At 35.5% G+C, this 125629-nt stretch overlaps 6 protein-coding genes across 11 annotated transcripts; 2 read left to right on the top strand and 4 right to left on the bottom strand.

Annotated features, from left to right (window-relative positions):
- Positions 1-9531: 9531 nt before the first annotated feature.
- LOC110114774 (plant intracellular Ras-group-related LRR protein 3) lies at positions 9532-25755 on the bottom strand. The gene is made up of 3 exons (XM_020847764.2): positions 24814-25755; positions 10571-10737; positions 9532-10477 (listed from the first exon to the last, which is right to left on the bottom strand). The coding sequence occupies exons 1-3, from the start codon at positions 25738-25740 to the stop codon at positions 9829-9831; spliced, it is 1743 nt and encodes a 580-aa protein (XP_020703423.1). The 5' UTR covers positions 25741-25755; the 3' UTR covers positions 9532-9828.
- A 5360-nt stretch (positions 25756-31115) lies between these two features.
- LOC110114782 lies at positions 31116-31953 on the top strand. The gene has a single exon (XM_020847780.2). The coding sequence runs from the start codon at positions 31132-31134 to the stop codon at positions 31495-31497; it is 366 nt and encodes a 121-aa protein (XP_020703439.2). The 5' UTR covers positions 31116-31131; the 3' UTR covers positions 31498-31953.
- A 22579-nt stretch (positions 31954-54532) lies between these two features.
- LOC110114760 lies at positions 54533-56161 on the bottom strand. 2 transcript variants are annotated; one of them, XM_020847742.2, is made up of 3 exons: positions 55807-56161; positions 55199-55697; positions 54533-54672 (listed from the first exon to the last, which is right to left on the bottom strand). In XM_020847742.2, the coding sequence occupies exons 1-2, from the start codon at positions 56006-56008 to the stop codon at positions 55243-55245; spliced, it is 657 nt and encodes a 218-aa protein (XP_020703401.1). In that variant the 5' UTR covers positions 56009-56161; the 3' UTR covers positions 54533-54672; positions 55199-55242. The 2 variants fall into 2 exon arrangements, with proteins under 2 accessions (XP_020703401.1, XP_020703400.1); XM_020847741.2 differs by lacking the exon at positions 54533-54672 and having other exon boundaries at positions 55043-55697.
- Positions 56162-62316: 6155 nt separating this feature from the next.
- LOC110114777 (F-box/WD-40 repeat-containing protein At3g52030) lies at positions 62317-98366 on the top strand. 2 transcript variants are annotated; one of them, XM_020847768.2, is made up of 9 exons: positions 62317-62571; positions 66818-67018; positions 69124-69178; positions 76633-76731; positions 85131-85234; positions 90319-90408; positions 90649-90791; positions 92752-92836; positions 97843-98366. In XM_020847768.2, exons 1-9 carry the CDS (start codon positions 62390-62392, stop codon positions 98213-98215), a joined length of 1332 nt encoding a protein of 443 aa, XP_020703427.1. In that variant the 5' UTR covers positions 62317-62389; the 3' UTR covers positions 98216-98366. The 2 variants fall into 2 exon arrangements, with proteins under 2 accessions (XP_020703427.1, XP_028550012.1); XM_028694179.1 differs by lacking the exon at positions 76633-76731.
- Positions 98367-101253: 2887 nt separating this feature from the next.
- On the bottom strand, positions 101254-110606 carry LOC110114784 (F-box protein At1g70590). Of its 2 annotated transcripts, XM_020847782.2 has the most exons (5): positions 109928-110603; positions 108879-109012; positions 105341-105523; positions 101939-102143; positions 101254-101655 (listed from the first exon to the last, which is right to left on the bottom strand). In XM_020847782.2, the coding sequence occupies exons 1-4, from the start codon at positions 110499-110501 to the stop codon at positions 101976-101978; spliced, it is 1059 nt and encodes a 352-aa protein (XP_020703441.1). In that variant the 5' UTR covers positions 110502-110603; the 3' UTR covers positions 101254-101655; positions 101939-101975. The 2 variants fall into 2 exon arrangements, with proteins under 2 accessions (XP_020703441.1, XP_020703442.1); XM_020847783.2 differs by lacking the exon at positions 105341-105523 and having other exon boundaries at positions 109928-110606.
- Positions 110607-117343: 6737 nt separating this feature from the next.
- LOC110114769 (kinesin-like protein KIN-7F) lies at positions 117344-121413 on the bottom strand. 3 transcript variants are annotated; one of them, XR_003700476.1, is made up of 6 exons: positions 121206-121413; positions 118656-119312; positions 118243-118562; positions 117833-117891; positions 117639-117711; positions 117344-117551 (listed from the first exon to the last, which is right to left on the bottom strand). XR_003700476.1 is itself a non-coding variant. In XM_028694154.1 (5 exons), exons 2-5 carry the CDS (start codon positions 118992-118994, stop codon positions 117693-117695), a joined length of 558 nt encoding a protein of 185 aa, XP_028549987.1. In that variant the 5' UTR covers positions 118995-119312; positions 121206-121413; the 3' UTR covers positions 117563-117692. The 3 variants fall into 3 exon arrangements, 1 of the variants encoding a protein (XP_028549987.1); XR_003700475.1 differs by having other exon boundaries at positions 117821-117891; XM_028694154.1 differs by lacking the exon at positions 117344-117551 and having other exon boundaries at positions 117563-117711; positions 117821-117886; positions 118429-118562.
- Positions 121414-125629: the final 4216 nt, after the last annotated feature.

The following is a 125629-nucleotide window of genomic DNA, read 5'->3' on the forward strand; positions in this document are numbered from 1 at the left end:
AGATCAGATTAATATTTAGCTTGAAATGGTAATTAATCTAGCTGAACCAGTTGAGCTACGAGCTAAAGTTTAGAGCCAGTTTGATCTTCAAGGCAATTTTGATACAGACCTGTCTTGGAATAAGCTGGAAACATACTGTTATATACATTTTCAATATTTAGATAAATTTGTGAAAAAAAAATATTTTTTTTTCTACTAAAGCTCTACACCATAAATATATGAAACATAACTTTATATATATATATATATATATATATATATATTGCTGCTAGAAAATTATGCTGATTGCATTAACGATTTTTTATTTTTTATGAAGAATCCTTGAAAAATATCGTTTGAGCAATCAGGATGTGTGATGTTGAAGGTGTTGATGCAAGTCAACACGAGCTTATGAAAGAAAAATGAAAAAAATAAATAAAAAAATCAATATTTATTGCCCTTCCTTTATAATTTGATAAAATATCTTCAAATTCAGTGGGAGTCTATATATTTTCATTGCCATCTTTATTATAAAATTTTCTAGAATATGTTGGGATAGTTTGTTACTTTCTCATGCACCAAATTAACAAACACTCTTATATATAATACATTCTATTATTAAGAATATGAAAAGGTTAAGGATACTTTTCTTACTAATTCTTAAAGCAGCTTTATAGTATTAAAATTTTAATTTTATGTTAAAAATTTACTTTAAGAAGCAGTAAGAAAGTCGTTCCAAATGAAATCTTAGGCTTTGTTTGGGATGGCTTTTTTACCGCTTCTTAAAACAGCTTTTTAGTATAAAAATAAAATTTTTGTACTAAAAAATTATTTTAAAAAATAGTGAGATAGTCGTCTCAAACAAAGTCTTAAAGTAAATATTTCTATCTTGAATATTTGGTTTATAAAAATTGATACAAAAGTTTGTTGATTTCCATAGTGCAACAAGATTTACAAGCACTTGTTCATTGAAATTGAAAAGCCTACCCATGAATGCAAATGTTGTAGAAGCATGATCTGATTGATGTTGGTGTGACATATCAAGAGGTATAGTTGTTGTGAAACTCTAGCTATTGATGGTTGTCATTTAATTTAAGTCTTGTAAGAAACAACTGTAACATATTTATGTAGGCCTTTAGTATATATAGTTGAGATGTAAAAGTGGTTGTAGCTAGTCAACAATATTATGATGATGGATGTTGCAAAAGTTATGTTTTGATGCAGGCGTCATTAGATATGAGAGATATTACAGGATGAATCTTACGGTGTGTATGCTAAGAAAATGAAGTTATGATGGATTATGATGCATTATGTACGTACATATGTATAGGAAGGTTTGCTGATATTGGTTAACGAATCTAGTTTAGATTCAACATGAAATTTTAATTAGTTTGTGTAAAATATAATTATATTGATCAATTGGGTTGTATTGTTGCCACAAATCTCAACTTAGTTTTTTCGTGCTAGCTTGGGGGGTGTGGGAGTCCTCCCCCTGCTTGGGTTTGGGACCCAAAAAATTTTTACCTTACAATATGTCGGCGCTATGTACCCGAGTGCCCCGACACTGTATAGTTAACTTAGAGAAAAGATAGAGAATATAATGCTGCAGAGCTCAAGATATGTCATTACAATGCTAACATGCAGACTGGAAATGAAGAGTTAAGTGTCGCGGCTTGCCAAACTAGAACTGTTGTGTGCTACGAGGCCACCTAGACTGTTTTTCTTAAGGGTGATGTCCTTTAATGGTATATATTGTATCCCTTTTTGTTTTTTCTTGTATAATAATGGTGTAAGTGAGAAGAGGAGCAAGAAGAAAGCAAGAGAGAAGATAGATATATGTACAAATTTTTCTTAATTATTATTGTGGATTTCTTGGCGTGATATGGCTTTGTGATTTTTTGCAGGTTTCATATTTTTCCATCTTAAATCCAGGTGTTGTTTATTTTTCCAGTACATTTCCACTTTCTTATTTATTTCATTGCGTGGTTTCCTTCCACTCCCCAACATGACAACAACAAGATCATCATGATCACAAGCCTTTGTCCCACAACGTGGGGTTGGCTGCATGAATCGTTTTTCTTCATTATTTCTTGTTAAAAGTCAAATTCTCGTTTAAATCTAATCAATAAAAATCATTTCTAATATTTTCTAACCTAGTCCGTTTAGGTCTACCTCTATCTTCATTAATATAAGTCAAATCTAATACCTCAATTTTCCTAACTGGGTCATTAGAAGTCCTCCGTTTTATGCAAAAAAAAAAAAAAAACTACCTTGAAAGTTACTCTTTTATTAAAACTGTCAAAAATCTCAACTCAAACTCAGTTTAATAAACTTAAACTTCAATTACATAGAGTTGTCTGATGGTCATTAGAAGGCCTTTGTGCAACTTAATGAGTTTTCTGCTGGTTTTCTGCAATGCCTCTCTAGAATTCCTATTCATTCGGGTGTTAACGACAACATTATGTGGGGTTCTGGGAAGGGGAATGAACACAACTCTTACATCAATTCTTTTACAGCGTCATTAGAGATGAGAGATATTCCTTAATTGGTATTAATATGTATGGCACAAGCGTTTCTCTTTGAGATTTTTTGTTTTTTATTGAATGGCGCGGCTATTATTGGAGGCCTTAAGACGGTGGATGTTTTGCTAGCTAGAGGTATTTTTTGTGGATTCTAACTGCTATCTTTGTCACATAGCTACTGAAAGCTCAAATCGCCTTTTTTTCGAATGTGACTATTCTTTTTCTGTTATCTCCATGCTCATCCCTACGATGAGTAGTCAGCGACTCCAACCTAATATACTTCAAGCATTTGAATGCACTAGTGGTGTTACAACAAGGTTTAAGCACTTCTATAATCTTCTTATTTGTTGTTCGGTTTACCACATTTGGAGGGAAAGAAATGAGAGAAGATTTGACAATTATTTTGCTTCTTCTAACTACTATTTGCCATTAGATTAAAATAGTTGTTTTCCCTAAAGTATTGAAATGGAAATCTAGGAGCTATCTGTTGGATTTGTTATAGTTTTGGCTGCTGACCTGCTAGCGTTGCTTCGGTGCTGGCATTGCTATTTTGTCCCGTATGGATTGGATGTTTCGTTTATACGGTCTAGGATGAATGAATTGCCCAATTTTCCCTTTGGATGACAGTTCTGCTTACTACAACCAAGCTGGCGATTCCTGAGCCCTTTCGTTCTTCATGGCTAGCTATCTCCATCTGTAGCATTTTTGGTAGATTTTTGAAGTTTTTATGTTTGTAGGGGTTATAGAACTTTTGTAATTCATAGAGGCTTTTTAACTATCTTTTTGTAATGTGCTAAGCACATTTTTTATTTTTGATTCTTACACCTATAACTATTTTTCTTTAATGAAAATGGGCTATGCCCCCGATTTCCCCTCCAAAAAATAAATAAATAAATAAAAAGACACTAAAAACAGTTCATCTTCATGCATGTTAGCTAGATTATTATAAGCTCATTGGGTAATATGACCTCATACATACATACATGCCAACCAAAAAAATTAAATGAAGTGCTATCAAACATTAGATTTTAATGAACAAAAAATAATAAAAAATAGAAGAATCTACACATTACAAGAGTGCATGATAATTCCCTCATTTAATTTCCAAAACAAATATTCTTAATAAATTAAAGTCCTGTAATCATATTTGAGCAAGTAATTTAATCCCATTAGAATAATTCAAATGAAAAAAAAAGAAGTTAATTTTGACCTCTGGGTGCATGTCTTTTTGATATTTAGATGATGGGACCGTGCATCATACATGCAAGGGACAAAAGGATTCTGTTGTCTCCCATTCCCGTTTCCCAATAGAACCAATGGCTGCTGCTTCTTAATTCCTTCTTCTCTCATTCCCATTCCATTCCATCCATCTTTCTCCTTCACCCATCCATCATATCATCATCTTTTCAACCCCACTACACAACAAACACAAGCAAACAAACTTCAACTCTCCTTCTCTCTTCCTCTCTCTCCCTCCTCTCTCTTCTCTCTCTCTACTCGCATCCGCCATTTATGAGCTCAAGTCCTTTCGTTGTCTCTTCCCCACAACCAGGTCCGCGCGTGTAAGCTGTGCGCAGTCTTTGACTTCCACGCATGCAACTTATCAGTGTACAGTAAACCCTAGATATCTACCATAACACAAGTAAACCCACGCTCCGTGATACACACATGAGCTGTGCTAAATTTATTTAAATATAAAAAAATATTTTTTTTTTTTAACAAAAGAAGAAATTCTTTATTATTCTTAATAAAATTTTCTTTTTATTAAATAATACTTTTACTTTAAAGAAAAAGCTGTGATCCGCGTTATGAATTTACGGTTCTTTATCAGAATCCTTTGATAAAACAATGGACATTATGAGCCTTAAAGAGCAGTAATTAAGCGCCTCATATTTATTTATAAGTAAATGGAAGATAGAATAAAGCTTATGAAATAGATTAAGTAAAATCCATCGATAAACATATCAAAATCATAATTTTATTTGGTCCAAATATCCTAATCCAATATTCTTTCTTATGATGATGCTAACAGTGTGTCACTACCACTCGCAGAAAAGTATTTTTTGGAGTCCAGCTAAGGAGGCTTCTCAGCGTCGTACTAATTACCCGGCGGCCATATTTGTCTCGGATTGAATGCCTTAGAGCTTTCTCTCTCTATCTCTCTCTATCTCGAGGTGGTGGTTGGAGTTTTGATTGATTGGAAGCTTGGCTGTGTGTGAATGGCGTGTGGAACTGTAGATGATACTAATTCCCAATAAACTCCTTCCCTTCTTAATGGAGATATAAGGAGAGAGAGAGTTTAAGTGAGAGAAAGGAGGAAGGAATGTAGATAGCCACAGGGAGAGAGAGAGAGAGAGAGAGAGAGAGAGAGAGAGAGAGGTTTACTGCTTTTCTTTTATGACTTCTGCATCACTATCATTTAGAACGATGATTGCACTGTGTGGGATCAGAAGTTGTTCCCTGCGTTATTTCTCTTCCTCTCTCTTCCTAATTTCTATATCTTAATCAGAAAGGAGGAGAAGGAATGAAGAAAACGAAGCGGAATAGGAGGGGGAGCAGACTAATTGATATTAGACAGTGAAATTGATTTAAATATTTTTAGAAATTAAAATTGATTGATGGCTCAGATCTGATCGGGCAAAATATTATAAATTTATTTAAGAACCAAAAGTTCAATGCGAATTGAATTTGAATTGAGCTATTGTTGAATTCAGTTGTATAAATATTAAATTAAATATCAATATTTCTTTATATTTATGAAAAGAATTTGATGAGCAAATCAGTCAAGTTTGAGCCCTTCTCGACTCTTCTCATTATAAAAAAGTCAGCTCTAATTCTTAGAATTAAACTCGAGCTCAACCCAACTCACTTGCATCAATCTGTATAAAAATATTATTTTATAAGTGCCCAATTGTGCGCCTAATATTTTTATTAAAGAAAAAAAATAATAAAAAACTATATAATATTTTTTTTTTTTAAATTATATGAGTTTTTCTTTTTTCTTAACCAGGTTGTCATCCCCGAAAGGGCGTTTGGTGACGTGACTAATCCTCGGCTGACCTAGAAGAGATACCCACCCTATAAATCTCATAGCCCGCACTAGATTGCACCACACTTAAGGAACTTTTATTACGTCCTCTGACCGGACGTAGCTCTACGTTCGGTCAGAGGATTGTTACTCGGTTTTTGCTCGGTATTTGGTCGGTATTGCTAGGTATTGTTTGATAATAATGAGGAATACCGTTCTGTGAAGATCAATACCGAGTTATACCGAGCAATACCGAGTAATCCCAAAAAATACAGAGTTTTTCTAGAAAAAACTCGGTATTTTTTGGATTACTTGGTATTTCTCGGTATAACTCGGTATTTTGTCTTCACATAATGTTATTTCTCGTTATTGTTGGTATTGCTCGGTATTTCTCATTTTGTGCCCGCGATCTTAGTGCCGGCCGAACGTAGCTCTACGTACGTTCACCGGACCAAATAAAAGTTCCCACTTAAGAGACGATATCGCCCGAGAGAAATCGAGCACGGGTTGAAGGGTTCCAAACCGTACTCGCCCACCAATCAAGCTAAATATTAATTGATTATATGAGTTTTTATAAAAAAAACATATAATATGAAATCAAATAATATCAAATTAAACTACCATTTCAGACTTAAATTACAGCTCAAAAATCAAATTGGATAACTTTTGAACCGATTTAAGTCCGAATCATAATAAATAACGGCCTCAATTACAAAGCAGCAAAGTAACAAAGCTCTTTTGTTCACTGCATGGGCTTTACCACTTTTGTATCATGCATTAAATTGATCTCTTCTTAGGGTTTGGAAACCAAGAATTTGTCACATGGACTTGTCCCTTATAGGTTTATTATAGGGCACCAGTCGATCGGGCTTTTGAAATCCAACGGTGGAGATCTGCCCCCTTCCCTAATTTACCTCGCTGTAGCTGAATCGATCGTATGTGTAGCTTGGTACATTAGACATTTATATTATTAATATTAATGTGGGGGGTCTTAGAGAAAAAAAAAATGTTATATATAATTGTCGTGTCAACAAGTACTGAAGTGAGAAAAGAGAGTCTTAAGCGGGCTTTGGGCCGCGTAGGACGCTGTAGGGTAGTAGGGGAGGGTCCTAAAGGATGGTGGGCCCGTGGGAGTGTCGTTATAGACCGAACCGGTGGGTCTATATCCTAACGGTCGTAGCGGTTCCGAAAACGAAACGTTTCGGTCTCCTGCCGATATTGTCAAACCGGTATAACACTTTTTTTTGTGTCATGCGTCTTCTTTATCGTTATCTTTTAATATGCTTATGAGAGGGCATCTTAAATTAAAATCAAACGTTGTAGTTTGCCAGTTACTTTTACATTATAAATAATAAGTAAAATAAAATAATTTAATGCATGATTGGATCATTTTGAGTGGAGCATTTTGATAAATTTAGTCAAAATCCTAAACACTATCATATAGACTTATTTATTTCTTTAAAAAATTCTTGGGCCTAATTCAAGAAGCTTGAATTAGAGTACAAAATTCATCAACAAAATAATATAGACATTAACAAAATTACTAATGAAAAACTTATTAAAAAACATTTATTTTATCAATCTAAGCATCATGATGTAGCTTAAAGCAGAAGCATATGAATGATTAAAAATACTAGGAATAATTTTTTTGTGGTGAACTTAAATCTTTGAACCTATCAAAGGATATTATTTTTGGAGATTAAGGTTTCGTTTGGGATGTCTTTCTTGTTGCTTCTTGAAGCAACTTTTTTAGTTCAATAGTTAAAGTTTTGTACAAGAAAGCCGTCCCAAACGAAGCTTTAGTGAGATGCAATGTACCAAAATTTTTGCTAAAGATAACAACGAGAAGGATCAGAACAAAAACCACTTGTAAATGGAGCTCCAATCCTCCAATAGAAATATTAGATAAAGATTGGGGGGATGCGCGCGCATGCCCAGCCTTGCCTAAATCGCATAATAAAACTAAAATAAAATGATTTATGCAATTTGTATATGAGCACTACCACCAAACATGGAAATAATTTCAAAATTTCCAAATAATAGTTCAATCATGACAATCAAAATACTTGACTCAGAATGAACTTGAGTCGACTCATATCTTGAAATTGGACTAAAAAAAAGCCCAATCCAAACTTTTTTTTTTGATTGGGTCAGGACAAGTTAACGGGCCCCAGGCCCATTGCTAAGTCTGTTCAACAGTTCGTATCTGCGTTGAGCAAAATTTATGATTGAGAGAACCTTAAACATATGACAAATAACCTTATAGAAAGATTTCCAATCATTTAGGTAACAATGTTATTCAGTTTGTAATATATCCTTTAGTATTGATGAATATTCATCCTAAAACCAAAATAGATGTGTTCCACATCCATCTAAGCAATAATGAAATTTTTATAACTATCAATATATTAAATTAATTTAAATATAATAAATATAGATCTTATTTTGATCAATTTTTAATCATAATAAGTTTATACAAATTTTTACCTTATTGAATCTAATTAGGGAGCTAGAATAATTTGTATTAATACGGGCCCATGCCATAGCTAATTACTACTAATTCACCTCATTTCTCCTTAAATGAACTAGATTTAGGCTTTGTTTGGAACGACTTTCTTTCACCTTCTTAAAGCAGCTTTAAAATACAAAAAATTTAATTTTTGTACTAAAAACTCCCTTTAGAAGTAATAAAAAAACCGTCCCAAACTAAGCCTTAATTAAATGTTAGTTTGATGCCATTAATTTTTTTTATAAAAAGTAATGGGAGAATATCACCTTTTTTATGATTATATATGTTGCGTCCTGGAATATTCGCGGCGGTAGAGATGGTGCTCCCAAAATTAATTTTTGAAGTTTCCAACTAGCTTTTGCCTCGAGATTCGTGCTCGATCAAGATAATTTTTGTGATGCCGTATCAATATATATATATATTACATCTATCACATAATTATATATTTTAATATAAAAAGTGGATTCCCATCATAATTTTTTTTTTAAATAGTAATCAAATAAAAATATAATGATGATATGAAAAATAAAATAGTAAGAATATTGCCCCAAATATATCCTAAATTATAGTGACTAAAAAATAGCAGTTATGTACCGAAACTATCTCAGCCATTTTTGTCAAAAGGAAAGGAGGCCCACAATAGAAGCTCTCATTTTACCATGCTTATTATTGTTCCCTTAACTGTTTTCATACCACAATTAATAAACTGAGAAGAAAATAGTTCAAATATGATATGGCTAATAAAAATAATTTAATCATACAAAATTTTTGATACAATTTTTCAGATCTTAAAGATCAATTACTTAGCTCAACATTTCTTGAATCGATGATAAACTAGCCATGGCTAACTGAGATTAAATAAAGTTAGGTTTTATTTAGAACAACTTTCTTGTTACTTCTTAAAACAACTTTTTAGTAGAAAGCTGATTTAAGAAATAGTGAGAAAGCCATTCCAAACGAAGCCTTAGTTAGCCACCTCCTTTTAAAGTTAGCTGGCAAGCCTTTAACCCACTATGTCGAATCAGCTACAAGAATCATTTTTTTCAATGTGTCCTATTACGAATCAAATTCTCGAAATAGGAAGCAATAGTGACATAGCAAAGTCGGAGGAGGGGAGGGAGAGAGGAAATAGCAATAGTGATATTTATAAAATGGTCCCAATAACCATATTCATCGAGTAAAAAGGCTGACATAAGCAAGGCTTACCAGTTATGCATCAATTCAATCATGAGAATCGTAGGCAACAAAAACGAAGAAACTTTTTACAATGCAATTTTGACTTCATTTGGGATAACTTTCTTACTGCTTCTTAAAGCAAATTTTTTGATAAAAAGTTTCTACAAAGCAACTTTAAGAACTAATAAGAAAAGCTGTCCCAAACGAAACCTTTGCCCCTAGAAGGAGCATGTTCTCGGATTATTTAATGATACACGAATAAAAGAAATATTGATGAGAAGTTGACAATAGGAGGAATAAAAAATAGAAAGCCGTACTTTGTATCAATTATACCATATATTTGACAGCTGAAATGGCAACAATTATCTCATAACCGTTGAATTCATACAGAACACAATTGAGAACCAAAATTGAGATGGCAAATCATATCAAACTAATTAATTTCTACATGGACAACAAACAAGGACTAGTAAAGGACAAATCTTAACCAAATTTCAGTTCCTCCAAACAAATATGAAAGATCACAACCCTGAAATGAAAGCAAACACGAGGAGATAAACTGTACATGCTAGGCAGCAGACTGAATACTGAACCATGTATTGAAGGTTACTAGATTACAACTGTTGATCAAGACATGGATCCCTGTAAGACTTCTCTCCGGCTCCAATATATTCTGCAACAGTCCCAGAAACTCCAGTAACAAAATTGCTTAGCCAAGAGGTGCTACGACTCAGCCAACCAGTCTGTTCTTGGGGGTTTTCTATCATCTGGCTCTTCCTCTCTTCCTCTAATAGTATTTCGAGCCATCTCTTAGACATGTAGAGCTTGACAGCTTCTACTCCTTGGTTCGCTATCTCCATTGGTGGAATGACTAATGGGTTCTGGTCCAAGTTAAGTTTGGACAGCTTATCGAGGCGGCCAAATGAATCGGGCAGAGCATGAATTTGATTGTTGCTGATATCAAGTTCCATGAGATTAATAAGATCACCAAATGTGGGTGGGAGTTCCTTCAGGTCACTGAAGTTGCTGCTCAAGTCAAGAATTTCGAGATTTATCAACTTTCCTATAGCGTAGGGCAGTCCATGGAGCTCATTGAAGTGTGCGTCCAGAAGGCGCAAAGACCTCATCTCACAAATAGATGTAGGGAGAGAACGGAGCTTATTAAGAGAAATCCATAGCTTCTGCAGATTTACTAGTTCATAGCCAATGTTTGTTGGCAAATAGGCAAGCTCGTTGTAGCTTGCATTCAGCTCAACAAGAGATCTACATCAAGATGTGATTGCTGTCCTCAAACCGTCTCTTTGAAAAAAAAAAAAATTTAACGAAAGAGTATTATAGTAAGAGGCAGCAATATACCTGCAATGTGAGATGCTATCAGGAAAAGCCTTCAACTTATTATTGGACACATCGAGAATCTTCAGATTAAGCAGCAGCCCAATGGAATCAGGCAATGACACCAAAAGATTGGAGGAAAGATGAAGCCCCTGTAATTGTTCCAGCCCTGCTATTGCATCTGGTATGGCCTGCGTACAAAATCAACATCAGAATGAAACTAGCAGAATGGCAATGTGACGTGTACACCATCTATGTAACATGGGTGGCTGTTTAGTTAGGGAATGTGAAATGCTGGGATTTTGGTTCTCAGAAATATGGAAGAAGATAAGTATAACACTTCAAGAAAAAAATGAATTCCCAATCATAAAGCTATTCTACTCTTTTGCACTTTGAAGTGAGTTTCCACTCGTCCGTCTAGCCTTCACTAGGATGGCATAAGTGACGAAGGTATGGAGGAGGAAAGAAACAAGCACATTCAGTAAGTTCGGAAGATCAAGGAGAACTTGTTAAGTATGATATTTGATGTGTTAAAAGGGAATTTTAAAACCAATAAGTGGATGACGGGAATTCATATGATTTTTATAGGCACGTTTGTATAATACATCTGCCCACTTTTGCATGTAAAAAAAGGTCAATACATTACAAGAAACTATCATATTATACTAAAATATTTTTGAAAGAAACAACACCTTAATTTTATGTTCATTTGTTAAAAACCGATGACAAATTTAAAGAAAGTTTAGAAAGTTTCGTTGACTTAGTTTAACTATAAACAGAAGTTTATAATACTTTCGCTATATAGATGTAATTTTATTGGTAACCACTTTTTGCATTGATTATCAGGTTGAATTATTGGAAATCATCGACCTTGTATGCTAAATCCATTGCAGCTTAGTTTGAATCTACAAATACCAAAGTGATTTGTAGTCCAAATGTATTATAGTCTCCTTTCCTAGATGGTAAGCACACCAATATTTAACTGCTTGATGCAGTGCCGATAGTTTCTTGTCATGTGAGGCTAGTTCTTGTGAGCACCTCGAAAAATCTCGAAGTGGCATATAACCAGTCTTTTATCCTATATAAATACCATACCCATTGCATATCCACTGGCATCTATTTCCAGCTTAAGCAGTTTCTGCAAATTCGGGAAGGCTAGTACAAGTGCCTTGCTTATCATCTTATTAATCAAGAGAAATTTATCATATTGCTTTTGGTTCCATTTAAACTTGACATTGGCCTTGGTCGAAACATACAAATGACAGACAATCACTAAAACATGCCAAACCAATTACTTATAATCATTCTTGCATGCTCCTATGAAAGTCTTAAATTAGTCATTATCCATGGTCTAAGCCACTTTTTGATTGCTTTGGCATCTGTTATATCAATTTGGATTTTTCCATTAACCACATTAAATCCAAGATGCAGTAGATATTTTTGGCAAATTTACACTTCTTTTAGTTGAGACGGAAATAATGTTGTTGTAGTAGCTAAAATACCTTCCTCGAATGCTCTATGCAGTTTTCCTACAACCTATTGAAGGCTTAAATATCATAAAAAAAAGAAGAAGATAATGAGCACATACAATTATGATCGCAAAGCATCAATCACCATCCTCATGAATTTAGTAGGGACATGACAGAGCTCAAATGGCAAACACTAGCAGAACTACCATCTTATCTTGAAAGTAATCCCCCATGTGTCAATCTCATTATTGCTTACCTAGTGATAACCAATCTCATTAATGCTTACCTATGTTGCACCGATATACATATTTATAAAGGCGTGTTGTATCAAATACATGTCAGATACGGCAAAGCCGTATCCAATTAAAATACTATTTAATTTCAAAAGGACACGCACATCGGATACGTACGGCAAGCGAGGCTCTCTCACTTTTGAACCCGCAGGACGAGAGGCGTTAGGGCTCCTTTGTTTCGTCTTCATCATTTACGTCAAAGGAGCAGGATAGGAGAAGCGGCCAACGTCGAGCAGGCCAGGCAACCGAGGGCTTCTTTGTCGATCACGCGAGACAAGCGAACATCCGTTTCCATCATCGAGATCGAGGACGTATGCGAGACGAGCAAGACCGATGGCTTCTTTTCCATCGTTGAGACGGAGGGATTCTTATGCGAGACCGAGGGCTTCGTTTCACACAAAAGGGTTGGTTCTTCCGTTGTCTTCTAATCTTTCTCAAGTAATCTTTACAATTTAGATTTTTTTTAAATGGGCTTCCAAATGAATGGATTTATTCTTATTAATTATCATTATCACTTTTTGTATCCTAATTGTTTGCATTTATTTACCTTATCAAATCCTTCAAATAAATCTTATGACACAAAAGGTGATAACATACAATTGTTCTGATTAGTCTAAAAGAACATTTGTTCCACCTATCGAAGGTTAATGTCTTCCTATCTGTAATTTTGCCTCTTTCTTGTTTTGGATATCAAAATTTCTCTCTATTTTTTAGCATTCATCCAATAGACAACAAGTCAATTTATGGAGACTTCTTTTAGATCGACGAAAACAACAATCTGTATTATTTTTCTTTGTATATTTCTATTTTGAACTAGTAGAGACACATGGTAGTAGGGGTAGATGGAATGTTCATAGCTGCATTTGAATCCATTCATGCTAGATTTGGCCTAGCTTGATACAGTCCTTATGTAGGTGAAATCTCTTCGATCCATTTACATTGTTTGTTTGTTTTTTTTTTTTTACATTGATGTTTTTTTTTTTAAACAAAAGATGATTATATTCCAAAGATGAAAGAGGACACAACCAAGAAAAAAGAATGATTACACAACCATAACCAAAAAAGACAAGGTAGTCAGCCAAGCTCAGAAATTGACACAGATTCTTGCACCACCCAGGCACCCGACTTGGACTATCCAGAGGCGGAAACCAGCAAACACCCACCAAGAAGCAAATGAGAGAAGCATCAACATCCCAAACAAGGTCACCAAACAGAACAAGATAAAGCACCACCAGTGGTTGCCAACAAGCCTCGGCAGTCCGGGTGGTGAGCAAAAACTCACCACATCATTGTCCAAAAAGGCCATATCCAGATGGGAGAAAGACGACCCGTGGGAGGAGGAGAAGGAGCCACAGAACCATAAAAGGGAAACAAACATAACAAGAAAATCCATCAGAAACATCGGGCAACAGACCTCACAGAAAAAACAAAGAAGAAAAGAAAACCAAAATCATTTCCTTTTGGCTTTCCTTAGTTTATGATTACCAACTTTTTTGAACAAACTAGCCTCAACAATAATAATCACATTAAGGTCATAAATTCCCTTAGAATGCACCCCATACGCATCAATGTCTTCCTTGGCATCCCAAATAGGTGTAGAATCACAATCGTCCAGCCAGTCATCTTCAGCCATACCATCATCATTCTCATTAACAGCTAAATAAGAAAACAAAGCATTGTTCGTAATTAGAGATATAGGAACATCAACGAGAGGGGAAGGGCTACCAAAATTTGAAACATTTTGCATTTCACCATATGAAATAACATCATTGTTAAGAGGCAAAGCAGCCAAGTGAACCCTAACATTCACATTCTAAACCGGCAAGCTCAAGGCAGAAGAAACCAAAGGATCATCAACTTCACGGCCTACCAGCCCCAAAGAAGCAGAATTACATTCCACCACAACATCGTCATCACCTCCAGCATTAGGAGTTGGAGTAGCAACAAAGTTAACCAAGTAAAGGTTTGGGCTCACAACGACCATGACACCCTTTGTTGACACATGATTCAACGACAACATTACCCACTATTTTATAATTAACCTCATTAACACCACTGGAATCATCTACCACTATTAATTGGCGAGACAGGCATCGCTAAAGGGGCATCATCTAAATTTTTAACAACAGCAATAGCATTCCTACCAGAATCCTACCGATCAACAACTCCATCCACAACGACAACAAGATCATTAATACCACCAAAAGCATTCTTAATACCCCCTCAATCAACCCATCCTTAATAGATGAAACCAAAACAGTAGTATCATTACCGTTAGCATTCCCATCAAACAAAATAGGATTATAATTAGCATAGGAACATGCATAGGAGGAGAGAACTGGATGCAACATTCACCCCTAAGATGACCAAGACATTTGCAAGAACCACAAAATGAAGGAAATTCTTCCATCTAAACCAATTGAATATATCCTAAATTCTCATGTCCAAGCCAGATTTTGTCAGGGTACTTTTTGGTAATATCCATACCTGTTAACGGCGAATGGCGCACCATGGCGCAAAAGTCCATTTGGAGCCATGGCGCATAGCGCACGGCGCGGCGCGCGCTATTTTAAACACATGCGCCTCGCCATGAACATAGCGCCGTAGCTGCGCCGCGCCGGGCCGTGCGCCATGGTGCGCGCTATTTTGCGCCATTGACAGCTATGGTAATATCTAGTTCAACTAATACACATGCAAGAGAGGTTCTAGAGATGTGGCATTTTCAACTTTTTTAAGGGCTGACCAAACATAGAACCCAAAGCGTGTAGGATTCGATGAGAGAATAGATGGGGTCCTAAGTTGGGGAAGACAATCCAAATGGAATCATAGGTGATTCAATACTGATATCCAAAGAATGAGACCATTTAGTTAGTTTCATGAAGCAATTGTTCACAAAATAGGATATATTGCAAAATAGTTTGCTATAATCAAGACCATTCGTTAACTTAATCAATACAAGTGATGGATCAAAAACAGTAACATAGAAATCGGCGGTAAGCTTCAAATTGGAAAAAAAAACCCTACAAATGGAATCCAAAGTCGGTCAACAAGAAGGGAAAAATCCAACCAAAGCGTATTGAAATGGAACCGCAAGTGCCAAAATTTCTTTTTCCGAGATCCACAAGGAGGGTAAACCACAGAAAGAAGACTGTTGGAGCTCAGGGAAACGACCATTAGAATGGGAACCAGAAAGAGCATCAATGAGAGACCTCGATTTGATGGATTCATTCAAAAAAAGGGGATCGCAAACTCGCTTTACCGCCATTTTGGTCAAGAACGGTCGGAGGAGGAAGAAGCGAAGAAGCCAAACTGGAAAAAAAAAAAAATCACAACACAAATTAAGAAGAGGAAGAGAGCTTCCCTGAAATCACCAGAGGATGAATCGCCAGGAGGCAGGAGGGGAACCCTAGCAGAGCGGAGAGCCAAAAAATATATATTATGTTAAAATTGATGTTAGTTTACTAGAAAATAGGATATTAGGGCATTAAATTATTTTGCTAATCTTTCACTTGATGAGCCTGAATTGGAAACTATGATATTTATTGAAGATGATATAGAAGTTCAAAGACAAACCATTGAAGAAGCTAATCCTATCATTCCTTCTATTGAATAGTTGAAATTTCATGTGCTAAACATTTTATGTTTATGTTTTTATTGTTGTATTAGACATTTAATGCTTTACTTTTATTTTGAACAAGGCTAGAAATGATGTGGCTTTCATTTTTTATCATTTCAAATATTATGCTTTGATTGTTTTTTTAATTTTTTTGTATGATTTATAAATAATAATGTAGTGTCCGCACCGTATCTGTATCATGTATTTTTAAGAATTAACATGTCCCGTATTCATATCGTGTCGTATTCGTGTTGTCGTATCCGTATTGGTGCAAAATAGATGCTTATTTAGTGATAACCAAGTTTGAGATCTATCAACTTCAATTGATCTAATAGGTTGTCAATGTATAACAATAAATAATGATTGTTTATCATTATTTTGTTGAAAGCATGATAGTTGGTGCATTGTTTTCATGTGCCATCTATCATGGGGACCATCACAGTGAATGATCCACACAGCAAATTGCTAGCTAGACAACTCCACTCTACAACATGTGTTTCGATCTCTTCATTCCCGAGTTTCAATAATTTAGGAGGTTTGGTACTGGCATGTCCCAAATGATTTGGATATCATGCTCAATGGGTTGCTTTGGTGGCAAATCATATATCTCCAACAAGAATGGTGAAACCTTCTCCAACAGCCATAGATGTTAAACTTCAACCTTGCTCAATGCAAAAGGAGGAAGACTACTTTCTTCCTCCATAATAGGCCTATCCTTAGTCATCTGGATATAAGCCAGATAAGCAGAAGCAAAAAAAGAATTCAAACAACATTTATAAGCTTACATGTTTGGCTTATTATCACAATATTTCTTGATCATACTCTATAGTGCTTCTTTAGGAAGCACTTCTCTCTACCCTGAGTAATCTAGATCAACGTTTTAAAAGGCGAAATCGGGAATCGAGGCATTTTGGCTAAGCAAGGCGAGGCGTAAGCCTCGAGGCGGATCGAGTCGTAAGCCTCAAAATTATAAAAATAAAGCAATTTAAAATTATGAATAATGACAAAAAAGTCAAAAAATAACAAAATATTACGTCAATTGTGAATTTGATGATTTGTTCTAAGATAATATTAGTATATTACTGGAAAAGAAGATTTAAAATAAACTCACTTAAAAATAAAATATCCCTTTATGATCAAGACCTAATGCAGGCTCATCATCACTTTGATTATTTTTTCCTTTATCCCCTATATCAGTTAATATTTCGTTAGTTCTAGAATGAAACAATAATAGCATAAAAAAATAATTCATTATATTTAAGAATACCTTAGAATTTTTTTGAAGCTCCAATCTCACTTTGTTTCTTTCTTTTATATACATGAGTAGTTGCTTCACTGTCTTCATTGACTTGAGTTTCTCCTTCTACTTCAACTTCAGAAACATCAACATTCTTAAGAGTAACCCATTCATCATCAGATTTAAATCATCAACAAGTAAAGGGTCAATTTCATTATCAATGCTTCATTGCTTCTGTAATTTGAGATGTTTATCTTTCAATTTTTGTTAAACATAACATAAACAAGTTTGTTCATTCGATCTGTGGCCAATCGATTTCTTCTCTTAGTATGAATTTGATTGAAGATGCTCCAATTACGCTCGCATGCAGAAGCCGAACTTACTAACGAATTTGGCCTTCAATAAGGCTGATTTATGCTGAGGCAACTGTCCCAACCTCTCAAGCATTAAATCAATGCAATGTGCAGCACAAGGAGTCCAGTAAAGGTGAGGCATCTTCTCCATTAACATTCTCCCTGCAGCTTTATATGCACTTGCATTATCAGTAACAACTTGTACTACTAAAGCATCACCCACTTCCTCAACAACTTCATCCAACATTTCAAGCAATAATTGTGCATCCTTTACAAAACTTGAAGCATCCACTGATTTTAGAAAAACTGTTACATATGGATTGTTGACCAAGAAATTAATAATACTTCTATGTAGCAGTAGGAGGCTGAGATCGTAACATATTAATCCATGAAGGACTCCTAACAACATTAAATGGAATCCCATTTTCATAGATGAATCTGACGATATCCAAACAAACCATATACCTGAGTTCTTTTGTAGCAGTAGGAGGCTGAAGATCCAAAGTGTTTATGTTATCCTCGTCATCAATATTTATCATAAATTTATCCATAGGACCTCGAGTGCCTCGGTTAGAAGAAACTAGATGGCTTCTACTGCTGGAACCTTCATGTTGTGATCCATAATAAGAAGAGTTTCCTATCATCTCCTCCATATTTCTTTGTGTAACCTCCATTGTGGTGGCAAACTTCTTTAAATAATCTGTACATTCCTTTTTCACCTCATCAGGTACTTTTGCATATGATCCCACATTGACATGAGTACAGGCTAGATGATCCTTCAACCTCTTAACGCCACCAGTTATGTGTTTCTCACAGAAATTACATTTCATGTAAACATATCCCTTCTTTGCACCTTCGCCAGACACTTCAACTTGAGTTCCATATTTCTATGCAGGAACTTTCCTTCTTGTACCACTAGTCATGCTAATAATAGGACAGATTTTAACAATTATTTATACTACCAATAATAAAACAACATGAATACAAAAATGTACCAGTTTGCCGGGGGTCCAAGGGGGCGCTGCCCCCTGGCGGGGTTCGACCTGTACCTCTCAGTACCGAGCATGTACCGCTCCGTACCGAGCGGTGCTGGCTCGATACCGAGTATGTATCTAGCAGTACCGAGCAAGTACTGAGCAGTACTGAGCATGTACTGAGCGGTACCGAGCTTGTACCTGCTCGGTACCGAGCATGTACTGAGCGGACGAATGAAAGAAAGCCGAATCAGGAGTTATTCAAGCTTTCGTTACTGCATCTCAAAGTCAAGGCCACAACACCGCTCACCTGCTCTTCCGACCTAACCGAGGCCTGAACGTTTCCTGCACTCACAACTTCGGCTTCGTTTCCTGCTTTCGAAACCGTTATTGCTTTTGGATTTGTTTCTTGCGTCGTCTCCTTCTAACTTCGTCTCCTGCACTCACGGCTTCGTCTCTTTCCCTCACAGCTTCGCCTCTAGTTCGCCTTTCAATTCTCACAGGAAGCCCTAATCCTATACGCGAATATACAAACACGAATTGGCTGCGTCGTATTTACATATATACCAAAGAAAAAATTTCGAGGCGGTGCCTCATACTGCCTCGAGGCGTTACGCTCTAATGCGTACGCCTTGTGCGAAAAAATCGTACGCTTCGCTGGATGGTTCGAGGCGTAAGCCCTGATACGCATGACTTCCGCCTCGACTTGAGACGCGACTCAATGCGGACGCCTCGTCCGCTTTTTTAATGGTTGATCTAGATCTAGCAGGGATGATGATACATAACAGCATACCTATCAAGCATATATGGAATACCAAAGACGAACTGACTGATGTCATGTGGAACCACCTCACACAACATCTCATCGATTAGCACTTAGTGATTGTAAACTTCCACCATTGGTGATCAATCAGTAGCCAGAACTTCTAATAAATCCACACCGAGGGGTAAGGATTTGAATGGGGAGTGTTTTCCAAAGCAAACTATAAACCAACTTGGCAGATATTAAATTTTTCTAGTTGTTGATGCCGATGATGGCACTGACCAACTCTTTTTTTACTGACATATTTATGATGAATAGCTCCCTTCATGTGTCCACACTAAGCAACTACCCCATAAATATATCCTTTTATATTGACATCAAAGATAGATATGGACATCTAGTCCACTTGACTTCGCACAATGTTGTACACCACAACATCAATAAACTTATTTTTCTTATCCTTCTTTCACTTTTTAGGTATTAATGGTGCACTTTCCAGTTTTAATTTTAAGAATGCAAATTGGAAGTCTGATTCCTTCAAAATTGGTACAAGTGTGACAACTAGATTCCAAGAGAAGTCATCTCATTGTATTTTTTCTTCTATTTGTGTAATTATATTCATGATCTACTTCTTCTACATAATTTAGCGCTGGCTAGATTAGTACTCTTGATTTCGATCAAAAAATGACACATCAAAGATCCAAATTTGCTAGAATTAATTCATTTGCTCGAATTAATTCATTTGCTCGCTTCTTTTAATTAATTTCAACTTTCTTGATGAGATTGCATATTTATGATTATTTCATTATCAAATGACTTTAAAATCTAGTATTGTTTGCTTCCTTTAAAGATTGTAAACTTTTTAAGTGATTGTTTATTGGTGATCTATGAATTCATTATTTTTCCCTTGCAAATAAGCTTCTACTCATCATATTAATTACATTAGGAAACCCAACCAGAAGTCATTCTACATCACTAATCAGACAAATGTGCAGAAAAAAGTTCAAGGAGCATAAACGCTTCGGTTTAATTCACAAGTCATTCTACTTGGAGATAGACTGTCCAAGATTAAGGTAGGTTAGGGTTAACTAAAAAAAGCCACGTGACTATCAATTTGGCTCCAAACTCATGCAATGTTAAAGTTGAACTCAATATTAGGCTCAAACTTGACTTCTTGATGCATTAAAAAACACGAAAATTTTGAAATTTCATTAAATAAATCTCTTTGAAGATAAGACCAACCTATATTAACATTAAAAAGCACTGCATCTAAACTTTCTATGAGTGTGCCTTCATAGTTGAACTATCAGTTTCTGCCTTTCTGGATAGTTGATGCGGGCAAATAATCCGGGGGATGGGGCACCCGAGGACCTCCGCCGGCACAAAAGGGGAGGGACGACACGACGCGCTCAAAAAGGGGAGAATACGACGAGCAGAAGAACAAACTCTTACATTTCAAATCTAAGACAGACTTAGAAATTAAAACAAACAAACCGACAACTACATATTGTAATTAAACGACTTTTAAACTCAAATCGAAATCAAAGACACCCTAAACTTGCTTCACTTAGAGAAGAAGGATACAGGTGGGGTGTAAACTTGCGGAGAGACGAAAGAGGTTAGAAGCCGAGAAGAAGGGTGGAAAGAGCTCGCAAGATTTCCGGAGGGGATGAGAAAAGAAGATGGACAAAGCTCGCGAGCTTCTCCAAGCAAACCCACAGGTTATAGCTTCCAAAAATAACTTATCATTCTCTTTTTTAAAACATAACAAACCCCTCATATTTATAGGTATGAAAGGGGGAATACAAAAGGACACAACATTGAATTCACACAAGAATCCAAGCAACACAAGCACGGAAATCCCCCCATGCTTTTCACGGAAAAACAGCCCAGCCCAGGAACCGAAGGAGCAACCACGGGAACCAAAGGAGCCGCACGGAACCGAGGCGCCAAAGCCACGGGAAAACCCCCCCAGCTCGAAAAACCAACAGCCACCGTGAGAACCAAGGGGCCATGCACGGAAAGCAGCAGCCCACCGTGGAAGCCAAGGAGTCATGGTATGGGAAACAAAACTTCTTGGAATTCCAAAAGCCAAGACAAACTTAATTAAGGACATAAAAATAATAAAAATTACATTTAATTAAAGATAACTATGAATTAAAACTTAGCTAATAATGAGCTAACCCTTAGTTCAATAAGTTAACTAAAGACCAGCTCATAAATGAGCTAAATTCCAACTCAAATTTGATTAAGCTTGTAAACTCGAGGGAGGTGAAGACGGTGCATCTAGCTCTTTGATCTTTTCTTCAAATTTCTTTAAAATTTCTTCCTGCTCTTGCTTGAATTGCCTTTGTAGATATCTCTTCCACTTCTCGAATTTTTGATCACATAAGAACATGTGATATTGAAGCTTGTATAAACGGTGTTGAAGCTGATCTGTTGAATCACCTTCTATAGGAATCCATCTGTCCAACAGAAGAGGGACATCGAGATTATCTGAATTGATTTCCTCGTTGAATGAATCCATTTTTTGTTATTTTACATTTTTTTTACTAAAAAAACTCAAAAAACTTAACCTAAACTTAGACTCACAATAAGACTCATGACAAGACTTACAAGACTCACAACTTGACTTGACTTGACAAAACAAAACTTGACAACCAAATCTAAAACTTAGGACTTCCTAACTTGCTCTGATACCAAATGATGCGGGCAAAAAAATCCGGGGGATGGGGCACCAGAGGACCTCCACCGGCACAAAAGGGGAGGGACGACACGACGCGCTAAAAAAGGGGAGAATACGAAGAGCGGAAGAACAAACTCTTACATTTCAAATCTAAGACAGACTTAGAAATTAAAAAAAAACAAATCGACAACTACAAATTGTAACTAAACGACTTTTAAACTCAAATCGAAATCAAAGACACCCTAAACTTGCTTCACTTAGAGAAGAAGGATACATATGGGGTGTAAACTTGCGGAGAGACGAAAGAGGTTAGAAGCCGAGAAGAATGGTGGAAAGAGCTCGCAAGATTTCCGGAGGGGATGAGAAAAGTAGATGGACAAAGCTCGCAAGCTTCTCCAAGCAAACCCTCATATTTATAGGTATGAAAGGGGGAATACAAAAGGACACGACATTGAATTCACACAAGAATCCAAGCAACACAAGCACGGAAATCCACCCATGCTTTTCACGGAAAAAACAGCCCAGCCCAGGAACCGAAGGAGCAACCACGGGAACCAAAGGAGCCGTACGGAACCGAGGCGCCAAAGCCACAGGAACCCCCCCCCCCCAGCCCAGAAAACCAACAGCCACCATGAGAACCAAGGGGCCATGCACGGAAAATAGCAGCCCACCGTGGAAGCCAAAGAGTCATGGTATGGGAAACAAAACTTCTTGGGATTCCAAAAACCATTTTGAAATTCCAAGAGACAAACTTAATTAAGGACATAAAAATAATAAAATTACATTTAATTAAAGATAACTATGAACTAAACTTAGCTAATAATGAGCTAACCCTTAGTTCAATAAGTGAACTAAAGATCAGCTTATAAATGAGCTAAATTCCAGCTCAAATTTGATTGAGCTTGTAAACTCGAGGGAGGAAAAAATTGATTTATTTTGGACATGAGTTGCCCCCCCCCCCCCCTTTGTCTACATCAATAGTTTAGTGCAAGATAGCATGCTATATATAAATATAATTTATTTATTTATGCATAGAGAGAGATGCTTATTGTTGGCCCAAAAACTCATTTTCGTGCTTTAATTGCTCCAATTTAACTGACACTTCAACAAGAATTGTTTTTCCTTTTTTTTCCCTATGCCAACAAAGACACTCCATTTTTTTCAGGCTATCTCTTCTCTACCGAAGGATTCAACAACATTCAGTCAATTAATCTATATGAAAATCCTTGAATCTACACTTCTTTTCAAACCCATGAAAAATTGTATTACTTGGCTGCCCTTTTCCCATCCAATAGAACCTGCATAACTAGATTATTAAAAAAATTAGGCCCTTCCCCCTCGCCCTTTTTCTTGCAAGAGTAAAGTTGACACTTCAAGGGTTATAACTTCGCATTTTCTCATCATGTGAGTATCTGTTTCAAGGAAATTTTACTAAACCATTAATGATGAATAGTGACATGAGGCAACAGCTCTTTTGCATGCTCCACTAAATTGGCCTAATAAATCATAACAACACAATGGCTAGAAGGATTCATATTCAACATATACAACAAAAGAAAATATAGATGAAATTTTGGCATACAACATATGCTCTTAAAGGATTTGCTAAATAGCATGCAAGTGTTGAGTTTGCATCTTAAAAAAAAGAGCTAGTAAGTAAAATTGATTTGAAGTGTAATCCATAGCTTTCTATAAACCTTCTTGCAAAGGCTAACAGAGGAGCATAGATAACAAGTTAAAACTCTCATCATGACTCATCTCTCAACCATCCTTCTTGATCACCGAATCTCCTCAAAGTGCTTCTCCTCATAACAACAAATTTTCCGCTGCATATGCCCTTTGCGTTCTTCCATTTTGATTAGCCAGGATGGGAATCAGCTAGATCGAGATGAGGACAGTTCACATAACCTAGTTCCAAACCAATCTAAGTGATAAAGCAAGTCATCAGCTTCCAATTGTTTGATCTCCATCGCCAACATCCTAGCACATAATGTGGAATTATCACTACATGCATACATGTCAAGGTTAACACTACATCTGCTCCATATTTTCATCCATTCATCAAAATTACCAGGTATAGAATGAGTTTCTATTAATTTAAGAGAAGTTTCATGTCCATCCAATATTTGAATTCACCAAAAAAAAACCCCTAAATTCGGAAAGATTGGTTGTCAAAGCTGTTTTACAGACAATTACCAATGCTGACTTGATTGGTATTTATCCATCAAATTTGCGTCAACAAGTTACTAATTGGTATTCTTAAACTAACCCCAAACCCAACGTATAAATAAAAGTTGCGGGCCTCTTCTTTTACATTATGAATTCTATTCATTTTGCTCATTTATTCATTTCCTGATGATAAATTTCGTCCTAGAGCCCTTATAGCCTAAAGCCAGCTTACTTGAGCATTGAAATGGCCTCCTAGAATTGTTGGTGAATGCATTGTAAATTAATTTCGATTATGTGAGTGCAGGATACCGGTTCAGCCACAAAGAGACATCAGCAACTCGAACAGTAATAGAAAGTTACAAAGTGCGACAATCAACATAAAAAATTATAGATGTAAAGCTCATGATGGAAAGTGTCTCTGTTATTTTAATTCATGATTTGTCTTGATTACTTCTAATAGCATTAAGTCAAGACTGGATACAGGATTTTTACCAATCAATCCTGAAAAAAAAAGCATGGATTGGGCCATCATCATGCAATTAATAAAGCAAGCATGATTGCTACATAGTTTTTTTGTTCCCAAGAATTTTTTGAACTCTTACATAAGCAAACAAAAGATTGATCAGGATCCTGATCCACTCGTGAAAGATATCAACTGCAAAACCAAGAGGACATATGGAATCACACAGTTGACAAATACCGCCTACCTCTAACTGGTTGTTGGAGACGTCGAGAAAAACCAATCCATGCAACCTTCCAAAGGCCTCAGGAAGAAACCTAAGCCGTTGCCCGGAGAGCTCCACCCTATCCATGCACTTAACCGACGCTTCTTGCAAGATCGCAACAACATTCTCGTTCAATTGCTCGCCCTCTTCCTCATCCTCCTGCCTCATCGGAACACTACTGTCAGAAGACGAAACGTATATTTTCTCAAGCCTCTCCTCAGCCTCCTTCAGCAACTTCTCATAAGCCCCGTGCATCTCGTCGAGCTTGAGGACGGCAATGTAAGGCAACTTCTGCGCGTCGGCCTTGACCCGGCATTCCTTCTCCCTCTCTACGAGATCAGAGCCGGCAGGCACGATACCTTCCAGCTGGCGGGTGAGTGCAGCGTCAATATCGGCGATATGCGAGCGCGCACCGTCGAGGGTTTCGTGATCGGGACGTTCCCCGAGGGCTTGGAGAATGGAACGGGTCTGGGCGACGTCGGAGACAGCGCGGACCATGGAAGCAAGCAGATCGGGATGCCGGAGATGGGGCATCCGCTCAACCAACTCCATCTCGAAGGGATGCAGTGAAGTTGGGGAGGACGACGACGACGACGGATTGGGGGCCTCTATGTCGTGTTCGGGGAATTGGCCGACGGTGGAGGGTAGATGTGACATGACATAAGAGAGGATGGGGAAGCGCTTAGGGTTTGGATCCATGGCGGAAAGAGAGAAGAGAATGAGCAATCTAGGAATCTCAGGAGAGAAGGGGAAGGAAGGGAAGTTTGCCGCCACGTACTTGCAGGCTAAAACCGGCGGAGCCTTGAATGTGTGGGAATTTAGACGATGACAGCGGGAAGACGGGAAGTAGCGAACAAACTGTAGGAACCGCGGGGGATAAATCAGGGACAAATGGGTACGGGGTATCATGCCCAGAAAAATGGCGCAAACAAGTGAACTCTATTCACGAGCTTATCCAAATTTGACTCGATAACAAGTCCAGCAGTCAAGTTTATCAAATTTCTAGCTCAAATTCGAACAGTTTTTGAGCTCGGTACATGATCGAGCCCGAGTTGGATCAATGTCATGCTCGACTCAACAGCCCGTCGAGAGGCTTGAATACCCGGTCCGCAAAGCAAAATAGCCGGTTAAATCATACTTGTGCGACCACGGGACTAGCAAGTTAAAGTAATCTAGGGTTATGCACGAAAAGAAAAAGTTAGTAACGAACAACGAGCGAAAGCAGAGGCGGAACTCTTATTCTCATTCATTCGTTCCAACAGCTAGTTTGTGCCGAGGAAGATCACCAAACATTTATTTCAAGCTTCCAGTGAGGGTGAGGAAGGCCACAGACCCCTAAACTCAACTCATTTTGATCCATCAGTTGCCATCTCCCGTAGTGCAACAAGTTGAACTTCCTTCAGTATTTTTTATTGTGAATCTTGTTTCTCATGCTATATTCATTCTATCTTCCCCAAAAAATCACCCTAGGTCTGTTTTTTTTTTTCCAAATCTTTCAACAACGACATCAAAACCTACAGCTTTAATTTCGAAGAGAAGATTCGCACGTTCTAAGATAAACTAGCAAGTTTCTTGATATTATGTTTTTAGCATATTTATTTCACTCTTTTTTACAAGTTGAAACACCATAGGATTTTGAATATCAACTTATTTTGTACTCTTTTTTTACATGAATAGAATGAGTTTCAACTGGTGTTTTTTTCTGCTCTTTCTTCATGCTCTTTTTCTTGTGTTGTTTGGCTCTTTTTTTGTGTATTGTTTGGTTCATAAAGTTTTCGATTAATTCATGTTTAGGGTTTAAGTGATTTTCTCAAATAATCTAGACTAAGTGATGCAAATGTCAAATTTTATATTTGTCAAAGACAAAAAAAATGCATGCTTAGATAAGTAGATTGATAATTGATATTTTGATCCTCAACCCTCTTTTCAAGCAGATTTGTTACAAGTGCACAAAACATGTTAGAATTTTCTGAAGTTGTTTAACAGTTGCAGCTATCTACAAGAAAACTAATTATGGATTGCCCAAAATGTCGAAATTCTACATATAGCATGCTTATTGTCGCACTCAAATTGAGGGAAGCTTTATTCTTTTATGTGGAAGAGAGGTGACTTATCATAGTTGTTCAACGGAGAAGGAGCGAAATAACATATGAAAGGTGTGTGATGTTTTGGGTTTTTTTAATGAGACAATAAATATTATTTCAGGATCAAAATATCCCACATCAAAATTATTCCTCATAGATCTGTACAATAAAAAAGGTATTGGATAATGGAGCACATTCTTAGGATAATTTTATTATAGAAATGTTAATAAAAATGAAGGTTAAATTTGTTAAATACTTGGGTGAGTATAATCTTTTAATGGCCTTTGGTGCTATCGTTGACCTGAGAATAAAATGTGTTGTCATAGAATTTGCATTTCCAATGATCTATTAAAGGGATGAAAACATACAAAATATCTTATATGTTTGATGCTTTATTGTTTGAGTTGTATGAAGAATATGTAGCTTGTTTTGAAGAAGAAATAGAATGTACAACCAACACATTAAGAGTGGGAAGATTAAGTGTTGTAGATACAAGGAATAGTTCAAAAATTATTCAATAAGCTTAGGAGAATAAGTATAATAGTTGGCTAGATTTTGCAGCTTATATTTTAGAGAAAACAAGCAGGAAACATGTGAAATTTGATTTAAATAAATATCTTGAAGATGATTTAGAAATTTATCCTTTAGGACACCCATTTGATGTTGTTGCATAGTGGAAGAGTAACCAAATGAAATAACGCATTTTATCAAGGATGATTGTTGATATTCTGACAATTCCAACTAGTATAGCAGCATCTAAATCAACATTTAGTGCATGAGAGAGGGTTGTTAGTACCTACAATTTGAAATTTGGTATTGAGATTGTTCAAGCTCTCATATGTGGCTCAAATTAGGTTTGTTCACACTACAGCATAACAGGAAGTAGGGCTGCAAATGAACTGAGCGTTCGACGAGCTACTCGTGGCTCGACTCGATAAGTGCTTGTTCATGTTCGTTTAATTAGGTAAACGAATGAGCATGAACACTTTTGATAAATACTTGATAGCTAAATAAACGAACTTGAAAAACTTGATGTTCGATTTATTTACGTTCATGAACAATATCGTTTAACGCTCGTGAACAACCTTGTTAAGAAGCTCGATTAGAGCTCAACTAAGAAGCTCAATTATATATTAGAGTTTTTAAGAAATATGTATTGTTAAATTTAATATTTTTTTTTTACTAACCCATTTAAAATTGTTTAATAATTTATTTTTACTTCCCACATCCAACAAAAATTATGAACAACCGCTCTATGAACAAATATATATAAGATGTTCATGGATTATTTATTTATGAACGAGCTCATTTGGTAGCTTGAAAATATTAATTAGATATGTTTATGAACAGGCTCATTTAATATCTCAAGAATACTTATTAGATAAATTTGTAAATGTGCTTATTTGATAGTTAAAAAAACTTCGCTAAATGTATTCATGAACATGCTTGTTGTAATTATTTGTTAGAATGCTCGATAAGGCTTGTTCGTTAAGTTAATGTACATCTAGAAGTAGAGCTCATTTATAGCTTGATAAGGCTCATTTGTTTAAGGCTTGATAAGTACAAAACGAACCGAACATGAATCAAGCATGAACCAAATATAAACACCCATTAATTTAAATGAATCAAGCTTGAACACAAACAAAAAATCTCTTACCAAACACAAACTAAACTTGAACAAGCTTGTAATAAACGAACTCAAACATGAACATGCACATACTCAGCTCGGCTCGGTTCGTTTGCAACCCTAAAAGGAAGGATGAAGGTAATGATTTATTAAAATTTTTATTTTCAAAGTTTCTCATTTTGTAATGCTAATGGTATCATTGAATGTAAATTAATTGGAGATAAGACTACCCCTAGATTAGAAGCATTTTTAAAGGTAGAAGATCCCTTTACACCATCTCTTTATTAACATTTAAAGCAATAATTGTGACATTTATTTTTTTCATTTGCATGTTTACTATTTGAATGTGTTTGTGACTAGACTTTTATATATTATAATTATTTACTACAGATTTCATCAGTCCATTTATAATTAATTTATTAATTAACTATACATTTTCGGCCTGGACATTCAAACTCGGACATTTTTTGGATCCATTGAACTGTTTTTCAAAATTCCAGACTCAATTTTGAAAGTTTCAAAGCCCAAGAGAGCTTCTATAATTAGTTACGAGCAATTTAAAAAGTTTTGAATTGTAATTTTTCCAACATTTCTTGTTCCATTTGATATTTTTTGGTTCAAAAAGTCTGATTCATACATTTTTGGAGTCTCGAAATCATTTTTTTATGTTCCATACTCAATTTTTATACTTTTGAAGCTCAAAAGAACCTTCATGATCAATTTTGAGCTATTTGAATTTTTTGGATTAAATTTTTGCTATATTTTTTGTTCAAATGAACACTTTGACTTTGCGGAATATTAAAATTATATATTCAGACTGAAGGTGCGACATCAAAAAATATGGGGGCAACTAGTACATCAACAAAGATTTGCCTCGATCAGGCCCAAATCTCGAAGCATATCCAAGTTAAAAACATCAAAAATTAAATTTTGGACCATCTGAACTCCAATTTCAACAAATTTATAGTCAAATTGAACATCTTGAAGAGACAAACCAAAAACCTCAAAATCGGTCCATTTTGAACCCAAATGGTTCCAAATAAAGTCTGAGGCATATTTGGAAGGTTCAAAGCATTAATTGGATAATCAACTGATATCAAAATATGACATCTTACACTCAAATCAAGCGGCTCAACAAGACAAATCTAACGAACCAATATCACTTAATTCCAACGTCATTAAGACACTTAAATATTTTAAAAAATAGTTTATGATTAGAGGAATCAATATGGGTCATCTAAAGGAACACTCCAAACCTACTTTAAATCTTCTCCTTATTTACAGGGTATGTCACTCATGAAAATCTATAAATAGATCTCACTCTCTAGATGAAGGAACCTTTGACTAGAGATTCGTGAGAGCTTTGAGGCTTAAAGAGCTCCATCACTACCTCTGGCGAATCTCCGTCAATTATTGCTAGACCACCGCCTAGTCATTGACCGTCGCTGGACTTCCACCCGGTTACCGACAACCAAACGCATAAAGACTTTCACCCGGCCGCCGGACTATCGCCCAACCATCATCCACAGCCGAACGTTGACCACAGTCGGACTTCTGCCTAACCATTATTGGATCACTACCCAATAGCCGATCGCCGCTGGACTCCCACCCGTCCGCCAAACATCCTCCCAAACGCCATCAAACTTATGCCCGACCGTTGTGGGATTTCTGCTTGATCGTTGTCGGACTTCTACCCAGCTGTCGTGGGACCTTCATCCAACCCTCCAAATTATTGTAATTCTATTACCTCTAAGTCAAGGGATGGATTAACATTTGTAATTTACTCAAATTTAGTGGAATCTTTTCACATGGGCGATGCCTAGTTGTTTTTTCATACCCTTCTCTTTATATGTATGTGTGTTGGATATTAGTTTAAAGCTAAGACATTAAACTCTTTATTTTTCTACCGTCTCAAATATTCTAGTATGCAACAATCATAAAATTATATTGAAATCATACACAATAAAAATATTTGATGAATTTTTTGGCATTTGCATTCCAATGAATAAACAATAAGAGCTTGTGATGTAAGTCATATAAATTATGACTCTTCCTGTAATTTATATCTTTTTATTTTTCAATAGCTCATAGTTTTCTTTATGGTATAGGTCCTACAAATTGCTAGGCAATTTTATATGAAAAGATAATCAAGTTTGACGATGATTATGCCTAGAATTAGGGGTATAAATGAGTCGAGTGTTTACCTAATGCTAAGTTTGTTTAGCTCTTACTGAGCTCGAGCTCGACTCTTTAAAATATTTATAAGCTCGAGCTCGGCTAGATTGCTCAAGCTTGTTTGGTAATCTCGAGATTGACATGATTGGTGAACTTGTTTTCTTAATTTTAAATTAAAACTTTCAAATTTTGTTAGAGTTTTTTTAATATAAAATTAATTTAAAATATTAAAATATATTATATAATGTTAATTTAGATTAAAATTTAAAAATATTTTATGTTAATCAAGTGGTTCAACGATCTTTTGAATCGAGCCAGGCCGAGATCAAATTAGAGCTTGTTTAATATACTAACTCAAGTATAAACTTGATCTCGAGCTGGAAGCTTAGTTAGGTAACGACGTGCGGAGCTCTGATGATGTTCTACCTGAACGAAATTTCGGTGTTTGGGCACGGGCCGGAGACCGCAAGGAAACTCCAGGGTTCTACTCCTCACGACCAGCTCCTGATTCAGATCTCGGATTCTTTCGCGGGATTGCTATTATTCGCCATAGGATTCCTCCTCTTCATGGTCTCCTTCGTCAAAGATCGTGATTTTCAGAATTTCTTTGCGAAAGGATGCATCCTTCTCCATGTCTTCATGGCCCTTTGGCGCATCTGCTTTGAGCGGCACCTCGAGGACCTGGCCCGCGACTGGCCGCGCCAGTTAGTTGGCGACGTCGTGCTCAGCCTATCCTGGTTGTTTTTCCTCGTTTATTCCTGGAGGGAGAAGTACGACTGACTAGATTTAACGACTGTTCTGCCCCGTGTAAACGGGAGCTTACGGCTGGTCATGGGGTCAACTCTCTGTTACATATCTGCGAGGAAGAAGATGATGATGGAAAAGGCGGTTGAGTTGCGGGGAGAAGTGTTCTTCGCTTCTGGATTCTGATGTTTTCTGGATCTCTTTGGTAAAAATCCATGTTTGATTTATTCCGAATGGCTACTGAAGGAGGGGACAGTTTTTCTCATATACAGCTTGTATTCTCTGTTCCTTTCTAAGATGAATTTCTTGTGTCTAGTCTTGATAAGAATTTGAAAGATTATTTTTCTGTAAATCTTTTTTTTGCATCAGTTCAAATTTTGTTGTTGTGTTTGTGGCGTAGGTGTTCATGTTTTTGTTGCTTTCTTGTTTGTTTTGGCATCTGTTGTTTCTCCCTAATTATATTGGGAAATTCTTATTAGAAAACCTCCATGATTTCCTTTTCTCTTTGCAGCTTCTACCAGCATAATGAACCTAGGCTGAGGTTGTTTGGAGAGAGTGAAAAACTTTAATTTCTTCCCTCAATTACTAGTTCAAAAATAGAAAATTCCACTATTGTTATGGAATTAGGCTCGTGATTTTTTAATTTTTAGTTTACAAGACATCTTTTTTCTCCAGAATTGTCAAGAATTTAGTGCTAAATAATTATATGCAGGATTCCTTTTAAAGAAGGATTAGAATTTTAATTTAAGAAAAAGAAAACCCTGCTTTTGAAACAAAGAGAATCAATTGTAGACCTCGCATCCCAAAATAAGTAAGGATATTATGGATATATCCTTTGTGATGCTCTCTGATGCCTGCATCATTCGTGCCTATATTGCTTTTTTTCTTAATTGATAAGGATCTACAATTGCTCTGTTAATTCTTTTATTCATTCTTTTGAGTTTCCAAGTTCACCAACTATTCAAATTGTGTTCCTGAAGCTTTCATTGCTCGCTCCTTGTCATGTTTTCTGACAAAGGCTGTAAAAATTTTATTGCTTTGTATTCCCATATGTTTTATATAGGTAAATTGTGATTCTCCATATGATAAAGAGTACAATTTACCCATGTTTTTTTATTTAGAACTTGCATCTTTAGCTTAAGATTTTCCAAATTTTGATCTCATGCTTTCATTTTTACAATAATGTTGGAATCCATTGGTACTATAACAACAACAACATCAAGCCTTTGTCCCACTACGCGGGGTCGGCTACATGAATCCTTTTTTACCATTATGTTATGTTAAGTCAAATTTTCATTCAAATCTAATAAAGAAAGATCATTTCTAATATTTTCTAACCAAGTCTTTTTAGGTCTACCTCCATCTTTTTTAACATAAGTCAAATTTAATACCTCAACTTTCTTAACCGGATCATCGGAAGGCTTCTTTTTCTCCATTGGAATCCATTGGTACTAATGCTAATTAATTGTTTCAATCCTTTGCTGGTTTCTTTACATAAATTTTACTTACAAAAAACCGTAAGATGACCTTAAAATTTAATAGAATGCCTTAAACAAAAACACATCTCTGTTGATTTCTTACAGGGAATTTGTAGGCTAGTCTGGAGCTTTATTCTGATTTATGGAAAATAGTTAGTTGCAGGGGCTCGTTTCCTTGAGAAATTAGACCAATCAGTAAGCATGAGGGTAGTTCACTTGAGAATACATACTTCTCTGTGACGGCAAATTATTCTGTGCTAACACTGAAAGCCGTTCAGAGCTCAATAAAAATGTGCCACGTCACCCCCTACTTGGTATCGCTGCTCGGTACCGCGGCTTGGTACTGCTCAGTACCACGGCTCGGTACTAGATGAGGTGGTTGCACCTGATTCATCTTTGAACGGTAAGCTATGTCCGGTGTTGCACAAAATAATCTCTCCTTTGTGATGGCTTGCTACAAAGAAGTATGTTAAATTGTCAGTGCATCATTAGGGTGTTTTAATATATTTAATTATTTGTTTACTCGCCATGGGCCACCTTAATGATAAAAGCTTGGAGAAGTACATAATTTTCCAGTGATCTTCAAGAGACTTATCTTCCAGCTTGATCTTTTTTAGTAGAGTAGTTGAATTGTGGGGTATGATCTGTCAAAATCTTAATCATAAGCTTTATTTTATAGAAATTTTGCTTTAGCTTGCATCACTTAGCTTATATGAATCTCATGAATCAGCTTCTTGTTGAGAATATGAATGAGAGGCAATGAATAGGTTGTCTAATTGCTACTCTCATCATCATCGCTTGCCTTATCCCATCAACTTAGGGTTGGCTTTACATCAAGATAAGTTTTTCGCTGGTTATTGACTATCTAATACAGTCCACCAATTTTCTCGTATTTAGGACTTGACAATAGCAATATTGTAATTGTGCTTTCCATTTATTATAATTTTCTCGCATAAAACTCCTGCAAAAATCCGAGAAAAATATTTTGCTGAGGTTGTCTCAAGCGAAAAATTCGCTTAGGAAACATATAAATATATATGCCATTAGAAAAAAAAAATATCTCAGACAGAGGAGTAAACCTTCTTTATTTGATTACCTTTTTAAATAGAAACAACAAAGAAAATAAATTAAATTTATCAATCTAACCTCGCTGGATCAATATTTATTTTAATTTCCTTCCATTTTTACCGAGTAGGTGCCTTCTTATATTGGGTAATAATTGAGTCGCAGATATTTACAAATCAGTGACTTCATTTTCCTTGCCAATCTAATCTAATGCGCTGGCTTTGCCGAGTGAGCACTATTAAAATGATCTGTCAAAATATCTGCAACACCCACCGATTTTTAGTTTAGTTGATGGACGAGTATAATTTCGAGCGTCAGCGCCTCTTAAGTGGGGTCCTAATAATTGCTGGCCAGGAGTTTATGTAGGAGTGGGTGTCTCTTTTAGGTCACCTGAGGGATTAGTTACGTTGTCAAGTCTCACAAGCTGAGGTGGCAACTGGCAGATACCTCCGTTCCAAAAAAAAAATTATCTGCAACACCCATCGTTGCTTAGCTTGATTGGTGAGCGAGTATGGTTGGGAACCCCCCAACCTGTGCTTGATTCCCGTCAAACGGCAACGCCTCTTAAGTGGAGCTCAATCAAGTGCGGACCAGAAGGTTTCTGGGATGGGTGCCTCTTCTAGGTCAGTCGAAAATTAATCACGCTGTCATATACCCTTTCGGAGGTCACAACTCACAACAGATGGATACCCGTTCAAAAAAAAAATATCTGCAACTAAACAAGATCTGATATCAAATACTACCATTGATAGAGGATGCGGATAGGGTTTGATGGTGACAATAGCTTCTTAGCTGGTTCAATAAACTTTTCTGTAGCAAATATGGCCCCTGTTGTAATTGTCATACATATATCTATATAAAAGTACAAAGATAAGATGAGAGCAGCAAAAATATGGATAAAACAATAGAGGAGAAACCATAGGCCTACAACTGCCTCTTATTTCTACGCCACTTGGTTACCTAACAAACAAAGATTTTTATTAGATAATGATGGGTGAAAAAAACTTAGTGAAAATGTTTTATTATCTGAAACTTAGCTGCCTAATAAATTTTGCAGACAATAAATAGAACAAAACTGTTATTGATTGATGACATTTTGAGGGCTGTTATTTTGTATTTTTATGTACTTAATTTCTGTTTTATGGGCTAATTAACCAACTTAAAAATAAAAAATCATTAAAATTTGTGTTTGTGCACTCATAAAAGTCTAGATAAAGGCTTCATTTTGAATAACTTTTTTACTGTTTTTTAAAAGTTTTTTAGTACGGTTTGTGTCAACCATTGATATAATTAAAGTCAACATTTTCTAACGTACAGTGAGTGTGAAAGATGCCAAGAATGAGAACTCAAAGTCATGGGCCATTCTAATGAAGGAGAAGATATCTCCAAATTACTGTAAGATGTCTTGACTACTAGAGAGGATCATTTGAAGGATTGCTTGACAAGAATGATTAAGATAATTTTTAAGCAAGATTTATGAACTATCAATGTGCTAAAACAGCTTGAGAGAAAGGACTTTGAATTATCTTAACCACTAAAGACAACCAAGTTCAAGGGATCCTGTCTTTGCCACAGTAATTGCTGGAACCATGTCTATGAAGAAGTGTAGTTTTGAACCACCACTTCCTCATCATGTTGTGAAACTTCAACCTTAACATTCGAATTCGTTCTCTATTGAAATTACAGAGACTTAGGCTCCATTAAAGTTCAAAATTCCTCATCTCTATTTATATAAAGTGAAGTTGGACCCCTTTGTCCATGACTTGGAGCATGTTACTTATCACTTTAATATCAAGGGCATGCCACGCTCTAGGATTTATATTCGAAGAGTTATATTTATCTTTTATTTGAATCATTTAACTAGAGCTTATAAATGAACAGCAGAAAGAAACATGCATGTTATCTTGAGTCTTATATCAAAGAATGTTTACCCTTTCTTGAAATTATTTAAAACTACATAATGAGCACATAGTCCAGCAAGTAATTAAAATCTTACAACTAAAATCAATGTAAAATTAAAGAGAACAATATGCTATACATCATATAAACAAATATATATATCAATATCTATATTGATTATATGTATCAATTTATTCTTCTATAATTTATCACATCTCAATTCATTATATTATGAGTCACGGTAACAGTCAACAGTACTAATGTTAATAACAATATTAGAATCATGATCAATAATTTTAAATAGTTTTAATGCCATTAAAAAGTATTAGTGTCAGTCACAATAACAATACAATGTTCGTAGTAGTATTGGTATCATTATTCAAATATTCAATAAGATTATCGTAAGAGTATTTTGTTCATATACTTATGACTCTCAATCAATCACCCCTTATAATTCTCAAGCCTATGACATGTCAAAGTGCATGTAATAACTTTTCTAGGATCCATGAAGCCAGTCTAGAAACAATTGAAACTAGCCATTTGAGATATCAAAATTTCAATAACAGCTAGATCATTAATCATGACATCAAAATCATGACTTTTCCCATGAAAGGTGATAGCATGATTTGAAAAACTATGACGTCGCCATCTCTGCAATATCCAACTATCACTCCCCTTTGAATTTCTCTTTTAGAAGATAAATGAGATTCATATTAAAAGATAGTTCTAATAACTAATGCAAATGAATATAGGACCACAAGCCTATGACATGTCAAAGTACTGTGTATTTCATAAAGAATATGAAAATGACAAAGAATTGCCATCAACTTCATTATATGGTTAAAATGTTGATTCATGTAATAAAATCGAAAGAATTCTCCTTTGCAAAGCTTAGGTAATGAATCAAGAAGGAACTCATGAATGAACAACGAAAGGATCTTGAGACATGTGATTTATATAGCAAGACTGGTGTTATCATATCTTAGAGTTGAAGTTGAAGCATGAGAACAAATAAGCCTCAAGCAAATTTAATAAGAAGACATATGTGCTACTATAACATTACTATCTTCTTTAATGGAGTTAGTGGTGATTTTATTGAAGATGACTATCCCATAAATAAAAATTAATACGATGATGTGATTGTCATTAGGATCTTTATAGCTATCTATCAAATCTATACCATCCTTATAAACACAAACTTTAATAAATATTATATGTAAAACTTTCACTGACATATGAATATCAATGCTTCTAGGTTGGATCCAGGACATGATTGCTTTATAATTTTATTGATGATATTGACATTGTTTCAGAGAAATTATTGTGAAATCGAGTGTCATACGTTAATGTCATGGGAAGCATTCATGAGAAGGTTTTGCATAGCTAAAGACCTCCAAGGTAATCGAGGAAGTTTTCATGTTTGAAGATGAGCAAACTAACTCCTTGTAGTTTAACATATCCTTTAATCCAAAGCATAGGGATGAATGTGAGTGACAAAAGAACCTAGAGATAACGAACGACTGCACCAAATCTAAAACACCTTGACAAAGTTAGAAATGGATCATTTGAGTAAAAATTAGAAGACACCAACGAGAGATGACGAGCATAAATCAACAATATTACTTTAGGATGATGACGAACGTGGAGATTAGAACATAGATAGATGTCATTCAAATAACGTCTAGCGTTGTAAGTTGACAATCATTTGTGCTGTTCAGATGGTAGCATCAAAAGAAGAATATCATTGGTCGGTGGAAAATTTTAAACAACTTCTAATGCCTCATGCATTTAAGAGCACTAGACAATCATATAGAGGTTGTAGAAGCAACCATGGCTTTAGAATCCTCTACAACTCCATATCAATCTCTAATTTGAGGAGGAGAAATATGGCCCTAGTTCATAATTATAATATAATATTTATCATTCTTATCAATAATGGATGCATCAAATCATATGATATTAATTTATTATTCTTTCTTTAGCAATCCATCTCCTTTTGATGATTTGCAATCGGATGATTATAATCAACACAGGAATTCTTCAAAAAATTTCAACTTAAATTTTAAGTCCTAAGAAAATAATTAAAATGTTTGTATACTCCTAAATAACTTTAGGTTTCATATAAAAATTCATCAGAAATTTTTTAAGTAAAGAGTTGTTAGAGCTCCTAGCCTCCTACCTTTTTTAAATGAAGTAAAATGAATTATTAAAAAAAAGCCACTTTTAAACTTTATTGTAAAGTAGATTCTTATTAAAAAGAAAAACTTAGGCTTCATTTAGGATTACTTTTTTTGCTAATTAAAGCAGCTTTTTAATTTAAAATTTTTTAATTTAAAAAACTATTGTACTAAAAAATTATTTTCTAAAGCACAAAAAAAGTTATCTCAAATGAAGACTTAGGATTCATTTGGGACGGCTTTTTTATTGCTTTTTAAAACAGAGTTTTAGTACAAAAATAAAAAAAATTGTAATAAAACTCCGTTTTAGAAAACAATAAAAAAGCTGTCCAAACGAAGCCTTAATCTTTCTTATTGAGATACAACGTCCTTCACAAAAATATTTTGTCATCGTAAAGTAATTAAAAATCTCAATAAAAATAACTCTTAACTTGTCGACGCTGAATTTGTTCGGAGGCGAATGAGGCAGCGTCGTGTTATGCAATGCACTGTGCATTGGTGATGTGGAGCCTCCTCGTTCGCCGCTGAATGAGTTCGGAGTCTGCACATACTAATTTTTCCTTAACTTGAGCCAAGTAGTTAAGTGTCAATTCAAAATATCTAAGATATTTTGATCAATATTTTCTTGGGATAATTTTTTTATTTTTTATTTATTCCGATATAAATATAATATGTAAATATTTAATTAATTATCATATTATATTCCTTTTAAAATAAATTTTAATGAGAAGTGATTGATGATCTTTTCCTTGGGTCAATCCACTTGTTGTTTTGATGGTTTGACGAACAACAAGATCGAGCAGCCAACTAGCGGTTAATGATCAAACTATATTTGACAAATGAAAGGTATCATCTAAAAGCTCTCGATGCCACAAGCAAATATAGTTGACACATAAAGAAATTATTAGTTGTGCTGAGGGCTAGAATATACGCAGCGATAGAATTGTAATTTTACATCTTAGCGTTGCACGGATATCCAGCTCACACACAGAGAACATAGAATTTTTTACGTGGAAAATCCTGGAAAGGAGAAAAACCACGGGGCCTAGCCCAGGTGAAAAGAATTCACTATAATTTGAGTTGAATACAATGGGCTGACTCATCCTTGAGGGCGATCAGATTACAAATGTCAACCATATGGTTGAAGTCAACCGTATGGTTGAAGTCAACCGTATGGTTGAAGTCAACCGTATGGTTGAAGTCTTGTGTTAAATTCGGCGTCACTTTAAAGTTGGGGTGTTAGTTAGTAGTCCGTCAGTGACTTAACAGAATTCAAGCGTTAGTTGATGGTCTGGCGGAGTTTAGAGCCTCAAGTGTTGGTATGGAGGAGTTCAGGCTCTTAGGCGGTGGTCCAGCGAAAGTGAGGGCCTTAGGCGGTGGTCCGGCGAAGGCGAGGGCCTCAAGTGGTGGTCGGGCGAAGGCGAGGGCCTCAGGTGGTGGTCCAGCGAAGGCGAGGACCTCAGGTGGTGGTCTGGCGAAGGCGAGGGCCTCAAGTGGTGGTCCGGCAAAGGTGAGGGCCTCAAGTGGTGGTCCGGCGAAGGTGAGGGCCTCAAGTGGTGGTTCGGCGAAGGCGAGGGCCTTAGGTGGTGGTCCGATGAAGGCGAGGGCCTCAAGTGGTGGTTTGGCGAAACTCCGGCGCTGTCTGGCGAAACTCCATCGGTGGTCGAGGAGTTTCTTCCTTCTCTTCTTCTATTCTTGCTTGGATCCCTTTTCAAGAGAAATGAGGGGTATATTTTAGATTTCTAGAGTGGCATGACCCGTAAATAGGTGAGAGATCAAGGATAAATGGGGAGTGGCTAGATGGATGACCGATGTTGAATCCCTTTATCATGGACCGTTTGATGGACATGTGAACACCTTATTGACGTCGGAATTCATTGATCTTGGCCTCGTTGGATTTTTCTCGTCGAGCCGCTCGATTCGATTACAAGCAAGCTATGTTTGGAAACCGTTTGGCAATCCAAATTATGGTTTGAACCTTCCAACAGCGCTTCTAATCCTTGATTTGGACTCGTTTGGGCTCGGATTGGGATGAATATGGTGTCGTTGGGTTTGTATTCTCGAAACGCTCAATTTGACTATAAGTTTGCTGAAATCAAAGTTCAGATGGTTACAATTTTAATTTCGGAAGTTTCCAACTTGATTTTGCTTTGAGGTTCGTGCCGGATCAAGATAATTTTTTGATGACATATCAAGTTGGATCTTTCTAAATAAGATTTGAAATGAATGTTATATTTTAATATAAATAAAAAATTGGGATCCATTAAATGCACAGTTGATGTTAATTTATTAATTTTTTTTTTTTGAGTAATCCATCTCCTCTTGATGATTCACAATAGGATGATTATAATCAACACAAGGAATTCTTAAAAAAAATGTCAACTTAAATTTTAAGTCCTAAGAAAATAATTAAAATTTTTGCATACTCCTAAATAACTTTAGGTTTCATATCAAAATTCATCATAAATTTTTGAAATAAAGAGTAGTTAGAGCTCCTACCTTTTTTAAATGAAGTAAAATGTGTTATTAAAAAAAGTCGCTTTCAAACTTTATTTCAAAGTAGATTCTTATTGAAAAGCAAAACTTGTGATTTATTTGGGATAATTTTTTTGCTATTTTCTAAAACAGTTTTCTATTATAAAAATTTCTAGTTTGAAAATTTTTTTTATTAAAAAAATTGTTTTAGCCCCAAATGAAGCCTTAATCTTTCTTATTGAGATAAGATGCCCTTCACAAAAATCTTTTGTCATTGTAAAGTAATTAAAAATCTCAATAAAAATAACTCTTAATTTGAGCTAAGTTATGTCGGCCCAATACAAATAATATCTCATAGGAGAAAAATTGAGTTCAGATATTTATATCAATAATTTTTTGGGATAATATTTTTATTTTTATTTATTCCAATAAAATTTTAATATGTAAATATTTAATTAATTATCATATTATATTCCTTTAAAAATAAATTTTAATGAGCCTGTTTTTAGCTGGAAAACTTCTAATTATTGGATAAATATTTAATGGTACTAAGCCATTGATTGAGGCCCAATTGTACCGACAAAGGTCTATTTTTGGACAATATGGGCCCTTCGGTTACAAATATCTGAACTCCAAGCCAAGATTGCAACAGAGGGCGGCCTTTGTTTCCCATAGCCTTACGTCATATTTGTTTTGGTGTATTAGAAAGAAAATATAACATAGTTTTTTTTATGTAAAATAAAATGAACACAAAAAATTTTAACAAAAATTTATATAATATAATAAATACATTCTTTAGTATATTTGATATAAATATTAATGATAATATTTTCAAATGCGGTGACTTGTCTTCTCATTTCAATCGCATTATTCATGAAATAATGACCACAAGCTTGCCCTAAGGGCCCAATGTCTTCGATCTCAGACAAGCGCTAACGACTCTAACTCGACACCACTGTCCTTATGCTAAATGAATAAGATGCACTCGAAAACCTCGACCACACACTAGAAATCTCAACCTCATGCCATATATATAATTTAATTAAAATAGGTTATCAGGTAGGCTTCAGGTCACTAGTGGGTCAGGTTTGAGTTGCATTTTTTTACCCGTTTATTAAAAGGATCAGATTCATGTTGATTAAATTCGAGTCGAGTCAATTTTGAGTTGGACCCGCATCCGACCCGATTTGATTCCCCTAACTTACCCTAGATAAAAGTCAAAATGAGATATTTTTCATTTTTCAATCAAACAAGAACAAAAATAATAATTTTATAACCTTATGTTATAATTATATAAATAATCTTAAAACTCAAAGCGCGGTCATTTTAACTTGCATTACATTTTAAATATCTATATATTATTGAGACTTGCAATCAATCAAATAGCCCTTAAATAAACAGTATTTTTAATGGAGGTGTTTGCTACTTTGCTCCCACTATCTGCAAATAAAGAAAAATAAAATTTTAAAAAATAAGAAATCGACTCATTTTTTGTGTAAATTTAATATAAAATTTTAAAAATAATTTGAATATTTCTAAAGATAAATACATTCGATAAAGCAATATAATTTGATAAATTTATTTATTTTTTAAATTTCGAGCAATCATAGTAACCCCTTTGGCTGTGAAAGCAAGAAAGATAAATAAAAGGGTAAGGAGGAATCGACAGATCATATATAAAAAATAGATTAGGTATTATTTATTAATATTAAACAAATTTTACAATTGGTAATTAAACTATAAATTTAATAACTAAATAATCCGATACGTATTAGAACAATAAATATTATTACATATTGCTTTAGTGTAGCTTATCTTTATGTAGCCTGTTGTACTTTTGTATTTGTCTCAGTTTCTATATATAGTTGTGTATGTACCGGTACTTGACAAGAATAATATTTCTCTTTACTGTTCTTCTCTTTGCATTTCGGTTTCTTGGATGAAATCTTGAATTCACCGGATATTAGCTTTCTTCATGGTATCAGGAGACATCTAAAGATCTCTGGGACGAATGGCGTCCACCAACACCTCTATGCCCGGCGAACATTCCGCCTCCTCTGTCTCTAGTTCTCCGGTGCTATCTTCTTCTCTTAAATTTGTTCTTTCTAACCTCAAAAACACTGTCCAAAATCCCCTTTCACCGGATAACTATCCTCTTTGGAGCTCTCAGATTCTCAAAATCTGTAGAGCTAATGGGCTAGAAGAGCTTCTTGATCCTTCTTCTCCCATCCCAAACAAGTTTATTCGGCAGGCGGACGGAACTACTGTTCCCGATCCGGCATATGCTCAATGGGTTTTGAATGATCAAAATCTTGCTGCATCTTTATGCTCCACCATTTCCGCGTCTATACTTCCTTACGTTCTTAATCTTGACTCGACATCGGCCATTTGGTCGACATTACAAACAAGATTCCAATCTACTAACAGATCAAGAGTCATTCAGCTCAAGAACGCTCTTCACACCGTCTCCCTCAAGAACCTGACTATGGTTCAGTATCTCACCGAAGTAAAGATGATCGTCGACCAAATCGCTGCAGCTGGCGGACACATTGATGAAGAAGATGTAATTCTTTACATCCTCCGAGGGCTTCCTCCGCACTATCAATCTTTCAAAACGTCTATGCGAACCAAGACTCACCCTCTTAATCTTGATCAACTGTATTCGTTTCTTATTTCGGAAGAAATTCATCTGGCAAATGATCTTGCCACCATGGTGATCCCGGACGCATCCAACACAGCCCTCTTTTCCAGCCGAGGTCGTGGCAGACGGACCAGAGGGCGTTCATTCAGCAACAGCACCAACCCGAAAGAACATACTACATCCGTTTCCACATGTCAGATTTGTCTAAAGAAAGGGCACACTGCTACCGACTAATGGCACCGAATGAATGCTCAATTTGTTCCTAAACAGAAACATTCCAACAAAGCATTATTAGCCGATCAATCAAATTACTACACGGACTGGTATCTTGATCCCGGTGCCTCGTCTCACCTTACCAAATCTCTGAATAACATGTCCATCAATACTCCATACACCGGTCATGAAGGCATCACCATAGGAGATGGGAGCTCGGTAAGCATTGCAAACTCAGGCAAAGGCTTGCTACCGACTCCCTCCCGTAAGCTCATTTTATCTCAAATCCTTCACTCTCCTTCAATCAAATTCAATTTACTTTCCATTTCACAATTAACTAAATATAACAACATTGTTATTACGTTTGACCCTTCTGGTTTCTTGTTCAAGGATCTGATGACGCAGCAAACAATTCTTCAAGGGCCGTGTCTCGACGGAATGTATCCGATCCGTTCTCCCACAGCAACCAAGATTCATGCTCTACATTCTACTAAAGACGCTATCAATATCTGGCACAACCGGACGGGGCATCCAAGCTACCGAACTCTTCTTCGGATCGCTGCTACCAACCCAAAATTCAACATAGACTTACATATCAATAATTGCTATTCTTGTAATAAGGCTAAGACACATAAACTTCCGTTTGAATTGTCCACTCATAGATCTACTTTACCTTTAGAATTACTGCATTCTGACGTTTGGGGTCCGGCACCCGAAATTTCTAATTATGGGTTTCTTTACTATGTTTCTTTTATCGACGATTATACGTGTTTTACTTGGTTGTTCCCTATTTAGCAAAAATCCGAAGTTTCTACTATTTTCCTTTCTTTTAAAGCTTACATTGAAAATTCTCTCTCCTATAAAATAAAATGCATTAGAACAGATGGCGGAGGCGAGTATATGGGTCACGGTTTTACCAATATTCTTAAGCAATATGGTATATCTCATCAGGTCTCGTGTCCGCACACGCCGGAACAAAACGGCATTGCTGAACATAAGCACAGGCATCTTCTTGAAACTACTCAGACTCTTCTTTATACTGCCTCCGTTCCAACTTCGTTCTGGCTAGACGCAGTCTTAACGACAACTTATTTAATTAACCGTATGCCTTCTTCAAATACGGGTAACAAATCGCCATATGAACTGCTTCATCTACAACAGCCGGAATATGCGCATCTCAAAACGTTTGGATGTGCTTGTTTTCCCCTTATTCCTGCATCAAGTAGGAACAAATTTCAACCAAGGTCTCATCTATGTGTATTTCTTGGATATTCCGAGAAATACAAAGGTTATAAGTGTCTCGATATCACTTCTTACAAAATTGTTATGTCTAGGCATGTTAAATTTGACGAACATTACTTTCCTTTTTCCAAATTACAACAGCATTCTGATCAAGAAACGGCTACCCATGCTTCACCGTTGTTTCTTACTCCAACATCGCTCGCCCAAGCTCAAAATCAAACTGCTCAATCTGCACCAACATCATTTCCGAACACAGTTACAGCTCATGATCCACCAGTCGGAGCCTCACCACATCAGGAAGTTCATCTCACAATACCTATGTCCGAACCTCCTATCCCTCAGCAGGTTTCTCACCCCATGACAACACGTTACAAATCTGGTTCTTTAAAACCTGTCAACCGCATGAATCTGCTTCACACCACCAACGTTCATGCCTCATCTCTCACTCCAAACAATTATACCGAAGCGGTCAAATACCCAGAATGGAGATCGGCTATGGCAGATGAGTTTCATGCTCTACAGACTCAAGGAACATGGAGCTTGGTTCCCAAACCTCTTAATTCATCCGTTATAGGCAGCAAATGGACATACCGTACTAAATTTAAACCGGACGGATCAATAGCTAAATATAAGGCTCGGCTGGTTGCACTCGGCAATCATCAAGAGTATGGTCTAGACTACACTGAAACGTTTAGTCCAGTCGTGAAATTACCAACGATAAGAATCCTCCTTGTTGTCGCTCTTCACCATGATTGAAAAGTTCAACAAATGGATGTATCCAACGCCTTTCTTCACGGATCTCTAACAGAGACTGTCTACATGAACCAGCCACGTGGATTTGAGGACACAACAAATCCGGATTACATATGTTGTCTTCACAAAGCTATCTACGGGCTTAAACAAGCTCCTCGACAATGGTATAATACGTTCACATCGTTTCTTGTTTCTATATGTTTTCAACATAGCTTGTCCTATCCTTCTCTATTTACGTTTAACAAAGATAATATTAAAACTTTTTTGCTGGTATATGTAGATGATATTCTCATCACGGGTAACAACTCCGACGCACTCCACGATATTATTCAAAAACTCAATAATCATTTTTCTATGAAATTGCTTGGTGATGCTAACTCTTTCTTAGGCATTCAGATCAAGAAGTATGCCGGTGCTTACTTCTTATCTCAAGCCGCATATGCCTCCTCCATCCTTCAGACTGCTCAGCTTGAAAAATGCAATCCAGTTTCTAATCCTACTTGCACTAAGCTACCGAAGGACTTCCCTGCGGATCCGATACTTACCGATCCGCATATGTATCGGAAATTAACAGGTTCTCTTTAATATATGTGTCTTACAAGACCAGATATCGCCTACAACGTAAATCTGATTTCTCAACACATGCATCAACCACTGCCCGAACATGCATATCTTCTAAAAAGACTACTTCGATAAATCAAAGGTACGCTCGATTATGGAATTCCTATTTCCAACACTAATTTCGTTCTTTCTTCTTTTTCGGATGCAGATTGGGCAGGTGATCCCATTTCAAGAAAATCAACCTCTGGATACTGTTCTTTTCTCGGTGACACACTTGTATCATGGACAGTCAAGAAGCAATCCACCGTCGCTAGATCATCGACCGAATCAGAGTATCGCTCGCTCGCCGCACTCACTGTGGACATTGTATGGCTTCGGCGGTTACTATCAGATTTTGGAATTAATCAAGAGCAACCTATAGACATTTTTTGCGACAATACCTCAGCGATTGCACTTGCTAACAATCCGGTATTTCATGCCCGAATGAAACATATTGAAATAGATCGTCGTTTCGTTCGGGACCATATTCATCAACAACATATCAGAATTCTGCCAATAAGCACTATTGATCAAACTGCAGATATTTTTACCAAATCAGTTTCCACACCACGGTTTCAATTTCTTAGAACCAAACTAACGGTTCTCAAAGATCCTTTAGTTTGTGGGGGAGTATTAGAACAATAAATATTATTACATATTGCTTTAGTGTAGCTTATCTTTATGTAGCCTGTTGTACTTCTGTATTTGTCTCAGTTTCTATATATAGTCGTGTATGTACCGGTACTTGACAAGAATAATATTTCTCTTTACTGTTCTTCTCTTTGCATTTCGGTTTCTTGGATGAAAGCTTGAATTCACCGGATATTAGCTTTCTTCAATACGGTCTATGCATTCAATAAAAATAAAGATACGAGAAAGGAGAGATTATTAAGTGCGAAGTCCGGATGGTAGAACTGTCCAAATTTTATGAGTGTACACAATAAAGTGCAGTATTATCGTGCACATTGAGCTTTTACTGTGCACACTCACAGAATTTAAACGCATCTACGATCCGATCGAACTCCGCACATAATAATTTCTCCATTGAATGATATGGAAGAGTAGTCAACATCAAAGAAAAAGGAGGTTAAATGCAGCTTCTTTTGGGACAACTTTCTTATTAATATTTTAAAGTAACTTTTTCAGCACAAAATTAAATATTTGCAAAACAAAATGCTTTAAAAAACATTATAAAATCATCCCAAATGAAATCTAGATTTAACATTGTTGCATCTTGGAAAATTTACGACAGTTGAAAGATATGTAATTTAGCATCATTGTTTTGTACAAAGATCTATAACACAAATAAATAAAGAGAATGGGTGCGATAGTTATAAAGGATACTAAGTTTTTTATGTGGAAAATCCTAGAAAATGAGAAAAACCACAAGGCATATCCCAATTAAAATGATTTCACTAGTGTTTGTATTCGATTATAAATGGCACCCTTTCACGGGGGAAAAGCATTGGCTCAATGTATCATATAGAGCACATTGCATAGTGGGGTTGGAAGAATCCATTGATAAGTAAGTAATTCTCAATAGAACATTGACATTTTAATTTGGTTTGTAGGGCTGTATTTGGTCAATGGAGATTGCCCATACCATAATCAGCGGGCGACGATAGTCAGAGGGACCTTAGTCAGCGGGCAACGGTGGTAAGAGGAACCTTAGTCAGCAGACGACAGTGGTTTGAGGTATCATAGTCGGTAGGTGACAGAGGTTGGCGGCCGGGCGGCAATCCGACAATGTTAGACTGAAAGTTCAGTAGAGGTCGGCAGTAGATGGTAGTCTGACGATGGTCTGTTGACGGTCGGGCAGAAGTCTGGTAGCAATCGATGGCCAATTGGTACTCCAACAAAAGTTTGTGGCTAGCCGGGTAGTGGTCCGACGATGGTCGGGCTGAATTCCGGCAGTGGTTGGTAGTCGGGTTGTTGTTTGACAAAGGTCACTAGCTGAGCGGTGGTTTGACGATGGTTGGGTGGAAGTCCGACAACGATCGACGGTTGGGCGGTCGTTCGGCTATGATCGGGCGAATGTCCGACGGTGGTTGACGGCCGAGTGGTAGTATGGCAATGGTTGACAGCCAAGTTGTTGTCCGATGATGGTTGGGCAGATTTTTTTTATTTAATTTGATTTATTTAAACCTAAATCAAATTATGGTAAGATTTACTTCAATCAATTTAAAATAAACCATTTCAGTTTGGGCAACATGGTTTATTATATTTTGGAAATAACATTTAGTTATTTTATAACAATCTTTTAAACCCCTCCTAAATTAATTAAAATCGGATCAAACCGGGTTGATTTTGGATTTCCGGGTCAACACAAACCCGACTCGATTTTATAAACGGGTCAAAATCTCTAACCCGGCCCAATTTGACCCGGTCCTTGAGTCGGACTTTCGGGTCGTGAAAATATTGACACCCTTATTAATTATTATTATTATTCTATTTTTCTTATAAAAGGTGGAAATATGCATAATAAACCAAAATCTTCCATAATTAACAAATCTTCGTAAGCTTCATTTGAGCTACTATCACATTTATACATCTTAATTAGTCTTTATTCTATATATATATATATATAGTGTCCGAACATAGGCCCATGATGAGAAAATATGTTTTCAATTGATCGTCCACACCACTTTATTTAGAATCATTGTATTTAATCAAGATAATGTCCAAATTGGTCTTCTAACTCTTTATGAATGACCATAATGATCTCCGACTACTTAAGAGTCTTATTTTAATCTCCTAATTTTTTAAATAATGACATAAATCATCCCATGCTTGTAAGGGCTAACTTGATCCATATGTAAATAGTCAATGGACCAAATTAATATTTTTATATAATCTAAAACTATTTTGATCCTTCATGTAAAAATTAGAAGATCGATTCTCAACTTTTCTAGCATTTAAACTTGTTTGAGACAACCTTATTACTGTTTTCTATAACAATTTTTTAGTACAAAAATTTCGAGTTCGAAATTTTTCTTTTACTAAAAAATTGCTTTAAAAAACAATAAGACAGTTGTTCCAAACGAAGCTTTAAGCTTCAATCAATTCTTAAAGTTTCATTGAGAAACGCTAATAGAAAATGTGGACAATAAACCCGAGAATAATACAAAAATCAACTCAGTAAATTGATTTTCTCTATCATCCTATATGGTCAAATTTATGGCCTACGTATGGCTCCATTAAACGTGTGGTTAGTTGTCACACACACACATTTACTTATCGCAACCACATGAATAATATAAATTAATCATATTGCTACATATTTGTGATCTCATATCAGCCATTTAGTTCTTTACTCTTTAGGTCTTTGTAATATTCTTTGTTGTCACTCATCAAATCACCACCGGGCTCTCATTGAATGGAACAATTATTACGTCATCTGATCGGACGGAGAGCTACGTTTGGCCGTCAATAACATGTCGTCACGTGCTCTTACTCTTTACCGCGCGACCCGACGACTTGACCCGGACCGGAACCCGGGAATGCTATGTTCGCATATTGCGAGGTATTACTCGGTATTTGCTCGGTATTGCTAGGTATTGTTTGGCAATAACGAGAAATACCGCTCTGTGAAGACCAATACCGAGTAATACCTTGCAATACCGAGTTGTACCGAGTTTTTCTAGAAAAACTCGGTACAACTCGGTATTGCTTGGTATTACTCGGTATTTGTTCGGTATTGCTTAGTATTTGCTCGGTATTGGTTATTGCCGAGCAAAATCGACCAATACATAGCAATACCGAGCAATACGTAGCAAAATCGAGAAATATCGAGCCATCCTGGGTCCATTCCGGGTCGAGTTGTCGAGGCTCGCTGTAAATAGTGAGAACGCATGGCGCGATTCTACTGGCGGCCGAACGTAGAGCTACTTCCTGTGACCGGACCAAATAAAAGTTCCATTGAATGGGACTGAGCCTTCACACTTTTCAAACTTTCTTCACAAGAGAATGGACTAAGACTCTTATTAAATTTTAATTATGAGAAAATTTTAAAAGTTATTTAATTTGTTTTTAGGTAAATATGATGCAAATTTTGATTATTTTTTATGCACTTTATTTATCTTGACGTAAAGTCAAAATGTTTTGGATCCATCACGATAAAAAATTGATGAGGATATTCAATTTCAAGAATTTCATTTAAGGAAGGAGACCAACTTATCCTTTATTCTAGCTTTCAAGAATTTTCAACCCTAACAGATTTGAATTTTTAGCATCCTATTTACCGATGAAAAAGTTGCTTCAAATTCCATATGAGGCCTATGGGCATATTGACTATGGCTTCGCTTGGGACGGCTTCTTTATTGTTTTTTAAAACGGAGTTTTAGTACACATTTTTTTATTTTTGTGCTAAAACTCCGTTTTAGAAAGCAATAAAAAAGCCGTCCCAAACGAAACCTATGCCTTTATTTGGGATAATTTTCTTGTTGTTTTTTAAAGCAGTTTTTTAGTACAAATTTTTTATTTTTTAACTAAAAAGCTGCTTTAAGAAGCAACAAAAAAGCCATCCCAAATGAAGCTTATATAGGACCATTATGCTCATTAACAAGCTTTTGATACAGTACTTTGCCATGTCCTCCTCACAATTCTTAAGGGAAAATCTCTCATCTGATTCTACTCTATGTCATAAAAATATTCACATTATTCTACCCTTTCTTCGATAAAATTCTACTAGTTAATTTATTTTCTTGCAAATAACATAATTAAATTAATATGCAATGTAATTAAATTATTAAATATTCACAAATATAATCATGATATAAATATAATATGAGATGAAATGCCTAAAAAGAAGTTTATATGAAATTTAAGCAAAATTAATTACATATATATTGTATTATTATTTAAACATTCCCGAAAAATTTGAACCTTGTTCTAAAATTAAATTATTAAATATTCACAAATATAATCATGATATAAATATAATATGAGATGAAATACCTAAACAGAACTTTTTTTGAAAATTATGCAAAATTAATTACTTATATATTGTATTATTATTTAAACATACACGAAAATTTTGAGCCCCATTCTGATTTTGACCAAGATATCCTAGCTTCTTTTTTTCTTTCAAAATTTTAATGTTTGTATAATAAAAATAAATATAATTAAATTATCATACATAATATATATATATATTCATTTTAATATAAAACATATCAATATTTCATGACAAATTTTTTGCATATACATATTTCAAAAATATTGAGAACCCCTCTCGACCAGATGCTTATATCGAGGGCATTTTGGTTAGGGATGTCAAGCGCGTCATATTCGAATACAATCCTAGATTGACCCGACATGAATTCAATCAAGTCAAATTTGATCAGCATAATCCAGGTTCTAGTTGACCCATTTAATTCAACCCAAATCCAAATTTTCGTGTTGGGTTCGAATCTGATTCACAAGTTATGTCATCTATTGACAACTCTAATTAAGATTTATCCATTTATTTTATAGAAGTAGAATTATTCAAAGATGGGCAACTTTTGGATGGATGTTATTTTCAAACTCTAAAATATAGACTATTTCTTTTTCATTTCCAAACCTCTGTATGCGATTGTTAGGTGTTTGATATGCCGATATGTCGCATAAAAGGAGAGTCGGATTGTGTATTATATTTCGTTATATACTATTATACATTATCTTTTAAACATGTTCATCCTAAACAAATTGGACGTTAAAACACACGCGTCTCCTCTGCGCCAAATACACACAAAAAACCACCTTTTATTTTTTTTTTCTTAGGCTCATTTACTCAAAAAATTATTAGGTACGGAGTGCACACCGTCCGCACAAGTTTTGAATACCTAGCGATACCCAACGGTACCCAACGGTACCGAGTGATTCCTAGCTAGGTACCCAATACTTGTGCAGACGGTTCTCCCTGTCCACACTACACACCTAATAATCTCTCTTATTACTCAACTCAGCCGCAAGGCCACCATCAGATCTTTTTTGAAATTATAGATCATTTTCGAAATTTTATGCAGTCCAACTTGATCCGTTGATTAAGAGTTTAGGCTAGGCTTTGTTTGGGACAGTTTTTTTACTTTCAAGTACAAAAATTTTATTTTTTAATGCTAAAAAGATGCTTCAATAAGTCATTAAAAAAGCCGTTCCAAATGAAGCTAGACTATCAATTAATAGGTCTTGAGTTTGAAGCTTTTATGTGAATTGTGTGTGAGTTTAGGTTTAATTCACCTAAAAGTCCCTAAAAATTTTACAATATTTTTTTTATTAAAAAGCTAATAAATTGAATCTCCCATCATAATTTATGCTTTAGACTTCAATTGTGAAGTCTTTCTTACTATTTTTTAAAACAACTTTTTAGTATAATTGAAATTTTGTACTAAAAAACTGTTTTAAGAGACAATAAGAAAGCCATGTCGAAGAAAGCCTTAGGCTTCATTTGAGATGTCTTTTTTATTGCTTCTTAAAAAAACTTTTTAATTTAAAATTAAAAAATTGTATACTAAAAAGTTGCTTTAATAAGCAATAAAAAAGTCATCCCAAACGAATCCTTAATCTGCATTGAGATTAGTATAATTATAAAAAAATAATACTACTCTTAATGTAAATTCAAGAATTTTTAAGCCTCAAGATATGCTGACGCAAATTTGTTCTATTAAATATACTTTTGTTAAATCTACAAGTTGCAACAACTGTTTTTACCTCATGAAGATTCTGGAAATAAGAGAAGAACTGCAAGGGATATGTCTGAATGAAAGGAATTGAAGGAAATATAAATATTTTTTATTTTATGATTTGAAATGATGTTGATTTCAATAAAGTTTATAATTCATTGTGTTGGTTTCAACATAATTTATAATGATACTGAATTTATTCTATTTGATTGATAATTATTTATTTTAAAATATAAACATATTCACTAATCTTTATTATTAACGAAATCTTAGTATTTATGAATCTGATTATTAATGATTAAAAGGCTTCATTTGGGACAACTTTCTTACTTCTTCTTAAAGCAATTTTTAGTACAATTTTTTTTAACTATTTTAAAAAGTATTATAAAAAGTTGTTCCAAACAAAACTTAAGTTCTTAAAATAATGAAGTTGATTATTCAAAAAAATTAAATGTGATATTATTGTCTATATATATATTTTTTAAAAATGAACCACGGATTTAAAATATGTGGCTCAAAATTATTATCTTATAAATAGCATTCTTCAATAACCACTAAACTACACATCCTTTCACTGACCGCACGATGATATAGTCTTATTATTAGGATTTAAAAAAAAATTGTAATGGTTTTATATATTTGATTAATATCCTTTTAAATGCAATTACTAAACTCATATATTTAATTATTCAAAATTTCAATTCAATTACTCACTATTAATTTTTTAAATTAACTAGGGGGATTTACCTACATATCACTTTATTTCATACTATTTACATATCAAACACCTAAAATTTTAATATTACATTCAGACCACTCATATAAAATTTTAATATTAAATATATCACCCCTATATTTCATTCTAAACACCCATACCACTCTATAAACTTTGATATTTCATTCTATGCACTCATATTTATTCTGTGTGGTATGCATGTCATATTAAAATTTTTAAATTTAGATATGTAAATAACATGAAATAAAATTTATATCTATTCATGACATCAAAATTTATAAAAAGAAAATATTAATTTATCCTTACACAGATTATATAAAAATGAATTTAAAAATTATTTGATTCATTTTAAAATTAATATTTCATCTAAAATATTAGCATGCTACATATCTCAACGTAAATCATTTTTAGATTCATCATAAATATTATTTTTGATGTTAGATATGTAAATAGCATGAAATAACTATATCTATTTATGAACATCAAAATTTATAAAAAGAAAATATTAATTTATCCTTACAAAGATAATATAAAAATGAATTTAAAAATTATTTGATTTATTTTAAAATTAATATTTCATCTAAAGTATTAGCATGCCTCATATCTCAAAGTAAATCATTTTTAGATTCAACATAAATATTATTTTTAATGTTAGATATGTAAATAGCATGAAATAACTATATCTATTTATGAACATCAAAATTTATAAAAAGAAAATATTAATTTATCCTTACACAGATTATATAAAATGAATTAAAAAATTATTTGATTTATTTTAAAATTAATGTTTCATCTAAAATATTAGCATTCCTCATATCTCAAAGTAAATCATTTTAGATTCATCATAAATATTATGCTTGCATTATTTTTTATTCTTCAAGTTACTATTATTTTCCAAAAATAAAAATAATTTATTTCCAAATACTGTGAAAATAATTTATTATCATAAGATCTTAAATTGATTTCCCAATATATTACTTATTTTTCGTGGCTATCAGAGTTTTCCATATATATATATATACTTAAATGCTCTCTTTGTTTATCATATCTGTTAGAATAATATTTTATTTTAATTGCTGTAATTAATTAAATATATAAATTGCACGAAGCCGTCCCAAACGACCAAAAAATATTTAGATGTTAGTTCTGTAAATTATTGGTCAACTTCTGTAGCAATGAATTTGTAAATGTATTATTGGTCAAATTTGTTCGCACTCGCAATCCAAGAATTCATTCGGTATGTATATTCCCACTCCCTCCAATAATTTTCCTGCAAATCAGAAAGATTAAAAAAGCGTTAAACGTTCATAAAGATAGCGTAAACGGAAAGAAAAGCACAAACAAATTAGCAAATTGAGACAAAGCCGAGTGGTAATTACAAGCGAAAAATTAACAATATGATGATTTTAAAGAGAAGACAAAATCAAAACGGAACCGGAAATAATGGAGTGGATTCAAATCGAGAGTTCGAGATGATCGCCGGAGACGAAAAATAAATAAAATTGTGATAAGAATCGAAGCTGACGACGAATAGCTGTTTTTAATCGTTCATGGAACCATGGAAAAACTCGCAGCGTAAATTGATCATTGATCTGTGATCACAAGAAATCGGATCGAGTGCTTTGGAGAAATTGATTAAGTTTTTTTTTTCTGAGGTTTCTGATTTGAGTTTTTAATGGAATCAATTTTGAGTTTTATAAATTGTTTCTGTTGAATAGAAAAAATCGTATTACAATCCTCGGAGTTCTCCACAAATGATTGTTCTTTGTTCATCCTCCTCCGTTCAATTTCTTTACCTCGAAAACAAAAATTATATCCTTCCCATTCCGGCAGGGATCGGCTATGGGCAGCGGGTGCCTTGATGGATCAGATAGTGGTGGCGTGACATCGCAGGGCATCCATTCATCGGGTAGCCGTGGAATCGGGGAACGTCGCCCGATCGAACGAAACGGACGAAATTCTTCGTCGGTGAACTACCCTTGTGAACGCACTGGTCGACGACGGCGTGGACGGCGGGTAACTGGAAGGAAGCTTTATTCATGGGCACCGTCCGCGAATTGCGAGTACTCGGTGGAGTGACAGATTTCCGAGATTTCGCAACCGTGGGGTGGAGAAAGGCGCGGATCTTGATAGGAAATCGACGGTCCCGGCTTGCGAGATCGTACTCCTCTATAAGATTAGCAAGATCCTCATCGGAGCTTATGGAGACGAGCGCATCGAGATCCTCCGTCGGAAGTTGACACCTCAGATTCACCTTCTCCCATCCGCACAGCTCCCCCAACTTCACCTGAAGCCCTGTTCACAAACCCTAACCCTAGTCATAAATCTGAATAGATCGATTGAAATCCAACAAATACCAAAACATCCATCGATTCGTCATAAATCCAATGGAAAACGGACCGACCTGAAAAGGGGATGGTGCGATCGACGGTAAGAACGCGATTCTCCCCGCCAACGTAACGGAGTCTTCCGTCTGGATAACGTGGCAGGATACGACCGCCGTGGCTGCAGACGAACTTGACGGTGTTACAGATCTTGACGCTGACTTCGTCAAAAGAACTGAAGGAGTCGCACGACGAAGACGATGAAGAAGAAGATTCCACCATGCTTTCGCTGCCTCCGCTGGTTTTCTCTGTTGCTGCGCTTTGAATCACAGGGGTTTAGATGGAAGAGCAAAGTAGTCAATAAAGAGAGAGCTTGAGACCTCGAGGAGAGAGGAAGAAGAGAAGATTTGCTCGCTCTTGCTCTTGAAACCTTCCTTTGGCTTCCTCGAGCCTGATTTATAGAGATTTTGGGGGTAGAATTGCGCAATTCCGTCAATTTCTCACGCAATTGGTAGCTAAAAATAAATATTAAAAAAATCTGAGAAATTTCTTATAGCTTTTTTTTCTTTGACAAAAGGAATAATAATGGAATATCCTTTTTTATTCATATAGTATAAAAGGAATATCTGTTGCTTCCGTCAAACTGTGCCGTTACGATTTTGTGAGAGAGCTTATGATATATAACGAGCACCCGTTTGTCAGCCATAAATATTGGAAGTCGTAGACGTGTTGATTAGAAATATTGAATGTGTTGCCTGCAATCTATTTTATTTGTTCATATAAAGATAAGAAAAAAATTACTTACACCAATTATATTAAAATAAATTTAAAAAATATTATATTTATTTTGAAATTAATATTTTAAAATATAATATTATAATTTTTAAATTCATTATTATATTTGAAAATCTTGAGATATTTTTTTAAAATATATAAACATAAGTAAAAGTTAATGGTACTCAAATAAATTTATATATGGAATTGGGTCATAACAATCCTCAATCTTAAAAAATGAGGTATTCTAATTTCTTAATCAAATAATATGTATATGTGTGTGTGTGAACTATTTAGGCTAATGATAATTTTTTTATTGCTTTCAAAAATATTTTTTTAACACAAATATATATATATATATATATATATATAATGGACGAATGGTGATTACATACTACGAGCCTATTTGGAACTCTTTTTTAGCCGCTTTGATTTTTAGACGACAACCAAAACTTAGGCTTCGTTTGGGACGACTTTTTTTCCTACTTCTTAAAGCAGCTTTTTAGTATATTTGTACTGGAAAGCTGCTTTAAGAAGCAGAAAGAAAGCCGTCCCAAACGTAGCCTTAGCCTTTATTTGGGACGGTTTTCTACTTTTCTTATTGATTTTTAAAACAGTTTTTTTAGCATAAAAATAAAAAAAAATTGTACTAAAACTTGATTTAAGAAGAAGAAAATCATCCCAAATGAAACCCTAGTTTCGCTATTACTTATTTTATTGTTTTTTCAATTTTTTTCTTTTAATTTTGTTTGTAAAGTAAAATTATTTTTTTATAATCATAGGAGCCAAGTTACTTTCCTAATAATAACTTGGCGATCAACTTTATAGGAGGGTGTGGGGAATTATATATATGTTTCATGTCTAATTTGAACTTCCGCATTGGCCCCTCACTTGCAATTTTTTTTTTTTTTTCAATTTTTTCCCTTAAAAGGTTGCTTCCTAAAAACTTTGTGTTTACCCTCTGACCTCAACATCGATGTTGTCTGCGAAATCACTAGAACCCGAAGGGTGCTTTGTTTGTCACCTCTTTTGATCATATGTCAAAACCAAAGTTTACAAATTGCAATGACAGTTTGTAGCCTCATTAGCCAACATACTTAATGATATTTCATCTTTGTCTACATGAAGCTTCTTTGCCTTCTTCAAACCCATTGTGTTCGTCGCCTTCTTCAAAAGTCAAAATTGTCACGCACCAAGATCAAATTTTGTAAGAATTATCTATTATATCACTTAATTAGACCATCATGACTTCTAATTTCTTTAGTTAAATAAAATCAGCATAAGCAACTACAAATCATTTTTATTTATTAAAATATTTAATTCTCAAAATTCAATTTACAATAGACAACATATCAAATCAAACACTAATATACCCTTTTAAATGCTCATGACTACAAAAGAATAAACTAAAATACATAAATAAAATAAAACCTAGAAAAGCCTCACTCAACAGGGACCTAACCCCTTCATATACCTAAACTCAATAAAAACTATATAATGAGCTAAAAAGTTCAGTAGGTTATCAAAGCCTACTACTGTATTCAATGCAAGACAAAATAATCAATACACATGACACATGTTTTATCTCAATAATTATATAATCAACCACTATCATGTTGAATAATGATCAATCGCTAATAATACAAATCAATATGACCAGTAAATAAGAAAAGTTCAGAAATTATCACCAATCTGTAAACCCATGTAGAAATCCATAAATCAATATCATGTACTTGAATCATGAATATTTGTTCTATATCAAGATAAACAATGTAGTGTTGCATACAATATTATCAATGATGTTCATTGCAATGAATGTACTTATGCATTTGAATTATCACGAATATTGTCAATCACATGTAAAAATAGTTTGTTTAATGTATACCATCTCTATGTGTATATCAGTGTGCTATGCATCATGAGTCTTCTATTTGTCCTATTAGTTAACAACTAATCATATCATGTACATAATTAGTTTTTTTTTTTTTTGGAAAATATTTTATTTATTAATAAAAAAAAAAGATTACAAGTGCTTAAAGGGGCACAAACTCGTTAAAATACAACATTTGAAGGAAAACCTATGAGCTCATAATGTTTCAATCTACTACAATAATCAAACAGAATTAAACGGATAGAACATGAGAAACCAAGAGTGGAACCTGAAGAATGAGAAAGCCAAACAACACGAAAGCACCTAGATAAGTTCTTAGGGCCAAATAACCTGAGCAAAACAAAGAAGAAAATTACATCCCCATAAATCAACTAGACTCAGACTGCTACTTGGTTGCCAGGCTCGAGTCATCCAATGAGGAAAAGAAGGAAACAATATAAGTTTCAAGTACATCAGGTCCTGAAGAAACAAAATCCACCAAATCTAAAAGAGAAGTAACCACCTAGGTTGCCAACCAAGCAGGCCGTCCAAGGTGCATGAAAAAAACTTGCCACATCATTTTCCTAACCCAAATTCAACGCAACATACAAGACACCAAAAGCATGGCCAAAACTGAAATACACACCAACTAGAGGAAAGAAAACACAACAACTAAAAGAGAGATCCAACAAAAAACTATTTCTTATATTTTCTCTTACGACGCTTTCTGCCGCCATGGGAGAAGGCCCCATGTACCATGTGCCCCACCTGTAGAGCATACATCTCTTGCAATTCATTCACATTATCAACTAAATCACCCCTGGTACCCCCACACGCTGAGGAGAAAGAACATCCAAACAATATGAAGAATCACCATTATTCAAAGTTAATGCCAATTGAGCTTTCAATTCGACATTAAAAACAACTAAAATAAGAACATAAAAAACAATCTCATTTCCCTTTAAAACCTCCAAATCATGAGTCAACTGCACCCCCAAAGCTACAGGTGAGACAAGAATGGTATCATTCAAATTGCCTGAGGACTCAACCAAAACAATCTTGTTAACATCACACAATTTATGCTAAACCTATCCAGAGCATTAACTAGACAAAACCCACCATCCACATTTTGATTTGCCTCATAATCAACATTATCAATGAGAAACCAAACCCTGATAACACCACATCCATCATATCATCAATCTGATATCCAAACCAATAGATTAAGGATCCAAATTGTCAATAGGAAAAGCCGAAACAATAACAACCCCTAAATTATATGAGGCAATATCACCAACAATAATAGGGGTTGAAAGCACATGTTCAGACAAAAGCTCAGTGCCACACCTATCCAATGGAAGATCATCATCTCGTATACCAACATCACTAACAACATCACCTTCCCCACACCCGAGCACCATTCCAACACCACCATTACCATGAAAATCAGAAGAGGGCTCTGAATAGGAGTTGGACACTCCATAACAGGACTATAAGCCTTATGATGGAAATTATCTAAAGAAGTATTACTATCAGCATGAACAAGAGTAAGAGGGGGAATGTCAATTGTAGCCTTTACATTCACATTAATACCCTTCTGATTAGAACCCACATCAGCATGATAGGGTAAAGAAATATTAGCTACCTGAGGGTGAAGAATATGTCAATCCACTCTCGAATGACCCAAGGCCTTGCAATGGTCACAAAAAAAAAAGGAAAAACCTTCATATAAACATGTTGAATATAACCATACTTTTCAAGATCAAGCTAAATACGATCATGAAACCATTTGGAGACATCAAGCTCTACTAACACGTGGACAACAGAGGGCCTCAAGCCAACGTAGGTGGCATTGTCGATCTTCAAAGGTTTACCAAACAAAGAACCCAAGCCATGGAGAATCCGAGGAGAGAAGAGATGGGGGGCATGAATTAGGGAAGGAAACTCACACTGGAACAACAGGGGAATCCACATCGGTATAAAAAAATAGCGAACATTTGGTGAGTTTCATGTAATAATTATTCACAAAATAAGAGTGATGGGAGAAAATCTGACTGTAATCCAAGCCATTAACAAGTTTAATCAAAATATGCTTGGGATTTAAAAGGGTAGCAAAGAAATCCCAAATGAACTTAAGATTGAAAAAAGAACATCCTAACTGAATCGAGAGAAGGCATATGGGTGGGAAATTTCACAACTAAGGAAAACTCAAAAGGTGCTGCAAGGGCTAAGATTTCAACTTCAGAGATCCACAACGAAGGCAATATGCGATGGGAGGTACATTTGAGTTTAGGGAACCCATTAGAGGAAGAAGAACCAAATACAACATCCAAAAAAGAACACGATGATTTCACATTGAGAAATTAACCCTGGATCATTTAAACACGAAACCGCCATCCGACCGACGAAACAGCCGAAGGAGGAAATCAAACGATGAAAATAATGACAAAATAAATGGAGAAGCGGAAATGCAAGACAAAAAAAAAAAAGCAATAGAAGGCCACCTAAGGGTGGCATGAGCAGGCAAGACATTCAAGGTGGAGGTGGCCCCAAATCCTAGCAGTGCTCACATATATATAATTATGTATGTTATCAAATATGTATATTATTGTGGGCACACATATCATTTGAAAATTTAGCAAGGCAAGATATCCAACTTTAAAGTGGCGTTTTTCTTATTCCATCTGCCATCCATTTCTATCAACCAATCCAGCATTATTGATCAATCATATCATTCAATTACTTACTTTAATAGGTGTCTTTCAATAAAATTACTATAAAACATTTGTTTATATTTAGTTTATGTATAACTCATTGGTTAATTAGATGCATTTAGTGTTAATATATATTTAAGTTTCAATTTTTTATATAATACTTCATATTATTATTAAAACGCAATATTTTCAATTATTTTGGTTTCAATTATTGATTCATATTTTAAATTGAGATAGGCAACTGAGCCATGTTAGATAACTCTAATTTTTACTTTTATTTTCAAGTCGGGGAAAGAGTAATGAGCGAGCTGAGTAGTTTTGAATATTAGGTTCCAATCTATGCTGTAAATATATTTTGTTTTGTTTTTATTTTTGAAGGCTTGACCTTTCTTTTATTATGTCGTGTATTGTCAAAAGATGTTGTAGATATCTCAAATTATATATGTATATGTAGTAAAACATATTTATTTCTTATTACGACTTTCATTGTCTTGTTTAGTGTTGCCCTTCTATTAGATCCAATTTTGATTGTGTAATGTTCCTATTTTATTTAATATAGATTAGTGATATCATTATATTTACTAACCAAAATCAATAATCTTTTAATGCTTTTTTAAATTTCTTTTAAGATGGAAGAATCAATTTTCACGGAAATGATTAATGAAGTGAAATTTAATTTGGTTACCAATTCCATATGTTATAGGTATTTTGATTTCATAAAAGGTTATGAAAAAACTGCCAACGCGGTCTCAAATTTGAATGAAAAAGTTGAGAGAAATTTCATAAAAAAAATAATTTGGGCTTAGCTCGATCACTATTTATAAAATGCAATTAGTATTCCAAACATATCCTATGAGTAGTAGGAATCATATGGAGGGAGAAATTATTCTGTGCGGAGACCGGACGCAGACCAATCAGAATGCACCACATCAACGATATCGAGCAATACGGAGCTGCAGAATCGAGCGAAGGGGTGCCATGGCACATTCTCGTTAATTTCCGGATGGCATTTAGCATCCACATTGATCAGGGGAGACTATTGATAACGAACAATAACACTTAATAATAATTATAATTGGGGGAGGGTTCAAGAATTTTGAATATATTTTATTTCAAATAAAATATAAAAAAAATTGTTATAGTTATTTTATTTTGACTCTCATAATTATTATAATATTTTGAGCAAAACAATTCCCATAGAAAATTTCATCAATTTAAATTGAAATTTTTTAGGTAAAAGTCTAAAAAAGCAATAGAAAAAACTTACGCGGAAAAGCGGGGGACGAGCAGAGCAGTTGCTAAGAGATGGAATCTAGCAGCGGCAAGATCGCTGGCTTTACCGCGTCCCCGGGCAGCGGAAAGCGGGGGTCCTCGTCAGCTGCTTCTCCTTTCTCAATCCACTCCCTTAGCGCCGATCTTCTTTGCATCATCTTCTCTCGTCTAGATTCTTTAGAGCTTGTCCGGTGTGCTGCCGTCTGCAAGCCATGGTACCTTTCCATGTTTGGGTGTTGATTCATTGTTTTCCATTGTTCTTCTAAGTACCAAATGACCTTGCGGTACTGTGCTGAATGCAAAACCTAGGTTTTTTTTTTCTTTGATAGAAATTCAATGCTTTGAAGTTTGAAGGTAGAAAGTAAAAGGGTACTGGATTTCAGGCGATTAAGAAAATTTTTAAGTTTACTTTTGACATTTGCAGCATTTACTGGGAAATCATGCTAGTTGTTATCTGTTTCAATTGATTCATTTAGAAGATAATTATGACAAACTTTATTCCAAATAAAACTATTTGGGACAGATTTTTATCTGTTAAAAAAAAATAGAATGCAAAAACTCTCTGTAATTTAAAAGATTGGAAACCCTGTCAGTTTTAATAACGTCAAACAATCCAGCCAGTTGTTTATAATAGTCTTTGATAAGGTAAAAATTTGATAAAAACTTAGCTAAGTATTCTTAAAATAAGTAATCAAAACAACATTTGAAACTAACAATTCAATACCTTTCCAATCATGCAACCATATGGTCACTTTCTAAGTAAGATAGTGTGTTGGGTACCTGAAAATAACAAAACAACAACAAGAAACAAAAGTAGGTGCTCCAATGCCGAAAACACAAAAATCATGTTCATCTGTCCTATGATTAATCAGATTCCTCCTAAGTTCCCTTCGTACAACTGATTATATGCAGAAATGAGCATCAAACCTTACTTATGAGTTATGAGTTATGAGCACCAATATTACAGTATAAGGAACTCTGAAAACATTAGTTATCTTCCCCTAAAGATATTGCTCTCATAACAACTCACCAAACACTACAATATTCTTGTTCGACTACTTGCATGCTCTAGTGGGTCCCATTGGTTGGTATGTAAAATTGTTACTATTGATGCATTCTTTGATGCATAAGATTATGAGCTATAACCACCATGACAAAATGTTTTCTTCTCATGGAATTTCTTCATATCTGCCATTTCACTGGATAACTTTCTCACCTTTTAAAAAAATTAATAGTTAAAATTGTATGCGGTACATAATATTGTAGCGAAACCTATACAACTCCATTCAACTTATAATTACGAAAAGGATGATCATATTTTATCAAAAACTACACATTTTTATCCTTAATAATAAGCATGAATGATCTGACACATTATAGCAGAACATAGACATTTCTCTTCAACATGTATGCATGAGAGGCTCATCATGAAATATAATTCAATCATGTCATACATAACCAGTATAATTTAACATATTGCTAGAGGGAATAGCAAAAAGGAGTAATGTTTTAAGAACAATTGTGTAGAAGCATCTACTTGTGATTTAAAATTTGTTGACTCATTGTCACTTATATCATTTGTACATAACTATTCATTGTTGTGAATTAAACTTTTTTATGTTAAAAGACATGAGTTGATAAAATGAAGATCAAACTCAAGAGATGACACAAATTAACATATCTATATTTGCAAATCTAATCTTAATTTCATGCAAAGTTTATCTTTAACTATAGCGGGGAACAATTTCACGAACAATCAATAGCGGGCTTAACTAATCTTCATGAATTTCTCAATCAAATGACAAAACATTGTCACCAAACAAAAAAGCATGCATAATGCATGCTTATATAACCTTTATAACTTGACAAATCATACAAAGTCATTGCATCCATATCTGTTCTTCTAAATAATAATCAAAACCTCAACCCCTTCAACAAACGCACAACTTAGTATGATGCCAACTAAGTTTAATAAAAAAATTGCTATAAAAATATTGTTGAGAAAAAAAGAATATAGATTACTAACATGATTGAAATATAAAGACATCATATATGTATATATATTTTTTATTTTGTATGAATTACAACAAAGCTCATTGGTTGGGACCATAAAGAATATTCCACACCCAATTATATTTTGGTCATGATTAAAAATAACATCCATGTGGCAAGAAGCTTTGTCAATGCTTGTTGCTCAACAAACAAAGGGCTGATCAAGAGTAGGATTGAGAAGTAGTGTAACACATATTGTATAAAGCCACAAGTAGGAAACACAAAGACAATAAGTATGGAGAATTTGGGAACAAATATATTGATTTAGGGACTAAAATACAATAAAGGAGCAAGAAGAAAGTAATACGTAATATAGGAGCTAGGTCTATTGGCAAAGGAGGAAGCGAGAGTCATGCAGGTTAGAGGAGGACAAATTTCTGAAGGAGAGTCATAATATAGAGAGAACAATGAGAACTAGCAAAAAGGCCCGGAGAAAGTTGGTAGTGACATAAGAGCTTGAGAAGAGGGAAGCATGAGCCATAATCAGCAGGAAAAAGAAACTCAATAGAATGAGCGTTTCTCAGCAGGAAAGTTGGAGAGGCGACCATGGTGGGAGTGATAGAGTAGAGGTAGGAGAGTGTGAGATAGGCAAAGTGATTGTTAGGGTTATGTTTTGTAAATCACACACCATCAAATTTAATAAAATTTTCTATATCACATAAAATGTAATTTAAGATGTATTAGGATTTAGTTGTCTCAAAAATATATTGATTGGCAAGATTGAAGTGAAATCTTAGTTAAAACTCTCCTTAGTGTTTGAAGTAATGGACTAAAGGTAAGTGTGGAATCTAGGACAAATAAAACACATTAATGTGGAAGTAGTATCATGATGTTGTGTGGTAAAATTGAAAAGTATAGGGTAAAAAATGATTGTATTATAAATATGATATGAGTGGCACTTATTGAGGATAAAATAGTGAAAAATAATATGGTGTTGTTTGGGCATGTTCATATGACATATGGACCAGTAATGAGAATAGCTATAATTAATGTTGGAGGATGAGGAAGGAAAGAGATAATCAATTGTAATATGTCTAATTAAAAGGCACACAAAAATAGATTTAACGTCTTATATTGCACTTAACAAAAATGTATAGTGAAGTAGGAATCTTAAAAACAACTCGAATTGGGTTTGACATTCATAGAATAGAAATGATAATGATATTGATTATGAAAGTGAGATCACATGAAGTAAAATGCGTGACATCTAGGATGCAAGAACGTGCAATTAATCCAAAAGATTTTAGTTTAATTAGTATACAAATTGAATTTCATAAATTACATTGTAGTTTAAATTAGGTGTAATATTTCCTTCGTGCTCTTTCCTTTAGTAACTGATTGATGCTATAATCTACACTTCTGTGATTAAAAATTTAATTTTCCTATTTAGAGGACACCCGCCCATAGGTGTATATAGATCAATTACTTGGTTCTATCTTTTTTCTTGTGGAAAAAATAAAAGGTCCTTCTCTTTTGCAAATGAATAGGAAGGGACTAAACTCCATAATAAATTTGTGGGATGATTCCAAAAATGATGATTATAATCATGATGATAATACTGAACCTCTTGAAGTAAAATGTTTGGTGTATATGATGTAAAAACATGTAAGCTAGTCAAAAGATTTTAGCTTCATAAATATGCTTTCCTAATTTAGTTTCAGAAATGAAATTGTATTTTAGAGTAAATGTGTACTATTGGCTCCATGGTCTTGCTTATAGTAATTTTCTGTTGCTATAATTTAAGTTCTTGTGATTGGAAATTTGATTTTTCTATTCAGAGGACACCTATAGGTGTAGAGAGATCAATTATGTTGTTTTATACTTTTTTCTATGGAAAAAGTAGGAGGTCTTTCTCTTGTGCAAATGAAAATGGAAGGATTTGACTCCATTCTTTTTCCTTTTCCAGTATGTCACGGACGAAATTTAACTTCTCAACAGGTAGTGGTGAATTAAAACAACAACCATAATATATATAGAAAATCTTTCTTTCTAATGTGTAATTGTGGTGTATGATAAGGGAATTAGATAGTTCTTTAGATGACTAAATTGGACTTGTTTTCCAACATTTGTTTTCTTCTCTTTTTCATTCTTTTAAACTTTTATGTGGTGTTGGACTGGAGGTATGCATTGCTATAACACCTTTGAGTTATATCTTTTAGTCACATTTTTGGGCATTTGCAGTGTGACTAGTTTATGTTTTTGTGAATGTTTAGAATTTATTAATATTAATATTTCCATTAAAAAAAAATCCACTAATATAGTTCTTTTTCTTGCGTTATTATTGCAATAGATTTTTTCTCGGCACCCTACTTCCATGCTTTGTTGTTTTTATAAAATTGATTTATTTATATTTCTTTTTTTGCTTGAAGCATATTCATTTGTATTTTCTTAATTATTTATTTTTTACAGGAACAAATTAATTTACTCTTCTACTTTGTTGAGAGATTTGTATGACAAAATTAGGTTGTGTAGTAGTTCAAGTTCTAATTTATCAGTTCCTGTTGAAGCATCGATGAAGAGGTACTTTGAAAATCTAGCAATGGAACAACATAGATTGTCTTTCTTAGGCAGTTCTGCTGATGTTCATCAATGGAGAGGCCACTCTTTAAGGTTTGTTGGTCTGTTCTTATATTTATTGATATATTATTTTAATGTGATTTCTTGATTGACCCTAAATTTATCTGTCCCAATTGTCTTAGTTGAATATATTTCATTAATATCAATTAGAAGGCCATAGCATTAATCTTAATAAGAAAAAAAAATATCAAGGAACTTAAGCCATTTATGTGCCATTTAAAAACATCACCTTCTAGTAAGGACTTATGATTGACATCAATATCATGAGATTTATTAATAATTTCCCTTGTTTATCAGCATCAGGAAATATTATTATTATTTTTTGAATTATTTGAACTTAATCTATTTGACAAGTTTTAGATTTCTTTATGTAAGTTTACTTGTAATTATCTATAGTGTATTTTTTAATTTAAACAAGTCTCTTGGATTTGGATGATTGATTATTAGAATTGATGGTTGAATGAAATTGGGTTTTGCTCGGCTCTCTCTGTCTTCCTTAGCTCTCAATTTATTCTTCTCTATCCTTACACCGCACCCTTCTCTTCTTTCCTCCTTTGTCTGTCCTTTAGCACTTGCACATCTCTTCTTTTTGTGCCCTTATGTCACTTCACCAAAGCCCATGATCTCTCCTTAGTATCAACTTTAGCATGTGATCTAGATTGTGATCTTCACTGGTGTGAATATCTGTAGCCATTACCCTTATGAAATCCTTCCTCTTGTTGCTTGCTCTTTTTCTTTACCTCATCCCTTCTCTTGCTATCTCTCCTACCCCACCTTTCAATTTCTCTTGCTCACTACTCCGCAACCTATGATCAAGTTGACCTTAGGTAGCAAAGCCAACTGTTAGACACTTGTTGCTGCCTCACTAATGGCTTCTTGCTATCTTCATTATTTTTTTTTCATCCTTCTATTTTTTCTCCACCCTAGTGATTGATGGGTTATGTGCTTCCTAGCAATGCCTTCATATCTTATATTTTAATGCCTTAGTTGCTTGTTACATGTAATATTGGTCATCTCCCATATTCGCTTTAACTCACAACATTCTTCTTGCTACAAAATTTTCACCGCCCCTATACGCTTGCTCCTGCACATGAATCAGCGCGTCACGATCTCCTCATGATCCCTTAGCTTTCACATCAATTTCATTGATGTGCTTTTCGTCACAAACTGCTTTGCATCATATCCCAAATCTTATGTTTCATAGTTTTTATTCTAATTCTTGAATGATCAGCCTCCAATCATGTCACTACTTTGATGATTATGATCTATTTGCACTCCTCTCAAATCATTTCATCTTGCCTAGCCATCACTGTCTTTGCTTACCGCAGCCATTACAACCCTTGTTGTCTGCCAAAATTTTCTTTTTTGCACTACCTAGATAGCCACTAACGAACCTTCCGTACATCCTTTTGTGTGAAAATCGAACATATGAAAGCTATCTTTCATTGTCCATAAAAAAACTCAACACACTTCAACAAGTATTTTGACCCAAAATTAGATTTAATAAAATATGATATTTAATAAAATTATGGCTAAATTTGTTGATTATAGTCATCAATTTGTGTCTCTATGATGGGAATGAGAACATCTTATAAGGCAAGTTCATACTGTAGAACTTATTAATTTGTCCAATGTGCATCATCTTAAGAATATAAATTTTTATAATCATCTTTATAGTAAGGAACACACAAGCATTTGTTGAGAAGTCAATATTTGAGCACTTTGGAAAGGTCACAGCTGAGGTTGTCCAAAGAAGTTCAGATCATTGAGATATGGTCACATTCAAAATCATCCATAGTCATAACTTTTATTGTTATTATTGTTTACTTCAGAAGTTCATAAATAGCAAAAACTGCTTAGTCAGAAAATGATAGATTTTTGGTCTAGTTTATGGGGGGGGGGGGGATCCTCCAAGGGGGGGGGGGGTGATCCTCCAATTATGATTATATTGTTTACTTCGATTTGTTATCTAGATTATTACGATCATCATGTGTTCTACACTTTACATCTGGACTTTCACAAATATGCTCAGATTATTTGTTTGAATTTTTTTTTCCGCATTAGGAGTATTTTTCTATCAGACCAAACCTTATCATGATTATCGTGCTATAATTTTATATAATTTTATTGTCTTATAGGATTGCCTTATGTCGTATGAAGAGAGGGCTCATTCTTTCAGGAGCAGAGGATAAGGTGCTTATGTTTAATCTATTTATAGTCAATTATTTCTGACCAAATAATTTGATAATATAATGAAAACTTCTAACTTCCAAGCTAAAGAGATATTTACATGTTTTCACTTACTAAGCTATTTAGTTATTTTTTTTCGATATTTGTTATGTCATCATCATTACTAGCATTGCCTCAATTATTTTGAGTAGGCTTTGTGAATTTTATTCTCGATTCTTTTTTTCTAGCATGCTATATGATGCTTACACGAGCCATTTAACACAATATCTAGCTTTGTTATATTTGATTTACCCTATATTTTCTTAATTGTTTCATATTAATTTCATCTATATTATTGGCTATCTTTTGTCCTTGTGCATGAAAGGGCAAATCATAATTAATTTTCTGTTCTTCATTTCAACTATAAATATAATTATATTTAGAGAATAGAGATAGTTTACTATCCGTTAAAGTGTAAAGAGACATTTTTCTTCTTAATTTTATTGCTTATTTTTCAATATACAACATTGAAATGGTAAACCAAGACTATTCACCTTAAACTTCACCGTAAATATTAGGGTGATACTAAATTTTTTTAAAAAAATTGATCTAATTTAAGGAGTCATCAAGATGCATAACACCTAATGGTCTAGTTAGTAATATAATTTATTCATTAATTTCATACTGTAAGAAGACTCTGATAAACTAAATTTTTTTAGCACGTGCAAAAATATTTCTTCACGAATTTCAATTAATTTAATTAAAAATAATAATTTAGAAGCAGTATTTATAGTGATGATGGGGAATTTTTCTATCTTCAGTCTATTTGAAAGATTTTGTGATTGAGCATTACATATAAAGTACCATATTATCTTCAAAGATAAAAATATTATTTTGCTATAGTCTCAATAATAAAAGTTTGCCATTTTATTTTTATATGCTAAATTTTTTTCATACACAATATATATGATTGGGTAGGAATTATAAGATTATGTGATTATGAGAAGCTCAAGCACTCAGTCTGAATACTATTTTATATTTTACACTTTGAAATTTCATTTATGTTAAATTTGTTCAATTTTTATTTAAAAGTTAGAGTTTATATTCCAACAATACAAGATAACTGAGGTTAAGTCAATCCAATCTTTGATCTTATGATTTTGTTTGGAAATGATAGTTAGTTGAACCCACCTAAGCGCTTTTGAAATCATACAATCATATCTCAATGCATATGCAAGATATGTTAGGCTATTTTAATTTTAGAAAAGAAAACTTACAGCTTAAGCTATTTAAGTAAAGATACATGATCATGAGGGTATGTATCTACTCACCTACAACATACTTCTTTAATTATTTAGTTTTTAATGTGAGAGCTTTTATTTTTATATTAACTCATACGACTATGCATATTATGTTCATTAGTGAATATGTGATGTTGATTGGTAAGCATATCCTTATGGATAAGCAACCAGTCAACTAATAGATTGTTTATTGAAGTCTACAAGGAGGGTTTGCATTTCTTTTTATTTTTGAAAACTCAAAATTTTTAATAAGCTATTCGAGTTTTATATGAAAAATTTTATCCTATAGTTGATTTTAAGATTATTTGCATTTTTATAATATTCAACTTTCTAAGAATCTACCATACAAAATATTTAGGAACCCCTAAGCAAAGGATTAGGAGAGACTTAAGAAAAAGTATGCTTTTCCAAGCACTTAAAAAAATGTTTTTCCAAGCATATCCTTAGAAGAAGTAACGTGAGCGGGCGAACAAAACGAGCAAGCGGAGCGCAACAGATGAGTTCGATCGATTGTTTGTACCTATGTCAGCTAGGAGGTAGATGCAATACAAAGCTAAATTCTCAACCTTATCCAAATATGCACCGTAGCTAATTGCAACAATAGAGGAGAAATGCTATCGATTTCTAGCTGATCTAAAAGATGTAATTAGACAACTTTTAGTTATTTAGGAATCGAGGGTTATTCAGTGTTGTTAGGGAGAGCTAAAAGGGTGGAGATTGACTTTCAAATCACTCAGAAGAGAAGGGACCAACATAAAAGGAAGAGTGTTGAAGAAGATATCCAAAGAAATCATATTGAATGATTAAATGGGAAGAAGCTGAAGCTTAGCTCTAGTGGAGTTAATAGTGCTGTTGCCAGTAGAATCATGGATGCTTGTGCTAAGTGTGTAAGATTTCATAATGGTGAATGTTTGATGGATTCCAACACTTGCTACTAGTGTCGTCAGCTTGGACATAACAAAATATTGCTTTACATTGATTCAGAGGACTTCATGAGAGATGAAATCAAGTGAAGCACATTCACAGAAGAGCTTTGGCAAACAAAAGATGATAGAATCAACATTTTCAACTCCATCGCAAACTCAACCAGGGCAGAATGTTTGATCGCGAATTTATGCTTTGACCTAATAAATCTATAAATATTGCTAAAGATGACTGAGATGCCATTAATATAGTAACTTGTTATGTTATATTAGATGTTTTATTTTATTTAGTTATCTTATTATGTTATTTTGGATGTTTTGTTTTATCCAGTTATGTAATCAATATTAGAGTTTATGTTGAATGAAATTTAAGTTGTTATTTTACTTAAGTATGGAGTTGTTATTTTCAATTTAACTTATAATAGTATACTTTAACCATAAGTTCTAAGTAAATTTCGAGGAGGAAATTTTTATAAGAATGAAAGATTGTAAGAACCGATTGGACCGGTTTAGTTGAACCGACCCTAACCGAAGTGCGGGCGAAGAAGTAACGCAAGCGGGCGAACAACACGAGCGAGCAAAGCGCAACAGGCGAATTTGATCACACTAATGTGTGAAGCAGCGTGTTCGAAAATGAAAAATGATGACTCCTCGTGTGAGATAACTTTGATTCGCTGACTCCAATAGAACCGCATGATTAGACGAGACTCTGAACGACATGAGGCTGACTAAGAGGAAGAAGGAGAAGGGAGGCAAAGGGAAGAAATAAAGAGTTATTGGGTTTCCATCGCTGGTGACAGGAGAGATCTAGAGAAAGAGAGTAAGGGAGACGAAACTTGCGAGCGAGCTGCCATGAGGAAGCAATTTCGACATGAAGGAGTCGTTTGGGTGCATGGTAGGGCTCGGAGAAGAGGAAGAATGCAAAGTTTTTTTTATTTTTTTTTTAAGTTATATTTTGAAAAAAATGTTTAATTAATAGATTAAATGCCTAATTATTAATTATTAAGGTTGAAGAAGTATTTTCTTATGAAATATCCTAATAAATAAGATTATATAGATTATGTGTTTTCTTTTCCATTCATTTATGAAATTATATTTATATGTATAAAGAGAATGAGACAATTTGTTATTTAATTTAAAAATATTAAATGTGGAATTTATAGTTAATGATAACATGTAAATATAAATAGAGCTTATTTAAAAGTATATTAGAATTTATAAATGTAATTTATTTTATAAATTAGATATGTATGAATAACATATTTATAAGTTAATGATAATTTGTAAAGAAAAGCTGAGCTTAGTTAAGAAGTTAATTAAAAATAATTAAAGAAAAGTATTAGTGAAATAAATTATAATAATGTTAAATTTTCATTTTTTAAAATATTAATAAAATTATGATTTTTAAATTATGATGTAATCAAGTTATGTAGCAAGTAGAACACTAGGAATACAACATGACACTTCCTTTCAATACCACATAAGCCAACAACAACTGTATGAAACTTAATAGTAAATAGATATAAATAAATAATTAAGAAATCTTGCAAGAAACAAACTAAAACATAAAATAAACTACCCTCAGAACAACCTAAAAAGGTCTTCTCACATGCAAATATGAAAAATTAGAGAATGGTGCTAAAAAAAAAATCAAACCAGTGGTTGCCCCAGAAATTTTGATCCATCTCAAGCCGTCACTCCTCCGGCAAATACCAACAAACGGGCTCAACAAAACCTTATACTCATAATATTTTGGGAGAAGAAAGATACAAGTGGAAGGGAAATCATGGAGAGAAGAAATAGATAGAAGATCAGGAAGTAGAAATAGGGTAGGAAGAAGATAGCTCTCAAGCTAGGAAGAAAAGCCCTTAGGTTTGGATTAGATCTTAGCCAACAACAACCATTTTCCAGCAGCAAATCAGCTATATTTATAGGAGAAAAGTCCAAATACCTACATAAATGTGCCACCCTAAGTAGCTAATAGAAGCCACTTATTGAGAAGATAAAACATTAGGATAGGAATCAACAAAGAGGGAAGGAGAACGACCAACAACAGGAAACCAAAGCTCAGGGAAAATCGAAACTACATGGGAAACCAACAACAGGAATTTCACGTATAGGTAAAACCGAAATCTACATGGAAAACCAGCCAGCATTGAATCTGAATATTGCATGGGGAACACACAAAAACCAGGCAACATGGGAAGACATGGGCTAAGTGCATTAAGGAAAAAAAAACCCCCATATTAAATGCCCAAATAGCCATCAAGGAAGCATGTAAACAAATTCAACATTAGTGGAAATCTAAAGGAAAGAAAATACTTAAGAGTACCAAACCCAAGCATGATTATGAGTTGATTTCCATCAATAGGGCACATAAAAAATATAATCCAAAATTACATAACATCTAAAATATAAGAAATAAAATACAAAATATAAAATGATAATCCTTGATTGCATTAAATCTAAACTACGGGCAACTCCCAAGCGGAGCCGCAAGTCCCAACCTAAATCAAAACATCTTAACATCTATCCACATTACTCGGGATCCCTGAGAGGAGGTAACCCATGGATGCTTATCAAATATCTGGACACTACAAGTCTACAATCAATGATTGCTTGTGTTGGCAGACTGAAACCTACAGTATTTCTGGGACTATGAAACCATGAGATCTTGATCGGGTCTGTCTCCATCCCCCATAACCAAAATTAAAATTGTTGCACGTCTAAGACATTAATTCATTATTAATCAAAAGTTCTCTTCTTCGCGTTAGGAGGGGTAATTAATTATGAGGGCTTGCCCTCATAGGAAGTAAGGATCCAAATCTAAATAAATCCTGATACTACCCTCAGGGAAAATCTGGTTAACTACAATCTGCCTCAAGGAGAATGGAATTCTTTGGTTGTAAAGCGGGATTCATTTGTGCCACAAGCACCACTCTTTCTTTTGTGCAAGAAACAATGTGCAAACCCAAGTAAACCTATTTTTCATCACCTCATCTCACTAAAAGCTACTCCCTTTGATACAATCAAAATCTCCGTACTATCCATTGAAGCACAAGTTTTATGTTTGAGCTAGCACTATATGTATAAATTAACTTGTATTACCCAACCCAACTTAGGCACTAATGTGTTGCATAAAACTTGAAATATTCATACATTCCTTTCAAGATTTTTATTCCTTGTTGTTATAATGAAGATTTTTGTTCCTTGTCGTTATAAGCAAATTTTTTTTTTCGTTGTCGTTATAATGAAGCCACTTATTAAGCTTTCATTTATGTAAAAATGACACTTGCAAGGTGTAAGTATCTATTAATTTGTATGGAGGACACTGGCACATGACTGGTCATCCCCTTACTCTTTTACACATATGAGAGTGACAAACCTTCCAAAGGGAAAGAAAAGAAAAACTTCTTTCTCGGAACTCCAAGTGTTCTCTTTAGTGTATATATATATATACAATTCAAATATCATTTCTCATTCATTGAATCATACCTCCACATTGTCCTTGACAATATCCTTAACAATTCCCTTAACCGTATCATTTATAATTCCCTTATTAATTTTCTCAATCATATCCTTTATAATTCCCTCCATAGTATCTTTCATAGTCCTCTCGATAAAATCATTCACAAATCCTTGACTAAATCTCTAAATTTATTATTCTTTTGAATTTCAAAATGAAATCAATTTCAGAATCTTGAATTCATCATTTGAGTTCAACTTTTCATGCTAATCTCTTTCAACCATAGGCATAATTTTTTATGATCATCTTGACCCAATTAACCTAATTGGTTTTAGCTTAATCGGATTAACCAAGCAATTCTCTCCTAATTTTTAGATATTTCCTTGGGAAGCTAATGATAGTGTTACTTAGGATTAATGGTGAAGTTTTTCAATTTAAATTGTTGTTGTAGCTATTATTATTTACCTTCGTCGCTTCTACGAGATGAAGTTTGAATTCGTTACATTTTCTTTGAGATTGTTTTTACCGTCCTCTGTCATTTTTTGGATGGATTTACTATGGGATGGGTTTCACATGATCTTGATTACTTAAGAGTATATTTGAGGACCTCTAATTATTTATCAAGTAACATTTCACTTTTTCTAAGTAGAGTTCTTTGTTTGAGGTCTCAATAAATGGCTCGACATAAATCCAACTCGAAAATCTGGGTTTGGGTCAATCTAAATAACTTGAAATCACTTTAAAATTGACCAGATTATTATTTATGATTTAAAAAGTTATAAACACTTTGTAAAATAAATATGTACATTATTAGGTTAAATGAGTGAATAAATTGATTCATGTTGATCCAAAAAGTTTATGGTCCATATAATGAATGGGCTAGACAGGTTGCGTTAGGGTTAGGCGGGTTTGGGCCTAGTCGGGTTTGTGTTAAATAATTTGAACTATGTAATAAATGGGTTGGGTTCAAAACAAGCAGATTCAGGTTGGGTAAATTTTGGGTTAGACTTGAATGGAGCCTGTCAACTTAAATTTACATCCCTAACTTTTGTAGCTTGGGTAATTGATGTAATACGGGAGAACTGCTTCTAATTAGTAGAACTCAATCTTAATTGTGGCTATGTAGTCGTGTTGTTATTTTATGCTGTTCTTGCTTATCCTTTTGTTTGTTCTCAAGATTACAATGGTCATTTAGATGGATTTTATTTGTCATTATTTTAATGTTATCAGTGTTATAATGTCCATGAGTTTGTAGCTACTATTATAAATAGTAGGCTTTTGGTTAAAAGTGAGTATTATTGATTAATGAATTGATAAATGACATTTGCTTGGCATTCTTTCTTTTGGTTGATCATGCTCCCTTATCCTGGCTTCTTTTCTCTACACTGGCCTCCCTTTCTAGAGACATTCATTCTTCTATTATTTTCAATACCCTTCTTCCCATCACCTGCGTTTTTCTTCCACATCTTTTCTCATCTCAACAATTATAAGTATTGAAGTCCACCACTATCTTCACTTCTGTTTCGTCATGCTAAGTCACGTGAAGTACAAAATTTAGAAGTCTTCAAATTTATTTTCTCTAAAGTTACATTTTAATTATCACTTATTTTGATTTTTATACTTTTTTCTACTTTTCTATTAGCCAATATTCTTTGTTATACCAATAACTAAAAAGCGATTAAAAAAGGCTTTTTATGGCATCAGTCATGAAGTGATTTCTAGATCTTGCATAAGAAGTAAATTCTTTTATTAACCTGTAAGAGGAAATCTTCTATTTTGCCATTGCAGGTAATGCGACTATGGTCCGTAGAGAGATGTAAATGTTTGAAGGAGTATTTCAATTTCAATAAGAACACAATCGTTGATTACGATTTTGATGAAAACAAGGTATGGAACACGGACGCATCTTGAACCTTCTTTATTGAAAAGATATATAAAAATAGAGCCTACCCACTTAATCATAAGGAAAGTGTAAAGTCTATGCTTCCTATTGATAAGCACCTCAATAAATATTGTACGGATTTGGCTATAAGTGCAAGCTAAACAATGCCCAACAGCTAACATCTTCATTGGCTCATTATCCTCTTGCATCATTCATGACCTTCTCATTTAGCCTTCACATTAAGGCCGCAACTAGTTTAGTAAGCCAAAAAGTCAAAAGATTGAGATAGGCCGCAGCTAGTTTAGTAAGCTCAAAAAGTCAAACTGGTTTAATTATATTAATTTATAAACCTAATGCTCATAAATCTAAAAGGTAAAATGCTATTCAATGCTAGCAAGAGCCTCTAGTTTTAATAATAAAATAAATATGTTTTTGTAAGATGCTACAAACAATCTCACAATGTAGGCCATCATATATATAATACATGAATAAGAAAAGGTTATAAAATAATCATCAACTTTAAATTGACTCTACTGAATATTTTATAAAATATGCAAGTGCTTTAGACGTCTGAATTTGTTTTGAAAGTGCTCCAATAAGTCGGGGCATTCCTATAAATATTCCACATGTTCATAAATATCACATATTAACTTTGAGCCATGTTAATCCATTAATGTTTATGCCAAGTACATCGATATGTGCAAGGCATACTAACACCCCTTGAATTTCAATTCAAATGCAAATAGTGTTGACTCGGTTGATTAGGTACCAAGGAATCGAGTTTGGTTTTATTGATTCCAAGTTGATGTAGGAGTTTTGGTGAGTTATTACCAAGTGTGTCATCTTGTTCAAAGTTGATACGGCTGCTGACAACTCAGCTACCTAGATTGTGCCCAGTACCCTTATTACCTATAGGAGAAGAGGCTTTGGGGGGAAGCTCTTTGGAGAAGATGTAAGAGGGATTTATTAGGGGATTTAGGCCGATTAGGCGCGGGGTGGGGATTGTGGAGGGTAAGGGTTTATGTTGAGTTTTATTTTCTGTAGCAGTTTTTGTTGGGTGTTTGGGTTATTAGTGGCTGCTAGGAATTGTGGGGAGACCATTCATCTCTCGAACAGTGAATCAACTTGTATATTGTCTTTCTTTATTTGAAGATTAGTAAATACAACCCTCTTGGTGTTATTTCTCGATCTATTTGGAGTAAGTGTTGTTTTCTTTATTGTTGTGTGCTGTTTTGATTAGCAAGTCTTATCAAATTGGCATCAAAGCACGATTTAAGACTTATGGCGCCAAAGAAAGTGGACACTTTGGAAGAAAAACTTGAAAGAGAAGTTGGCCGATTCAAATCTTAAGTTGAGGAACATATGTTATTTATGGAAGGAATATTTTCTAACCTAGAGGATATGATGAAGAAAATATTGCAGTTTCACACTCAACCAACAACATTGGAGGCAAGAGCACCGACGGGTGGCCAAAGAAGTGGGGGAAACCCCAAGATCGGCATAATGAGGGATGATTGAGAGGTAGAAATCTTGGGTGACGGGAAAAATAGGACACCTCTTGAACCGGTAACCAGGATGAAAATGGGTGAAGGATATGACATGAGGGGAAATTGGGAGGAAGAAATAAGGAGGGATGATTTTGAGGAAGAGGATATCTATAAAAGGAGAAGGGGTGGGAGAGAATATTGGAGATATTACAATACCGTCACATGGGAGGAGCCAAAGGTGGAAGAGGAAGTTGGGGCATAGGGGATCTCAGAGTGAGAAAGCTGAAGATGCCCTTTTTGAGGGGGACGATGCTCATGGGTGAATCTATAGGGTGGAGAGATACTTTGCGGTGAACGAGCTGAAGGAGGAGTAGAAACTCATAGCGGCGACTTTATGCTTGGAGGGGAAGACCTTGTCTTGGAGAGACATGAGAGATTCAATCCGATCGTAGAGGGGATTCAAAGATAGATTATTAGAACATTTTTCAAACCAATCGAGAAGGAGACTTCTATGAGCTGGTCTTTGCTCTAGTTCAAAAAGGGACAATGATGGATTATCAGGAGATGTTTGAGTACTTTTCTAGTTGATTGGAGTGGCTATCCGAAATAGTGTTGGAGGAAAATTTCATGAAGAGGCTCATGCCAGAGATCAGAGCCGTTGTTCGGTTATTGAGGCTACGAGGGTTGAGGGAGGCTATGGAGCAAGCCCAGTTAGTGGAGGACAAAAGCTCACGTGAGAAAAGCAGTAAGGGTAGCAATTCAGGAGCTTCATACTGGACAACGACTACGTTTTTGGAACCAAATGTACAACATGTGCTCTAGGGGTGTCAATATTTGACCCGACCCGAAAAATTTCATGATAAGGTCAACCCGTTTGTCAGACGGGTCTTGATCCGGAAACTCAAAATCAACCCGAAACTAACCCGGGTGGCATTGCACGCACACAACCCCCCACCTCCCATCCCGCTGGCGTGTGTACTGCCGCAATCCCGCTTAGCCTCTCGTGCACTAGTCCATGCCCACGCTCCCATTCGCACTACATTCTTGTTTGTTGCATCGGCGCACCTTGACTGTCCTTTGCCTGTAGGGCCTTAGCTTTGAGAACACTTTCTCACCAATCTCAAACTGGATGCCCTTTCTATGCCCATATGCCTGTTTCTTCATAATCTGCCGATCCCTCAACAGATGATTCTTCAATTCTTTTAACACCCTATCCATTTCCTCCAAGAATGCTTCTACTGAAGAAACTGGAGTGTGACTGTACCTAAAATGCACCAGGTGAGGTGGATCTCTCTCTTCCAACACCTTGAATGGGATCATCTGAGAAGCATAATGATATGAAGTGTTATACCAAACTCTGCCCATGCTAACCCGTTTGGCCCAAAGCTAAGGGGTTTCCTACATAAAGCATCGTAGGTATGTCTCCAAGCTTCTGTTTACCACCTCCATCTGCCCATCGGTCTATGGGTGATAGGCGGTGCTCCTTTTTAGTACTGTTCCATGTAGTTTGAATAATTCTCTCCCAAAATGATTGAGGAACACCTTATCCCTATTGGATACTATAACCTCCAGTACCCCATGCAGTATGACCACGTCCCTAATGAAAGCTGATGCCACTATTACTTCCATGTAGAGGTGTCGTAGGGGAATGAAATGAGCATACTTGCTCATCCTGTCTACTACCACTAGAATCACTATTAATCCTTCAGATTGATGTAACCCATCTATAAAATTCATGGAGACCTCCCACACCCAATCTGGTAGAGCTAGGGGCTACAATAATCCTCTTGGTGGCATGACCATATTCTTATTCCGCTAACAAACCTCACAATTGGCGACCAACTTCTCCACATTCTTGTGCATCTCCTTCCAATATAAATCTGAGGCAAGTCTCATGTATATCTTCTGCACCCCTGGAGACCCCCAATAGCACTACCATGGAACTCTTGGGGTAGGTGTGGAATATGAGCTATGGTCCTGGGCGTCACAAATCGGCCCTAGTACGAAAGCCTCTCCCTTTTTTGAGAATAACCAGGGTGGCTACTCCCATCCATCAATAAATCTGCCCTAATCCTCCCTGGCTCCTCATCCCGGGCACTCCTCTCCTTAATGGTCCCCCAATCCAACATCAGAGGTATCAACACGGCCGCCTCATGGAGCTTCCCTATATATTTGGAAAGGGCATCTGCCGCCCTTTTCTCTATCCCCAGCCTGTACTGGATTTTAAAGTCATATCTCAATAACTTTGACAGCAATCTCTAGTGCTCCTCTGTCATCATCCTCTGCTCCAACATGTACTTCATACTCTGTTGATCCGTCCTGACAATGAAATGTCAGCTCAACAAATAATGGTCGCTACTTCTGGATGGCTAGCACAATCGCCATAAACACCCTCTTATAACTAACTTCAACCTGACTCTAGTTGTTAACACTTGGATGAAGTAAGCAATGGGTCTGTGGCACTACATAAGTATTGCTCCCAAGTCATATACTGATGCATCCGTCTCTACTACAAATACCTACCTGAAATTTGGCAAGGGCAAGATTGGTACAACGGTCATAGCCTTCTTCAATCTCTCAAAAGCTATTGTGGTCTCCTCCCCCCACAAGAAACCATCCTTCTTCAATTATCTGTTAGTGGCCATGTGATGGTACTATGACCCTTCACGAATCTCCTGTAGTAGCCAGTCAATTCTAGGAATCCCCTCAGTTCTCTGAGATTCTTAGGAAGTGGCTATCTCAACATAACCTCAATTTTAGCCTGATTCGTAGCTACACTCTCCTGAGAGACTACATGTCCATAGTACTCCACACTGACCTTGACAAAGAAACATTTCTTAAGATTGGCCCTTAATTGATGCTCCCATAACACCTCTAAAACATTCCTTAAGTGCTCCCAATGCTCTCCATTTGACCTGCTGTAAACCAGACTATCATCAAAAAATACCAGCACAAATCGCCTGATATAGGGTCAGAAAATCTTATTAATGAGGGACTAGAAAGTGGTTGGAACATTAGTGAGGCCAAAAGGCATAACTAGGAATTCATAATGCCCCTCATGAGTTCTAAAAGCAATCTTTGATATATCCTCACTTTTTATTCTGATATGATGGTACTCTGACTTCATATCTATATCGGTGAAGATAACTGCTCCACTCAACTCATCCAACAACTCATCATCACTGGGATAGAAAATTTGTCTAGCACAGTTTCCTTATTCATCGCTTTGTAGTCCACGCAGAATCTCCAATCTCTTTTTTTTTTTTCTTAACTAGTAACATTGGGCTAGAAAGAAAACTCACACTGGGCCTAATAATCCCTGCTTCCAGCATTTCTTTGATCAACTTCTTAATTTCATCCTTCTAAAATTGGGGATAGTGGTAGAGCTCGACACTGATGGGTGACACACCTTCCCTTAAGGTGATAGCAAGCTCCTGCTCCCTTGGTGGTGGCAATCCTTGAGATAGCTGAAAAACCTCACTGAACTGCTGAATCAATGAATGCACTAAAAGAGGAATTACCCCACCCTCCTCAAATTTGATCCCCTCCAGCCTCTGTAGCTCCACCAGATAATCTTTCCCCACCTCTTGTATGCTCATCACCATGGTTTTAAGTAATACCATGGCTTTGGAGAGCACTGCATCTCCCCTTATCCCTACCCTTCTCCCTTTCACCACCAACTCCATTGTCAATGCTCCCTAGTTTACCTTAGTGTTCCCTAAGGTCTGCAACCACTTCATTCCCAAGATGATATCAGTTCTCCCTAACTCCAATGGGAGAAAATCCTTCCTCACCTAAACCCTCTATATGGTCAACACTGTTCCCTAGTTTACCTTAGTGTTCCCTAAGGTCTGCAACCACTTCATTCCCAAGATGATATCAGTTCTCCCTAACTCCAATGGGAGAAAATCCTTCCTCACCTAAACCCTATATATGGTCAACACTACTCTCCGATAGATCCCCTAGCCCGTCTCCATCTTCCTTGTACCTATCATCACTCAGTGACACCTTGTTTCTACCAATTTCACCCCCAATTGGTCCACGACCTGATTGGAGATAAAATTTTGAGTAGCCCCACTTTCAATCAACACCACCACTTCCATGCATGCTGTTTTCCCCTTCACCTTCATGGTATGACTCGGAGTGAATCCTACCACTGAGTTCATGGAGACCTCTGTCATGTTAAGATGCAACTTGTACTCTCCCCTTGTCTCACTCTCACTCCCTACTCAGTTTCCTCGTCATCACAGTCAGTGAGAACATAAAGATTTCGGTCCCGACACATATGCTATGGAGTATACTTCTCATCACATCTGAAGCATAATCCCTTCGCCCTCTTCTCCCGCATCTCCCTCTCAGTCAGTTATTTGAAGTTTCCCCCACTTCCTCCTCCTACTGGCTTCTCTCTTGGAGTTTCATGAATGTTGCTCGATGCAGGCCCCTTGGATGCTAAGGGAGTGGTAGTCATCCTGTAAGAGCCACCTGATTTGCTGTCTCTAGCTCCCCTCTCCTGGTACTTATGATCCTCCACTAGTTGTGCCAGCTTCATAGCCTCTCCCAAGTCACGAGGTCTCATGACCCTCACTGCTGACCGGATCTCTGATTTGAGTCCCTTCATGAAATTCATGTCTAGAACAATCTCCGATAGTCCATCTAATCGACTCGCCAGGCACTCAAATCTCTCGCGGTAATCTGACACTGAGCCTTCTTGCACTAATGCAAAGAACTGCTCATAGAAATCCCATCCCCTGCTGTTTCGAAAACGTTCTAATAAGCATTCCTTAAATTCCCTACCACTCCATATGAGCCTTCTCATGTATCTCCGCTGGTACAAAGCCAACACTTTCTTTTCCAAAAATAAGCTAACTGCTGTCAATCTCTCCTCCTCCGTCAATCCATTGACGACCAAATATCTCCCTACCTTGTAGATTCATCCATGTGCATCCTCCCCTTAAAATATGAACATCTTTAGCTTCTGATCCTTTGGATTTCCCTCATTTTCCCTGATTCCTCAATAATTTCCCCTTCTCCAAATGTTTTGTCCTCCGCAAGTGTCCCGATCCTCCCTTCCACGATCATACCCATACCCATTTTCCCTTTCTCCCCTCCTTCCTTCAAAATCAGCACCCCTCCTACCATATTCCCCCTCTTTTCTTTCCCAATCAGCATCCCTTAGTTCATGCCCCCATAACCATGCCTCTCTCGATACCTTCCACCTCTCTCCTTTATGATCTTCACATCATTTTCACTCATATGAATTTCAGAATTCATATTTCTCCCTATCGGACCTTCTGCTTCGATGCTATCGTTTGATTTTGATTGTCCCAGTATCTTCTTTACCATCTCATGAAGATCTTAAACTTTGCCTTCCATGGATGATATTCTATCATCCACCGTTGCTTTCATTTGGCTCATCTCCCCTCAAGACGTTCTTCCAACACATCTACTTTCTTGGCCTCCATTGATACCTGGAATTTTGTTCGACTAAAAAATTTGGATCTCAACCCCAAAAATAGCAAAATAGCCCCTCTTCGGGCAAAATTCAGCTGCTGTAATTCACAAAACAGCCAAAAAATAGTCCCAAAAACTGCTCTGATACCAATTTGATAGGAAACAATAGGGAAAAATAGAAATTAATCGCTGAAATAAGAATTTCAGCAAGTTCGCCAAGTGGATTTTTAGGTTTTTATGGTGGAAAACACAAGGACAACACTTGATTGCTAGAAGATGAAAGAAAATAATGAGATACAATCGATGCTCTTTTCAAGAGGAGGATCAATCTCTTCAATTCTCTCTAGATGCTGCTAGAGCCCAAGAACACCAAAGATCACTCATAAATTAGCCATAAAAAAGATTCCCTAACCCTAATACAAACTCCTACTTAAAACAAATCCAAAAATAACATAAAAGAACTAAACATCCCTCAAACCTTAGGCGCCTGCTATATTGCAGGAGCCGGCCCACAAGTTGGGCTGGCTAGACCGGTCCAAGCGTATCATTATCACCAGGTTAGAGAAGGAATGAGGCCTTCATAGTTTCTTCGGGAAGACAATGAAGTGGCTATAAAAACTGAGTTATCTAACCATTATATGCCGTGATTGCATTGGCCTGACCATCTACCATCCTCGTCTTGTTCCCATTTTAATTTCATTTGTGATCTGTTTCTTACTAATTCAAGCAAAAACAGGCGCGAATACCTTAGGCACTGCGTTCCATTTTTTTTTTATAGTACGTCAGAGTTATTTCTTCTCTAGAAAATGGCAAACGAAATCATGTTAGATTTGATTTTTTAACTGTTTACTGCCAATTGAATTTATAAGGAGACCTATGGATATTGGACTTTATTTCTCATTGAATTATATGTAGTAATGAACAAAATTTTGGAGACGAATTTGAGAAAATTTGGCTTGGGATATGGAACTAGGAGTTCCTATGAACCACCATCCGTAAAGCACTTCATTCCAACTCATTGAACTTGATATATTTTGAGTATTTCTTTTAATCAATAAGGTTTTTTGGTTTATTTACTTTCATCTTGCACGTTGCTGGTGGATGAAGTTGGGTTCAAAATGTTCATAAAAAATATGAATAGGAGAACAGGAGTGGGGAGCATGACTTAGTAACCGATGGAATTTGGGAGGACAAACATACCTATATGTTAATGTTAACAAGGTAACGGAACTATTTGCCTTTTCTCTTGGAGTTTTATGAATAACAATAGGTAGTATATTTTGATCACACTGGATATAGTACTATCTGGATTTGAAGTGAACTTTTGGCGAAAACTTTATGTTTGTGAAGCTTCAACAAAATTTAACTTGATAAAGCTTGTTTTTCCTTGTTCATAGTAATATTATTTTAGTATGTGAATATGTTATAACTTTGAATCAAATTCTAATTCATTTTTGCTCTCTAAGATTGTAGGATTGACTGATTCTCAAATATGTATTTGGGCCCTTAAGTCAGGAAAGGGCATCTTTCGGTCTCATGAAGGCATTTTCACTCGGGGCATTTGCATGGGGTATTTTATAGTCTATTATCTGAATTGAACATTTTTATTTCAGAGATTTTTTTTTCTCCAGCAACATTATAATACACGAGATTCCGTAAAATTATGGCAATTATGTTTTTTTTTTAACTATCTTCCAGTATTGGAGTGTTTGCTATTGTCACATAGATCAAAAGTTTAGTTATTTTTGCTGTGCAATTCACCACTCTTAGTTCATTCTCTACTTGTCCTTTTTGCGCCATAGATTTTTGAGCAACAAAGCATAAGCAATCCAGACTTAATTTCAGAAGCTGTTAATTTATACACCAACCATTGCACAAAGTTTTAACTTCATAATCGGTATCTTGAATTGTATCTTTTGGACATTCACTAAGGTGATTTTTGCCTTGAGAAATATTGTCACAGCTTGTTAAAGAATTCCCGAAGGAACTGCTCACAGAGATAAAAAGATTTATCTTATGCATCTCTTTTTAGTTTCTTTACAAAAATTTTTCTAAGCGCGAAGAAGTACAACATCCATACAATTTGTAAGTTTTGGATTATATTCAAATAATATGACTATCGGTTAATGTTCTTAAAAGTGCACTTGAAGCGTTATGATGTGTTGACCCTGTACATCATTTGCTTATGAAGTGCAAGCTCAAAACAAAGCATACATTGCCTTGTTCTCTGTCGCCGGCCTATATTGGATTTCAAAGTCATATCCTAATAACTTTGAAAGCCATCTCTGATGCTCCTCTGTCGTCATCCTATGCTCTAACAAGTATTTCAGGCTTCGCTGGTTCATCCTGACAATGAAATGCCGACCCAACAAGTAGGGCCGCCACTTCTAGATGGCTAGCACAATGGACGGTTAGCACAATGGACATCAATTCCCTCTCATAGACTGACTTCAGCTTGGCTCTAGCTATCAACACCTGGCTAAAGTAGGCGATGGGCCGATGGTTCTGCATGAGTATTGCTCCCAATCCATATCCTGAGGCATTTGCCTCCACTATGAAGATCTGAGTGAAATCAGGTAGGGCTAAGACCGACACGATGGTCATATCCTTCTTCAATCTCTCAAAAGCTGTTGTGACCATCTCCCCCCATGAGAAACCATCATTCTTCAACTGTTCTGTTAGTGGCCATTCGATGGTGCTATAACCTTTCATGAACCTCTTGTAGTAGCCAATCAACTCTAGGAATCTCCTAAACTCCCTGAGAATCTTGGGCAGTGGCCATCTCAACATAGCCTTAATTTTGGCTTGATCCGCTGCTACACCCTCCTGAGAGATTACATGCCCCAAGTACTCCACACTGGCTTGGACAAAGCAACATTTTTTTCTGATTGACTCTCTGTTGATGCTCCTATAACACCTCTAAAATCTTCCTCAAGTGCTCCTCCGACCTGCTGTAAACTAGAATATCATAAAAAAATACCAGCATAAATCGCTTGAGATAGGGTCAGAAAACCTTGTTCATAAGGGACTGGAAAGTGGCTAGGGCATTAATGAAGCCAAAAGTCATAACTAGAAATTCATAATGCCCCTCATGGGTTCTGAAAGCAGTCTTTGGCACATCCTCCCTTTTCATTCTGATCTGATGACACCTTGACTTCATATCGATATTGATAAAAGTCACTGCCACACTCAGCTCATCCATCACTGGGATGGAGAACGTGTCTGGCAGAATTTCCTTATTCACCACCATGTAGTCCACGCAGAACCTCTAACTCTCATCATTTTTCTTAACCAGTAACACTGTGCTAGAGAAAGGACTCAAACTGAGCCTGATAATCCCTGCTTCCAACATCTCTTTGATCAACTTCTCAATTTCATCATTTTGTAATGGAGGATAATGGTAGTGCCTAACACTGATGGGTGACACACCTTCCCTCAAGGTGATAGCGTGCTTCTGCCCCCTTGGCGGTGGCAATCCTTGAGGTGGTTGAAAAATCTCACTGAACAATTGAATTAATGGCTGCGCTAAAAGAGGAATGTCCCCACCCTCCAATCTGATTCCCTCCAGCCTATACAGTTCCACCAGATAAGCTTCCCCCACCTCCTATATGCTCCTCACTATGGTTTTAAGTGATACCATAGCTATGGAGAGTCTAGCTTCTCCCCTGATCACTACCCTTCTCCTTTCCACCACCAGCTCCATTGTCAATGCTCCCCAGTTGACCTTGGTGCCCCCCAAGGTTTGCAACTACTTCATCCCCAGGATGATATCAATGCACCCTAATTCCAATGGGAGAAAGTCCTTCATCACCTGAATCCCCTATATGGTCAACACTACTCTCCTACATATCCCCTGACCCGTCTCCACCTTTCCTATACTCATCATCATTTCACAACACCATGCATCCACCAATGTCACCTCCAATTGGTGCACGACTTGGTTTGGAGATGAAATTGTGGATAAACCCACTATCAATCAACATCACCACCTCTCTGTCTGTCATTTATCCCTTTACCTTCATGATATGACTCGGAGTGAATCCTACCACTGAGTTCAAGGAGACCTCTGCCATGTCAAAATACAGCTTGTCCTCCTCCTCTCCCCCTATGTCACCCTCACCTCCTTCAATTTCCTCGTTATCATAGACGGTGAGAACCTGAAGAGTTCGGTTCCTGTACCTGTGCCCTGGAGTATACATCTCATCACATCTGAAGCATAGCCCCTTCACCCCACTTCCTCCTACTGGCTTCTCTCTTGAGATCTCACGAATGTTGCCCAATGTCGGCCCACTGAGTGCTAAGAGAGTGGGGGTCATCCTGTAAGAGCCGCCTGAACTGCTGCCTCTGGCTCCCCTCTCCTAGTACTTCGGATCCTCCACCACTTGTGCCAGCTTCATAGCCTCTCCCAAGTCGCGAGGCCTCATGACCCTCACTGCCGCCCGGATCTCTGATTTGAATCCCTTCATGAAACCCCCCTCTTCGATAGTCGATCCAATCGACTCGACAGGTACTCAAATCTCTCGCGATAATCTGCCATTGAACATTCATGTACTAGTGCGAAGAACTGCTCATAAAAATCCCCTCTTCTGTTGGTTCAGAAATGTTCCAAATAAGCATTCATGGAACTCCCTCCATCTCTGTATGGGCCTCATGTCTCTCCACTGGTACCAAGCCAAGTCCTTCCCTTCTAAACAAAAGCTAGTTGCCGTCAATTTCTCCTCCTCCGTCAACCCATTGACGACAAAACACCTCTCTACTTTGTAGATCCATCCATGTGCATCCTCCCTTTTAAAAATGGGCATCTTCAGCTTCCGGACCTTCAGGTCTCCCCCATTTCCCCTGATTCCTCCATAATTTTTCCTTCCTCAAGTGTTCAGTCCTCCCCAAGTGTCCCGATCCTCCCTTCCACGCTCATACCCATACTAATCTTCACTTTCTCCCCTCCTCCCTTCAAAATTAGCACCCCTTCTACCATAATCCCCCCCTTTTCTTTCCCAATCAGCACCCCATGGTTCATGCCCCCCATAATGACGTCTCTCTCTATACCTTCCATCTCTCTCCTCTATGAGCTCTATATTGTTTTCTCTCCTACGAATTTTAGAATTTGTATTTCTCTCATTTGGCTCATCTCCCCGTTAAGGCGTTCTTCCAACGCTTCCAACGCATCCACTTTCTTGACCGCCATCAATTACCGAGTTTTCGTAGAACTCAAAAATCTGGATCTTGACCCCAAAAACAGCAAAACAACCCTTTGGATACAAATCAGCCGCCGGATTTCACAAAATCAGCCCAAAAAAAAGTCTCAAAAGCTACTATGATACCAATTCGATAGGAAACAATAGAAAAAATAGGAATTTAATAGCTGAAATCAGAATTTTAGCAGTTTGAGCAAGCAAAATTTAGGGTTTTTATGGATGAAGAACATAAGAAAAGCACTCTTGATTGTTAGAGAATAAAAGAAAACAACAAGATACAAATGATCCTCTATTCGAGAGGAGGTTCAATCTCTCCAAAACTCTCTAGATGTCGCTAGAGCCCAAGAACACCAAAGCACTAAGAAAATTAGCCACAAAAAAATGTCCTAACCCTAATACAAACTCTTACTTAAAGAAAACATAAAATTAACACCAAATTAAAAAAGTCCCTCAAGCAATTAACCCTAGATAGCGGTCCCTACCCTAAGGGCGGCATAATCAGTAGCCTACCAACCAGCAGGCTTGCGCCTACTGTACTGCAGGAGCCTGCCCGTGGTTTGGGCCAGCTAGACCTGTCCCTCCTAGATCGGTCCAATCGTATCAATATCCAACATCTAGACAATCAACATCTTTAGCACGATGGTTTAAACTATCCTTCTTTGTTCAAATTTTTTTTGCTATCTCTTATCTATTAGTAAAATAACCAGAGATTTGAACCGTGTTACTAAACTTTTCCCCACTCATTATGAATTGCAGGATTCAATCTCAAGGATAACAATTGGCAATGCTAAGAAAAAATTTTGACTCTATTGTTTGAATGTTAAAGAAAACCTTGAATGTTTAAGAAAACCTTGAATTACAAATGAAATATGCACAATTTTTATATCCCACTCTAAAGAGTATGTGATCATGTTATGGCACTTTGGCTTTGTCATTCCAACTTTATGTATATTCCGTTCTCTTCTCTTCATCAATAAAATTCATAATCATTTCCATGTGAACCTTGCGAACTATCTAAGCACACTAAAAACATTTTTTTAAGCCATCCATATAATGCTTCAAAAACTTTTATTGTTGTGATATATGATTACCTTCTCGGTTTACTAATATCTTGGAGGCTAGGTGGTTTTGTATTGTTTGTTGATGATCGTATTGGATCAGTAATGAAAGCTAAATATGAAATTTGTCTCATTTTTAAAGATTATTTCACACATATACTTTTTTAATTTTTAGCGATTATTATGACTTGGTTAGGAACATTGGCACGCTGGCTACTTTTGATGCTGATAAGCCTTTTTTTTCCCTTCAGTTTGATCATGAACTGGCAATCCCTTTCTTTATATGCTATTATATGGCACTTGAAATATAAAGCTGTATATGTTTCCATAAATTGTCACTGCAGGGTGATTTCTTCTGCTGTCATATTTGAATTTTTGTCCTGATAACATTCTTTTTTTAGTTATATCGACCCTGAGGCTGTGGTTGGATGTGATGATGGCAGTGCCCGTGTATTTGATATGTATAGTGGGCGGTGCACTCGAATAATTAGGTAAATATTATGGCTCATGTAAACCTTATATGTCCTTTCAATTGCTTAAAAGGGTTAGATTTATTCTGTTTATTTTGGAAAAATGTTGTTTCTTGCTATACTCTCATTCCTCTATTTCTATTTCCAATGATACCAGCTGTTCAGCTATGTACTTATATGACTTGGTAGAACCTTAGGAGCTATTACAGATTTTATATTTTTGACAACATTTTGTAATGCCATATAACCTGATGTTTGCAGGATGCACGGTGCGCCAGTTTCATGCTTAGCGTTAACTGAAGATCAATTGGTATTTGGTGGATCTAATTTTGGCACTGTAACTGTCGCAGATTTTTCAACTGGTGAACAGTTGGCATCGATGAAGTCATCCTTTTCTCACACAGGTCATTGCCTCTGGTCATTGCTTAATGTGTCCCAATGGAAATTTCAGTCAAATTACATTTAAAAGAAAATATAATAGTTTTTTGAGTGTTTCTAAGCCTGCAAATTTCTTTTTTTGGTTTTCATTAAAGCCAATTATTAAACTTAAAAAAAGCTATTTTCATACTGAGATCCTGCTTTAGCAGTCAAACTAATAATTATAGCTTAAAGAATAACGAATGCCTTCAAGTTAGCCTCTTATTTGAAAGCAAAATGAAAAAAAAAAAGGAATATCCACTGCTGAAAAAAAAAAGGAACATTTTACATTCTTCACCCAACCTTTTACCAGGGCAATACTACTCTGTTCAGAATTGTTTTGCATGATATCTCCGTGTTGTGTTCCTGTGTGATCTGTACAAAACCATATTGAAAATAACCTAAGAATAATTAAAAGTTGTAGAACAAGAAAATTAACCTCTTAAAGTAACCTCAAAAGCATCTACTTTGTTAACTTTGATATAAATCATTCAATTTCAACTAAACAAAAGATGTGATCATTTAGAAAATATTTGTAATAATAATTGTGAAAACCACAACTAAATACTTTTTTTTTTGCCTCCAACTATTGAGTTAAGGATATTTAACATGCTACTTGCAATCTTTCTTACTATATAGCATGCACGAATGATATATAGATCTCATCAATCAAACATTAAGTCTGAATAATACACCTGCTAATAAGATGTCAAACTAGCAAAACATGCAATTGCAATTGAATCCTCTTTCCACTACTAACGGTGCACCCTAGTAACTTTACTGTACAAATAGCATAAAATAATTGATGCCGTTCACAAGAACAATGATCAAATCTTATGTTCATACTTTCAAGGTAGCCACAAGGTCAACATTCCCACGTCCCTCCTATTAAGCGGTGTTTTCGCCAGCCATGATGGAAAATAGTCCACTAATACTGACTTTAGAGTACCAACCATTATTCACATGCCCGCTTGCTAATCTTGAAAGGAATTAATGGCATCCGCGTCACACCTATCGCACTGAAGTGAAAGTGCATCACTAACTTAACCATTTTTTTCATGAATTCTTTAAGTAAGAACTTATTAGAATGTTAGAGTTGATCAATGGGTGCGGTAGCAAGCCATCAGTAGTGAAAGAGCATGAAAATAAAAACAATTTTAATTGAAATAATATGTGATGTTCTTATGAGAATTTATTGTTTATTGATTGGATCTCGGTATGGGCTTAAAATCTCATCTGAATCTGAACTTGCATGAATAGTCAGGGTGGAGTGGATGAACTGCCTCTCTACAAGACACAAATCTAGTTGGTTCCTTACTAGACTTTTTTCCACTAACCCAAATTAAGTATCAGTTCATACGACCCTTTAGTTACTGATATGCCGCCGGCTCGGGGGGGGGGGGGCGCGGCGGGGGGCGGCAGCCCTTGTGGGCCCAAGCATTGAATGTATTAAACTTTAGGAGGGAAAATTTGAATTAGGGGGATGTTTAGGGAATTTTAATTAGTCCTTTTGCTTTAATTAGGAGTTTGGGGGAAAATTGTTCCTCATCTTGAATTTGAATGACAATTTGAGATCTAGGGTTTCTTGTGCTTTGGGCTCTTGGCGTTGCCGGAGATTGGAGAGTTGTTCTTCCTCTCAGATTGAAGAACAATTGTATCTTTGCTATTTTTACTTCACCGTCTAGTGGAATCCAAGTTTCTTCTTGAGTTTTCTTTCAGTTTTTCTTGTGGTTTTGCTGTTTTTCTGCTGTGGACAGCAGATTGGCTGCTGTTTGCTCTTCGTTTTGTGTTAGGATTGCTTGAGAACTCAAGTATAACCTTAGGGTTACTTGCGAACTCAAGTATTTCCTATCAGTTACGTGGCTAAAGTCATGATTGGGGAATGGTACATGATCTTTCTATGTTTAATTGTGATTTGATTTGTCCTCGTCATTTTGTTTTTGACAGGTATGAAAAGTTTGTGTTTTAGTACTCATTCACATTTGCTGTATGGGGGATCAACTTCTGGCTATGTTCATTGCTGGGATCTTAGGTCAGTGAATAATATCTGAATAATTTTTTGCTAAAAACTTGTTTTTGTTGGCCATCAGCATTACGATTTTTTTTATTCTGGTTTGCTGTTGAGTGTTGAGTTTGAGTTACATTATGCAAGCCCTTGATGCATGGATTAACTTTTGTACTGGGCTTGCTTGAACAAGTTGAAGTTATGTTAGTTTTATATGATGCCCTTGCGATCTTTAACGTTGCATATACATGTAGAGTAATGCATTATATGGCATAATGTTGAAGCTGAGTCTTTCTCTTTCTAAGTTCGAAGATTTCATTCATTTGAAAATGTAGAAGAGATAACTAGTTTCAAGAAGAGGCTTATTTTTCCGTAGGGACAGTGGTGTCCCATTATCTACTTTGGTGGTGTGAGGGGTTGGGATATAAAAGGCTAATCTGCCATTCATTCTGGTTCGCTTTATTGTGGCCCATCAGAGAGAAGGTTGGCATTTTGTACACTAAAAAAATGTGCTATTCTCTCCAAATTTGCTTTCCGAAAGCAATTTGCCAAATGATATTGTTTCATAAAAAGATGATACATTTGGTGATAATATTCTCTAACTACAACGACAACAACAACATCAAGCCTTTATCCCACTATATGTGGGTTGTGGGGTCGGTTACATGAATCCGTTTTCTTATTGTATTCTGTTAAGAGTCAAATTTTCATTTAAATCTAATAAAAAAATCATTTCTAATATTTTATAACCAAGATAATATATATTAATCTATGGCTCATTAATGAATTGCCATGATGCTTGATAAAGTTGATATGAGTTCACGTGACAGGTGCTTTTTTTTTTGGAATTACATGACAGCTGCTCATGAAAGTGGACGGGCGGGAAAAAAAAAACGGGCAGGAGAAATGAAAATGGGCGGGCGGGAAAATGCCAAATTGAATCGAGCCGTCTCGAGCTCGTTTATAGAGGGACGAGCTCGAGTTCGAGCTCGCTTTTCGACTAACGAGCCGAGCTCGATAAGGCCTAAACTCGACTCGACTCGACTCGTTTACACCCCTAGTCTACCTCTACCTTTCTTAACATAGGCCAAATCTAATACATCTACTCTCATTATCGGGTCATCGAAAGGCCGACATTTTATATGACCAAACCATCTAAAGCAACTCTCTCTTATCTTATCTGTCATAGGAGCTACTCCAAGCTTTTCACATATATACTCTTTTCGCATTTTGTCTCTAAGAGTGAAGCTACTCATCCATCTGAGTATTCTCATCTCTACAACACAACATAATTTTATGCTTGTCTTTTAATGTCCAATATTCTGCACCATAAAGCATTGTAGGTCCCACCACAATCTTATATAATTTTCCCTTAAGTTTGAGGGGTACTTTTCTATCACACACCATGCCCGATGCATTCCTCCACTTCAACCATCCAACTTGAATTCTTCTAAGGGGTTGTTTGGTTTGCTAAAAAGGCATGCAAAGTAAAAAAGAATGTTGTATAAAAAGAATATAGTGTTGGTGTATTTAAAATGTTTGAAGTTGTTTAGGTAAATGTAAAAGAATGCAGATGATTATTTTTTATCTTTCTTTTTTTAAAGTAAAATGAAAGTAATGTAAAGTTAAATTTTGGTGTTGATTGGCGACAGTCGGAGGTTGGCAACAAGTGATGGATGGCGGTCGGCGACAACATCTCAATCATCCCGCGGTGAAACATGAATTTGGCCAAAATTGGATGAGTTTATAATACATCAAATATGAATTGGGGAATGAAAAAGAAATTCACTAAAATTTTACATCATATTTATTTTTCATCAAACCATACAACCAAAATTTGAAATCTCATGTTTTTGGGATATTTTGCATTCCTTCTTCAAGAAATCAAACAACATCTAAATAAAGATCTATTTTGAAAACGAGTTATAGGTGATAGATCTCTTATGTTTTTTGAGATGCACAACTTAGCTGCACAAGGCTCAATTTTAATACTTGAGTTTATTTATTCTAAATCGTACCATTATTTTTTTAAAAATCATTCACGTAAAAATTTATGAGAATTTAAGGAAGAAGTTTGATTGGCAATACTGATGGTGGTCGCCGTTTCCTCAGTTTGAAAATAGGGAGCTATTGTGGTATGTTGGAAGGCAACAATGGTTCCCAACCCGCTTCCTAGGAGAACATATTTTTTGAAGAAGGAAGTAATGAGGAAGAAGACTAGAAGTGAGTGACCTATTGATGATGATGGTAGGTGTTAACTTGGAGATTAAGTGGTGTTATGGACTTGAAGTATAATTGATGAACGGAACCAGATTTATTGATGATGAGTGGTTCTTGTAGTGAGGCAAGGTTTTTTTTATTTCTTTGGGTAAAGGCCTAAAGGGGGTTGGCCAAGAGTGAGGCTATGCTTCGGTTTTATTTTCTGGATGATGGGAGATTCCTTGAAAGGTTAGCTTGGAGCTTGGATGGGAACAAGAACTTCAGATTGTTTTTTAGGGTTTTTGGCGAAGGAGAGACTAAGAGGCGAAGTTTTTACAAGTGATGCCACCGAAGAATCACTAGAGAGGAGGGTAGGTGTCGGATTGTTGGGGAGAAATGAGGAGTAAACACCAGTAAAAGCAGTGGAAAAGTAAATGACATCAGGATTTAACATGAAAGACCCAAAATAGGGAAAAAACCACGGAACAACACCACACCAAGAAATCTTCTATGAAAAATGGGAGAAATAAGTACAGATCAGTCTTCTCTCTCACTCTCTCATTTCCTCTCTTTTCTCATGCACCATTCTCAATGTATCATAATTTCAAAAAATACAAAAGAAAGTTATAACCCCCAAAGGACACAACCCTTGAGAAAAACGAGAAAAATAAATGTTTAGTCCGCTCCCAGCACTGCGGCGCTAGTTTGGGGCGCTGCGGCGCCCAGTCTCTATTTGACAATGCTGCATCGCTCAAACAATCAGTGCTGCAGCGCTCAGCTTATGCCTCGACTCGCTGCGGTGCCATATCTCGACCGTTGCGATGCTCTGCTATCTATCGTTCAGCGATGGGCCGCTTATGACTATAGCGCCTGGGCGCTCTGGTACGGATCGCTAGGCTGTTGTATGGAAAAAAAAAGCAGGGGGTAAACCCCCCCGCGCTCCCCAGTGTGCACGACATGCTTTGAGGTCTGAAACAACTAAATAACCAAATTGATCTACACAATCAGATTCCACACATAAGTGTCAAACAACTTAAATCTATACAACTTGCTTTGAAAAATTTTAAATAATTAAATACAAATCTCAAGCTAGATGATTGTATCTTATTTTGTGATCTTATAAATGTTAGACAACTTAAATCTATACCACTTGCTTTGAAAAATATTAAATAATTAAATACAAATCTCAAGCTAGATGATTGAATCTTATTTTGTGATCTTATCACCGATCTGTGCGCAGATTGGAGTTGCTCTGCGTCACATTTTTATGTATTTTTTTACTGGGAAATGACTTCATAAACAATTTCTTTAAAAATAAACTCGATGCACCATTTAAGTAGGCTACTTGTCAATCCATTTAATTTTTGGCTTCGTTAATAGTAGAAGGTTTATTTAGAACTTTAGTTTGACACCCCTTTCTTAACTTCTATATAAATATGGACGAAGTTACATACTTAACAAGGGGCTGTTTGCAATTCAACATTTTGGAGAGGGGAAGGCAGAATTTTCAGAGTTCACATTCCGGAATAGCCAAACCCTTTAATTTCTAGAAGAAAAATGCACTGCCTTAAATCGTCCATTTGGCTTAGTTGAATCTTTTAGTTGAATACCTCGAAAAGAAATCATATCATCTTTTTGACATTGGATTCAGGCTTCGTTTGGGGAACAATTATTTGGTTCGGTGAACGTACGCTCCTCTACGTTCGGCCACCAATATTTTAGCGACACGTAGCATTAAGAAAAGTCGCCGACCCGACCCGCCGTTTTTTGGGTTCTCGTACATGCATTTTTTTAATTCCTTTACAAACCGAACAACATCCCATCACTTTTTGGATATATTTCAAATATCTAGCAAATATCGAGTTGTACCTAGTTTTTTCTAGCAATACCGAGCAAATACCTAGCAATACCGAGCAAATACCTAGCAATACCGAGCAAATACCTAGCAATACCGAGCAAATACCTAGCAATACCGAGCAAATACCTAGCAATACCGAGCAAATCCTGAGCAAATACTGAGTTGTACCGAGTTGTACGGAGTTGTACCTAGTTTTTTCTAGCAATACCGAGCAAATACTGAGTTGTACCGCCGAGCAAATCCCTAGCCATACCGAGCAAATCCTGAGCAAATACTGAGTTGTACCGAGTACCGAGTACCGAGTACCGAGTACCGAGTACCGAGTACCGAGTACCGAGTACCGAGTACCGAGTACCGAGTACCGAGTACCGAGTACCGAGTACCGAGTACCGAGTACCGAGTACCGAGTACCGAGTACCGAGTACCGAGTACCGAGTACCGAGTTTTTCTAGCAATACCGAGTACCGAGTTTTTTCTAGCAATACCGAGCAAATACCTAGCACTACCGAGCAAATCCCTATCAATACCGAGCAAATCCTGAGCAAATACTGAGTTGTACCTAGTTTTTTCTAGCAAATCCTGAGCAAATCCCGAGCAAATCCTGAGCAAAAAAATAAAGCATTCCTGGGTTCCGCTCCGGGTCAAGTCGTCGGGCCGCGCGGTAAAGAGTAAGAACACGTGGCGATATGTTATTGGCGGCCGAACGTACCTCTACGTCAGGTCAGAGGACGTAATAATTGTTCTCGTTTGGGACGGCTTTCTATCTGCTTCCTAAATCAGCTTTTTAATTTCAAAATTTTAATTTTTTTACTAGAAAGCTGTTTCAAGAAACAATAAGAAAGGCGTCCTAAATGAAACCATAATCAAGAGTACATGAAGTTTTTTTTTTTTTTTTATAATAAATCGCCTCGAATATTTCCAAATTTTCCGGAGAAATATTCCTCAGGTTATTTCACCCATTGCTTCCTACTTGCAGGACTTTCCGTCCCCTATGGGAGACAAGAGTGAGCCCAAACGTAATCTACAGCATCCATCATCTAGCGTGTGATTCATCCACTTTAGCAGTTGGTGGGCTTGATGGAATTCTCCGGATTCTTAACCAAAACACAGGTGAAACTCTTTCACGTTTCATATTGAACCCAAGCACCAAATTGGATGGTTCCAACAGTACCAGTTCACCTTTCAAAATGAACATAAAGGCCAAAGCCATCTCTTCAGATATCGAGATTCATAATATACCCAGGAGCCAAAGACATCCTATTACCTGCCTTGCTGTTGGGCTGAAGAAGATTGTTACAGCTCACAATGAAAAGTACTTAAGCTTGTGGAGATTCCATCAATCTTTGTAGGTATTGTTGATAATGCCAGCATTTTCCCTTCTTCACTTTGGCAGATAAGATATTATGAAATTCTAGTTCAGATACTAAAATTTCTTAAAGATTTTGTTAACCTAATGCAATTGCCATTGCCCCTTAAAACTGTGCTGAAGGGAGTTTCTTATTCACCTTTTCTCAATGATTTAACTCTCAAAGTGTCAGGCTTGGTTTGGGCCGATTTTTTTACTGTTTCTTAAAACAGTTTTTTAGTTAAAAAAATTAAAATTTTTATACAAGAAAGCTACATAGAGTACATAGAGTCAAGGCTTTTCCACAAAGAATGGCTTCATTTGTAATCAACTGCAAATACTAGTGGATTCATTTAAATTAGGCAATGCCATGTAGTTTTACTCTTTTTTTTAGGATTTTTCACATAAAAATTTTAGTGTCTTCTCTTTTATCTGATTGTGTGTTGGATTTTCGTATAAATCTAGGATGTTAAATTTTATATTTCTCTACTTTCATGAATGTTCCAGTTTGTAACAAAAACTATTTTTTAAAATTTTGACTTGTATTAAATCATTTCTTAATATTTATTCTTATTTCAATTTTTTTAATTATTAAATACTTGCCCAAAAAAAAATATCATGCAAAGCAATTTAGTACTCGCTAATGATTGCACAATTCGATGCAAAGAGAGGAAAAACAAATTAGAGTTTAGCTTAGATGATTATTCAAAACTTGAAAAAACAATAACTTGCAATTAAGTACCCACCGTCGGCATTCAAACTAAGTACCACGGTTTTTGGTAGTCTATGTCGAATATGATTGTGTTGATCAATCAGGTTGTACTATTGTTTCGGATCTCAGTTCAATTTTTCGTGCTCGTTGAAGGGGTGCGGCGGTCCTCCCCTTGTTTGGGTTTGGGTGATTTGCACATGAATTTTTTTTGTTACAATATCCCAATGTTGTGTACCCGAGCCTTCAGCATTATGTACCCAAGCGCCCCAACGTTATGTTCCCAAGCACTCCGGTGCTGCAAAGTTTGATGGGAGAAACGACTGAGAGCTTAGCACTGCAACACTGTCAAATGGACTGATGATAGATTTGTGCGTTGCAACGCTTCGAGACGGACGAGACAATTTTCTTTCTCGTTTTTTTTAAAGGTGACATTTTTTTCACGTTAAATCTCGGTGTCCTCTTATTTTTACTGTTTTCTATTTCTTTTTTCTGCGTGTTTGATTTACTTCTACCCCAACACTTGCAAGATCACCAAATACATAATATTACCCCCGCTAATATTTCATAGTTGAAAGGGCCGCCAAACGGAACCAATGAGATCAGAGCCGGCTAACAAAATGATCTTAAGCTGATTAAGCTCAATAATTCAATTTAATTTATAGCTGATCTGAATTTAATTAAGTTTGCTTATACATTGATTGGATTTGAGCCAAATTTCTGTCAAAAAAATAACTAGAACTTTAATTCTAACTAAAACTTAATTGAATTTAAATTATTTTTATCCACTAACGGCACCTCCATCTAAACAATTTATTTTTTACTTCAAAATACAGAAAGAATCATATTAAACAATAATTCATCTCAAATCGAACACCCCGAAAAAGAATCTTATGCAAATTCTTTCTCATCTCAATTTCTAAACACCATTTTTTATCCAGAAAAAAAAATATATATATATATATATATATATATATATATATAAAAAAAAAAATGTATTTCTATTTGACGTTCAGGTGAACACTTATGGGAGCCACAAGCAAATGAATAACGTTCGAGATGCCATAATAAAAATTTTAACTCTAAATATAATATATTCATTTATGAAAATGATGTAAACATATTTTTCAACCTGATCTCTTACTTAACTAAGCCAACATAATTCATCCTGACCAATATAATATATATAAATTTGACTCCAATTAGTAGACTTGAGCTTCATTTGAGAGGACTTTCTTATTATTTTTATAAGCAATTTTTTTAGTACAAATATTTTTTATTTAAAAAATCTTTGTACTAAAAAACTGCTTTAAAGATTTGTGAGAAAATCATCCCAAAAAAAGTCTTAGATTTTATTTGCGACATTTTTTAATCAATTTCTAAAAAGCCTTCTAGCTTAAGAAAAAACTCTTAAAAGCAACAAAAATAATGACAAAAAATTATCCCAAATAAAACCTTAAAGATCAAGATAGGTCTCTCTCTCTCTCTCTCTCTCTCTCTCTCTCTCTCTCTCTCTCTCTCTCTCTCTCTCTTTCTCTATCTCCCTCTCTCTCTCAATGTTATTTTTGATAATTATTAGGTCAGGTGACCTGACGTAGCTCCACGTTCGGACGCCAATAACATGTCACCACGTTGTCTTACTTAATACCGCGCGGCCCGACGACTTGACCCGGGATAGCTATGTTTGCATATTGCTTGGCAATAATGAAAAATATCGTTCTGTGAAGACTAATACCGAGAAATACCGAGCAATACTGAGAAAAACTCAGTATTGCTCTTCACATAATGGTATTTCTCGTTATTGCCGAGCAAAATCGACCAATACTGAGCAAATACCGATCAATACCTAGCACAACACGCGAACATAGCAATCCCGTCTCCGTTCCGGGTCGGGGTTATCGACCAGGCTGTAAATAGTGAGAACACGTGGCACTATTTTACTAACGTCCGAACGTAAAGTTTCAAATTAAGAGCCCTAGGTGAGAGAGTCTCTTTCAAAAGAAACTAAATGATTAAAATATTTCAACATGCAACAAAATTCAAAAGATTTTGCATCCTCACTGCAATTTAAAATTTCTACTCATTCTTACAGGTATTGTCTTATGCTTTTATTTCATGCCCACTCAATCTATATCAAACTCTTCAACAGACGAACGTTTTTAAACAGAAAACAACTCTAACATAAAAAATAAAGCAAAAAAGGTGTGGGCATCAGCAATCCAAGAATGAAGCTAGAGTCTCTCACTATTTAATCATAGTACAATAACAAATATTCTACAAAGCAGTAAACTCAATTTCATTTAAAAAAAAAAATCAAACTAACTTCTGGACAAAAAAAAAATTACTTTAGAAAGCAATAAAAAGCTGTCCCAAACAAAATATAAGCCTACATCAATATACTTTATATAGTTCACAGGTAGCTCGAATTCAGATTCTGGATTATTAAGGCTGCCTAATGGCATGGCACCTTCGAGCTTTATCAAGTTACACTGAATGAGCCAAATATTTCTACTTGGTTATAATCAGTTTACACACAGCTGCATAACATACAGTAAACTCTTACTCTTTGTTCTTCGTTTTCCAAGAGTCCAAGTAAATGCCGTTTGCATTATGAAATCACTTTTAAGTACCACCATCTGCCGAAGAGATCATAAAGTGATTCTATAGAAAGCGAATAAAAAGTACTTTCAAACCTTCCAGAGGCAAGCATTCAACGTATTGCTGGTTTCTTCTAACTGAAATCCGAAATAATGGTGGCTGATGTACATTAAATTCAGCGATAAAAAAAAAAAAAATTCAAGTGAGGGAAAGCGAAAGAATTTAGGCTTCGTTTGGGACAGCTTTCTTACTGTTTCAAAAAGTTGTTTTCTAGCACAAAAAATAAACCTTTTGAACTAAAAAGTTGATTTACGAATCAATAAGAAAGCCGTCCCAAACGAAGCCTTATTTGAACTTTATACATAAGATTTTCTCAAATCTAAGAGAGTGAGAGCCAACCCTTCCTTCGCAGCTTCTCACCTTTGCATGAATTCAAGAGAATATATTGCCACAAATGTTAACGATGGAACTGTTGTGGCCTCCATTTATCAGCAGAGGTCATCGCACAATCTCGTAAGGGTTGGGACAGAGCGTGGACAATCACATCCCTAATATGTGATGCAGCGGTCTCTCCAGCTCGAAAAGCCAGTTCAACATAGACGAGTGCCTTCATTGTCTCTCCTGACTATAAAAGAGCAAAATTTTATTAGTTATGTGGGATATTATGATGATCAGAATTGAAATTGTTGCCTTATACTTCATTATATTGAATGGTATAAGGTAGGATCAGTAGTAGCCAGTAGGGGTGTAAATGTTTGACACGACTAGAAAATTCGACCCGAGCCCAAACCGGGTCGGGTTCGGGTTAGGGATTTTGACCTGTTTGTAAAACGGGGTTGAGGTCGGGTAAACCCGGAAACTCAAAATCAACCCAGTTTGACCCATTTTTAATTGATTTAGGAGGATTTAGAAGATTGTTATGAAATAAGTAAATGTTATTTCCAAAAAATAATAAACCATGTTGTCCAAACTGAATTATGCTTGATTTACTTTAAATTGATTAAAGTAAATCTTACCTTAATTCACTTTAGATTTAAATAAATTGAATTAAATAAAAATATTTTAATAAAGCATAAAAGAAGCGGGCCAGGTCCGGGTCGGGTCGTGAAGCGGGCCGGATTTGGGTTCGAAAAACTGACCCATTTGCAAAAACATGTCGAGTTAAAAAGTGTCGGGGCAGATTCAGGTTCGAGCCGTACCCGACCCGATACCCGTTTTTGACAGCCCTACTCAGTCGAATATTGTTGATCCTGCAGATTTAAGCTGTAGGCAGTGGCGGAACCACTTTAGGTTTAGGGGGGGCAATTGCCCCCCCTCAAAAAAAAAAAAAATTTATAGTAAAGAAAAAAAAAATTATAGAGAAAAAAATTGTTTGCCCCTCCTAAAAAATGACTTTTGCCCCCTTCCTAAGTTGTCCTAAAATGTCTATATATTTCTTCAAATTTAGTTCTAACATTTTATTTCGTGTTTTTCATGACAATTTAATTATACTTTTTTTTCTTTATTTTTATTGCTCCTCCTCAAAATTTAGTACTTGCCCCTCCTCAAAATTGAAGCTGGTTCCGCCCCTGGCTGTAGGAAGTAGGAACAAGTGCAGACATCTTTTTTTACAATGCTGAATAATCCAACGAGTCCATAACTTACAAGCAAATAACCACCAAATTATGAATAACAGTAAAAACTACCAATGCTCACTACACCTCTATAACAAACAACGCACATCACTGCATCCCTTAATGACTCTCCATTTGCTGTTCGCTTGAGCAAAGGAGAGACCTGAGAAGACATCTCAAAGAGCTAAGGTAGATGAAAGCAAGTAGAACTCACAAGACAGGCACTTAAAGACATTTTCTTTAACAGCAGAAAAAAATGGAAGAACACGTTAAATATAGAAAGAAAAAAAAAACTAAAAGGTCTAAGAGATAAAATACTGGAGAAACGAAAACATACTGAAAAAAGTTCAAGGCCATGCTCAAATTGTGCTTTCCTGTGACCATAATCTGCGGCACGCTTCAGCCATATCCGAGCATATCGGAGATCCCGTGTGAATCCTTCACCTGTAGCATAACATAGAGATGCGTTGTACATAGCACGTACATTGCCACCTTCTGCAGCTCTTAGATACCATCTTGCCTAAATAAATAGACCTACTTCATTAAAATTCAACAATCGATGATGCATGTAAAAACATGTATAAAACATAGCTCTCCTAGTAAGAAAATGTCATGAAAGCTGATATAATTAGAGAACAAACGATCAATCATAATTAGATCGACATAGCCTATATCATATTGGCATGCGATGCATGGTGAACCATGAGATGCAAGAGTTGTAAGTAATTGTATGGATATTTGTAGTGAGGAACTTGAGGTGAGGAGTGGTTGCCTGCACAGGATTGTGAGGCGGGGGTGATGAGCATTGCAAAAAAGAAACAATTTGTGAAATGGCGTATCATATGCTGGACATTTGGAGTATGTGGTTTACACAAGAGGCAAGCGAGTGTGCATGTAGCATCATCAGGTAGGAAAGAATGCAAGCAGATGCTTGGACAGACAAAACTTGTAGGCTATGATGCATTAACACTTCACCTTATTGAGATATGCAGTGTGCGACACGTATCGGACAAGACATACGTCTGACACACTTGTGATACGTATAGGACACGCTAAAGACGTGTTTGATTAAAAAAATAAAAAATGACACGCATGTCAAACGTGTGTTTTAAATATTTTATAAATTTTGTTAATATAATTTCTTAGATATCAAATTTTTATTTATAAAAAAATAAAAACTAAATTTCTTATTTCTTTTCAAAAACCCCAAATTAATTGCCCGCACTCAATATCTCATTCCTCAAACATAAAATTTTCTTTTCTCCCAAACATATCGTGGTTAAGGTTTCACAACAACACATTTATGTTATCGCAACATCGACGTCCAACACCGTCACAACATCAATGTTTCAAAACCATCTAAAAATCAAAGTTTGACATCAACAATTTCTACCCCAACAATCATGCCCCTGCATAGTCTGGACATCTCATCTTTGTCCAACATCATCTCAACGTAGCGACCGACACTATCTCGACATCAATGCTCAATGCCCGACTCTTGATAGTATTGTCATTTCCTCTCTTGATGCTTGAAACACGACCTTGTCGCCTGACTCTCGACATCATAACATTAATAATTTTAATAAAAAATCCTAGTTAAATAATTTATTACTTTTCAATTATTTTTAATATTATGCTTACTTAATTTCTATACACTATTTTTAAGATATAAAAATTATAATATTGTGTCCAACTCATGTTTGTGCCCTATATTTTTAATAATTGACATGTCTTGTATTTGTGTCGTGTTGTATGTGTGTCGTGTCTGTACATCATAGCTTGTAGGTTATGCAAAAATGATCCAAGTAAAAAAGATTTACAGGCGAAAATATAGCTTTGTGCAAATTTTTAAGGGCCAGCGATGCAAGTTTGCAAGCGATGTGTGATCATCAAAAGCAATGTGCAAGGTGCATAAAGTCAAGGATTACGGAGAAGGTATGTGCATGCATGGGGATTTAGTGACCTAATCTTGCAACAAATGCAATGAATCAATTACAGCAGCAAAATTCATAAACTATAGAGGCAAACCAACAAATTTTGCATGCAAAATCCTCCAAAAAACCAAAAATAAGGTCAAAAATTCAAGGAGCTTTCCTTCTTGCAAGACCTTCCCTTTGATATCAATTGATGCAAGTTTAAAGTTAAATATAGAAAGAAAAAAAAAACTAAAAGGTCTAAGAGATAAAATACTGGAGAAACGAAAACATACTGAAAAAAGTTCAAGGCCATGCTCAAATTGTGCTTTCCTGTGACCATAATCTGCGGCACGCTTCAGCCATATCCGAGCATATCGGAGATCCCGTGTGAATCCTTCACCTGTAGCATAACATAGAGATGCGTTGTACATAGCACGTACATTGCCACCTTCTGCAGCTCTTAGATACCATCTTGCCTAAATAAATAGACCTACTTCATTAAAATTCAACAATCGATGATGCATGTAAAAACATGTATAAAACATAGCTCTCCTAGTAAGAAAATGTCATGAAAGCTGATATAATTAGAGAACAAACGATCAATCATAATTAGATCGACATAGCCTATATCATATTGGAATGTGATGCATGGTAAACCATGAGATGCAAGAGTTGTAAGTAATTGTATGGGTATTTGTAGTGAGGCAGTTGAGGTGAGGAGGGGTTGTCTGCACAGGATTGTGAGGCAGGGGTGATGAGCATTGCAAGCAAGAAACAATTTGTGAAATGGTGTATCATATGCTGAACATTTGGAGTATGTGGTTTACACAAGAGGCAAGCGGGTGTGCATGTAACATTATCAGGTAGGCAAGAATGTAAGCAGATGTTTGACAGACAAAACTTGTAGGTTATGATGTATTAACATTTCATCTCAATGTGGTATGCACTGTGCGACACGTATTGAACACGACACGTGTCTGACACACTTGTGATACTTATAGGACACGCCAAGACACGTTCGATTAAAAAAAATAAAAAAAAAAATTCGACATGCATGTCCAATGTGTGTGCTTTAAATATTTTTTAAATTTTTAATATAATTACTTAGATTTCAAATTTTTATTTATTAAAAAATAAAAACAAAATTTCTTATTTCTTCTCAACAACCCCAAATTAATTGCCCACATTCAATATCTAATTCCTCGAACATAAAATATTAATTTCTCTCAGACAGATCACAATTAAGGTTTCACAACAACACCTTATGCCATCACAACATTGACGTCTAAAACCGTCACAACATCAATGTTTCAAAATCATCTAAAAATCAAAGTTTAACATCAGCAATTTTTACCCCCACAACCACGCCCCCCGCATAGTCTCAGCATCTCATCTTTGTCCAACATCATCTCAACATAGACGACCGACCGACACTGTTTTGACATCGATGCCCGACTCTTGATAGCATTGTCGTGTCCTCTCTTGATGCTTGAAACATGACATCGACAGCCGACTCTCGACATCCTAAAATTAATAGTTTTAAGCACAAATCCTAGTTAAATAATTTATTAATTTTCAATTATTTTTAATATTCTACTTGCTTAATATTTATACACTATTTTTAAGATATAAAAATTATAATACAGTATCCAACCCATATTTGTGCCCTATATTTTTAACAATTGACATATCTTGTGTTTGTGTCGTATCGTATCCGTGTCGTGTCCGTGTTTGTACTTCATAGCTTATAGGTTATGCAAAAATGATGCAAGTAAAAAAGATTTATAGGCGAAAATATAGCTTTGAGCAAATTTTTAAGGGCCAGCGATACAAGTTTGCAAGCGACATGTGATCATCAAAAGCAATGTGCAAGGTGCATAAACTTAAGGATTACGAAGAAGGGATGGGCATGCATGGGGATTTAGTGATCTACTCTTGCAACAAATGCAGTGAATCAATTACAGCAGCAAAATGCATAAACTATAGAGGCAAACCAACAAATCTTGCATGCAAACTCCCCCGAAAAACAAAAAAAAAGTATAAATTCAAGTAGCTTTCCTTCTTGCTAGACCTTCCCTTTGATATCAATTGATGTAAGTTTAAACAATTTAACGGCTATGAATAATTCTGTCTCATCATCCATCCAAGCTTATGGCCTTGAAACTCCATGGATATGAAAGGAGATGTCCATGGCAATTGGAGAGTTGTTGTCTTTGATGTTCTTTAAGTTTCCTTGTTGAATGTAAAGAAAAGGCCTTGTGAAATATTGGCTAGAGGGAAAAAGGAGACTATGGAAGAATAGACTATGAGATTTATAAGATAAAGAGGAAAGGAGTATTAAAACAGGGGAAGGAACTAGGCCAGCTAGCCACTAGAAGGGAAGGAGTTGCTAGGCCAGTTGAACACTAGAGGTGAAGAGAGGAAAGGAGGAGAGTTAAAGAAGGGGAAGAGAGCTGTCTTTTATTAAATATTATCTTCTTCTCTTTAAAATTACCTTACCAATTCCACCACAAATGTTATCCCAACCTGATATAACACCACCTTCCAAACATCATATCCTACCTACAGCTCCACGTACAACCCTAGACCATTGATCTTCCCACTTGAGATTCTCCATATAGAGTCAATAGTTCATCCTGCCATCATACTTGTCACATGCCCTCATCTATGTTGAGACCATTTGTTGCTAAAAGGACACCTTGGAGATCTTTATCTAAAACACAAACTTGAGTATGAACCTCATTATTTTAAGTAGACTCCTTCGGAGTTTCCTAAGCCCAAACCTACAAATCTTTACAAGGAGTTAATACAAAAACCATCGACCATCACACTAGTCAATTCTATTGCTCCAATCCAGCAAGACTGCCACCTTCAACTCTTCAATATGCATTTTTGACATCTAAGAGAAAGATGCAGAACAATCATAAGCCATATGATGATGAGGCCACCATGCTTTGCGTTGATGATCATGATTCTTTTTGTGCTTTATGTAGCTTTTCATTTCAATACTAGCACTGAAGAGCACTTTCTAATAAATAGAAGATGATGGCCTGTGAAAAAAAGGAATCAGCCCCTTCCCCTCCTGTGCTCTCTCTTCCCTTTCTCCCCTTCCCTCTCATTTCCTTTCCTATAACCATGGCCAGCTGCCCTCTTCCTTCTCCCCACTAATTCTTTCCTCTTCTCTTATCTAAAAACCCCCTTCTTCCTCCTCTATTCTACAGTAAAGTCAATAGTTTCTGTTCATTCCATCCAACTGACATCAAGCTACCTATACTACTCATAGCTGCCCCCCTTTCAAATTTCATCTCTAATCTCCATACAGCAGCAGCCATCTGACCTTCAACCCTTCTCCATAATTCATAGATCTTCAATAGAAAACACATGGTAAAAACATGGCCATCTCCCCATCTCTATGGAGGTTCATCTCCATGAACATGGAAACAAGATGATGATGAATGATTCATCATAATCAGATTGATCAGCACTCATGAATCAATCACTCTATTACATCTGAACATTCAATAAATCAAAGGATATAAATTCCAGCTACTAGAAAGGAGTTAATCATCATTAATAAGCTGTAGTCAATAAAATTTCCAAGCTCAATATTCCGTGTGAAGAATGTTACGATATTTATACTACTAGTTATTGCATGCGAGGGTAAAGAACTCAAACAAGACAACTTCAATATAAAGTGAGAGTAGAGGTTTTCAATTATGACTTGCTCAGGCTGAATATGTTCAAGTGATGCTTAACTATTAATACATTCTCCATAAATATAACATGCGTGAAGAAATATAAAGCATACAGATTTTTGACAGCATAACATACAGCTTCCCGTAAATTGCATTTAACTCCACGGCCTTTGTGTAGGCAAAGTGCCAAGCTATATTGAGCACGCGCATTTCCTAACTCAGCCGCCCGAAAGAACCATTTTACAGCCTCCTCCGGCTCAGCTGGATCAGCTGCAACAAATTGGAGGAGATATAATGCAGTATGTCAATACTATATGTGACCTCATTTAGCATGTTACAACTCAAAGAAATATAGATTAAGATTTTGTTTGAGATGACTTTCTTACTGCTTTATAAAGCTATTATAGAAAGTAATTTTTTTTAAATTGTTGCAAAAAAAAATTTCTAGCATAAAAACCTTTTGAAAGTAACAAATAAGCAGTGGCCAAACAAAAATTGTGATTGTAGTTTAAACAAAACAAGATGTTGCCACACATATATCGCATATACAAGACTCGAACCCAAGACCTCTTAATTGGTAGCCTAAGCACCCAACCAACAGACCAAAGTGAACTGGGTAAATTCTAGAATATGAAGTTAATTACACTTATAACTTAAAAAGCACACAACAATCAACAAGATTGCTCTTGAACACTCAAACCTTTTTGCTTCAACAACTTGAACACTGAATTCTTTTTTCTTTTTATATAATTTTGGGTTTTGCTCTAAACTTTCCAAAAATAATAATAAAGGTTAAAAATAACAAGATTTAATATAGGAGATGTCCGTTGAAAAACCTTGGCTCTTGTTATACAGTAACATAAATTGATGTTTGATTTGAAGCAAAATTTTCTTTCAAAAAAATGACCGCAATTTGGAATTTAGCCAGTTTTGGCAGCAGGGAATAATGAAAAGGAATAACCCAAAGAAAGCATTGCGTCACTGATCTAATGTGAATGCAACAAGTTAAAAACAAAATTAAACACGAAGAAGTTATATTCCCTGCCTTTAATTTTAGCTATTTTGAAGGCAAGCAACCAATCAAACCGCCTCTCAAACTTACATAAAACTTTCTGATAAGCGTAAAGTAATGAGATTTAACAAGAAAAAAGTTTTTTTTTTTTTTCTTTTTTCACAATAACATGCCTTCCAAGAAGCAGATTCCAAGATTGCACTGGCCCGCGGGATGCCCTAGCTCCGCAGCCCTAGCATACAAGCTCTTGCCCTCCTCCTTCCGGCCCATCTCCCAATACATGAGCCCCGCATCCACCATCGCAGCAGCGGAACCCCGCTCCGCGCCTTTCAGAAAAGACTCAAGAGCCCGTTTAGGATCGGGCCGCACCCCGCGGCCGTGCTTAAACCTTTTTCCCCACCGCAGAAGCACCATCGCCTCCCTTAGAGGCCTAAGAGCCTCTCTCCACGGTCTACAAACCGTACTCGCCGCCCAAAGCTCCGGGATATCGAACGCCGCCGCTAATCGGGCCAGTACATCAAAGGGCAAGTCCGCAAATTTCCCAGTAGATTGAAGCGCAGGAGCAGGCATCTTAGAAGTAACGTTCGCCCTTTCTCCTCTACCTCGCTGATGTTGGAGAGATAAGGCGGGAATGAAAAGATTAGGTTTTGCGGAAATCTTCTTGTTTGAGCTGGGAGGGTTGCGGTGCGGAACAGGGGAGAAGCGAGAAGGAAGGGAGGGAGGTGGCCAGGTCTTGCTAGACTCCATGGATGTGTTCTACTTCCTGCTGTCGTGCAGAATGAAGCTTCGTGGCGGCAGTGACCAGCAGAGCTGCGGAATCCTGAAATAACGAAAAATATGCAGAAGGGAATTAATTTATTTGATTTCTTTAACGAAAAAGATGAAGAAGGGAATTAGTAACTTGTGCTGTGTAAAGTTTAAATTATTTATAAAAACAGAAAAAAAGAAAAAGCAACTTATGAATATAGCATTTCTTAAAAAATTAAAGAATTTTCTTTTTTACATTCGTATCATATAATTTTATATATTTAAATTTAAATTTTTTTTCTATTTAATTTTATATTTCAATCAACAATATTTTTATATAAATTAAAAATTTAGACATATATAAATAACTATTAAATTTTTTAAACTTAGGTATCCTTCGTATATCATCGAAAACTTATCTTGAACCACATGAATCTCAAGGCAAAATCAAATTGGAAACCTCCAAAATTAAATTGGGACCTTCCGAATTCTGTTTTTAATAAATTTATAGTCAAATTAAACGTCTTGAAAATATGAATCCAACAACACCAAGTTCGACTCAATCTGAGCCCAAATGGGTTCAAATCAAGAACCCAAAAGCATTTGGATGCTTCAAATCATAATTTGGATTACTAAACGAATTTCAAACGTGGCATGCTTATAACCGAATCGAGCGGATCGACGAGACAAATCCAACGAACCAAGATTACTGAATTATGATATCATTAAGACATTCAAATGCCCGATAAAGGATCCACTATCAAGAGGATCAATATCGGCCGTCCATTCAAACAACTCCTAACTTACTCTTAATCTCCCAGCTTTTTATTGGTCATGTCATTCTAAGAATATTATAATTAGACCTCTCATTCTTCATTGAAGGGGAACCCAAGCAAAGAGGATAAAAGGGATAAGGAGAGGAGGAAGGAAGAGACATCTAAGATCTCTCTTGCCACCAAGCTTCACCACAGCTCGGACTTCCGTCGTACCAGCATCCATCGTTGGACTTATGCTAGATCACCGCCCATCGCCGAACTTCCATCAAACTTCTGCTCGAGGCCGAAATTCTGTCAAACTTCTGTCTGCTCACCAATTGATTTTGGACTTCCACCGAGCTTTCAATTATTGTTGGACTTAAACTCGGTTACAAATTGATGTCGGACTTCTTCCCGCCACTAGTCGTCACTCAATTACAGTCTTTCTAACCATTGTCGTCCACCGACTACAATCATTTCTACCATCGTTGCCGGACAACAATATTTTTTACCACTATCACATGCGACTACGATCCTTCCGACCTCCGTCGCCAGCTGACTATGATCCTTCTGACCTCCATCGCTCGTCGAATATGATTATGCCGGCTAAATGAACGTGTCAATATTGATTATGTTGATTCCCACCATGTAATGCACTCTATATCATGTATATTTGCTACATCAAGCCAAGGCCTTCCCCCAAGGAAGGGTCTCATTTGTAATTGACTGCAAATACTAGTGGATTCATTCAGACTGAGTCATGCCCCATGATGTTTCTCCATTTTGAGAGGTTTCCACGTAAAAACTATAGTGTCTCTTATGAACGCTACATCCTCTCTTTTATCTGATTATATGCTAAATATTCGTATAAAACTTAGACGTTAAAATTTTATATTTCTCCATCATCACGAATATTCCAGGACGAAACAGCCCCAATTTTTTGTATAATCATACAAATTTTGTTATAAAATTCAATCACTATTGAAGCAAAGCTACATAATTTATCGTGGCATGCATCCGATATATAATATCACATCAAATCATGACTTTTGTGAATCTCATCATTGTTTATTAATTCATTTGTTTTTATTGATCCAATTGTGTAGAGGGAGGATATTATAAGGGAATAAAAAAAAAAATGTGAGCACTTAATTTTAAATTTCTTCTATTACGAAGTAATATTATTTTTTCCTAGCAAGAAATTATATGTGATAGAATAATGTTAATTAGAGGTTCAATAGAGAATATGCTTTGGGTTAGTGGATTCATTGTATATTGCCAAACAAATTAGTGGAGGATTATATAATGGGCAAACTATGATAACAAAAAATTAAGTGGCCTACATTTTAAATCTTTTCAATTTGGAATTTTTATCATTGATTAATTTTATTAAAATGTTTATATATAATGGAAAAAATATATATACTTTGAAATATTAATTACTAAAAAATAATATGTGTTATAGAAGAATTTTTTATTTTATTATGAGTTATATGTTATATTGATAGTTACTTAATTTTATACTATAAAATAAACTATAATTATAGTGTCAAGAATATCAAAATTAATTACATATAGAATTATTAACTATTTTAAACATACAGAGCAATCAACTATTTTTGTTTTCAAATTAACGGAAAAATAAAAAAAGCTCTAAAATGTGATAGAAATTAGTTTGGATAGAATTATTTAAAAAAAATACTTAGAGAAATTTTCAATGTTTTGAAAATAGGACTAAGCCGTAAACCAATCAGGTTGAACCAGGTCTAATTTGCTTGAAACGCACTTATCTTTATTTTGTTGAACCGGTCAGTTATATATATAAATATTATATTTTATTTTAATGAAAATATAATAGTGTATTTTTATTTTATTAAAATTTTAATATTCATTTAAAAATATATGTAAGCAAATTCAACAAGTATTCATAACTACCACAACATAATGCTTAACTAATTACTTTGTTTTACTCTATATAGAGATCACCAATTAAAAACTGATGTGGTTTACTCTATCCACTGCTTTAATTTTTTTACTAAAAAAATTCTTTAACATCTTGGCCTGTTGGTTGAGAGCTTAGGCTTCCAATCAAGAGGTCTAGGATTCGAGTCTATGTGTATGCGTTGTGTGTGTGAGTTTGCCTTAAATGACCTAAATGTCCCAAAAAAAATAATAATAAAATAATCATCGTAAATGAAGCCTATATTTCTAAGCAATATTTACTATACAAATATAAGAATTTAATATTTGTAAAAGTCAGTTACAATTGAAAATATTTTAAAATTAAAAGAAATTAATATTTAGGTTTCATCTTAAATGAAACCTAAATTTCTAAGCAATACTGAGTTTTTCTCGGTATAACTCGGTATTGCTCGGTATTGGTCTTCATAGAGCGGTATTTCTCGTTTTTGTCAAGCAATACCTAGCAATACCGAGCAATACCTAGCAATGCTGAGCAATACCGAGCAATACGCGAACATAGCAATTTTGGGTTCCGGTCCGAGTCGGGTCGTCGGGCCGCGCGGTAAAAAGTAAGAAAACGTGGCAAAATATTATTGACGTATGAACGCAGAGCTACATCAAATTAACTGACCTAATAACCCAATTTTTATTTATATTTCTTGCTAGACTTTTTCATTCATGTTCTATGCTCTCTCAACCAGGTCAAAAGGAAACGATTGATTGCAGAATCCAATACAGATATAAACAAAAAAAAACTACTCATTCTTTCCCATCTCTATCATTATTTTTCCGCAAGTGCTTGCATATCAAAACTTTTTATGCTATAGATTTATTTATTTTTTATGCTATAGATTGGACAGCATAACATTTAAATTTTTTTTTTGAAATTAAAAAAAGGAGTATGTTTAATACATAATTAAGTAGAAGAAGTGTAATTATTAAATAATTTAAAAAGAAACAAAAATGTAAAATCATTTGCCATTTTCTATAAAAATTAATAATTAATTAAGAAAATGTCAAATCATTTGGTGTTTCTTAGAAAGAGATAAAAAATTACAAGAAGTTAGTAATAATTATAAAATCATTTAAATGCCAAACATATTCTTCTTGCACTTCATATGGTGGAAGGTAAGCAATTCCAAAAAAAAAACAACAGGTACAAAACTTGTAAAATATTCTTCACTTTTTATTTATTAAATAAGTCAAGTAATTTATTTTAATACTTTCTTAAGAAAACACCAAATGATTTGACATTTTCTTAATTAATTAGCATTTTCTAAGGAAAACGTCAAATTATTTGATATTTTTGCTTCTTTTTAAATTGTTTAATAATCATATTTCTTTTACTTACTTACGCATTAAACAAGCTCCTTTTTAAAATTCCTCAAAAAAATATAAACTAAAATTTCATCCAATTCAACTAAAAATTATGATATAATTTTTTAAAATAAAATATATAAATATTTGAACTAAAAATTTTTATAACTATTTCATAGGGCCAACGAGCTTTTGAGTTTTTTAGATTAAAATGAAATCTACAAAGTTACTTTCATTGAATTTGACAAACAACAACTGAATTAGAAAAAATCTTAATGATCAAATGAACTTCAAATTTTATATTCTTATACAGTCATATTTGAAACTCGCCTTATCGAAATGATTCTAATAATATCAATAAATTTTGAATCATAGTACAAATGAGCTTGCATAAGTGGTTAGAAGCAAAATTATACTAATGAGCTCTCCTTATCTCTTTCTCCCTCCTTCCTTCTAAATGATTATAATGTATTTTTCATATTGAGGCCACTCGCCATTTTTGCCATTAAGAAAATGAGTGGTTTGCCTAAAAAATAATATCAACTCTCTTCACTTTTTCACAACACCAAAGTAGATCCCAAGCTCATATCAAAATTATTGCATCTCCTATAGAACTTCAATTACCTAGTACACTATTGGTGGCATTGGATTGTTGTTAAAGGGCAAAATATCAATATCAAAATTGTGCTCTTGTCTCCATTCTTTATTAGCTCTGTTAAGATGGGTAGATGCACTTCTTACCGCAAATTATTTAATTAACCGTCTACCTTCTCCCAACAACAACCACAAATCTCCCTTTGAAATTCTACACGGCCAACCACCTCACTATGACCACCTCAAAGTTCTTGGATGTCTATGCTATCCGTGGCTCAAGCCGTACACTTCTCACAAACTCTCACCTACTTCCCACCCGTGTGTTTTCATTGGGTATGCACATTCACAAAAAGGTTACAAATGTTTGGACATTCACACTCACAAGATCTACACTTCTTGCAATGTTATTTTTAACGAAAACGAATTTCCTTACTCTAATCAATCCCAATCCTCAACTCACTCTCGTTCCTCGCTCACTATGCCACCACTGATCCTGGTACCCAACCTAAGCATTCTACCACACCAAAATCAACCGTCTCACCTCACATCTCAGCCAGTTCTCACACTCGCCCCACTCAATTCTTCAAATCACCCTCCGCATCCTTCTATCCAGCCACACATTCTGGAACCCAACACATGCATCAACAACACAACTTCCCACCCAATCCAATACCGAGAACATCCAGCAGACCGAACCAACTTCCCAGCCCGTCTCTCAATCCATACATCACATGGTCACCCGTCTAAAAACTGGGATATCCAAACCTAAGAAAATATTTGATTTAGCTCACATAATTCAACCTACCGAACCCAACACCTATAACAAAGCAGCCAAATTTGAGCATTGGCGAACTGCCATGTCACAAGAATTTCAAGCACTCCAAGCACATGGCACTTGGGAGCTCGTCCCACCTCATCCCTCAATGAACATCCTCGGCTCAAAATGGACCTTCCGCACTAAGTATAACTCCGACGGGACAATTGCCAGACACAAATTAAAGCACGCTTGGTCGCCAAAGGCTTCAACCAAGAACAATGCATAGACTACAACGAAACATTCAGTCCAGTCGCCAAGATGCCAACCATATGCGTTCTCATACTCCTCGCTCTTCATCACAACTGGACCATCCATCAGCTCGACGTCTCCAATGCTTTCCTCCACGCCACACTGTCCGACACCGTATACATGTCTCAACCACCGGGATTCCAAGACTCAATACATCCCGGACACATTTGCAAACTTAAGAAAGCTCTCTACGGTCTCAAACAATCGCCAAGGGAGTGGTATGCTACCCTCTCCAACCACCTACTCACCTACGACTTCAAAATCAGCACATCCGCGACCACTCGTTACTCTCATACAAATCCGGCTCAACTCGCATATACATGCTCATATACGTCGACGACATCTTGCTCACAGGTAATTCCCAATCTGAAATGACTAAATTGTTAACTAATCTACACCGCGCTACAAGAAAATGGGTCAATAGCGACCAACAAAAATGGTCGCTAAAAATGTTAATTTGGATGCTAAAGCAAATAGCGACAAAAAAAATTTGGGTCGCTAATTTGTCGCAGTAGCCTCGTCGCTGAGGCTTTTAGCGACAAAAAAATTTTTTTGGTTGCTAAATTAGCGACCACTAATTAGTATTGGTCGCTAAAATTAGACATATTAGCGCGGCCATTTTTTTTACGCTAATGAATATTTATTTTGATGCTATTTAGTAATTTTGATAATTAATTTTCTTTAATACATTTTTTCTGTAGCGACCAAAATAAAAAATTGGTCGCAAAATGATCAACCAAATAAATCACATGCCCCTTTAATTTTATTCCTTTAATTTCATTAGGTTTTGATATATATTTATGGATAGAAAATTTATTATATTTTGTAAATAATTATTAACCAATTATTATGCCTTAGCAATAAGAAATAAGATCAATCCATCACTCATTTATGTTACAATTAGTTAGATAAATTTAATAATAGAGAAATAACACATTTTTTTAGCTTGAGGTAACAATAATAAAAAACATATAATACAAAAAATTATATTCATACGGCAGTATCATTGTCAAGAATTTGCTATGAGAAAATGAAAATTATATTCATTAATATACTTTTACAAATACATCAAATAATTAACATAAAAAATGTGATCTCAGAAATCATTAATCATAAAATCTTAATGTTTACAAAATGATAACAACTAGTTAACATAAAAATCTTTCATTAAATTTTGTGTAAATAAATATAAAATTACAAAATCAACTCTATCAAAGGTAAATGACAACATTAATTTGTAGCAATACTAACACCAATCAATATCTTGTACTGCTGCAGTGTGAGATCTAGCTCCATATCCATCAATACACATTTCGGATGCAAAGAACTTCAACTTGGAGTACAAGTAGGCAAGCCCTACATAAAAATTTTATAAACAAGATTACTAGAATATTTCAGCAATTCCGAGATAATTCAAGGTAAAATTGTAGGGAACTTGCATACTGCTTGGCATCATATCTTCCTCAAAGCAAAGTTCATAAAAATATGATAGATGCTCTACTGATTGATCGCCTCCCTACAAAATTTTAAGTAAATTATTTAAAAAAGGAACATTATTTGCTATCATTCTATGAATATGGAGTAAAATCTCAAGGAAACAAAAGAAATAATAATAATAATAATACTTCAAGTCACACCAAAGCTTCTGCAGTCGGAAGAGAAAAGCACTCCATCCAATCTTCAGTTGTAAGCTTTGCTAGATGAAATAAATTTTAGATTCAGACGATTCCATAGAATGAATGCATACTGGAAATCATGTAGAAATATTTTGACAACAATGCAGATAATTACAATAACAATAATAATAATAATAATAGAAAATACAAAATACATCTTGATATCTAACTACATACAAACAAGTAATGGAATCTAGTAAATTTACCGTTTTGCAAAACATGTTTCCTAACTTCAAACAGACAAATGAGACCTAAGGGGTCTTCACTGCATTTCAGTAAGCAAGTCCACTTATTTTGAAAGAAGATAACAGTTCAATCACAACATTTGCTTTAGTTTATGAACTTTAACAGACATATAAGCAGTTTCATACCTTGATTCTAGAGTCACAAGCCGACCGGTCCCGCCCCATATTCTGTAAGAGTTTTCCTGCGAGAATGTTCTTTTCAGGAAAGCTAGTCTCCTGAGCTCAACTTCCATGTAAATGTAATCAGCAGAGTCGCCTTTGAAGAGCAAGTAAAAGTATGTTCTGTGGATCAAGGAAACGTTGCATTCATGCCAGAGTTTGATTATCTCTTGTTGCTTCTTCTCAAAGTCCCGTGGCCAATGGGATGGAGAATCCACTGGGTCTAGGATAGTATCAAGGCCAACACTCTTCCCTGTTCCTTCAGCTCCACACACTTCACTGGCAGTCTGATCAGGGCAAATTGGAATCAGCAATGAAAAAGATATAAAGGGATAAGGACATAAAAATGGAAACTTATAAAGAAATGGTTGTTATCACACCTGACCATCAACAAGCTGATTTTGATGAACCTGAACCATCTCTTTCAATCCTGAAACAAAGTCCTGGATGGTGGTTATGCCTTCTCTAGAAGAAGAAATATCATCTTGCTCTTTAAGCAAGCTTTCAGAAACACTACCCTCTAACATAACAGATCTATCTCTTGAAAAGTTTCCATTTTCAGCATTATAATTTAGCAATGCCCGAGGCCTTCCAGGGAAATCTCTCAGTGAGCTGGGAGGGGGTGTAAAGTCGTACTGCTCTGGTTCTGCAAACCCAGGTGAGTAGCTTACTCCTGGGAATGTCAAATTCAAGTTTTCTCTTTGGCTGGTTCCATCCATTTCAATACACCTAACTTCCTTGCAAAGTTCTTCTGAATCTTCAGAGGCACTTTTATCAGTGTCTTCTTCAGCATGATTGGGAATCCATCTGAGCGATCTATGTTTAGTTTGTGAGAATTTTGGGGGAAGATCCCCATTTTATGCATCTTGTGAAAAACCATGGTGATTTCTGCTGTAGTTTTTGCTCTCATATTTACTTAGCTTTGCAAACCCAGCTTTTGAACCATTGCAAGTAACTGCTGGTGGCTCGGACATTGAAATTTCATCATCATGAACTTTGGATTCATGAAATATTGATGCTTGGTTAGGAGATTCCACCTGTTATAGAACAGGTAAATATGAATATTAAAGAACCATAAATGATAGCTATGCATGTAAATATGAATACAAAAAGCCGTGAAGACCCCTGTCGTTCGACCACGACAACTTTACCGAGAGAACATGGCACGATCTTTTAATCGTTCGTGAATATAGAGGGGGAAGAATAGTGCTAAGTGAAATGATACTATATAAAAGCCAATATACCAGAGAGCTAGTTTCTAGAAGTTGGGCTTCAAATTCATATACAAGATCATAAATTCCAGTAGCTACAGCTGGATCCTAGAAAATAGATTTCATCCATTCCACATAATAATATAAAAAAGTCTCCGAATCTATAATTCCACAATAAATTTAAGAACCAATATAAAATTCTGCAATGATCTAAATTCACAGTATGAATATAAAAATCAATGTTGTAATGAATATGATAAATCCTCTATCACACAAATAAAACAATCACAAATTAGTTTAGATGATGGAACAAAGATAGAGATCACCAAATAAGAAATCCACAACTCATACTAGGAATAGACCAAGTATACTTACAAAGTTGGCATCAAAACTTGTAAGCAGTCAAAGAATTCACATCTTCAAAAACACAAGAACAAAGAGAAAACATATATTGTTGTAAAATAATTAATGAATTTTACATATCACAAGAATCATATTTATAACCCAAAAATTCAAAACTAAATAATTTCTCTTAATCCTACAAGTCAAAGACTCACAGTACAAGTTTAAATTCAGGAAACTTGGATTTTAGCAAGAACAAAGTTCTCAACCATAGATTAAATTAAAACAAAGTTCTCAATCATGGATGAAAATTTGAGTATGAGCCAAGATCATATAAAGAAATGATAAACAATGATGAGAGTATTTTTTGAAAATAAATTATTCATGTAGAAATGAGATCATTGGAAAAAAAAATAGAACATAAGAACTTCTGGAAATACCACATAACAAAACAGTTGTGGCTATAGGTGGATATTAAAAAGGAAATATGGAATTTCATATGTTGAACAAGTTAAATAAGGCAATATTACTGATAAAGGGATTCACTTATAAAGAAGGAAAAACTTTAAAAGAGATTTTCACTCATGTTGTTAAGCATACTTTGATTATCATAATATTGCCTCTAGTAGTATTGTATGATCAATAATTTGAACATGTAATAATTAGTTTTCTACATGGAGATCTTGAGGAGATTATTTATATGAGTGAACCAAAGGCATCTATCCATGAAAATAATTGTCATCTCGACAAATCTTTACATAGATGCCAAACCTAAACCTAACCGATGGCTGCACTTAAATAATCAACCAAAAATTGTTTCAATTTCATTGCATTTACTTCAATCCATACAAAGCTAAATTGACACTGCAATAAAATCACTAAAGAATCTGCAAAAAAAAAAAAAAAGTTTCTTTGAGTGATTTTCTCTGACACCACCTGGCATTAGACAAGTAAATAAATGGGCCATTACAAACATAGTACTTCATAAGAATTTCAAACCAATAGTTGCAGATTCATAATCAACCAAAAATTGTTTCAATTTCATTGCATTTCCATGAATTCAAACAATGCTTTGCAAAATTGACACTGCAGGAAAATTAAAAACAAAAATGTTTCTTTGACTGATTTCGCCGAACACTTGGCATCTGACATGGAAAAAGGCGGACTTGAAAAGAACTTACATATTTTGGCTTGCCGATGGTCTTGGCGACGATTTTGGTGGCATCCTTAAGCACATCGGAGGCCACCACAACGTCCACTGGCACATTGGTAGTTAGGTTTAGGGTTGGCATCAAAATATGGATTTTTTATCAAATCCTGTAGTTCTAAGGATTGACGGGATTTGGCCGAAGAAGCGCGCGAAAGGGAGAAAGTTACCTTCAGAACTTGCGATCTTTTGTCCTTACTTCCGATGAAAATGTCGCAACTTCTGATCCGACAGGCAAAGGGAAAGTCATCGAAGGAGCGAAGTCGCACAAGAACGAAGGAGCCGAAGAAGCCACTCGTGCAATCTTACACCTCCTGCGAAGCAATGAAGCCGAACAGCAACGACGATGCGAATGATTTCTTCATCGGGAGAAATTAAAACCCCTGCTCAATATGAGCGGGTTTCTAATTCGCACGAAACGCTTTTGTAATACATGTTAGGAGGATTTCTTTTTGTTCCGCTCAAAATTAACCAAACAACTGAATTTAATAAATACGTGTAACTGTTTTACTTTACCCTCATAATTCTGCATATCAAACAACCCCTTAATGTATAGTTTTATTTAAATAATTAATTGTTAAAATTTAGATAATATATATTATAATTTATTTCATCAATAAATTATTTAATTTATCATCATAAAAATATAAATATTAATTTCAATTCACCATTTTATTTATTAATTTCAATTTCAAAAAAATTCTTACAACAAAAATTTGTTTCGGGGCGCTTCCCTCGGAAACCCCCGTAAGGGCGTTGCCCCTTGACCTAGCGACCTGACCGGATAGGTCAAACCCCGTCAAGGGGCACTACCCACTTGGACCCCCGACGTATCGGAGAAAGAAACGAAATGTAATTGTATTGAATTGTCTTATCTGTTACAAGACTAAGTAGAGGTATTTATAAACTACAAAAGTAAGACCTTGCAGCATAGACTAACAACACTTAGGAAAGGAACCAAGTAAGGGGACCAGCAGTAATGTGTACATAGGCTAACAACTTAACTATCGCCCGACCTGACATTCAATTCGCTGTACAACAATTATGTCAACATATGCAAAGTCCTCTCATCACTCACTATGACTCACTCAAGCGCCTCCTCCGCTACATTCATGGTTCGTCCGACACAAGCATTCCTCTCAACCACACCAATTTAACTCTACGAGGGTATGTCGACGCAAGATTGGGCAAGCAGCCAGCAAGATCGCAAATCAATCTCCGGGTACTGCAACTTTCTCGGTAACTCTATCATCTCATGGCAACAAGAAACAGAATACTACGGCTAGGTCCTCGATCCACCGAAGCGGAATACAGGGCCCTTGCTTCCGAAGCTTCAGAAATCATATGGCTCCGCCAACTCTTGGACGATTTTCATACAACACAAACAGAACCCACAACGGTTTTCTGCGACAATACTTTAGTCATAGCACTTGCCAATAACCCGATCTTCCACGCTCGAACAAAGCACATATTTGTGCCACTTCATCCGAGATTGCATCAAGAAAAAACAAATTTCGGTGCATCATATCTGTACCGACGACCAAATTGCCGATGTCTTCACCAAACCACTGCCAAATACAAGATTCAAAAATCTCTCAACCAAACTTACAGCTCTACGAACCCATAAGTTTGAGGGGGGCGGTTAAGCCACCGTACACGTGGCAACATCACAATGGCTCACTATTATACCATTAGGCATTCTGTACTTTCTTTATCAAATACTGTCTATATAATATACTCTGTAACCTTTAGTTTAATGCAATGAAAAGTTTATTTCCTCCTTATCTTCTTGCTGTCTACGGCTTCAAGAAAGCCTGGTTCCGTTTCTATTCTTCTTCTCCGTTCAGACAATCTCACAAGCTTTAAATTCAATCTGGTAAGACTTCCAAAATTGTTTAGACAATTCTGATCTTTAGATTTTTTATCATTGGTGCTCGTAACGCTCAGAACTTTATCATTGGTGTGCTCGTAATGCACTATTGATAGGTCACTTACATCAATTACGGCTTAAATGAGTTGATCAAGACAACCTATAGAGTGAGAACATTAAATCATTTTCTTCATAGATGAAGAAGATATGATATAGTATGTCTGTTATTGATATTAAAAAATACTTCTATTTGAGCAGGAATAATGACTAATGTTGAAAGCTGCGACCATGTGAAGAATAAATTATTAATATTTGTGCGGCACTAATTGCATCATATAGTTGAAAAATATAATAGTATAGAAATAACAAATAGTTTGCTCATACTCATAAGTTTAAACTTTTCAATTGAAATATGTTTAACCAGTAACGTATTTAGTCCATATTCGATTCTCATTTGATTCACTCACTCACTGATAACAATTTAAAAGGAGAAAATTTTTGTTAAGAATATGCTCACTAAGGATTCATTTGGGACAGCATTCTTACCGCTTCTTAAAGCAGATTTTTAGTACAAAAATTAAAAATTTTGTATTAAAAAACTGCTTTAAGAAACAGTAAGGAAGCTATCCCAAACGAAACCTAAATGTCAGCACAATGGGTCTCAAAGCTATTGGATCGACTTTTAGATGAGTTTAACATATATAGAGAATCAATAAGAATATATATTACACTCATCTTAAAATAAATCCAATATATAAATCACTAAGGATATGGTGAATGGTTTCATTGTTTATGTTTGTTTGTTAAGTAGAAGTTTGAAATTTCATCATCAAAGTAATTTGGGAAGAGGAACTTTATGAACATCAAAACTATGTTGTCACTAAAATTTTTGTTAATAATGATTTGGAGGGCTTTGTTGAACTCCAGCACGTCAAGAAAGAGACCTTTCAGAATATTGGAAGGCAGATGGGAGATGTCCTAATAATATCTAATATTAGGGGATTTCATAAGTTTAAAAGGTTTGGTTGGGATTCAGGTACAAGCTTAACATCCCACAAAATTTTCTAATGAAATATAAGTATCATTAACTTCATGAGTTCTGATTTTTTTTTTTCATTCCTTATTTGGGTGGATGAAATCCAAGAGAGACTTATGTCTTGTTTGAGATGGCTTTCTTACCGCTTTGTAAAATAACTTTTTAGTACAAAAATTTTAATTTTGATGCTAGAAAACTGCTTTAAGAAGCAGTAAGAAAACTGTTCGGATGTGCTTGAAATTTTTTTAGGATATGAAGCAAATTCTAACTTGATTATAAGTTTACTCAAATCAAATTTCGAATGATCATAAAATTATGAGAATTTTCAATTTCAATATGCATTGAAAATCATGCTCAATATGGTGGATTTTTTGGTGTTATATCAATCACAGATTGGAGGTTTATGTTACAGGTGTCAAAACGTGTTTTTGGTCGGGTTCAAGTCTGACCCGTAGTTGACCCACACTAAATTAACCCGACCCATTTAACAAACATGTCAAAATCATAAATTCAAACCCCACCCAATCTGAACCCGTTTTGACCTGATCCGACCCGCTAACTCATTTTTTTTTTTTTTAAAAGAAGCAATATACAATATTGCAATTAATTTTATTTTTATTTATATTGATTTACAGTAAATCACCAACACACAAGTAGTTTGAATTCAACAACTGGAAAGGTACAAGAAATTAATGATGGCTTTCAAATGCGCAGAATGTAGTGTTGTATATGTTGCTCATCAGACAAATTAAGTGATATCAGTAGAATATAATAAGCTTAAAAAATCCTAATAACTACTTGGAATTCATACAATATTTCATCAACAGTGGGATTTAAAAATCAATTAGAATCTGCAACCTGATTCAGATATCAGAGCATGGCAATGAACACAAAAAGGCCAAAGCTCCAAAGCACAGGTGAAATATTTTTTAATAAAAAATTTAGCATATAGCTAGAATCATGCATTTCATTTCAGATTTTAGATAACAAGGGTGCCTCTGAGAACAAATATTAGCAGGATTTGAAGTTGGGTTGTATGAGAACTTGATGGTCTGCAGCAGGAGGAGGGGTCTTATTGGAACAGCAACTGCTGCGGGCCTGCGGGCAAATGGCCAGGCGCGTCCGATGTACGGCTGCTGGAAAGAGGAGGAATGAGTATGGACTATGGAGATGGAAGGAGGAGGCGAATGGCAAGGAGCATCTAGTAGGGGTGTTAATATTTGACACGACCTGAAAATTCAACTCGAATCCGACCCGAAAATTTCAGGTTAGGACAGAATGAATCGCGATTTGCGCATTATATTCATATTATATTAAAGGCTAAAGCCAACGGTTGAGATGCCATTGTCGTGAATTTGAATTCTGAATTCGTGATCGTATAACCGTGCGAAATTGAAATGCAAATCAAGTGAAGCGGGTCAAATTTGGTTAATTTTGAATGAGTTGATTTGAATTTGACCCATTTTCTTAAACTGATCAATCTGAACCCAAAACTTATAGTTAGGATTCGGATCGTGTCTTTTATTAACACCCTTAGTTTATGTATTTAAAGTATGTGTATGAATTTATATATGTTGGTTATCAATTTTATTTTTAATCTAAAATATTGTATGCATTATAACTCACCCTTATACTTTTTTCAAAAACTTTTTGAAAGCTATAAATCGTTTTCAATTATTTGCAATCAT

The sequence above is a fragment of the Dendrobium catenatum genome, unplaced genomic scaffold (genome assembly GCF_001605985.2).
Source record: "Dendrobium catenatum unplaced genomic scaffold, ASM160598v2 fragScaff_scaffold_412, whole genome shotgun sequence".
Lineage (NCBI taxonomy): Eukaryota > Viridiplantae > Streptophyta > Magnoliopsida > Asparagales > Orchidaceae > Dendrobium > Dendrobium catenatum.

Bases quoted from the DNA above. Each gene is read 5' to 3' on its own strand.
- LOC110114777 (XM_020847768.2), top strand. From the start codon at position 62,390: ATGGAATCTAGCAGCGGCAAGATCGCTGGCTTTACCGCGTCCCCGGGC. The intron at 62,572-66,817 runs GTACCTTTCCAT...TATTTTTTACAG, and splicing joins GCTGCCGTCTGCAAGCCATG to GAACAAATTAATTTACTCTT. The intron at 92,837-97,842 runs GTCAGTGAATAA...TCCTACTTGCAG, and splicing joins GTTCATTGCTGGGATCTTAG to GACTTTCCGTCCCCTATGGG.
- LOC110114760 (XM_020847742.2), bottom strand. From the start codon at position 56,008: ATGGTGGAATCTTCTTCTTCATCGTCTTCGTCGTGCGACTCCTTCAGT. The intron at 55,698-55,806 runs GTCGGTCCGTTT...GTTTGTGAACAG, and splicing joins TCGCACCATCCCCTTTTCAG to GGCTTCAGGTGAAGTTGGGG.
- LOC110114782 (XM_020847780.2), top strand. From the start codon at position 31,132: ATGATGTTCTACCTGAACGAAATTTCGGTGTTTGGGCACGGGCCGGAG.
- LOC110114774 (XM_020847764.2), bottom strand. From the start codon at position 25,740: ATGATACCCCGTACCCATTTGTCCCTGATTTATCCCCCGCGGTTCCTA. The intron at 10,738-24,813 runs GTAGGCGGTATT...TTTTGTACGCAG, and splicing joins TCTCCAACAACCAGTTAGAG to GCCATACCAGATGCAATAGC. The intron at 10,478-10,570 runs GTATATTGCTGC...ATCTTGATGTAG, and splicing joins GATAGCATCTCACATTGCAG to ATCTCTTGTTGAGCTGAATG.
- LOC110114769 (XM_028694154.1), bottom strand. From the start codon at position 118,994: ATGGATGGAACCAGCCAAAGAGAAAACTTGAATTTGACATTCCCAGGA. The intron at 118,563-118,655 runs GTGTGATAACAA...TGCCCTGATCAG, and splicing joins ATCAGCTTGTTGATGGTCAG to ACTGCCAGTGAAGTGTGTGG. The intron at 117,887-118,428 runs GCATGAATGCAA...CATCTAGCAAAG, and splicing joins CAAGAGATAATCAAACTCTG to CTTACAACTGAAGATTGGAT.
- LOC110114784 (XM_020847782.2), bottom strand. From the start codon at position 110,501: ATGGAGTCTAGCAAGACCTGGCCACCTCCCTCCCTTCCTTCTCGCTTC. The intron at 109,013-109,927 runs GCATGTTATTGT...AATTTGTTGCAG, and splicing joins TGGAATCTGCTTCTTGGAAG to CTGATCCAGCTGAGCCGGAG. The intron at 105,524-108,878 runs GTATGTTATGCT...CTATTTATTTAG, and splicing joins AATGCAATTTACGGGAAGCT to GCAAGATGGTATCTAAGAGC.